Source organism: Ambystoma mexicanum, chromosome 3p (assembly GCF_040938575.1).
Source record: "Ambystoma mexicanum isolate Mex_15411 chromosome 3p, UKY_AmexF1_1, whole genome shotgun sequence".
Classification (NCBI taxonomy): domain Eukaryota; kingdom Metazoa; phylum Chordata; class Amphibia; order Caudata; family Ambystomatidae; genus Ambystoma; species Ambystoma mexicanum.
Genome location: NC_090925.1, coordinates 1,038,010,425 through 1,038,154,603, shown reverse-complemented (window position 1 = coordinate 1,038,154,603; position 144,179 = coordinate 1,038,010,425).

The window sequence follows — 144,179 nt, the reverse complement described above, 5'->3', positions numbered from 1 at the left end:
CTGGCCTAAAGTGTCTCTTTCCTGACTGAGAGCCTGCATCTGTGCTGCCAGGTCGTCCCTCTGCCTTTGAAGGGCACCAGCTTTCCGGCGCTCTTCATCAAACTCTGCCTGGGTATCCAGGTCTTTCAGAATCAGTTTATTGCTTTCTGCCTTTTCCCTATCTAGGTGGCCTTGCAGGGTGACTACCTGCTCAGCACATACCCTGTTGAAGTCCAGTTGTTGCTCCAGCTTTTTCTGGCTTTGCAGTAGGGAGTCCAAACCTTCTTGGTGTTCCTTCTGCAAGGCCCGAAATCTGGTATCCTGTTCTGACTTTTCCTTTTGCAGCACATCCATATCCTCCTTTATTTTAGTGATGTAATGTCTGGTCTCATTTTCTGACTCCTGGCTTCTGTGCAGCCTTTGCTCAGAAGAGTCCAGATCAGATTGGGCCTTCTCTAACGCCATCTGTTGCCTTTTTGCCAGATCATGGCCTTCAGCACATTTATTCTGTATGGCTCCCATATATAAATATAAATATGCCGCTATCCTAACGATCTTGTCGTGTTCATCTTTGGCCTTAGGAGCCATATATAGTTCACTCAGGGCCACATGTAATGGACCCTGATCTCTCCATAAGTCTGACCCTGTTTCAGTGACCTGTCGCGTGATGGCCTGCAACCAGGCATCCTGGCCCTGCTCAGCCCATTCACCTCTCACAAATAGCTTATGCAAGAGGTGCTCTCTGGCTATTTTCATATCTACCAAGGTCGTCATTCTAGAGATTGGTCTCTGTCCTGACTTACAGAAGTTAGTATTTTATTTTTGCAGAACAGAACTTTTCTTGGAGTGTCCCTTTTGAGGAATGCTTTACAGCGTAACACAGCGTGGTGATCAGACCGGATATGTGTATCTGGTCAGCTGGCACACTGTATTAATCTGCACAAGTGGTATTCTAACCCAGAATCCCGGATACGAGCCCCCACTTTGTAAGAGGATTCAATTCAACACTACAGCTAAGTCAACGCCTAGTCTATAATACTGAATGAAAACCCTTATTGATATATCTTTATGTCCAGTTCATGCGTTCTGGATGACTACCCCTATATAACACCCCTCTCTTGGAATCCCCCTGACCCCACTGAGCCGAGAAGTAGTTCTGTTTTGCAAGTTAAAAGGTTTATTTGATAATTTAAACAATAGATATATAGATCATACTTTATAATAAATTAATAATTGAATATCACACTTAATCTAATATGATAAATATTAACAACAGAGAATCTGGCACTAACACGCTTCTCTATAATCAATAAGGAGTTGACATGAAATGGATAAGGTAGCACACAGGTGAATAGGAACAAAAGAAGAAGGTGGTACAGAATGCTTTATGTAAGCTCAGGTGGATGCAATATTCAATGAATGCAGTACAGAAAATACTCAATATGATTTCACCCAAACAATGTAATCACTTTTCTCTGGCTATTCACTCCCCCCCTCTTTATGCAATGCAAGGAAATGGGAGGAAAACACACAGTTCTCAGAAATGCAATCAAATGTGATTCAGTTCACCGCAGCAAGCTTAGACAACAGAAGTTTAAAACACAGGCAAAATGCTTTGATATGTGCTGGCAATTCAGTGAAAAGTATGCTAAAATGCTTTTAATTCCCTTTCAGAGGTTCAGGGTGAGTGATATCTAGTTAATATTAGCTCAGGCTTACTCTTGCAATGATTCAGGGATAGTTTTTATGAGGCAAACGATTTTCCGGCAAATGGAAGGCAAGCAGCAGCTGATTTTACATGTGGAGAAATTTGCAAATCGCGGTAAAATTCGCGGATGCGTGTTCCGCGATTGCGGTAAAACTATCGGGGGTAGGAATGCGGGTCTAGGTTCGTAGGAAAGCAAGTCTCTAGCACAAACGGTTGCGGAGATATGAGTGATTAAATAACGGTCGTTTTTCAGATTTGAAATTTTAAAGTTCAAAAAGACACGTGCAGCTTGCAACTAGAAAATGACAAGTGACAGCTTTGCAAATGGCAGGTGACAGTTAGGAGACAGTTCTACTTAGACAGTTCTACTTAGATTAAAATAGGATTGAATTATATTATTTTAACTAAGAGATTGGTTCTGCACAGTTTTGCTATGTACTCACACTATATTCTTGAGTGAAATGGGCCTCGCCATGGATCTGGTCAGGTTTTAGACGGGACTCTGGTCTCTGCACTTCACAGTGATCTGGGTCTGCTCTCTCTCTGGATCTCTGGTCTGGGTCTCTAGTTCTGGATAGATTGAAGTCTCTAGTTTGGCTCTCTGGAGGTTTGATGGAGGTAAAGTATGGATTTTTCCGGCAGAGCTTCCAGCGGCAGATGGATTTGAAAGTCTCTACCTAAGTTTCAGTGGTCCATTTATATGTTCTGCAAGTGGGTGTGTGTGTTGGTCATAACTAAACTTGCCCCTCTCCCTTGTCATTGGTCAAATTTCCATTCCTCACTTGATTGGGGAAGGAACTATGAGTCAGAGTGATGTCATCCATTTATGATCTCTTGAAAAACCTCCCCTGTCATCTGTGCACCCAAATCTATATATGATCAAAATACATATTTCAGAGTTACACAGTTGTTTGAAATTACATATACATGGTGTGGTTGAATTTAGACATGTCTCTGTCCAAATCTGCTGTTTCTAAGAGCTTGCATTCAGAAATGGCAGATAATTGACTTTTTAACTGATTTTTCAATTTCTGACATTGACCCAACTTTACATACATGTGCGCAGGGAGTATGGACATTAACTGATGAAGTTTCAGATTTTTAACATGCATACATTTAGAGTAATATCCACTTTTCCGCTGACACCCCCCTGAACATACCACCGGTCCTAAAAACCTCTTAAACTGTGGGCAGAAAAATCACAAGCATTATGGTATCATTTATAAAATTTTCACATGTCCGCACCATGAGTTATTCATCTTTTTCTAAACAATATTCTGGCTACAAAGGGGTGTGGTTTCCCAGGTCACATGGTGGAAATACTGGTTTATCCAGTTCTGCCAAGCCAGCTTGCTCTCACAGGCAGTGCCCCTCCCAGCTTCTGCCAAGAGGAAGCTACATTTTACGACCGCTGTAATAAAACCTTTGCCTGAGTCAAGACAGGCTTTGTTCAGAGCTCCTGTAGAGCACAGGTAATTCAATCAGGGAAGTGTCATATCCCTTTTGGTGTGAGCAGCAAAAGGGCAGCTAGGCCTGGGAACACAGCTGTGACTCAAGTTTCACTCCTGATGGGGGTAGTTGCCAGGCAGAATTCAGTTCCTTAAGCCAAGTTTCAGATAAAATGTCACTTTTTGTTCCCCAGTTTCTGCATTCAAATAAAACTAAACATTTTCACATATGCAGCTAGAAGGCTGATTCTAAGTGCAAAACTATGGCATTTCAACAGTTACAAAGGCATGTGACACCAAACATAGGTCACTCATTTAATCTAAACATTTCGATTTTAGTGTCTTTAAATCCAATGCAACTTAAACTGCTGACTCCATAGCAGTTTTGTTATAAGCATTGTTTTGGGCTCTTCATTTCCCAGATTTTGTAAGCACACAAAACTCCATTCTGCCAAATGTCTGCTGGTGTTCAGTGAATATTTTGCACATGTTGCAATGTTTGAAAATAGGCATTTTGAGCCTGCCTTCAGAGAAACACAGGGTGGTTTTAAAAAGCCGGCTTTTGGATAGTGGTGAGTACTGGTACTGCACCCCTTTTTGGGATTTAAGAAAATGAATTCCCAACAGTTATGGGTTTGCTTTTGGCAATCAGCATTGCCATTCCCAATGGTTTCAGACTACTGTGTGGGTAGTCCAATGGTGGTTTTAGGCAGTGTCCTTCTGTGCCCATAACATCGGCAAAAATGGGTGGCAGCCTATTCTTCATGCATTTCCCTGTGCATTTTCTGGGAAGCTCTGGCCATCATGATGTTTTCCATGTCAGTACTGCACAGTTTTGAGGTACGGCTCGGATGCATGGGTAAATACATCCCACAATTAGATCTTTTACTAAGATCTCTTTCAGTACATACTCCTTAGAGGTTTTATCCGGGGCATACACTTTATGTCCTATTGTACCTATCGCCTGAGCGCAACATCCCCCTAGCATTGAACATATACTTGGTAGACATTGGATACAACAACAAAGAAATAGCAGAATTCCCAAAATAATCAGCAAGACTGAAAGCACTTTCCAACCCCAAGACCGCAAGAAGTCCCAGAACCAAGCGCTAAGATCCCAATTTCCCTCGGGAACATGCACTTCTGAACTAAGAATGTGCAGATTCTGTATTGCCTTAAAAATAGTTGGGGAGGAATCCGGTACGAAAACACAGCAAGAGGACCCCACTAGTTTACATACTCCACCATGTTCAGCCACAATGACATCTAATGCCATCCGGTTCTGAAGCGCTACCAATCTGATCGCTTTCTGCTCTAAAGTCATATTATAGAGTATATCTGTGGTCCGGTTGATTGTTCTCTCTAGTACTCTCGCTAGTTTCCTGATATCCTCGGAATTCGCTATCTGCCCAAAGAATGGAAGGAATGACTTCGCTACATCTCCTAAAACCTGTGCTGGAGTGTCGCCATTCTTGTCCCGCCGTGGACGAGCCTTCGAAACCTCTACAGTACTTGCTATAAACATCCCAGGTAACAGGATTCCTAGATAACAAGTTCCCTGCCAATCCCTGGGCAACCATGGAAATGCTACATTACCGCAAACAAAATAGATAGGTTCGCCTACATACAAAGGTCTGTCTTCCCCAGTCAAATTTGCAACGTTGGCACAACCTTTAAAATTTCCCATTGACCGGGTGCCATTCCTCTGGATGCAGAAAGAAACTGAATCGGGGCTATGGTTAACAGTATAAGAAGGAGGCACGGCATCCGTATTGCCTATCAGAGCCATTTTAAAGGAAATCAAAGATTGGAAAGGACGAGACAGTCTATCAGAAGGCCTAATAGAAGCAATATTGAGCTTACTCCTATTTGCGAAAAGCGAGCATCCCAGGGGAGTCAGAACACGTTTCTCTAAACTATTCAAATTAGTGCCATCAAAGTTCCCCGAGATGCTATCGTTCCATCGGCCAAAGAACAGTGCTCTAAGTGAAGCATAACAAGCAGTTGTCAAAGGTAAAGGGTGAATATACCAACCTAGCCCCTTATCCCCATGTTGCGGTAAATGCGAGCAGATCCAACAATTGGTTCTGTTAAAGATTGCATGGGTAGCATTCATAATTAGAAGTAGAGTGTTATTTTGATAATTCCGTCTATGCAAAAGATCTCTAGGTGACAAGGTATGTAGTTGCACAGAAGGAGTGAGAACAACAGTTATATTTTCAACAGGTAGGAAATCATTCAAAGGGTACATTCTCTCCAAATACCAAAACCCACAACCAACAGTTACTAAAAGTCCCGTGATTATCACCAGTAGACAACAAAACGTTTTCGGGGCCCGCATACATATCTGCTCATTGTCTCTCCTAGTCACATTTTTGTCCAAAAGTTCAGTACGAACGGTAGCGGATGCGGGCATTGTCGTCTTCAATCGATAAACACCAATTGTTCATTTGCTGGCGACTCCGGTCGCGCGTCTTCTTAATGTCTTTTCCCACAACCCTTAGCCAGCAGAACCCTTTATGTAATTGGCCAAAAAAAGCCCTCAAATTCTTTCAATTGTACAGCAAGAGCCGTATTGCAAACCTATCTCTTTGGGTGGAGATTATACTTCACAGTTTCCGGTGCAAAAGAATCAGCAGACAGGATGTCGTCACTTCCCACAGGAGGTGGCGAGTGAACGGAAGTTGGATCAGAAGATGGATGATCCACAAACGATGCAGTGGGAGAGCAGGGAGGCAAGATGGCCGTTTTGTCGGGCCTTACAACTTCTGGAACGGCCTCCGATATTCTCTCTCCACCGTCTGCCGTTTCGGGTACGTTGGTTTCAATGTCGGAAAGGGGTTCTGCGTCTTCTGTATCGTATGGCATTGGGTGTGGGATCCGTTTGGTGTGGCTGCCGTGGATCCAGGGGCGACGTCCTCCTACCCGCACTGCAGTCTCAGTGACCAGGAGCACCTGGTAGGGGCCCCTCCAACGTGGTGCGAGGCAAGATGTTCTATCGAAGGATTTAACGAGGATACAATCCCCTGGTCGTAGACTGTGCCCGGGGCCCTCGTACCTCACCGGCAATGCCTCTCGCACCTGGTGATAAATTGAAAACAGGTTTTTAGTCAATTGGTTACAATAGTCGGAGAGAAGTACATTTTCTACATCGCGCAATGCGCAGCTTTTAGGCAAACCCCAAATATTAGCAGGTCTCCCCATTACCACCTCAAAGGGAGAGAGCCCAGTCTTAGTTTGAGGGGTTGTCCGCATTGAAAGTAATACGATCGGTAAGGCGTCCGGCCATTTTAGTTTGTTGCCGGCACACGTCTTAGCGAGCTTGTTTTTTTATGATACCATTGTGTCTTTCCACTAATCAGGCGCTCTGAGCATGTCTGGCCGAATGGAATCGTTTGTCAATTTGCAATGCCGTACATATCTGTAGAATTACAGCAGCGATAAAATGCGGACCATTATCCGACCAGATAACTCTCGGCAAACCGAACCGTGGGAAGAATTCCTTTAACATGGTCTTTGCAGTGGTCATGGCTGTAGCCTCTTTAACAGGGAAAGCCTCGACCCACTTACTAAAGGTGCAAATGACCACAAGGACATATTTTAGATTGTTACATCGCTCCATTTCAATAAAATCAAAATGAATCACTTCAAACGGGACAGAAGGAGGCCCAAAGCTACCTCTTGGAGTTGCTGTCCCCTTTCCCACATTGTGTTGTAGGCAAATCATGCAATTTTGGACATAATGCTGGGCAATTTTTGAAATCTTATCATTTACCCAGACTTTCTCTAACATTCTCGTGATCTGTTGAGCGCACACATGTGTGGGACCGTGTGCCATGGTAACCATCATTACTATATAGGCTTTAGGAAGCAACCATTTCCCTTCAACCATGTCCACCCAACACCCATCATCATCAAGTTTCCCCAAGCCCTCAGCCCACCTCTTGGATTCTTCTAATGTGGCATCGGCTTGGATATCCCGTACAGACCCAACACCCTCATCCATTGCATAGGCATCTACAGTCTCCCTTGAAACATACATCTCCGTGAAGAGATCAGAGGCAGTTTTTCTAGCTATTTGATCAGCGAAAGCATTCCCTTTCCCTACATCATCTATAATCTTGTGATGTGCTGCACACTTAATGATTGCTAACTGACTAGGGAGCGCAAGCGCTGAAAGCAATTGTACTATGAGGGAGCCATGTTGGATCTTGGTGCCATGCGAAGTTAAAAACACTCTCTCTAACCAAAGTCTCCCAAAGTTGTGAGCCACCCCAAAGGCATACTGGCTATCAGTATATATGTTTACTGTTAGCCCTTCGGAAAGCTCACAAGCTCGAGTCAATGCTATAATCTCTGCGGCCTGCGCAGAGTTATGCGTAATTCTCTTGGTCTCCACAACCGTACTCAATGTAGTGACTGCATAAGCAGCTGTGGATGTACCATCCAGTAGTTTGAAGCAGGAGCCATCACAAAACAGTTCCCCTTGTGGGTTATCCAAAGGAGTGTCCCTCAAATCAACTCTGCCTTTTGTATCTTGTTCAGTAGTATACAGGCAGTCATGTGACTCTTCGTCACCGCAAACAGTATTTTGCGGGAAAGGTAGGAGTTCAGCCGGATTAAGAACGCTGCACCTCCTAATTTGAATGTCGGGAGCAAACAAGATTAATTCATATCTTGTCAGTCGTGCGGAAGTGAGGTGTTGCGTTTGGGTTTGGTTCAATAGAATATCTACAGAGTGAGGCACCATCAGGGTTAAATCATGGCCTAGGACCATTCCCTCACTCTGTTCTACAGACGCAGCAGCAGCGACAGCGCGCAAACATCTTGGCAAAGCGCATGCAACAGGATCAAGGGCGGAAGAGTAGTAACCGCATGGCCTATTCTTCCCTCCATGTTCCTGTACAGCCAAAGCACATCCATCACATTCATGCACAAACAACACAAAGGCCTTCTCATAGTTCGGTGTGCCCAAAACTGGCGCCGAACATAATGCAGTCTTGACCAACTCGAATGAATGTTGATGCTCTGTATTCCATGGCAATGGCGAAGAAATACCCTTCTTCGTCAAGGCCAACATCGGTTTTATCACTAGTGAGAAGTTTGGGATCCATAACCTACAGTAAGAAGCCATACCTATCAAGGCTCTAACTTCCTTTTGTGTATTTGGGACAGACATGCCAGAAATGTGTTTTATTCTTTCAGATGTCAATCTTCTTCCCTCCTTTGACAGGAGATAGCCTAAATAGGTGACCTCCTGGCAACAATATTGAAACTTTTTAAGCGAAGCTTTGTGACCATGCTTAGCAGGATGGATGAGCAACAACACAGTGCCCTCTTTACAAGAGCTCTCAGAGTCAGCGGCTAAAAGCAAATCATCAACATATTGAAGCAACGTACAAGTAGGGGGCAATCCAAGGGTATCAAGCTGCTCTTTCAAAGCCCTACTATAAATACTAGGACTCTCAGTATAACCTTGAGGTGCACGAGTAAATGTGAATGAGCGTCCCCCTAAGGTGAACGCGAACAAGTATCTACTATCCTCATGTATAGGAATACTGAAAAAAGCATTCTTTAGGTCCACAACACTGAAGTGAGTAGCCGTAGCTGGAATCATGGTTAATATTGTCGTCACATCAGGCACAATTGGAAATTGCGGAGCGACGACTTTATTAATGGCACGTAAATCAATTATAAAACGAAATGGAATTGCATTATCACCTTTTTTGTACACGGGTAAAATCAGACTATTGCACAAACTTCCTGCAATCTCCTCAATCACCCCACGGTGCACAAAATCGGAAACAATGCTCTTCAAAGCTCGCTCACCTTCAACTGAGATCTTATACTTTGGAATACGGGGCAGCTTAATTCCATGTTTCAAAACTATTTTAACAGGCTCAATCTGCAAAACACCGACATCATTGTCATCAACTGCCCACAAACACTCTGGTACATTACTGAATTCTGGCGGCAAAGGTCTAGTCAAGAATTGCGAAACAGAACATTGCTGTGGTGAAATCGTCAAACGCACTCCATCAGAAGAACAATGAATTACCGCATTTAATTCCTTCAACAGATTCAACCCCAGCAAACTCTCTCCACAATTCGAAGTCAAGAGAAATGGACAGTGGTCCGTAAAGGGACCCAAAGAAATAGGTACCGGTGAAGAAACCGGACAAAGTCTGGTGTGCCAGAAAACCCTACAGAAACATTGGTTTGCCCTGACAGTGGAATGTTTGGAACCCGAGAATGATCAATGGAGCACTTCTGTGCTCCGGTGTCTATCAAAAATTGATGTTTCCTATTTCCCACTACCATTTCAACGTAGGGACCTTTCTGATTAACGGGAATAGGTGTAGGTTCCAATCCCTGCTTCGGGCAATCCTGACGAAACAAAATATCATCAAAAGGAAGCTCTTCAGATAAATATGCAGCAGAAGGATGATCAAATATGTTTCTAGTATCCACACTCGAAGTCTGATTATCCTGTGAAAAAGGTTGTTGGGGATCCTGAGAAAACTGGCCTCTACCTGGTCCCCCTACCCCCAGGCGACCTCTGGATCGTCTACCCATATTTCCAAATGTGTTATTCGACCTCTGTCGAAGGACGGGGCATTGTGCACGCCAATGACCCTCCTGGCGACAATAGGCACACTGGTTAATATTCACAGGACCCAAGGGCACATTCCCTTGTGGAACATACTGACCTCTAATCTGCGAACTACCCCCTCTGGGGCCTCTAACAATTTGCTGTAACAATACTTTAGTCTTCAAATCACCTTTTCTCTTCTCGACTCTATCTTTTTCATTATTGACACGGTTCTCGTAGTACTGAGCCATGTGCAGTACTTCTGATTGGGATTTCGCATGCCAAGAGCTCTCAGAAGACATAATTTGTGACTGGATGTCAGGCAGCAATCCACGTACAAATTTGTCCACAAATAATCTTTTCCCAGACTCTGTGCCTAAGTCTTGTCCACTGAAATCCGACAATACCTGTTCGAACCTATTAAAGAACTCGGTAGCACCCTCAGATTTTCCTTGGACACAGGCCGTAAGCTTGTCCCAAATAATTCTCTTTTCGGGGATTATAGTTTTCATTTTTGCAATGATTCTGTCAGGCAAAGTTAGTATCACCTGAGGTGGTCTCTCACCAGCTGGCCTTTCCCCATCAAGCCTAACTATGTTAGCCCATGTATCTCCCAACCCTGGTACATCATCTATAGTTCTAACTTGTTTCCACAAATCTACAGGCAGGAGTACAGGAAATAGCAAATCAATGTCGCCTAGGGTAAACACTGAGGACTGCAAAACGGACTATATCTCTTTATAGAACCCTGTCAGATTTTTCCTAATGTCAGGAATAGTTTGTCTAATAGTATTCACTTCCTGTCGTGAAAACGGAACGTGAACAAACTGCGATACATAATGTGCAGGATTGTCCACAGCAGGTGTACCTGCTGCAGCATTAGCAGGAATCTCAACTTTTGGGACAAATGTCGGAGGAACCTCTCTCATAGGCAACTGAGATGTAGGCAACTCCGAATGCTTACTAAGCAACAGAGCTAAATCGAGCGCTAAAGCAGTCGAAGAAGTGTCAAGTGAAAAAGGTCTCTTATAAATGCTCAATAACTCTGTGGGACAACTAACCTTTCTCTTTAAACATTCATCCTGCAGGTACTCTACCATTACCTGTATCACTTTCCTCTGCATTTCTAGCGTATATTGACTGTATGTGTCATATACCTCAAATGGAGTTATCGATATGTCTGAAATCCATCTAATCGCATCTTTTGTACAAATTCGCGCCTCCTCAGATGTCGATTTACGACACGGAAGAAATTGTTTCTGTACATACATACTTTCCTCTTCGTCATCCTCATTCCGTAACCTTTCCAACTCCTTTCTATACTCAAATATCCTCTCAACATGCTCATGTACCTTCTCCACAGTGTCTCTTGAAAACGCTAAAGTATTCAGGTCCCTCAACCCTTGTGGGAGGTCTGCATTATTTAATTTACCCCACATTACACATAAATGAATCCCTAAACCTTCAATGAAAACATTTTTCTCAGGAAAATTATCCATATTAGAAAGTGTGGCAAGAACATTAGCTCGATCATCTCTCTCCATACAATGCTTAGCCCATGCAAACAAATCCTGTTTCTTTTCTCTAGGAACAGTATTACGAGGAACAATCCTCAACCCCGCACCCTGATCAACTACAAGCGGTACAGAACTACTTGGGAGTGAGGGTGCAGGCAAATTCAATGGAGGTACTATTACTGGTGCAATGGGAAGAGGCAGAGGAGCAGGTGGAGGAACAACAACCGGAGGAATAGGAACAACAGGTTGAGCAGGAAGAGCAGGAATAACAGCAGGAAGAGGTACAGCAGGAGGAAGAGGAACATACGGAGGTGGTTCAGAGGCACCAGGCCTTCGTTCATTTAACAATTTGTCGATAAACTCATCAGAAACATGAAGATCTTTAGAAGGATAGATTTTCTGAATACCGAGTGAGAAAGCCCTGTCCATATTCCTAACCGACTCAGACTGTTTGTCCTGATCATATAACAACGCCTTTTCAGCATTTGTTTTATGACGGCGCACATGTTTTTCCCTACTTTTAAGCTGCTGCAACGCTTCTCTTTTCCAATTTTGCAAAACATCAAATGCTGCAGGTCTGGCCTTCTTTTTCACGACTGACTCTAAATATTCAATACGAGGGATCCCAAAACTACCATTGACTGGCCACTGAAGTTCGTAGGCATGTCTGGTTTGTCTGTGCCAAATGTTATTAAATACTACACTTCCAATGCCATGCTTACAGTACATAGTACATGCCGGTGACCCCTCCTGTGGTGCCGGATCGCTAAATTCCAAAGATTGTCTATCGCTGCGGAATAATGCCCTAAAGCAGCTAGACAATTTCCCAGGCATTTCTCAAATACTCGGTGTTACCTGGTCAATAATTGTGTCTGCAGATACAATGCGCCAAATTCAAATTGTCAGGGTTGAATTAAGAGTCGGGTAACGACTCACCTGACCAAACCTAAGGAGGACCGATCGGTTTACCAAGGACTTACCTAACGAATTTTACCTTGTGTATGGTGATTTCGGCAAATCTGCCCGCCTTAAAAAATTGACCCTCGTCAAGATGCCGTCTCAGACGGCACGGCTATCGTCCAGGGAACGGATCGTGCAGCGCTGTTGAGGTGTCGCGTCTCGTTCAGTCGGGCCCGTTATGTCACACCGTCCGATCCCGGTCCGATAGCGTGCGTCAACCTTCAATAATCCGGCATCAATCTTGAGGGTCCCTATTCCGGGCGCCAACTGTGAAAACAAGGAAATAATATGAGGCTGGGTAACCAAAAAGGAAACACACCAAGCACAGGTTACAAAGGAACATACAAAGCACTTTATTTTATACTGAATCCAGTTACAAAAGAACAGAACAAAATTCAGATAGCTATCGACCCTCAGTACAACACAGCGAACTCCGGCGTGGTTCGGTGTGCTCAGTGAGTGCATATATTCATTGAAACAGTCAGGCTTTTATACATTTCTCCAGCCTGTTGTCCAGCCTTTCTGCAGGTTAACCATTCCATAAATAAGTTACTGCTCTAGGGTCCCTTGCCAGGTCAAATCTAGTTCATCTTAGGTTTATACATTAACAAGAAGAAATGGTAATAATGTATGCTCTAGGCCTAACATTACAATGCGGGACTTAATTTATACAATATAGTTAAGCAGGTGTTCTCATTCAATTGTAGATCAGTTTCGGTGATACAGGTAATCCATTGCACACAGGTCAGCAGAAGGACAAGGTCTCAGCTCATGACCCTAACAAGTGGCCTGCAGGCAAGTTACACATTAGCTGTACAGAGGTCATGACAATCGAGTTCTGTTCTGAATAACATAGGCTACAATTTTAGCTCACATGGTGACTTTATAGAGCAAGAAAACCTAAACGGCGGCTTGACCCAAAATGACAGGTTACATAGTTTCTAAGGTCAGGACCTTGCAATGCGAGTTTATTCACATATAGTTTATAAGCAGCTTGGTAGCAGCTTGGCGTAGGCCAATATACATATATTCATAGCAATAGGAGGCACGATATAATTTCTGGTTTGACAGTGTTAGTTGTGCTTTGTCTTGGGCGACTTGTACGCCTTTCGGTGAATAACCTCTGGCTTTAAATCTATTGGTTAGGAGATTGCAGTCTTTCTTGAACTGTGCTCGGTCCTCACAATTCCTTCTCGCTTTTATGAATTCCCCTTTCCGGATGTTTCTGATCACCGATTCATGGTGGCAACTGGTGGCAAACAGTGTTGAGTTAACTTCTGTCTCTTTTTGATACGTTCTGGTTATGAGTCGGTTGTTTTGTGTTAAAATTGTTAGGTCCAAAAAGTTAATCTCCGATTGGCTGCTTGTGCCTGTGAATTTAATACCCCAACTGTTGTTGTTGGTCTGGAGTCTGAAGTCTTCCAAGTCTTGTAAGGTACCATTCTAAATGAAAAAGACATCATCAATATAACGTGTCCATTTGATGACATTAGTTTTGTATGTGTCCGTTGTATCGATCAAGAGGTCCTCGAACATTCCCATTACCAGGTTGGCCAATGCTGGGGCGTATTTTAACGCCCATTGCAACACCTCTTTTCTGTTTATAGAATTGATTTTCAAATATGAAGATGTTATTTCCTAATGTCGCCATAAGCATTTCTTTTATCATGCACACATAGGGGAAATTAAATGCTGATTCCTTCATAAATGTGTAGGTTATTGTGTCCAATACCAAATTGTGACCAATAGATGTATATAGGGCTTTGACATCCCAGGTGGCAAGGTGGTACGTTGGGAGCCATTCAATTTCTTCTACCATTTGGATTGCTGATTTAGTATCCTTCAAATATGCTTGAATTGCTTGTGCTCTAGGTCGCAGTATATGGTCAAGATATTCTGCTAAAGGCTCGGTTGCCCAGCCTATTCCGCTGAGAATGGGTCTCCTCTCCGTAATGTTGGTGAATAGCTTGTGTACCTTCGGGAGAAAGTATATTGTTGGAATGGTCGGTTTGGGAACGAGTAGGAAACTTTTTTCTTCATCTGAAATGAGCCCTTGACGGTGCCACCCTTGAATTAAGTTGCTCGGGTCTGTAATGATACCATTCCTTGGATTGGAGGGCAGTACCTCGTAACAGTTCGGTGTCTCTAAATGTTGCTGTGCCATTTTGATATAATCTTGTCTGTTCATCACAATGATGTTCCCGCACTTATCGGCTTCCTTGATGACTAATTCCTTGTTGGTTCTTAAAAGTAGAAGTGCTTCTTTTTCTTGTATTTTTAAATGTTCTCGTTTCCCTTTCTTGTTAGTTCTTCCCTGTGTGCCATGAGACTTGTGTAGATCTTGTGTCACTGCTTTGTAGAAAGCGTCTATCATGTTGTCAGGCACCAGTTGTGGGAAGAATTTGGACAGTGGTCTAAGCTCTTTTTGTATTACACCGATTGGGTGAATGTCTGTTACGCTCACCTGACTCCCACGGAGGCGCTGGCCTGGTTCGCGCTGCTGTGATCTCTTCTAAGGTGATGCGCAGGGTTCGGAAGACGGACTGGACCGGGTCCCCAAATCTGGCTTGTCTGGCTCGCAGAAGTATCCTTCTGTAGGCGAAAATAGGGGATTAACTGTCTGCGGGGTAATGCAATCGGCCTCCCACTTTCCCCTCTCACCCTCCTTGAAACCCTTCTGTGATTTCTCGTAGCGTCTCACCTTAGGGTCTGGAAGGACGAGCTCTCCATCCTGCTTCTGATGCAGGGGCGCGTTGGTATCCAGTTACTTCACTGGATTTTCGGATTGGTGAGAACCAAACTTGCTTGGCTTCCAGGTAAGTTTTTTGATAAGAGGTTCCCCTTGTGTCCATGCATTAATGTACTAATGCTAGTGTCTTTTTCCCCATAGGGGCCGGGGTACGGAATGCCGGGGACAGGCACCGACCCGAGATGAGAGGTGAAATCCTTGTAGAAATCAGGTAAGTCTTTAATGAGCGTTTTTTGGTAATGTCTTTTCATTCGCTCATTAACGCTGATGTCTCTTTTTCCCCTTAGGGGCCGGGGTCCGGAAATGCCAGGATGCGGCGCGGACCCGAAATGAAGAGGGAATGAATCAACAGGTAAGTCTTAACATGGAGATTTAGCTTTCCTTATTCCCTTCTCTCTCTCACCTTTTGTTCTGGTCTTTTTCTCCCTAGGCGCTGGGGCGTGACTGCGAATCCAGATGATCGCTGCTGAACATGGAGGCGCCCTGTAAAGGTGAGCGGAATGCGGCGCTGCAGCGATCGACATGATGAGCTTTTAAATTAAAGTCTTCCTTTTCAGGATTGTCGGCGAGATGTCTCCGGGATGCGGATTTAGCAGGTAAGGACTTTTCCTTCTTCTGTTTTCTTCTTCTCTTCCTTTGCAGGTGATCCAGGATGCTGGCAGGCGTGGCAGAAGTCAGGATGCAGGAGCAGACACGGTGAGCGTCCAGCTGCTAGATGCAGAACAACGCGAAGCACGTGTGGCTGTTCGGGTGGGGTTTAAATAGCCTTGGAAGAAGTTCCAGGTATGTATCCTTCCTCCAATCAGGTATGTATCCTTCCCCGACCACGCCCGGATGGTAAATTAGTCCCACAGGTAAAGTAGTTCCTTTCAGGCCTCAAAGAGGCCGGGATCCTGCAGAATGGTCTGCATCAGGTAAGTGCACCCAAGCATTCCCATTATGAGCCTGGCGCCTATGGCGCCAGGACTGATGTCTTTTATGAGCCTGGCGCCATAGGCTCTGTCCAAAGGGCCCCTATATGGGGTTGCTGGGTCCTTCCTTGGGGACTGGATGTCCGCTTTCGGGGACGCCGGGCTTGAACCGGCTCCCCGGGAGCAGGCTTCATGACAATGTCCAATTCTCGCAAAGTTTGATGTATTGGAAAAGTGTCTGGTTCTTGGAGTGATCTCAGTAGGTGTATGTTTTCCTTCGATGGTGACTTCACTGATGGTAACTTTTTCTTTTTGCTAGTACTGTTTGCCAGCTTGTGTTGCAAACTTTTTTTGAGTTTCATTTTTCTCACAAACTTGAACAGGTCAATGTGTACTTGTACAGGTTCAAGATACGATGTCGGTGCAAATGATAGGCCCCTATTGAGCAATCTTATTTGATCTTCCGTAAGTTCCACGCTTGATACATTCATCACCAAATTATTTATTTGGTCTTTTTCGCTGCTTCCCTGGCCGCCGCTCTCTTTAATCTGCGATAATCGTCTAATGTGTCGGGGATGCCGGAGTCTGCCTGCCCCGCTCCTTCCTCTCCTCCTAGTAAAGGCTGCGTCTTGTCTGGTCGGTTTGGTATCTGAAAACAGACTTGCTTTTGAATTTGTGTCCTGTTGCCTTTCTTATATCTCCTAATCTGGTCGAGGAAACCATGTCCTGTTTTGGGTATATTATCTGCAGTAAATCCCTCGCCTTCTGAGGACTCCTCTGTCTCTGAGCTGACAGGCGAGGTATTGGGCATACTTTCCCTAGAAGTTGGTTTATTTCATTTGTTATATTTCTCCTGGAAAGTATAAACTCTGTCCTCGTTGTAGTCTCTTTCTTCTCTCAAGAATTTTCGGAGTTTCCGTAACTTGATGACATCTTGGTACTCCTTTAGTATCTCGGACATCTTGAGATAATTCTTTTCTTTGGTTGCATCTAATGCTTTTGCATCTGAGATTTCCTTTTTAATATTTTCAATTTGTTCTGATGCTCTTTTCTGTTCTCGGGTTGCGTGTTCTGTCAGCATTAGGTCTGAACTGAAACTGAACATAATGAGCAGACTTGGTATAACTAATGATAAAAACCGCCACTGTTTTTCCTCCCTCCCCCATCCTTCTACCTCGCAGTTGGGATTGATCCCAGTTATTACATCTTCAGTGATGGTTACAAGAAACAATGCTGGGTAAGAAAGGACCCTTTACCTTACTGCACATTTAGCACAAAATGGATTCATCACAACCACTCACTAATTTTTCATTTTTTGTATATCTCTGATTTTCTCTACCACTATTCATCCTCCCCTACCCCCCACCCTTTCTCTCTGTCATTTTTGAACTCTAATGTAAATGCATATGGGTAATATGTCAATTGCTGAACTTTTCTTTTCTCCGTTATGGCTATCTGCACTTTTCTCTTGACTTTCCCATTTTTGATCTTTGCAGTGTGACATGCAATATGGTGTCTTTTGAAAGCATACGTACTATTTTCACGTATGATTTATTGCATCTAGATATGCCCTGATTTGAGAAAGGCACCTTGCCAAAACATGTGTAATCTATAGGGCAATTTAATTAAACTTTCCTATCACATAACCCTACCTGGATTCAGCCTTATTTTCTTCTGGCACAGTAATATGGTGCAGTCACAGCAGCCTGTTTTTTGAGTTTAACAAACGGAGTTGAGGAACTCAAAGTATCCGTTCTATGACACACCAATGCAACAGCTCAAATGTTTGCAATTAACCAGGTCACAGAGGCATAAAGTGATATTGATGCAAAAGTTCCTTCACATTTGCCAAATTAGAGCAAGGCTGAGTCAGCCTTTCCATTTCTTTACGTTGATATACGCATGTGCGTGCACTTAGGTTTTTGTAATGGTAACACTGGCCACGCTACAAAACTCATGAGGAATTGACCTCCTGTTCTATGCTTGCTAAAACCACTTGTAGCAGATAAAGCATGAATATCAGCTGGAATTATGCAAAGGAATCCCTCTGATTTTTACCTTTTCCAGAAAGGTAGAGGGAAGCATTGTAAATCCTCAGGCATCCACAAATACATTTGGACAGGACGGCTCCGAAAGGAGTACACACTTGGACATCACAGATTTCCTCAATGCAATGTACAGAAGGGCAAACGCTCACCCTTCTGAGTAGAATTTCATTTGGTGAAATAATGGCATGATCTGCTACCCAATCCATTTCTACTCTCCTTCTAGGGATGGAAGAGGGTTTTAAGCACAACATTATGCAGAATTTCCGGATGATCTCATTCGGCATGTAAGAAAAATAACCAAATGTTTATTAATAATTTACCACCCTTGTGGCAATAAACCCATTGTGTTAACAAAGATAGGGGGTCTCAAATATGTGACATATTGCCCAGAGGAGCCCCCAACACAACTACTGAAAGCCTTAGAGAGAGAGAGAGAGAGAGAGAGAGAGAGAGAGAGAGAGACAGAGAGAGAGACAGAGAAAGCGAGAGAGAGCAAGAGAGAGTGAGAGAGAGAGAGAGAGAGAGAGAAAGGGGGGCAGAGAGAGAGAGAGGGAGAGAGAGCAAGAGAGAGAGAGCAAGAAAGAGAGAGAGCGAGACAGAGCGAGCAAGAGTGAGAGAGGAAGAGAGAGAGACAGAGAGAGTGAAAGAGAGAGAGCAAGAGAGAGAGAGAGAGAGAGAGAGAAAGAGAGTGAGAGAAAGTAAGAGAGAGGGGGAGAGAGCGAGACAGAGGAAGAGAGAGAGAGAAGAGACAGTAAGAGCAAGAGAGAGAGAGAGAGAGAGATAGAGCCAGAGAGAGCGAGAGAGAGAGCAGGAGAGAGAGAAAGAGACAGAGAGAGTGAATGAGAGAGAGAAAGAGAGAGAGACAGAGGCATAGCGAGACAGCGAGAGCAAGAGAGAGAGAGAGAAGAGACTGAGAGACAGTGAGAGCGAGAGAGAGCAAGAGAGAGAGAGAGAGAAAGAGACAGAGAGAGTGAAAGAGAGAGATAGAGAGCAAGAGAGAAAGAGAGACAGAGAGAGCCAAAGATAGCAAGAGAGAGAGGGGGGAGACAGAGACAGACAGAGAGAGAGAGAGAGAGAGAGAGAGAGAGGGCAAGGGAGAGAGAGACAGAGAGACAGAGAGAGACAGAGAGCAACAGATCAGGAGAGAGAGAGAGAGAGGGAGGGAGAGACAGACAGAGAGAGAGACAGACAGAGAGAGAGAGAAAGAGAGAGGGAGTGGGAGAGGAAGAGGGAAAAGGAGAGAGAGAGAGAGGGAGAGGGAGAGAGAGAGATGAAAATATTATGTAGGCCAGAAACATCGAGAGGAGTGTTGCGTTGTCATTTCCGGATCAGTAGTGTTTTGAGTTGGGATAAACATATGTTGTCGTGGTAAAATGATATCTAATAGTGGTGGCATACGAGCAGAAGTTTGGATTTTCATTATGTTTCAAAAGGACAAAAGTAGTAGCAGTATTCCAAGATATAGGAATAAAACCTTTCCCATGGGCATCTGGGAATACTTGCTTCGAAATCAAGGACATTTCACTGCAGAAATTGTCTATAGAATCAACCGGTAACACATCGTCTCTGGTGGCAAGATTATTTGTGTCTTCGAAGAGGGACAGTTTGACTTCTTTGTGTGAAAACGATTGGCGGCCTCTTCTTGTTTCCAAGAACAGATAGTGTCACCACAGGCGGAGGCCCCTTTCTCCATGCATCAGATCCTTGTGCATGTGGATGGAAAGTTTGACAAACGTCTTTGCCTCTTCTGCCGACTGAACGGACCAATATGTTTAGGCAATAGCGGCTCAGATTTTGAAGAATAGTCTCATGCCTGGAAGTTTCTTCATGTCATTGATGTTCCATGACATTAACATAAGGTTGGTCACAACCCAGAAAATGAAGTTACCCCGTGACAGCCCTTGCGGAGCCCAACTCCCCATATCCCAGTGCTCATCTCCTTTCACCCACTTTGCCAGAATGTCTGTGGGGCAGCAGAGTGGCATCACTGCATCTACAGTATTGAGTTCCCCAACCTACCGGTCGCCACTTTGTCCATAGAACCTTGCATACGGTCTGATCATTTTTTTGTTAGTTTTCACCTTCAACTTTCTTCTGTACTTATACAGAGGAAAACTGCTATTAAAAAAGTCACTAGTAGGAACCTAAATAACATCAAGACAACAGACTTAGAGTGCTGCCTGAAGATGCTTATGGATCTATTACTGATGAAGACACTCCTGACTCATTAGCATTGGAATATGAATAGAGCATAACTAAGTTACCGGACAAGATAGCCCCGCCTAAAACTGAAAGCTGTTAGAGAAAAATCCAACAGACAAAAATGGTATAATATGAATTTGGCTACATGTAAGCAGATGAAAAGGACAGCAGAAAGAATTTGGGTAAAGTTGCAGACACAAGAGAGTAAAAATAAATGGAAAGAACTAGATAAAATATACTGGAAATAAGTTTTTAAAGCTAAACAGGAATATTTTATTACGCAAATAGTGAATGCCAAGAATGAGACTAAGAAATTGTTTGAAGTCCTGAAGAATCCTTCAGAAGATGGATCCTACACAAGAGGACTGTGAAAAAGTGCAAAGAGCTTTTGCCGAGAAATTTAGGGCAGCCCAAGCTAGTATTGTACAAAATCAAGCTATATCTTAATCCAAATCCAGGCCCGTAGTTGGAGAAACACTAATGCAGATAAACCCTGCTACTTTTTCTTTTAAAACCATTACGAGAAATGAGTTAGAGAAGGTTCTTAGAACAATGCATCCTGCCACTTGCTTGGAGGATATTATCCCTGCAAGAATTGTCCTAGAACATCTAGATATCTTCACTCCTTTTTTTATTGCATTTTTCTAACGCCACATTGGTTAATAATTATGTGCCAACTCTGTTGAAGAAGGTGACTGTTACCCTCCTCCCAAAGAAGCATGGGCAGGATTATAAAAACTGCAATGACTTAAGACCCTTAACTAAAGCACCTTTTTTAAATTGAAAATGGTAGATAAACTAGCAACAACTCAGCTTCAAGAACATGTAGAAACCATCATATTGATCATCGGAAAGCAGGATTCGTCAAGGGTGTCGGTTTTGTGCTCAATACTCTCCTGTTGAACCTTTTGAAAATGGAATCAATAAGAACAAACACAGCGATTTACATAGCATCCATCGATTTTTCTTATTTGTTCAACAGTGTTGATCGCCAAATTCTATGGGAGAAGCTTAAAGTATGGAATTGTACAACTGATCTTTTGGATGCAATAAAGGAGTTGCACACCAATACAACCATACAAATCAGACTGGACCGAAGAGGCACCCTATCCCGCCTAATTCAAACCTTTAAGGGTGTAAAACAGGGATGCCCCTTAGCCGCTATTGTTTTCAACCTTTTTATCTCTGACATCGGATCATCCTTAAACAGGGTAGCAGCCTTTCCCCCGAAAATCCATGGGTCACAACTGGGCTGGCTCTTATATGCCGACGACTTAATACTCTTGGACGTTACACCTGCCGGCTTGCAATGAAAACTTGATGCCTTGGAAAGATACATAAATAAAAACGAGCTTCTTATCAATAAGAAAAAATGCGAAATCTTGATATTACGCAACCTGGCATCTCATAAAAGAGGACCCTCACAATATGTTTGCCACTTGGAAAAAACACCTCTCCGCATCTCCCCCCAGATAAAGTACCTGGTATCTTTGATAAGTGCCAACATAAACGACAATCCCTGGGTTGATTCAACCAAGAGAAAGTGTCTGCAACTAGCTTGCCAAGCAGCTATTCTAAACAAAAGATTTGGAAAATTTTCCATAAAACCCATGACTGACTTTTATAGACAAAAGGCTATACCAGCCCTCATCTACGGTGCTGAAAACATGTTTGGCTGTCCATCCGAGTTGTGGAGTACACTCAAAAATATTTTTGGACCAGGGCATTACATCTTCCTAAAGGTTGCCCTACATGTAATTTAAGATTTGAAATGGGTTTGACCTCCATCCAAGCGAGGGTGTGCTGGAATGTGCTATTGCTATATAGAAAGACCCAGATCTTAAATCCGGTCCCCCAATTCAAAATCTTACACAAGCCGGACAATGATCCGGAATATACAACTCTCTCGAAATGGGACCAAACATATACAGAAATCCTTGAGGCAAACAACATAAAGATTGCAACTTTAATTGAAAATCCACATAAGGCAAAATCAAAATTATGGATCTCGGACTACATCAAACCTGCGTCGGTAGAACATATTCTCGACTTATAAAAGATGCACCACCTGAAGCAAGAGAGCTGGACAAATTACAACCATATTTGATTCAATCTCCAGACCAGACCTCGAGACTATTATATTTGCACTTTCGTTTAAATCTCTTTTTGACTAAAGATCAAACAAGCACTTGGGCATCCAAAGAAACCTCTGATCTTATTTGTCCTTTCTGTGAACATTCTACAGAGAATTTAAAACACTTGATCTTGTTTTGCCCAAAGTTCTGCTCACTACGAACAAAACTGTTCGGACCTCTCTTCGCGGCCCGTCGAACTTATTCAGCCAATGATTGGTGGAAAGCTATGTTTGACGGTTCCGATCGTAAAGTCTTGTTTGGTCTAGTTCAGTAAGGAACTGTTGAGATGCGTACCAACGATAAGTGGTGTGGGTTCGTATGGAATAATGTAACGGCAATTGTTTAATTCTTTTTTCTTGTTCTTTCTTCTTTTAAAGGTTTTCTTTTGTAAACAGAATAAAAATAATAATAATTTTAAAAAAAGAAAGTCAGGAAATTCTCCACCCCAAAAAATCGGGCTTCGGATCATTCCATGGCACAGAGACATGCCTCCTGGATCTTCAGTCGGAAATGCTTCATATCATCGATAGGAGCAAGGCGAGGCTGCTAATGTTGTTAGACTTATCAGCAGCCTTTGACCTTGTAGATCTGGAAACACTATTAGTCAAACTGGCAGACTATGGAGGCTGCTCTAGTGGAGCCATTGACTGGATTAGGTATTTTCTTTCTTTTAGGAAGTCAAGGATAGTGTGGGGCTGGGTATGCTCTCAGTCGGAGCTTATTAGGTGCGGTGTTCCGCAGGGAACTTGTCTCTCCCCTATTCGATTCAACATATGCTATCGCACCCTACGTAACATCTTGGATGCACTAGGTGTGCGTTTTTCTAACTATGCTGATGACACCCAGCTCATCATTGAATTGAGCCGTGTCTATGAAAAAGATGTGGAGAATATAGAAAAAGTGTACAAAGCCATACAAGATTGGATGATAATGAATGGTCTCTGCCGAAATGCGAACAAGACAGAATTCTTGATTTTTGGTTCAACACTGACACGTGTCAAACTCTCAAATGTCTATGCAGGATTTACCATAGAAGGCTGCTGTATTAAATTGGTCTCTAAAGTGAAGACTCTGGGAACCATATTTGATTCAATCTCCAGACCAGACCTCGAGACTATTATATTTGCACTTTCGTTTAAATCTCTTTTTGACTAAAGATCAAACAAGCACTTGGGCATCCAAAGAAACCTCTGATCTTATTTGTCGTTTCTGTGAACATTCTACAGAGAATTTAAAACACTTGATCTTGTTTTGCCCAAAGTTCTGCTCACTACGAACAAAACTGTTCGGACCTCTCTTCGCGGCCCGTCGAACTTATTCAGCCAATGATTGGTGGAAAGCTATGTTTGACGGTTCCGATCGTAAAGTCTTGTTTGGTCTAGTTCTGTTTTTGAAGGACCTAAAACTCAACTTGGCTGAACCGAATACCACACCAGTAAGGCACTGTTGAGATGCGTACCAACGATAAGTGGTGTGGGTTCGTATGGAATAATGTAACGGCAATTGTTTAATTCTTTTTTCTTGTTCTTTCTTCTTTTAAAGGTTTTCTTTTGTAAACAGAATAAAAATAATAATAATTTTAAAAAAGAAAGTCAGGAAATTCTCCACCCCAAAAAATCGGGCTTCGGATCATTCCATGGCACAGAGACAAGCCTCCTGGATCTTCAGTCGGAAATGCTTCATATCATCGATAGGAGCAAGGCGAGGCTGCTAATGTTGTTAGACTTATCAGCAGCCTTTGACCTTGTAGATCTGGAAACACTATTAGTCAAACTGGCAGACTATGGAGGCTGCTCTAGTGGAGCCATTGACTGGATTAGGTATTTTCTTTCTTTTAGGAAGTCAAGGATAGTGTGGGGCTGGGTATGCTCTCAGTCGGAGCTTATTAGGTGCGGTGTTCCGCAGGGAACTTGTCTCTCCCCTATTCGATTCAACATATGCTGTCGCACCCTACGTAACATCTTGGATGCACTAGGTGTGCGTTTTTCTAACTATGCTGATGACACCCAGCTCATCATTGAATTGAGCCGTGTCTATGAAAAAGATGTGGAGAATATAGAAAAAGTGTACAAAGCCATACAAGATTGGATGATAATGAATGGTCTCTGCCGAAATGCGAACAAGACAGAATTCTTGATTTTTGGTTCAACACTGACACGTGTCAAACTCTCAAATGTGTATGCAGGCTTTACCATTGAAGGCTGCTGTATTAAATTGGTCTCTAAAGTGAAGACTCTGGGAATGATTCTTGAGTCCTCCTTGGGTTCCGAGGCCCACGTTAGTAGAGTAGTTCAGAAAGCCCAATACCATCTTAGGCTGCTTCGTTTAGTGAAGCCCTACGTATCAACAGCTAACTGTATGATGCTGGTGAGAGCTCCAAGGTTGAACTATTGTAGTGATCTCCTTGTTGGAGCTAGTAAGGGATGTGTACAGAGGCTCCAAATACTCCAGAATGAAGCAGTGCGGATCATTAAGGGTACCAGGAGACAAGACCCAGCGGGTAATTCATAGAATTCGGCGCATAAGTGGTGCACGCGGCTGGCGCACAGAGTGCGCGTGCGGCAGTCTGCGCCAGCCGCGTGCGCCAAAATCATTTAGGCACACAGCATATTCATGAATTAACACATCCATAAGCAGCCGTGGCGCAGAGTGGCGCAGCGACCCTGCAGCAGAGCCAGTTACGCCCCCAACCCCGCCCCGTGCACCAAAAATATTGCACAAATCCAGTACATGGCGTAAAGGCCAGTGGACCAGCATACAGCCCCCCAACCGCGAAAAGGCATGTAAAACTCCCCACGCACCCCCAGAATACACATACCCCACTCGCGGCAGGCCCATCACGTGTGAAAATTCCCACGCACCCCCGAAATACACACAGGCAGCCCATCCACCATCCCCATGCCCCACAGGCAGCCCATTCCCCCTCCCCACGCCCCGCAGGCAGCCCATCCACCCTAGCCCTAGGCCCTGTGCGAGCGGAGTACGTGTATTTGGGGGGTACGCAGGGAGTTTCACATGTGATAGGCCCTGTGCGAGCGGGGTACGTGTATTTGGGGGGTACGCAGGGAGTTTCACACGCGATAGGCCTTGGGCGAGCGTGGTATGTGTATTTTGGGGGTGCGTGGGCAGTTTCACACGCGATACTCCAGGCGAGAGCGAGGTACGTGTATTTGGAGGGTACGCGGGGAGTTTCACATGCAATTTGGCATTGTGGGCCCTCCCGGGTGTGCGGTTTCCCCCTCCCCATGCCCTGCAGGCAGCCCACACCACAGGGGACCACCCTATAACCCTCACCATGCCCTGCAGGCAGCCCACATAGGACCATGCACTTGTGAGCACACTTGTGAGCCCCGACTCATGTCCCCCACCCACCCACCATTGATGGGCAGCTGCCAGCAGGCCCCAACACATGTCCCCCCACCGCACCCCCAGTGACAGGCACCTGCCAGCACGCCCCGACTCATGTCCCCCACCCACCCACCCACCATTGACACGCACCGGCCAGCAGGCCCCGTTTCATGTCCCCCACCCACCCCCAGTGACGGGCACCTGCCAGCAGGCCCCGACTCATGTCCCCCCACCCCACCCCGAGTGACGGGCACCTGCCAGCAGGCCCCGACTCATGTCCCCCCACCCAACACGTCATCACGATCCACACTCATGGCCCTTATGGCCGCACAAATCCCACCCCATGCCACCCCAGTCCAAACACCCAACAAGCATTCCATCCTCTCCATATTGAAATCCCCATGACATGATAGATCCCAAACGACAAGTATGCACATCAATACATGTCCATCAGACACACACAATGGGGGCACGTGAATGAGAAAACCCACATCGTGACATGCACAAAACCAATGAGAGAATACCACACAAATGAAGTATGAAACAAAAATGTATTATATACAAAATTGAAGGAATGAAAGAAAATCACACAAGAAAAGAAATAATAAACAAAAGCCTGGATGTCCAAAATGAATGAAAAAATGTGAATGCTGAATCCAATTAAATTCAAATAAAAATGGCTCCAAAGCGTTCGTCCATTAAACCAAATCCAAATTTTAAAAAATAAAGAAAACCATTGCTCCATGGTAAAAATAAAATCAAAGAAGTGAAATCCAGTCCAGAACTATAAACAATGTAAAAATCCAGGTCCATGAGCCCAACAATCCAAAGGAAACCTACCAAAAAGCCTACCTAATAAATAACTATATACAAAAAGGCGGGGCATAGTCCATGCACCCCAAAGTAAAAAAAAATAGAAAGGAAACTTACACCTACAGAACTATTTCCAAAGGCGAAAGGCAAGTCCAACAGCTCACTTGTTGATGTCCCGGGCCAGGGCATCATCAAACTCCTCTTCAACGTCCTGGAGGCGGGCCTGTTCCCTGGCCCTGAGGTCTCGCAGGGATAAAGCCACGTCCACCTCCAACTCCCTGTGAATTTCCTCGAGGCACTCAGCCCGCCTCAACGCCCTGCGCATGGAGTTTTCGGCCCTGACCATAGTGAGCCGTGCCTCTTCCGCCCGCCGCCACTCCGCGTCTATTTGCTGGCCCAACTGCTGCCACATGGAAGACACTCCCAATCCAGGGTCCTCCTGCCCTCTGACCGATGCCTGCCCCTCTGATGTTGATGGCCCCGAGCCATCATCGCTCCCACCTTGAGCCTGCTGCTGCCGTCCATGTGCCCTGTCTGTTGATGCCTGCACGTCCTCCTCCTGCTGGCGTCCAGTTGTTGGGGTGGCCAGCCCTGCTGGACCTCCAACTCCCGACTGTGGCAGGGATGTGTCCTCCACCAGCCTGGCCGCCGGGTCAGAGGCAGCTCCACAGGGTTCCCAGGTGATACTTGGGCAGGAAGATGGCACGGAAGATGACTGGCGCATAGGGGGTTCAGTTGAGGAGGGGGTCGGTAGAAGGTCCAGCACACGGAGGAACCCAGCACTGGTGACCTGTCCTAGTAGGTCGACGTTGTCAACAAGGCACCTGAAATAACGTGCATCATCCACACGAGAACCCTGCACGTCATACCGGATGCCAAGTTGATGCAAAACCACCCCAGCCAGGACAGGCTCAACACGGTCCCGGATTGCCACATCCGCAGGGAGAGGAAGGCCAGTTGTTGTTAGCATATCCCCTCACTGAAAACGGGTCTGGACGAAGGCATCCCTGCTGGTGCGGGATGATGCAGTCACAGGATCGGGGACAGAATTACACAGAGGCACCTCTGTGGCCACCTGTACTGCCCCTGCTCCTGTCCCTGCCCCTGGACTGCACCACTAGCACCAGTGGAATCCCCCCTCCAGACCCTGTGTGTGGCCCTTCCACAGCCTCCTCCTCAACCAAACCCTCCACCAACCTGGATGACTCCGTGCCATCTTCCTCCATAGGCCACTGTGGGGTCTCAGCTGCCCCTTCTGCTGCCGAGGAGTCCACCTCTGACCTCTGCCTCTTGGACCTACCCTCAGCAGCTGGGGCCGCGGACGTGGCACCAGACTCCTCACTCCCCGACGAGATGACAACATGGGAGGGGAGCTGGGCCTTGCATCTCCGGCTGGCGGTGGGATCCCTGCCACTGTGCTCTACAGCACCGTCTCTGCCCTCTTCATCAGTTGACGCTGCAGACAGGGAGAGACAGAACACAGGCATCAGGGCACTGTACAATGGTCTGATACACACATGACAGTTGGCAGTCAAACTTCACACATGGCATCACACTCCCCAACACACATATCATTTGAACCCACACACATGTGAAAATTAACAGGAATGTTGCAGCAGGCAGCACCATCCATACACATACAACAGCATGAGCATCCAAAGGTTAGCCTGACGTCACATGCAACACGGGGAGTGCCGAACACATGCACATATGCCACCAGACAAACATGCATCTGTACATCTCCACCACCTGTTGCAGTGAAATCATCGCCATCCATGTCACATCTGCCAATCAGCCTCCTACATGTCGGTGTCACATGCATCCATGGTGTATCACAGTGGCACACATGTCGAATACACACACACACACACATGTACATTGTGCACATACATGAAGGTGGAACCAGCATCCATGTGTCACACAACAACCATGCCACAGTACATACACAGAAATCTAAACATGTGTGCACCCACACATGCATTTGAACACATACACCATTGATGTGCCTCACACATGACTGGACTCACATGTGGCAGGCTCATGTCCCTGTACATACAAATCCATACATGGGCCTACCAAGACATATGTCCAACCTGCACCCTGCTGCCACACCTCAACAAGCACAGCATCCAATCAGTACGCATGTACACTTACTGCTCGACTCCGGACGGGTCTGCCTCTGAAGGATCTGGAGGTGGAGCGCTGGGTGTATGCGTTCCAGGACCCTCATCTCTATGTTGGTAAGGCGGACCCGGCACCCCTCTGCATGCTCTGCCTTCAAGAGGTGCTGCGCCTTGCTGAGGGTCCTGGACCTGAAGTCCTCCTAGCGCTTCCGGGTGTGTTGCATGTCACGGGCTGCCACCCCCTCCACGTTGATGGCAGCCATGATGTCCTTCCAGATCCTCTTCCGTCCTTCATTGTTGGCGCGTGAACTTCCAAAGAGGGCATCATAATGCCCCAGGACTTGCTCCACCAGGATGCCAACTTCATTGGCAGTGAAGCTGGCAGCAGTCTGCCTCTCTGCTGGGGGGTTGCCACTGGGGCCAGATGGTGTTGTGTCAGACATGGCAACCCCAGAGGCAGGTGTGGGTGGGCAACTGGGTCCTGGGGCTGGGCTGTGGAGTGATGGAATACCAGTCGGGAGTCTTCTGTTCCAACAGGGGTGGTCACAGCAACTGGACCCCTGCAGATGGCTGACGTGCAGGCACCAAATAGCAGGGCTCGTGGTCAGCAGGCAGACAGGCAGAAGCAAATGGCAGGTGGGAGCGTGCTCAGGGCTCTGGGGGGCAGGAAAATGGCCTTCTGGGCAGGAGCGTGGTCTTCCGTGTGTTGTCGTGTGGCCAGCTTGATACGGAGTGATTTGGCACATGAAAAAACAGCACTTCAGCATGTAATTCAAGGAAAGGCCCTTAGCGTGTAAGCACGTCTGTGGCATAACGTGCGCGGGCGTTTCCCTCCACACCGGTGCATGTTGATTGTACACGTGCAAAAATTGCACTGCGTGTAATTCGAGGAAAGGCCCTTAGCGTGTAAGTGAAGTGACACGCGCTGGCGTTTCCCTCAGCATGGGTTAAAGGTGAGCTGGGCCAGCAGTTCACTGTATGTGCCTTTCGTGGAGACCGACGTGTGTGTTGCAACTTCGTGTTGTTTCGCGCGCATCACAACTTCACAGCGGATCAAGGACGTATCTCTTCTTTTGGCAGGGGTATTGGCTACACATGTTTTTCATTATCACGCTAGTCTGACGGTGATTCGCACACGCTATTTTTCCCGCTGCGGGTGCCCCTGTGTATTGCGTACCCGTTTTCGAGGTCATAGTAGCCTGCGTGTCCCACGTTTACGTGTTTTTCGTGTCGCTGGGTGCCACCGTGTACTGCGAGAGGTTAATTCCACACACGTGGGCTACCGGGGGGTTGCCTGCACGGTTTTACTCCAGTTTTGGGGTAACTGAGCGTTGTGTGACCCGTCATTTTATCACCGGGGTGTAGGGGTGCTGTTAACATCTTGTATCCCACCACCTTCACCCCATTGCCTAGGACAATTGTCGTGTACACCTCCCATTGGCAGTACTACATCTGTGCCGGCACTACTACATCTGTGCCATGGCTGGGAGGCCACGAAAGGTTAGGGGCACCTCAGCTGGGCGTACGCCACGCGGCAGGCGTGGTCAGGGATGTGGCCAGGGTGACCAGGGAGTAGGGGGACTCGTAGGGGTGTCCAGAGTGGCTGCAGAGGGGGAAGAGGCAGGGGTGCGCCAGTTCGGCAACGTGTTGGTGCAGTCATGCCACCACCCCCTGCGGCTCCGGGAGATGCAGTTCTTGCACCTGGCACTGGCGCCCATGTGACCCGACAGTCCGTTTCATCGACTGCCACAGGCCCAAGGGTATTGGTAGCTGCAGGTGCGGCTGTGGACACCACCACCCAGGCTCAGGGTCTGCCAGCGCAGGCTGCGTTGGCACCTGAACAGTCCCAGGAAGATTTCCAGGAGGTCAGTAGGCACACCTGTAAGTGCACGCAGTGCTGCCCCCACCGAGGCACGTGTCCATGGGGCAGTAATGTCATCTGCTGCCCCGACCAGCCGGGTGTTGGCAAGTGCATGGGCAGATGCAGCCGACACCACCCTGGTTGTGAGTCTACCATCCAGGACAGTCCCGGTCAATGACCCTGGCCCAGCAGATGTTGCTGCGCAGGGTCCATTCCAGGGCACCCAGCAGCCACTGACGCAAGTCAGAGCTTCCGTCCTTGTTCCACCTGCCACTCCCTCGGTTCAATCCACCAGCGCCACTGCCCATACTGATCAGGGCAGCATTTGCCAGCCACGGTCCGGACCACTATCCAAGAGGAGGAAGGTTGCACCTGCAGTGGAGGCTGGGACCCCAGACACAGCTCTGGCCTCCGGCACGTCGAGGAAGAAGCCTTTCTGCATGCAGGAACTGGACTTCCTTGTGGACTACGTGCGGGACCACAACCGTGATATGCTAGTGGGGCCGAATTGTCAAACTACGGCTGCCCATCGTATGTCCCACTGGAAGCAAGTTGCGGATTGTGTGAGTGCATTCGGCCATGAGGTGCGCACAGCTCAAAGTGCAAAAAGCGTTGGGATGACCTAAAATGCAGTACTAAGCCGAAGCGTGCCTCTAATTACAACATGACTCTGGTGACTGACAGTGGGCCACCACCTGAGGAGGAAGACCTCACTTTGCACGGGTCAGTCGTTGCGGGGTTCATACCGGCAGGAATGGTCAAAGGAGTGGGAGAGATGCTGGACTTTGATGCCCCGTCCAGTGAGTCTTGTTGCGTGTTTGTCGAGGCCATGTGTGGTTTGCTTGTGTGATGTGTTGTGCCTGACTGCCACTACATGTCATGTGTACATGGTTCTCATGTGCAAGTCATGCAATGCTTCACTGATGCGTGCCTGCTGTGCAGGATGCTGGACATATAGAGCAGACGAGGACTGTCCTCATCACCACACTTGCACCCTACTCACATGCTACTCACCCGGCTGCCCCTCCAGTCCATGTTCCAGCTCACTGGCCCTTCTGCATGTAGCCTGGGGTGTCTTTCCTCTAAGCACTGGGACTATGTCATTGCATGACTGACGTGTATGTGTGTTCTGCCTGCAAGCGGCTATTCCACATGATGGATTTGAAATTGGTATTGGGCAAAAATGAAGGCCCAACAGGCTTGGCGACTGTTTCTACATTTTAGGGATTGCAGGACTTGAAGATTCCGATGGTCCGTGCGGACTTGTACCGGGTGTTTGGCTCCCAAAAGAAGATGACGCCAATCAGTGAAGGCTTGACGATGGCTAGCAATTCCTTCTCCAGGACGGAATAATGAGTTTCACTGGGGGTCAAGGTGCGAGAAAGATAGGTGATAGGGTGTTCTAACTTGTCGCCAAGTTCCTGTTTCAGGACTGCCCCAATGGCGTAATTGGAGGCATCAGTTTCGACAAGAAAAGGTCGATCAATGTCAGGTTGAGCTAAGATTTTTTTTTACAGAGGTTGGAACAGGCCAGGATAGAATGGAATCAACCTTTGAGGGGTCCATTTCAATTCCCTTTGGGCTAAGAACAAATCTGAGATAGTGAACAGTCGATACATGGAAGAGACACTTCTTGGGTTTAGCCAGGAGCTTGTGTTCACGAAGACGTTGTAAGACTGTCTTTACGTGCTCTTCATGTTTCAGGTGGTCCTTGGAGTATATCAGTATGTCGTCCAGATATACAATAACAAAGAGGAACAGCATATCATAAAACACCCGATCCATAAAACGTTGGAAGATTGCTGGGGCATTAGCAAGTCAAAAGGGCATAGCCAAGTATTCAAAGTGGCCAAAGGGTGTTCTAAAGGCTGTCTTCCATTCGTCACCTTCCTTTATACAAATAAGATGGTAGGCACCCCTGAGATCTAATTTCGTGAAGACGACTGCACCTCTGACTGCTTCCAGGATGTCTGAGATGAGAGGCAATGGGTAACGATCCTTGAGAGTACACTGGTTAAGGCCACGGTAATCTAGGCATGGTCTAAGCTCCTTGGAATCCTTCTTGGGGACAAAAAATAGAGAAGCGCCCACCGGGGACTTGGATGGTCATATAGTTCCATTTTCCAAGTTGGTATCCAAGTATTCCCAGAGGGCCCTTTTTCCGGGTTCTGACAAAATAAACATTCTCCCGAAAGGGATTACTGCTGAAGGTTCAGTATCAATGGCACAATCCTCGCTACCAAAAGTGTGTGGTACAGACTTATACCAAAGGTAGGTTTTTGCTTACACCTGTAGTCCTAATTGTGTGTGGTGTTCTCAGAGGGTACTGCCTGCAATTCTGCCTAACACTGGTGTACAGCGGTGAGGATAAAGTATAGTTGTTACATTGAGTGTGCTACTCTTACCTTTGTTCAAAATAACCTTCACAAGGCTAAGCTACACTAGAGAATCAATTGTTTTATTATGCCTAATATGGATAACTACAAACAGGAGGCCCTAGTCATTCTTACAGTAGATCAACTGAAGGATATGTGCAAAGTTAGGAACCTGGCTGTTAAAGGAAAGAAAAATGAATTGAAAGATTATTGGAACACCAAAGATTGAGGAATTGGGCTGTAACCCCCAATGTCTCACCACATGTGGGTAATGTTGATGAGGAAAATGATGATGTAGAGTCTAACACTAATATTATTGAAGAGGCAGATGAGTCAGAGGAGTGTGCGGATGTGAGCCTCCCTAACCCTCTACCTGCTCTTGGCCTCAACCTTTTGCCACAGGGACCCTGCCATGTCCAGTACTGAATCCAGAATTTGTCTCTCTTGAAAAGATGAGACTTGAGTTAGAATTCAAAAGGCTCCACATGCAAACTGAAAACAAACATCAAGAAATCAGGCTCAGAGAAATGGAATTGAATCGTGCACTTGAAATGAAGAAATTGTCTCTTGGAAATGGATCTCTCCCAGAGTCTTCTAGGTCTTCCAGTCCTAAGAGGCCTTGCATGCCTAAAGAAGCTGTGAGTATGTATGAGGTGAGACTTGATATTTTGGATTGTTGGCTGCTTTTCAGTATAACTATGGGATTCAGGGTTTCACAAGGAATCAGTTGATTCCTTGGCGTTTGTCTAGGCTCCCCCAGGATGCAACTGATGTTGTAATGGAGGTGGGAGAACTTGAAAGATTGGAGTATGAAAATGTTAAGCTAGCTTTAATAGCTAGATTTGTGAAAACTCCTTCCCAGTACATTAAGAGGTTCAGGACCCTCACAAAAGCATGATGGTACCCCTTGGGCTACCTGGGTATGTGAATGATTGAAAAACTTAGATGGTTGGGTAAAGGGTTACAGGGCTAACACCTTTGAAGGAATGAGAAATCTTTTTTGTTGGAATCTATTTTTGATGCCTACTCTCCTGAGCGGAGCCAGCATTTGGCTGACTCTAAGGAACTTGATCCAAAGACGTTAGCAACCGCTGCTGACTTGTGGGTTGCCAACAAGGCTACTCACAAGGATTCTGGGGCAACTCAGAAGAAGGATAAAGGGAAGCAGCACAAGAAAGATTCAAAAGAGAATTCTAATACCTCCAATCCAAAGAGGGCCCCAAACATAAGAAGGGTAAGCCACAAGGGAAACCGAATCAGGCTAGTAAAACATCTGGTGCCAAACCAGAGGGAGGTCAGCAGAAGCCCTCATTTGTCAAAACATTTGGAAAATGTTATGCTTGTGGGTCTACTGACCATGTGAAAGGGGATCCCAGATGAAAGAGTAAACCTTCAGGGATCCACACTGTATTCTTAGCCTTCTCCCTAGTGGAAGAAGTACAAATGGCAACTGGAAACTTTCACCTACTGGCTAAGGAACCCATGAAAGTCCCAGCCAGTGTTTCTTTAGTGTCCCTGGGTCTGTTGGAACAACAGAATTTAGATGTCTATAATTCCATCCCAGACAATACTAAAGAGTATTGTAAAGACAGTATTCTTGTGAATGGACAGGAGACCCCTGCCATTCGAAACACTGGGGCAGGCATTACTGTAGTGGATGAATATTTTCTCAAGGTAGAGGATGTTGCTAGGGCGCCCAAATACCTCACTAAGCTTGCTCGAGGCCCTGTTCAAATGCTTCCACAATTACCAGCTCTCATCCAGTGCAATGACATGACTGTGAAGATACCTGTTAGTGTGCAGAGCGAGGTGCCTGGGAGAGTCCTGTTAGGGAATGACTTAAAAACTCTAGGAGTTGTATCAAGCACCCCCAGGCCTCCCAGCAAAAGGAAACAGGAGCAGACAATGAGGGCCAGGGAGAGTACATTAGATGTCTCTCCAGAGGTTGATGTAGAAGAAACTATAACACCCATCCCACAGGAGTTACTGACTGCCATTTCTAAAAAGAAAGAGCCAACAGGGAACCAAAGGTTTCAAAGAGGAAACCGGAAAGCACTCCTGTGCTACCAACACGGCCATCCCCGATACTGTCCAAAATCACAACTGTGACTTCTCCACCAGCTGAGGCTGAGTGTGAGAACCAACCAAGAAAGGTTGAATCAGCTGCCGAGGAATCAGAGCTGGAAGAAGACCTTGCCCCTGTTGGAGATCTGGATCCTAAAGACCGCCCTGAGCTGTAGTCTTTACTGGCAGAAGTTGGCCCCTGTAGGGCAGTCTTCAGCAGAGGTCAAAGAGAGTGTCCTACACTTGAAAGTCTTGGCCAACAGGCAGCTTCCCAGCTGGATGGGCAAGAGCCAGGGATGCATAGGTTATACTGGGAAGATGGCCTCTTCTACAGTGAACCAACTGAGTCTATCCCAGGGGACTACAGAAGACTTTTAGTGCCTCTAGAGAGTAGACTACAGTTCCTACAGTTAGCCCATGAGATCCCTTCGGCTGGTCACTTGAGCTTCAAGAAGATCAAAGAAAGGCTGTCTCTATTTTGCTACTGGCCTAAGTTGGGGTCTGATGTAGATAAGTTCTGTAGGAACTGTCACACTTGTCAGACATCTGTCAAGAGTGGAGCCAAAAATGTGGCACCTTTGGTGTCTCTCCCAGTGGTGGGATTTCCTTTTGAGAGGGTAGGAATCAACATTGTTGGTCCCTTAGACCCTCCAACCTCTTCAGGCAACCGATTTATATTGGTTGTAGTAGACCATGCTACTAGGTATCCTGAAGCCATACCTATGAGGACTGTTACAGCTCAGGCCCCCAGTTCTTCCACACCAACCGCCTAAAGGCTTATGTCACCAGACCAGAAGTGGGAACTTTGCTTCTAGCTTCAGCTCAAGAGGAGGAAGAGAGTGAACCTCTACCTGATCTCCTCAGGGGACAACCTTTAGATGAGAAAATAGAAGCAGTCAATCTCTCTTCTAATCTGACACTGGAACAACAGGAGGAGTGCAAGTTTCTGTTAAATCAGTTTGCCTCCCTGTTTTCACTATCAGGAGGCTTGACCCCTTGGGGCCAGCATGATATTCTCACTGGTAACTGTTTACCTGTTATAGGATGTCAGATAATGTTAGAACCCACATAAAGGTAGAAGTCAACAAGATGCTTGATCTCGGGGTAATAGAGCCCTCTACAAGTCCATGGTCTAGTCCAGTTGTACTAGTACCAAAGGCAGGATGCAAGAGTTGAGATTCTGTGTGGACTATAGAGCTCTTAATGCAGTCACAAAGACTGATGCCCATCCTTTACCTAGGACAGATGATCTGGTGGATAAGCTTGGTTCAGCCAAGTACCTCAGTACATTTGACCTGACGTCAGGCTATTGGCAAATAGCCCTGACAGACCATGCCAAGGAAAAAAATGAATTTTCAACCTCAGCTGGCCTCCACCAGTTTAGGGTAATGCCTTTTGGACTAAAGAATGCAAATGCAACATTCCAAAGGATGGTTAATCAGGTTCTGAATGGGATGGAGGACTTCTGCATGGCATACTTGGATGACATTACAGTGTTCAAACCTACTTGGAAGAAACATGTTGACCACTTAGGATATGGTTTGCAGGCTCTTGAGCAGGCCCATCTGACCATAAAGGCAAGTACATGTCAAATAAGTCAGAGCAAAGCGGGCTACCTTGGACATGAGGTAGGAGGAGGTAAAATAAGGCCGCTGCCTAGCAAATTACAAGCTGTACAAGACTGGGCCACCCCTACTACTCAAACCCAAGTGATAGCCTTCTTAGGTCTTACTGGTTATTATAGGAACTTCACTGAGAACAATGGGTCCATAGCTTCTCCCTTAAATGTAGTCTCTTCATCCAAATATCCTAAACAGGTCAGATGGAATGAGGAGTGCAATAAGGCATCTGAAGGACTTAAGAAAGCCCTTTGTCAAGCTCCTGTCCTAAGGGCTCCTGACTATAGCCAAACCTTCATTGTGCAGACAGATGCCTCCAATACAGGTATAGGTACCATTCTGAGTCAGCTGGATGAGAAAGGTGGGGAGCACCCCATCTGCTTCATCAGCAGGAAGCTGAAGGAACCTGAAACAAGGTGGGCACCCATTGAAAGAGAATGTTTTGCTATTGTGTTGTCACTGAAGAAGTTTAGACCATACTTGTATGGATTTACTTTTGTGATTCAGAAAGACCACCAACCCTTGAGATGGATAATACAGATGAAAGGGGAGAACCCAAAATTATTGAGATGGTCAATCAGACTTGAAGGGTTCGAATTTACCATTGAACACAGGTCAGGGTGGAATCACCAAAATGCTGATGGTCTCTCCAGAATGTTTGACCGACTGGAGTAAGGAGATTCCTCCAGGGGTGGATTAAATCCTCCTGTCCCTTAGTCTGGGGGGATCAGTGTTAGGGAGAATTCTCAGAAATGTGCGTATTCCCTTCACCTTAGAGACACCCAGCAACTTTGCTGGATTTTGAGGACTTGTTTTTTCCCCTGGAGAGAGTGTGATCCTTTTTTCACACTCCCTCAGGTATTTTGATATGTTTTACTCTTCTGTTCTTTGATTATGGAGTTTTAGATAACCCCATAGGCATCATCTTTTTATAGTTGTGTCACACAGCACCTTTAGTGCAGTGACACAGGGGTGTCCTTTGGACTCCCCAAGGTATAAATACCTTCTCTGGGATGGACTACTGTTCGCTAGAGAATGTAAAGTTAAATAGACTTTACTAGTCTTTTTAAATTCATAGACCCAGCACAAACTATCTCCCTATAGAGTGCTGGAGGGGTTACTTAGTATCCCCTATGTCTAAACACTCTTGTAGCTGTCAAAAGCAACCCTTTCCTACTAAAATAGCTGGTGGCAGTGGCTTTATAACAAACTACTATGATTTTTCCCGATCGCGAACACTGGTAGCTAAAAATCATGGCCGCCATGTTTTTCAATATGGCACCCAAGACCCCTCTGTAAAAACAAACTCCAGTCATCTTTTTTTGCCATTTCTTTGTGGAAAGGTCCTTCTGGTGTTTAACTCTGCGAGCCAAACCAGGTTTAGTCCCTTTGTTCATGAGCTTTTGGCGGGCTTCAGGACTGAAGTCAGCCATGGTGTCTGAGTGTTTGGGGTAGGCAGGCAGTGAGGGAGGTGCCCAAAACTCCCTGTGCTTGGTCTTCGAGGAGACCCGAATGCACTTTGGCTGGCTGACTGTCCGGCAAGGACAGCCACCCTGCTGGGTGAGTGACATCTAGGCTGGAATGAATGGGAGAAAATTGCTTAAAAGACGAGTCTCCAGAACTGGAAGGCAGAGTCGACCACTGGAACGAAAGAACCGAAGACGGGCTGGAAGAGGACGGCTGCTGCAACCACTGGACCGTTGGTTTGCCCGGTGAAGCCCTGCTGCAACCCCGAATTGCCAGATCTCCAATAAACAGAGAAGCTCCTTCAAGAACGGCTTCTTCCTTTGAGTTGGTGGGACCAATCAACTCAGCAAATGCCTGGATACCATTCTCAGAGCTTGTTAAGGTTAACTAGGGAGAACACCAGTTTGTGTTTGGAAACCACAGATACTTGAGCTGAAGTCACACCATTTTGTTTGCTCCGACGACGAACCCATGCAGTTCAGGAGTCCCCCAACGTCCTCCCTCTTGTCCCGAAAGACTGAGGCTCAGGAACAGAGAGATCTGCAGGAACTGCCAGGAACCAACGTCTTCAGCTACATTTTTTTGCTCACTTTAAGGTACTGTGCCATCCGGTTGAGAGATCCTAACTCTCACAGTGAAAGTTTGTGAAACCTTCCCAACTCTCATACCTAATCCGCTTGTGACCAAGCATATCTTTCTTTATCACCTGAACTACTTCTAAAAACGTTTACAAAGACTTCTCCATTTGTACCAGAACTGTGCTGTCCTATCCAAGAACACTAGACTATTGACGTTGGCCTGGCCTATTGAATTGAACTGACCCTCCTGGTACATTGAACCTTTGCATTATCTAAAATAAGTGTTTTCTAACCCTTTGTACAAACCTATGCTTTTTATTCCTATTTAAAAGTACTGAAGTGCCATTTGGCTCCTTTTTCAGGGGAGCTCAAACTGTCTTTATGATATATACTGTAGTATATTGCTGTTTATTATTGAGTTGATTTCTACTAGTGAAGGTTTTATAAATGACTGTTTAAATAAATGTTTAAGTATTTTTTATCAAGAAACCTTGAGTGTAAGTGTCTACTTAAACCACTGTGATTGTGATACCTCTGTGTAACTTCTTCTACTGCTCACATTCCCTCTTGAGATAAGCATGGCTGCTCAGCTCGCTACCAAAACTGTGTGGTATAATGGTATAAACTTATACCAAAGGTTGGTTTTTGCTTACACCTGTAGTCCTAATTGTGTGTGGTTTTGCCAGAGGGTACTGACTGCAATTCTGCCTAACACATGTGTGTGTGTGTGTGTGTAAGTTAGTGGGGGCACAATGAAAATATCAATGTGTTTTACAGTAGCAGGGTAGCTGATATTGGGCACAGCCAGCTTAAAAGTACCTTCTTACAGTGCTAATTATTGCCTTTATTGGGCACAGTCTGCATAACAATTTTGTACACAGGCAAAATTGGCATATGTTTTAGGCACTTAATCAGCAAAATGGTCTACTGTGGCAACAGTGGTATATATTTCGGCACAACCAACATACATTTGGGTACATCCAACATGAGCAAGTGTTTTACAGGGCCATGCTGATATCGTTTGTGGATAAAGCTATTATGAAATTTACTTTGAAATTGCACTGCAGTCATATACAGTGGGCACACCATTAAGAACGTGTTTTACTGTGACAAAAATGGCATATAGTCTGACACAGCTAGTTTTACTGGGACATACTGTGATCTATTCTGGACATAGGGCTGATGAATCTATGCTTTACATTGGCAGTGCTGATATATATTGTGGGCACAGCATCAAGAACTTGTTATACTGTGACAATCTTGACATACATTTGGGCACAGCCAGCACAAAGAAGTGTTTTACTGAATGATGCTGGCATATGTTGTGGACAGAGGCATCATGAACATATGCTTTACAGGGGCAGTACTGGCATATATTGTGAACATTATCATGAATGTGTTTTACAGTGGCAAATCTGCCATTTACGGTGTGTACACTGATCGTGAACATGTTTTGAAAATTTCTCCTGTGTGCTGTTGGTGACCTAGCAGCTCTTGGGTTGTTCATTTGTTATCCAACATAATCTATTTAAAATTGTATGGCTTTTTTCCACAAATGTTCTCATGAAATATGCTGAAAATGCACCAATTTAACACATGATTTTTTAAAAACGTATTGGGGTGAACCTCTTCCAACCTTCCCGTATTTACAGTAGCTGTGCTCAGTTGCTCACAGTAATTCAGTTAAAATATCAATATAGCCGAGATAGAAAAAACACAAGCTGTCACTGACTTTGAATTATTTAGAATAGAGGTTCCACCCCTTCATCCCCCACCACAAGCAGCTTCTTTTCCATTGATGTTTCCTTCACGCAGGCTCTTAAAGTGCTCCATTTCCAGGCATAGGGCTCTCAGCATTGTATTGTGTGATGCAATTTATTGTTGTGATGATCTAAAGCCCTGTACCCGTGAAAGTGCTTTATCAGCTCAGGAGAGGATCATTGAATCACATTAGGCAACTTGCATGCATATCTAAATGCCGGTAACCTGTCAAAAAGGAAACAATCTTTATAACTCTGCAATAGAAATGGAACTGTAGGAAAAAGAGCAACATTAAATTAGAATTCAAGGGTTTTCCCCAGAGATAAACGGATTCTTGGAAACCCACCACTCCTGCACACCAAGGCCAGAGTATCCCAACGATGAGTGTTACATATTGGGAGTTCTAGTTTTTTCTAAATGTATACCTGTAGTCATTTGTGTTTTTAGGTAATATAGGGAGGATGTCTTCTGCTTCTCGGAGCTAGCTGTAATAACGAGGCATTGGTCAGAGATGACACTGAGACTGGTGTAGGATCAGGAAATAACTTTACTCAGTTTCCAGTCTCAGGTACAAGGCATAGGTATACATTTAGGGAACATCAGGTAAGTTACATGGGGATAACATTCACTGGCACCCTCTCTCAGTCAACCCATCTTCCAACTGAAACTCACAGAACCATTCAGAACATAACATTCTCGAACACACAGCATTGCATGCCAGTCACTCCTAGCATTTCATGCTCACAGGGCAGGGTGCAGGGAAAGGCAAGACACAACACTAGCCCATCACCCCAGGGTGAAATCAGCTAGTGGTTGTTCTTGCACTTCTAAAAGACACCAGTTTTTAACATGTATTTGTGCTGCATTTATACAGAAATACGGCCCTCCTTACAGTGTTGTCAGTATTCTGTGCAGGAACAACAAGGCAGGTAAATAAAATAGCACGACCTCCGGTGCTGATCTGAGGAATCAGACCTGATTACAGGTGTAAGGCCATTGTGGCCGTAACAGTAATGAAAATACTGATGCCACCAGGAGCAAATCCCAAAAGACCACAAGTGCCAGAAGAAGTTGCTGGAAAGTACCATTCACTCAGTGAACTTATTGAAAATACTGTTTCATCCGAAATGAGGACAGTATTTGCCATTTTGGCTATTTTGAAAGTCTAAATCTAGGTGAACACCTGTTTTCTGCCTGCTACAGAGAGTACAGGTTGACAGGAGGGTGAACCATGCCATCGCTTGTCCTGCATCCCAAGCGAGAGAAAGAGGCTGTCGCCCAGGACCTTACTGGTATGGAGGGTATTGGAGCCAGCAGACCTCTCTTTCCCCTCAATGAAGGATCCAGCTTGCCTGAGGGTGGGGATCACCCACAACTGATGATCATGTGGACATCCCTGACGAATACCCTCTATCCACACGGTATCACCCTCACCTGGGAACCGGGCAATGTGAGGGAGCCATGATCCTGATTTTGATCACGTCCATGTCAATGTGATGGACTGGCATCATGTCCCGCAAGAACACCTGGCATCACGGCACGCTGAGGCCATAATCTCCATGCCGCAAACCCCGGGACATGTGAGCCCAAAGCCAGGCCTCTTGGCCTCCTATGCCGGTGTTTGCTGACTGCACAGCAGACCTTACACGCATGCTCAGAGCACACAGGAGGACACAGAGTACACATAACATACCTTTCGACTGCTGCCTGGGTTCCTAGAGAGGATGGAGTGACAGGGGGCATTGGCACAGGCCAGGGGGTTGGGGCCATCCTCTGCTGCTACATTAAACACCACCCCAGAGCATTATGCGAGTGGAAGACCAAGGCTACAAGGGCCATGAGAGTGCCCTTGCTTCTGCTAAAGGCTATGGCAATGGGGCATAGGATTTGAAGGTGTCAGAGGCTTCACTAGGGGAAAAGTTGGTGTTGGACTAAGTAAGATCCTTCAGGGCATTGGAGTATGTAAGAGTTGGGCTAGGGAGGAGTATGTTGCGTCAGCAGGGAATGGGAGTGTATAAGAGGAATCTGGACTATAGGGTGGGTAGGATGATCCAGTATGGCATGGGAGTGTGTAATTGGGAGGTGTGCAAGAGAAGGGGTACAATGAGTCAGTAGCGCATGCGCGTGTTAGTGGGAATGGGGTAGGAAGGGTGTGGAATGATTCAGCAGGGCATGGGAATGTTTTAGTGGGAGTTGGGTCGTGGGGGGGTTACTGACAGTGTTTTTCCATATACAAGTGAATACATAGGACATACATACAATGACTCTGGCCTGTTTTCGTTCTTGTGTCATTGTTTTATTACTGTGTGCTTTTACTTGCTTGTGCAAGATATGGCTATAGCATATGGAGTGTGCCATGTTTATAATATTATTGTTCTTGGTGCTAGAGGAAATTGCCCCATAAATCCTAGCATGTAAAGCATTTGTCATGGTCATCATGCAAGCCTGGTCCTTGCTGCCTTCAGCCTTGCCATTGGCACAGTTAGGCAGTATGCGCTATTGTACTGGCATTGTCTCATGATGGCCTATGCGTATGTTGCATAGCATGCAGGAAACTATAACTATTTGCCCCACTTTCTCAGAGTTGCACAAAGTGCCCCCAGACGGTGAAGACAACTGAGCCAGACCTTCAGGAAGCCAAAGGCCCCCTCATTGGTTCCTCATTGTAGTGATGTTCCTGCTGCCTCTGGTGGTTCTGGACTGGTGTCATTAGTCAGGGGAGCGGTGGATATTCTGGATCACCTGTATGGAATACAGGAGATGCTTGTTCAGGGGGTAGCTACACCTGTGTAGGTCAACTAATCATCATTTCATGTGGTGCTTAGGGTGTGGGTCGTGGCTCCTAGTGGCACTCAAGCGCACAACTTGCCTCGATGCCCACTTGGGGAGTGAAAAGAACGGCTGACACAGTGAGAGTTTTGATCAACTCTTAAGTTTTATTAATGCAAGCCCGCCGGCACAGTCTCCCTCTCTGCTTCAGTCCACAAACTGTCACTGCCGTCACGCGAACATCGCTCCCTGAATAATAACAAAGGGAAGATGCTCGCCCGACTACAATCTCTACATATCTTCCCCCTTAGGAGAATTAACACAACATCAAAGAACTCTCAAAAATTTACTTAATAAATAAAAACAAAATAAGAAATAAAATATTAATAGATCTGAAAGAAGTTGCCGATAACACAATAGAAAGAACTACCCACATAAAAAGCAATATATCATGGAACCCTCACATATGAGAATTTCACACAAGAGGATTTGAAATATTAAGACACATAGTCCCTCATCCAAACAGGTTCAGACCTCGTCCTTTGAAGACCCTTGAACTTTTGATCTCTATCACCTCCATACTTACTCTCACCGCCACTTCTGTTTTTAGTTACGCCTCCTTCCTTCTACGCTCCTTCTCTTACTCCATACACCTTAGCAATTCTCCCCTTTGACCATACTTCTCCTCCTTCCAAAATCACCACACTCTTCCTTACTGCACTTATCCTTTTTGGCCCCCTATACTTACTTTCCAAACACTTGTTCACAAATCTGGGATTCTTTATGTACACCATTTCTCCAACTTTCCATTCACGTTCCTTTACTTTCTCGCGAGCATCAAAACATTCTTTACTTTTCTCCTGGCTCACACTAATGAGTTTCATAATCTGCCCTCTATCTACATGAACCACCTTGGCCATCCCTAACCATCCCGGACACAACCTGGTCCCTGGCTCCCTTCCCTTCAGGGACGTGAACAGCGACACTCTAGTCACCGAATGCGGGGTAGTTACATAATTCCAGGTCAACATGTTTAATATCTCTCTCCATGGCTGCTTCACCGTAATGGCCATTTGCAAACCCTCTTTTAACCATCGGTTGACCCTCTCTACCAAGCCATTGGCCTTAGGGTGGTACAACTCTGTTTTGACATGTCTAATACCACAACTGCCAAGAAATGTCTTCATTGCTTCTGACACAAATTGAACTCCATTATCCGAGACTAGCTCAGTGGGCACACCCTCTCTAAGGAATATTTTCTCCAAAAATGCAATCAGTTCTCTAGCCGTGGCTTCCTTGACTGCTTCCCATTCAATCCATTTCGAATGAAAATCAACCAGCACAAACAAAAATCTCAACCCACCTCCCAAACCTATGATGGGACCCATGCTGTCCACTGCAAGTTTAGACCATGGTTGATCTGGAACCACATTGGGAACTAAAGGGGTCTCCCGCACCACTTTCGTTTTGTCACTGCTTTGACAAACCATGCAGTCTTTCACCCATCTTTCAGCCATTTTATCAATACATGGCCACCAATAGCTCTGACAGAGTTTCCTCTTCATTGCCCCCTCCCCTGGGTGTCCCTCATGGGCTAGTTCAATTAAATATGGTCTCATTGACTCTGGAGGAATCACACACCGTCCTCTCCTCAGTCTGTCCTTGCACATGTTTAACTCCTCCTTGACCTCCCACCATATATCAAACCTTCTATCCAAATTCTTCTTAGAGGGCCTCCCTTCACTGTCCACTCCTTAACCAACTTAAGTTCTTCATCAGAACCTTCTTCTTTCACCCACTTCTCCTGACTCACAGCATCTCCTACTTCCGCCACTAGTGATTCAACCACTTCCATATCCTTAGCGTTCTCAGTTCCACTGATAGACATCCTAGAAAGGCAATCCGCCACTACATTTTTTTTCCAGGCAGAAAACTCAAATCAAAATTATATCCTTGTAGGCCTAAACCCCAATGACTTATCCTGGGTGACCCCAAAGCCCATCTCCCACTCTCAAACAATTGTACTAGTGGTTTATGATCTGAGTGAACAACAAAACGCCTACCCCACAAAAATATTTAAAGTGTATTGTGGCCCAGAACATGGCTAACCTTTCCCTCTCAATGACTGAGTACTTGTGCTCCGCCCCTCTCAAAGCCCTCGATGCAAATGCAATAACTCTTTCCTTGTTCTCCTTGTCATATTGCACTAAGGCTGCTCCTAATCCCAACATGCTAGCATCCACCACTAAAACTGTTTTATCCATTGGATCAAACCTTCCAATAGAGGGTGCCTTACTGATTGCTTCTTTAATATTTTCAAAAGCCACACCACGCTCTGGAGTCCAATCAAATTTAGAGCCTTTTTTGAGAATTATTCTTATAGGAGTGGACACCATGGCAAAGTCTTTTACAAATCTATGGTAATATTCAGCAAGACCCAAGAAAGACCTTACTTGGTCTTTATCTGTTGGTATTGGAGCATTTTTTATTGCCTCCACTAAACACCTCTTTGGTCTCACAACAAACTCATCGATCTCATGTCCCAGATATTCCACTCGTCCAACTGCTATCTTGCATTTATCTCTTCTCACTGTCAACCCAGCCTCAGACAATCTGCTCAACACTTGGCTCAAAATCACATCATGTTCAGCTATAGACCCTGCATAGATAAGCATGTCATCTTGGAATGCGACTATATTCTTCACTCCTTCCATAACAGTGTCCATCACCATTTGGAAGACCGCCGCTACCGAGGCAAGGCCGAACGGGATTCTGCAATACTTAAAAGTACAAAAAGACGTAATAAACGCTGTGAGATGCTGACAATCCTCCTTCAGATGAATCTGGTGATAGGCTTGAGAAAGGTCAATCACGGAGAACACCTTGGCACCTTTGAGAGTGGACAACTTGTCCCCAATTATTGGCAAAGGATGTCTGTCCACAAGGATGTTCCTATTGTTGTCTCTCATATCCACACAAAGTCTTATGTTCCCATTTGGTTTTGCCGCCACCACCACTGGCAACAACCATTCAGAGCTTTCACTTTCTTCTATGATCCCTTTTTGCAACAATGTCCCAATTTCTGTTTTTAACTTTCCTCTCAAGTCATAAGGTATTGGTCTCAATTTATGCACCTTTGGAATTGCTCCTGCTTTTAACCGAATTTCATGTTCAAAACCCTTAAGCATCCCTAGGTCTCCTTGAAACACCATCGGAAATTCTTTCTCCCATGTGTCTTTAATCTCCGCAACTGAGACTGGTTCTTACACACTTGCTTGTATTCTAATTCCCAGCTTGCGTTGTTTGCCCCACCCTAACAGAGATGAGCCTTCCTGTGACATATACTTCTGAGTCACAACTCCTTCCTTTGTACTTGATAGCTGTTTGAGATTTCCCTAATATCTTGATCTTTACATTGCCATAAGCATACGGTTCTATTGTGTGCTCCTTCAATTCGCCGAGTTTGCCTTCCAAACAGCTTTCATACTTTCTTCTAGACATCAATGTCCAGGGCAAGCAACTATCTACCTTCAATGTCACGACTCTGCCATTCATCAAAAATACATTGGTTGGTGCACTTCCCTTGTTGGAGATCTCTGATATTTCTAGCACATGTTTGGTCTGAGGCCATATGCAATTATTGAGCTCTCTACCTGTTCTGGGACTCTTGCTCCTGTCTCAATACTTTGTACTTGTCCTGATTCTTTACAGACTCTTGCAAAATGTCCCTTCTTACATTTCAAGCAAAATATGGTTCTTGCAGGACAAAAGACACTTGTGGAAATATGGTGATTGCTACCACATTTATAGCATTTAACCTCTGTGTTCACATTCATTTTTCTGAATCCCCTCACTGCTGCCACTTCCCCCCTCTTCTTTATCACTCTTCATGGTAGACATGTACTAGTGAGTTTGCTCCATACCTCTAGCAGTCTCCACTGCTACCTCCAGAGACAAATCCTTAGTCAGCAATCTTTCTTGTATTTTCATGTTGTTGGTACAACGTACTAACTGGTCACGTATAAGTGAATCAGTTAATGGGCCGAACTCACATGCATGACTCAGAGATCTTAATGCTGCAATAACGTTCTCCACTGTCTCGTGAGAATCTTGCACCCTCTGAAAAAACGTATGTCTTTCAAATGTTATGTTTTTCTTTGCTTCAAAATGAATTTCTAATTTCCTTTCTGCCAGAGTATATTGCTCTATCTCTCCTTGACCCTCTTGAGGAGGTTGAGGCAATCCGTCATAGACACTACGACCCTCAGTGCCTAGATTGTGCAGGAGTATGGCTTCTTTTCTTGGTGCAGCAAACTTGTCCCCACCAATTGCCACTAGGTAGGTATCACATATATTTTTCCATCTGTCCCACCTTATAGGTGGAGCTCCTGGCTCAGAAAGGAAAGGTGGAGGTGGGGCCATGCTAGCTGCAGCCATATTTAAGTTCTTGAATTACTACTGCCAATGTTTTGACTAAACAGTCTAGTGAGCACCACTCTCTATAATGCCAGAGTTTCCCTTTTAGCTCCTGCACTAATTTTTGTCTATGTGTGCCCTTTCTTTTTCACTTGCTAGTGACTGGAGATAAGTCTTTTGTGACACTCCCTTAGTGCTGTGTATCAGGTTAGTTTACTTCCTGGGCCGGTTGGCGGTGGGGCTTGTTTGTTCTGTTTTGTGGGCTGTATTAATGAAATGACGTATCAGCCCAACCAGGAGTCAGTTTCTCCTCTCTCGACATACTTGAGTGGACCACCCCCTGGAATGAGTGCACTCCTCCGCTTTCCCTCCGCCCCTCCTCACCTTTAGCGTATGCTTTGACGAAGAGCGGGTGAGTGGCTGCCTCCGATGCTAAATTCAGCAGGGACGGGCGGTCTGCTGATGTCTCAGGCGGCGCTGCTCACTGCGCCTCCATGAGCGCCGAGGCCGGAAGAATGGGAGACTCCGGAGCTCTCCGGTGGCCGATCCTACGGAGTGCAGACACGCGTCTGTCTTGCTGAGAAGCTCCTCTCCATTGCGGGCCCGCTTGGAGGCTACTTCGTCACGATTGAAAAGAACGGCTGACACAGTGAGAGTTTTGATCAACTCTTAAGTTTTATTAATGCGAGCCCGCCAGCACAGTCTCCCTCTCTGCTTCAGTCCACAAACTGTCACTGCCGTCACGCGAACATCGCTCCCTGAATAATAAAAAAGGGAAGATGCTCGCCCGACGACGCGCTCTCGAGCAACTACAATCTCTACAGGGAGTCATAGGGATGAGGGTTGTTTCCACCAGATGACGCCATTTGGCAACACCGGTGCTGGTGTGACGTCTAGTGAAGTTGATGCGGTGAGGGTGATTGAGTGAAGACAGAGATTTGTGTTCTTCTGGAAGGGGATGGGGTCTAGGGGTTCAGAGCACATATTGGGATGATGAGTGACGTACCTAGGAGTTACATCCATCAGGCCGTGTGCATCTCCAGGAACCTTGAGATTGTCTGTTGTTGCTCAAGACCATGGCATTATGGGCTGGCACAGGGAACCTGGCACACCAGTGTGTGAGGGTCCGGTTGACATCACATGTACGTTGAAGATGTGCTGCTGCTTCCGGTTCCTGTAGACCTGCTCCCTTGCAAGGGGGGAGGGGCAATTGCCATGTGTGCTCAGTACAGGATAACAAGTAATTGATTGGGGAAGCCTGCAGTTAGATATAATCGAGCATTCATGGCACTGGTGGCCTCCAGGGTAGGCGGAGGGAAATGTGCTCCTGTAATTGCTCCAGAGGTTCATGGAGTACCTGGGCCAGGACCAAGGAAAAGGCAGGTTGGGGCATCCGATGAGCAATATCAAAAGTGTGTTGAAATGTGCCAGTCTCGCATAAGTAGAGGACTGACACCAACTTCAAGAGGGCTGGGAGGGATCTGTGCAGGGTGGTGGCACTTTGTATGTCAGATCCTATCACCATCATAGGTATGTGATGGTGTCTCTGTGAAGGTAGTCGAGTGAGGTCAGCTTCTGGTCTACAAGACTTCAGGGGGTGGTCTGAGCCTGGGGATGTGGTCCTGCCGCCTGCTCATTGTGGTCTGTCTCCTCTCCTGCTGTATCTACAGCTGCCTGTCTCCCACCCTCCGGCAGCATGATGGGCGTCTGTGTAGGCACTCATTGTCCTGATGTTCCAGTTGATTTACTGGAGATATTTCTGGAATATTGGCGAAAGATTTTACGGAGGAATTGGCCAGTGTTTTTTCTTGTGCGGTATCAGAGCTGTAATGGGGCGGGCCTTATTGACAGGCAGCATTGACGAATGTCACCCTTTTTACTGTTACCACCGAGACTGAAGTGAGGCCCTGGATGTGGTGTGCACATGAAGCTTTGCTTATCAAGCCCACTATTTTTGTCGAAAAGATACGTTTCAACTGCTGAAAAAATTGATATTCTGTTGAGGGCTCCCTGTTTTCAAGTACAGACAAGGGCAGACACAAGGACAGTAGCAGTAACAGTTCTGCTGGGCCTACACAGGTAATGACTCCCACACAGGCTGCAGTGTGCTCTCCACTACACGCTGCAATGTGGAAAGTAGCAGCTCAAAAGACTACCCTTTCCTGGTGAATCACCCACTATAACAGAGGTAAGAAAATGAAGCGCGTCCCGCAGTGGGGCGTGCCCGCCACATGGGGACAGGTCAGATACGTTACTTGGCAAGTGTACACTCATCAGATTCTGTCATTGGGTTTATGGGGTACTTTTTACTGTACATTTGGAGGCTGGTCATGTCAGTTACTGTACCTTTGGGGCCATGTATGCCTGGTACTGGCCAATGATAGTATTGTTTGTACGCTTTCCTGGGCACATAAGGACTAGCCTTACTCTTTCATTGATCTGTGCAACTCGCCATGCATGTTACTAGGGATTTGCATATTGAAACTATCAGATAATGCCCATGTGGAGATTTCTATTTCATTTGCTGACAATTAGGAGACTGGCATTAACTTCTATTAATGCTCATGAAGGGAGCACAATTATCCTCTATTGTTTCACATTGGAGACTTCAATTATCTCATATTACCTGCCACTGGAGACTGGACATTCTGCTAACAGCCAATGGGGATTCAATTTAGATTGTTTAAACCTTGCAGTGTCTCTGAGCAAACATAAAACAAAGGGGGATGCATTCCAACAGTGGCTTCATCTTTTAACCAAAGAAAAGGTGTTTATGAAGCAATATAGATTTAAATATATCCTGTGCAATTAGGAGCCTTGATTATATTAGAAAGACAAATTAGAGAGGGGAACATTATAGAACTCATCTTCCATTGGATGGTCAAAACAGGGTGTAGAAAAGCAAGCACGATGAGGATTCAGTTCCTGACTGAAGGTGCCCACCCCCTACTCCCCCCCAATCCCTCCCATGTCCTGCTAGCTGAGGGTCTATGGTCAAATCTACCGAGAACGAGCGAGTGAGTGAAGGACGAGCAGAAAGTGGGAAAAGCAAAGAAGGTGAGATGCAGGCATACATTCAGAGAAAGGAGGAAGGTATAGAGACCGTGAACGAAAGAGAAAGAAGAAAGATGGAACGCGATAGTGACAGGCTAAGAAAGAGAAATCAGGAAAAAAAATGGAGAGTGGAAAAAAGAAAGACAAGGAAAGGAAGACTGGAGGGACTTAGCAAATAACCCTTTTAGGCCCCCAGAAAAGGTTTTTGCGTCGCCCTAGACTAGATGGGGGATTTAGGTGCCCCAGAAACCCTCCCTCAAGCCCCAATGTGTGCACCAACATGCCTAACCTGTGACCAGCTTTGGTGCCTTTATACTGATATTCAGCAACGTCAGCCCCAGGTACTGCCACAAAACTGGCTGAAAAAACAGATCATTGTGGACCATTTTAATGATGAGTAATTTATAAAGCGCTTAACACAGGCAATACAATATCACCCAACAGAGGTTGGTATTTATTTATCGACCTTGCAAGGATGAAGGGCAGAGTGGACCTGGCCGGGATTCGAACCTGTGACATGCAGATTAACCACAGCAGTGAACGCTCAACCTGCTGATCTATCTTATCGGCTAAACAGACATTCAAGGATTCAAGCCTCTTCTAGAAGTCACAGACCAATCAGTGATCATTTTGGGCTAAAGACGTCAAATTCTATGTCAACACAGACTTCTAGGTGGCATTAGGGCAGCAATAATGAAGAGGAGCCCTGACCCCCAGCAGCTCCAAAGTAAAATATACATTTATAACCTGCCTCACCAATAACCTTCCCTATCTAAAGTATGGTATAGAACATGACGTAATAAAAAAGAGGACTATGGGCGCAGAGCCAGTCCTAGCCATGCCATGTCCAGGTGTTGGGCCTCTCCCCTGGTGCAGACAGCAGCCCTCCCCGGTGCTGTGAAGTGTCAGCACCAGCTGTCTGCCGGCGAAGCTGCCGCTGAGGAGGGCACGAGCGCGCCTCCACCCCGAGACAGAACAAGGGACGTCCACGCGCTACTCCCCCGTGGTGAGAACAAAACCGCGAACGGGAAATGTGGCGGCCATGTCATTACTCATCCACAGGAGGAGGGACAGCTCCTAAATTACAGCGCGCGCCGGGTCTCTGGATGCTGCACGTGGACGATTATTGCTCACAGCAGCGTAGGAGCGACAGCCCACACCTGGCCCTTGCGGCATGAAGATTTTCCGTCACCTCACACCTTTTGCTTTCCTCGTGCGTACACCACTCCCCCCTTGCCCGAGAGGTCCTTCTCCCATGCCGCCAATAACTGATTACAGATTGGGGGGAAGAAGGCCCAGCTGCCTTATAATGGGAAGAACGCCAAACTGCTTTATAATGGCTGAAGTTAAGTTACCCCATGCGAGGGTCAGATGCAATTCCTAGCATGTGCCATGGACGCAGGCGTGCAGCGAGCGAGGGGGTGGTGGTGCCACCTTCCCCCCAGTGGCTCGCTTGGCTCTCCCAGGGGCCTGACACGTTGCTCTTTGTCAACAGAGCATTACACTGAGAGCCTTTCGGCACTGATGGGAATGAGGAGAGACTATTAGCCTGGCCTTCTGCCCCTTAAGAAATGTGAAGGGGGGTGATCCGAAGTGAGAAGGGTGCACAATGCTGCATGCTTTATGAAATAATGACTATGGCTTTAAAACCCAAGGTGGGATTTGGTAGGCTCACGTTAATCTGCTTATTGTAAGTGAGCATGCAGTTATGGGACAATACATCTAAAGGCATACTCTTACTGCTCAACCTATTTACATGATGATATATATAGTGTGAAGCTAGTTTATTATGAAACACTAGTTTATGGTGTAATGTGGCTTGCTTCCAAGACATTGCTATAAATCAAGTATTGTGCAAGCACATGAAATGCAAGCAAAACCTTAATAAAGTGTAGAGAAGCAGGCGTGTATGTCATTGATGGAACCGCCCTCTTACCCCCAGCATATTGGATGAAGAACAAGAAGACACTGTGCAAGACACCATGTATAATTCCAATACCGCCTCGGGTAGCTGAGAGACATTATGCACTCAGACAACCGTACCGAATGTACCCACGAACTGAAGCGGTAGCAGGAGATTTGCAGACATTCCTGAATATCAAAAAAGCTTTAAAGGAAATCTGACAGGTGCACAGTGATGTTATATGATGACACGCTGAAACGATATAAGAACGATATAAGAATACTTAAAGAATGTAGATGTAATTGAAGAAGTAAAGTAAACATGTATACGAGTGAGAAGAAATCATATATGCACAGAAGATAAGTAACCAGATGAATAGTAAATGTATATATGCAGAAACGCAAGGTAGATGAGTCCCATAGAAGCTTGCTGCAGTAGAAAATATTAACATGGGTCAAGTGGCCATGGGCTTGATGGGTTCACAAAATAACTCAGTCCAAATAACCAAACCAACTCAGGAAGATGGCAAAGTACTGTTTTATTACCAATTATCTAAAACAGGGAGTTACAACGAACATCAACGGACGTATGTTCGATTTCTCTCAACAATCCTTTCATAAAAACAAGATTATACACTCAAAATACGCCTGAGGTGATGTCATACTATGTGGCAAATAAGGAAAAACCTACTGAGGATCGGGATAGGCTTAAGGGGAACATCTAAGTACGCATTATATAGGAACTAGGATTGTAATTGGCTGCCCACTGTCAGATGGACAATATATGCCTACCTCTAAAACATGTCATCTTCAAAAACATTAAATACATGGTTTCTCATTGGTCTTCAAACTATAAGATCCTACGTTATATGTACCACTACAATTGGCTGGCATGCTTGTGCCATGTCTGGAGCATTCAGTTAATTTAGCAGCACATAAACCAAGACCCAGGTGCAAGGAAATGGGGCCTGACTCTACCTCCCTACCCAATTAGCCCAGCATCTCTCATCACCCTGCCATGAAGATTGTCTTTGAACTTGGCCTTGTGAAGTATCCTTGTCTCTGGGAATAAATGGGAGTGCAAGCACTCACTATCGTTGTTCTAGGACTCCTCAGTTCTACTCTAGTTTCATCCTTGGCTCACATGAAAGGAGACCACGATTTGGTCCATTTTGCGGGGTTTAAATGTCTTAAATGAATAAAACTTTCTGTTCTTTCTTTGCACCTTAACAAGAGATGATTCATCCTTCACATGCTCACTCCTTTCCAGAATAGATAGCCGACCATAGCTTCAGGCCAGACACCTTCGCCGTGCAGCTTCACTATTCAGCTTATTCTTGCTGTGACACAATTTTCGCTTTCTTCTTCATGGATCCTAGCTTACTAAATTTGTGATACCGATGTCCACCTTCTATGCAGTGGCGGCTTCAGCTGAATTCTATTAACTACATATAGCCAGCTTCTATGATGACTTAGTCTACCTTGCATTTCAGCGTCTGTACAATTATTGAACAGTTAATTCTCTGTAGAACTTTGTTGCACATGTAATCTTCATTTTCATATTTAAAAGTTCACTTGACCCTTTACTTCGTCATTAGTTTCTGTAAAATCCATACATTCGCTTCCGCCAGTATCCTGAGATGTTGTTCATATTCTCTTATGATGTCACATGCGTTTTTCTTTGCTCTTTTCTCATATTCCTTCACAGAGTTCCTCCCTCAAATTGTCATCCTTTTGGGGAAACATTTGATAGGGTTGTCTCAATGGGTATCTTCTTTTGAATATACACTGCTGTATTGGCACAACTGCTGGTGTCAAACAAGGCACAATCTCAGGTTTCCAACATATGGGAGGTAAGGGGGTGGGGTTTCTTGCAGAGGCATGCAGCTGCCCCTCTACAGCCATGTTGAAAAGATGGACACCGGCTCCGAATAAAAGTAAGCGAGAGGCTCGAAGGAGAGAGACCATGCTGCAGAGCTGACAGATGCTGGAAATACATATTTGTGCATGAACAAAGAATAGCTGTTAATCAGTGATCAAGGATGCCACAAGAAGCAATTTTAGAGTACAAAGGGAGTCAACAAGGATAAGTAAATGTGCGCAGGAAATATTGCTCCTCGATTAAGTGAATGAGCGAACATTTGTGAATGCCAAGCATTGAACAATTAAAGATGCAGAAAGCATATATGAGATGGAGCAACCAAGTCTCCAGTGGCCGAAGAAGGTAATGACACCCAGGATAATTGAATCAAATAGCATTAAATAGAAAGGTGAGATGGACAAAATCATGGTCTCCTCACACTTAGTTCAAGACCAGAACACAAGGCCTATTAATAAAACTCCAGACGAAGATAAGGATATACCTTAACGCCCCTTAAAGTTTTAGAGAAGAAAACATCCAGCAGCGTCAAGTACAAAGATGAGGCCTTGGCTGAAGGTATGGCATATCAGACATGGTAGACTAATTGGGCAAGTGGGCAGTAGTCTGAGGTTGTTCTCTGCACCTGGGTTTTGTTTTGCTTAAGTGCTACTAATGAGCCGATTGTCCAAGTTTGGGAGAGAATGCCAACCAATCGCAAGGGCCTATGCAGTGGTGAGCATACATTGTTGCAGGGGCCGATCGGCTGCAGTTATGCTGCTATAATCTGTATTACACGTAGTTAGGAGGACGTTCAAAATATGCCTGCCAGATGAGGGGCCGCCAATAATGTTACTAACACTTTAAGTTATAAGTAGATATATTCCCCTAACCAATCCCTCTGTCTGATAGGTTTTATTATTTGCCAGGTAGGATGATGTCATAGCTGATGCACATCAAGGTATAAAACCTTTGTGTAGCCACAAATATAATTGAGAGTGTGTGGACTACGATTTGTTGTTGGCCATGGTTTCCCTACTTTATTGAACTGATAATAAAGTAGTATTTTGACATATTCTTTGAGTCTGTCTGATTATTTGGGCCTGAGAGCATTTATTATGGTAATCCCATTCTGCGCATAAGAACATACAAACGTGCTCCTGCACAAAATATGTATATCAACTAGACCTGGGAAGATGTGTTCAGTTGTTTAAATTTCCCACATCCTGGTTTCACCATTTAACCAACGTGTGTGATCCTGCGCAAATCATTTAATGGCACTGTGTCTTATCTGCAGCTCTGTAAGTGATTCACTTCATAGCATATGTTAATATATCATGCTATTATAAAAAAACTCCTAAGAACTATAGAGTTGCTCCATATATAATAATAGTGCAATTTAGCTATTTTGCACCACAAAGTTATTTGCCACTTGGCTTGCTTATGACAACTTATTCTAAAGTCACTTCCATTGTGCTTCCAAGTATCAAAGACTGATAATGCTCCTTGTAATGCCCTTTTCTGTGAAGTCACTTCTGTTGGTGCAATCCATATGAAAATTAGGAGGTGTGCATGTATTTTGCCCGACACAGCCTGGACAGGCTCTAATAGTAGAGTTTCCTGCATCTGTATTGGTCCTACAGTTTTATTTTTGTTGTTGTTATGTGTATATGTTATGTGCCATCTGCCATAACTTTACCAAATAAATTGATTGGGGGGTGCAAATGATATTGTACCAGGGCGCTTCTGGTGCACTACCACATACAAAATGTCCTGCTGAACCATTTTATAAAGCTGGCCACCCTAACAATGTGGGTGCTACCATTCGAGCAAGAGCACACAGCAAACTGCTCTCCATGTCCAACCGCGCTCTGGGCCACTGCAGCAGCTGCAGCCTGGTGCGGTGCGGGACACGGACACCAGACAGTGTTGTGTGCTCTGCCTTCAGCTCCAGGCCTACGGACATTCACTAGTCTGACTTCAGAAAGAAGTCATGTCATTTATTTCTGGAGTCAGAGTGCATCCGATACCAGAAAGACATGTTCTGACTTCTTTCTGAAGTCGGGGCAGTGAATGCGCTCAGGGACTTAAGAAAGCAACGTTCTAGTTGTAGCACACGCACTGCCTTGCATCATATGGGGAAGCAGGAACGATTGTATTGCATTTTAGCATTACTTTTCCAAGGTTCATTTTGAGGGGAAAGCAGCAGGACATTTTTCGTAGCTGAACCCCCCGCCCCTGCCCCCCGTTCTTGCAATGGGGGATACTCCCCTGCATGGGCATAATTATGTGGCGGTAGAAGGGTGTTTGCGTCCCTCAACTTTTGTGGCATACCATTTTGGTCCTCTGATTTGGCAGGGGCTCCTTTCATTTAGATGTCATGCCCCGCCCCCCCGCCCCTCATCCCCCAACATTTACAGCAAAGTTACTCGATTGCGTGTGGCTCACCAAACTATATCTCAGTAGCTGTCTCTATACATAATTGACTTTCTACTTATATTTTTGCCTTTCAACTTTTCATTGCACTTCATGTTTCACGGTACTTTTCATTTAATTCACTTTTCGTGTTCCCATTCTCATTTTCTTTCTCGATACATTTATTTTAGACTTTGACGCTCCCATGATGTTCTAGGGGTTGGAAAGAGTTACTTACCCCCCACCCCCCTCTGCCCTCCCCATAGCCTTGTAGCCCTGAGCGCTGCAGTACCCCTGTGGACTGACTGCACTTTCTTACTGGATGCACCATGTAACTCCGCCATTACCCTCTGGTGGCTACGGCTAGGCCAAGGGCTCTTGGGAAGCGAGCGTAATGGGCAGGGGTAGGAATATGTCACTACTTTAAGTCGGGTGGGGGTGGAGGTAAAGCACTGCGATGATTAAGTTGGCTTGAGTGAATAAGATGCGGAAATACACCCCCACGATGTCATGCAGTGTTTTGGGGGTTGAAATGTGTCAATAGGTCCGAAATATGGTGCTATGTTGACACACACACACACACACACACACACACACACACACACAGCATTTTAAATGAACTTAGACACATTATTAATGGCCCCCTTGCTTTAGGATCTGCAAGCAGTGGGGTGGGGCTTAACAAAAGGTAGTCACATCATTTTTAAGGGGGCCAACCAACATGTGTATCTGTGTGTGCATATAAGTGTGTGTGTTCACTTAACCACTTCACAGCCCCCTACTATATTTCCAAGGATCTCACCCGCTCCTAAGGATCACAGTACCGCTGCTTATGTCTGGCACATAGGCCCATACCCTGTCCCCGTCAGGCCCGAGTAATCCCATATACATTACATTTGGCTAAATTTGTTTGGTAAGAATGCCCCTTTCACAGGTCATTTTGGAATTTAGGAGCAATCATTAGTGACATACGAGAAAAGGAGAAAAACTAGGACGAAGCTCCACAGTTCTAAATATTCTTTGCACGGTCCACAACTCTAGTAGTACGTTAATTTGATCATGCCAACCAGCTGCAGTGTCCCAGCACACGCTGCCCTAAATATCTTACCTCCAGGACAGAGGCACATTCCAAACACAATCGTGAGAATTTGAAATTAACATGTGGATTGAATCAAACGGCTAACTATCCGCACTGCGACCTTATCTACCCTTTCCCGGCTCACTAAGGAAACTGCAACAAGTCCCTGAACAATTGAACTATCCTGCAAACCCCTCTGTGATGAATCAATTTCCGGGGTACGAGTGGTCCAGAGATGAATATCGGTTTCTAAACCATCAATCAGCCCAACACCTCACCAGAAGGGATCCGAACAGATTGGAACACAAGTCAGTTATAAACCGCCTTGTCCAATTTTGGTAACATGGACGGAACGGCAGGCTTATCTTTGCAAGGTCGTGGATCATTGGTTAGTTGCAACACAGCAAAAATACAATTATTACCCAATTATAAAAGGGACTGTCCAGTCAAGGTTGTATAAAAATATCTACTTTATTATTACTACAACAGACATTTCTCGCACACTAAAAAATACAACCCACCCTGTAAAGGGACACAGAGGACAGTTTCACGAAGAAAAGGGAAACACTCTGGGTACTGACAGGAGGGTAGTTGGTAAGTAATCAGTCATACTGTTCAAGGTTATTTGGTTTCAGCACCAAGGGGCAAATGGTTTTAACTGTCTCTAGGGGCCAGAACCACAATGTACCTGGTGCTTAAGAAGTTCTTGATGCTCGACAGCGTGGAGGCATTTACAAGGTGCTTAGCAGCTCCTAAGACAGAGTTCGAGATGGAAGACTGCTGCGGGTATCAGGCGGCAGGCAGTTCGGCAAGTGAGGCTGTACGGACATCTGCAGGCTGGCCAACATGGCGGCTTTGGGTCAAGAATTGTTGTCTCTGTCCTGGTTGGTAGATCTGGAAAACTGGCTGAGGGATCTCGGACGGCTCTGTCGACTGCAGCATGATAGCAGCCAGCAGTACAGCCAGTTGCGGTTCAAGGACTTGACTGTCTCAAAAATGTCCTTAAAAGATGGACGCTGGTTGATGCTTGTGTGGCGCTCCTCCTAGCTTTTTCACAGGGCTTGTGTCGGCATTTTAAGATACTCTCCAGCACTTCCCACCTAGGAAGCTTGCTGGCACAACCTAGCACGGCACACTGTGTGCTGGCTGGGTACCGTTCTGGAGCTGGTGGATGAGTCGTCTGAGTTTGGTATCTCCCTCTGTTCGCTGCCCTGGGAGATGTTTAGGGGAGGGAGCTTGCTTCCCTCTTGGAACTCCTGGCCTTCCTTCAATGGTAGAAGATGTAAGGTAGACTGTACTTTCAGCCCGGATCCAAATGAGTCTTTCTTCTTACTCCTTTCAAAGCCATTGGATGATCAGCTAAGTGAGGGGTTCAGCCCTCTTGTAAAGCCAAATGGGCCCCAGTGATTGGTGCAGGCTAAGCCTACCTTAGTTAAGCAATCTTGAGTCCCCACCAACAATCTTCTGTTATGCATGAGGTCAGGACCAGAGTGCTCTGCAACAGGAAAGGTAAGGGGTGACAACATATAGCTAAGTCCCACCCACCTTCCTGTCTGTTGTAATTCAAAACGCCTCTCTGGTTACTTGAGCCCTCTGTGACTCTTGATTAAAACGCAGGTCTCCCTTGAAGTATGCGACAAGAGCAAACTTCCTGTCTCCCTCAAATGACATTCTTCTGCCCTCTGAAAAGGGATCCGATCTGCAGGGATACCTACGGTAACTGATGGATCCAGACAAGCCATTCAGTGCCCTTTATACAGAGGGGTGGGAAATAGCTTCAAGTTGACACATCTCATACTAAAGGGGTGTTAGCCCAGGTTTCCTGGTGTCTTGTTCGACAACCAAGCCCATTCCAGGTTTGTCTCAATTATCTCTCACTAGTATGTGCTACCACCGGCCAAACTAAGCAATGGGAAAGCAGATCCATGGAGCGTTTGATATTCTAATTAGGCTGCCCATGGCTAGAGGAAAGTGTGCCTTCCCCCTTCTGGAGATGCGTTGATGTACCCATGGCTGTCACATTCCATCTGAGCATGACAGGGGAGGACAGCGACTGTAGGCTGTGTCCTCCAGTTGTACACATGACTATGGGCCTCATCACGAGTTGGGCGGTAACGCCGGCGGTATTACCGCCGGTGGTATTAGCCCTACCGCCAACCCTCCCGACGCTATTAGTGCCGGATCACGGGTTTGGCGGAGCAGTTAGTGCCCATTCCCCATTGGGTCCATTCCAGAATTCCTCATTCCCCATTGGGCCCAATGGGGAAGTTTCGCGCTATTACCGCCAGCGGATTTCTTGCCGGCGGTAATAGCGCCGAAAATCGGCAAATTTGCCGCGGATTTCCCCCCAGCTCAGAGCTGGGGGGAAATCCGCCAAGGCCATGATTTGATGGACCTTTAAATGATGCGGTAATAGCGCTACCACCGCATTTAAGGGTTACCGCCAGACTCGTGATGATGCCCTATGTGTTTTGTGAAGTGAGCAGAGAAAATGTATGCAGAATGGCCTCACACATTTTCGGAGGTTGATCTCCCATCATTCTTTTTCATTATCAATAAATCACAAAAAGCCCAGGCGAGCGCACACTCCCGTGCAGATGGTCGAACTCCTCACACCCTGTGTGCTCGCACTGGACCTTTTTCATTCCAGGCTGCAAGTAGGGACAGCAGACTCACCTGCTGCTCAATCGGACACAGTATGGCTCCTAGGTCCAACCACTAAGGGTTGCTCATCCACTTGATAGTTTTTCACCAAATCTTTTTTTACATACATAAATATATATATTTACTGTTCATTGCTGAATTTTGAATGGCCAACTTCATTCAAATCCAACATGTTTTGCTTTTAGATCAATAAACCATAAATCATATGTACATTCCAGTTGTACACCACGTCACTGCCACTACATTTACATGTTTTGGTCTGCGACACTGCACTTCAGATGGTGTGTCGGATCTCAAACACTCCTGCTCCAATCTCTGTATACCGTCACAGGTTTCACCCGTCACCTACATTTTAAAAACACAAACCCCGTGACGTGCTAATTGTTTTATAAAAAAATGTCTCTAACCGTTGTAATGCTTAAGCTGAATTGTGTTTAAACACGATTTTGTATGGTTAGTACACTCGAAATACCAAAAATTCCCATGTTTTCTCAATGAAAACAATTCTCCCTGTAACCAAGAGTCTTTTCCTCCCGTTCCCTGACTGGAATTCGAACTCCCAACCTGCAAGTTGCAAGTCCTGCGCACTAGCTCTCTATCTCACCGATCCCCGATAGAGCACTCTTGATCATCGTCTGTATGCGATCCTTAACTTGCAGGGCACCCAAACCTTTTACCCCTCCAGACTGGGGCACCTAACTCCCTTGCCTTGTAATACATTGGAGAAATAGCTCAAGCATGGCACTGTTATGGTCCTTCCCGAAGTACACTCATAGACCCTCTGCATCCAGCCGCTCATCTAACTCACCTGACTCTACTTCTTCCCATCATGCACGCTGTCCAATACCTTAACATGCACAGGCACCCCACCCTGTACCTCCATCACACTATCTCCCCTTCGAACCAGAGCGCCTAACTCTGTTGTGTAGACACGTATCAGAGAGAAAGGGGCCTGGCCGGGCATCGTCTAGACTAGCCGCAGGCCCATGGGTATGAGGAGCCCATTGAAAGTGCCCCTTGAGTGACCCCACTCATTCAGGACCATTAACGCTGCCCTCACTCTCCCCCATGACTAACTTAAGTGCGCCCTTATTTAAAAATGTAGTGTGATAACCATGGACTGCCCGTAGCGGTTAGCATGGGTGACCATTTATGCACCCATTACTGAGCATGACATTATAACAAACCACATATGCTCCCATGCCAGTTTATAGCCCTCTCCCTTGAAAAGAATGTAATTGACTGAAAAATCTTGACTTGGCACATGGCTAAAAAAAAGAGGAAACAAATTGATCACTAGTGAGCTGGCAACAAATATATATACCATGTAATTACTTTGGCAATATTTGTCTAACTTATGCCAAAAAGCATCTTGTAATGTATTATTGGCTACACTCGAAATAAGCAGCTAATTGTATGTAAATTATGTTTGCACTTTGCACATAATTTACTCAGTGAGTAAATCCTCCTCATACTGTATGGAAATCACCCAGGCCCAACCCTGGGGCCAGATTCGAATTCCAGGGGTCCTCTTCCCTACTGGTTGCCTATATTTGTTCCGCACCCTGCCAAGATCAAGGGAGCCGTCTATGGGGCCCACCACTTGAAATGCACCCCAGTGGACCTTCCAACTCCCCCAATATCGCCTGTGATCACGGGAGCGGGACACAGTACCCAGGTAAGTTACTGGTTGCTTATCATGAAATTGAAGAACATTCCGAGATCATGAAGATGAGCACAATTTTCCTGATTGACAAGTATGTCTAAAAGGCTGACTAAAGCCTTCGGCCTTCTGAGCATGCAATATACTGAGGCCAAACCATGCGTCATATCTTCTTATGGATACTGTCTCGGCTGCCGCCCACCCCCACGCACAAGTGCTCAACAAAATGCGATACCTTCTGAACTGTACGGTACCTAAACGTCTCACTATGCATCTCAAGTTTGTTCCTTATACATGCAGATGTGTCCCTAAGCCAGGCGGGAGCGATGCCAACTGTGCAAATGACCGAATCCAAATGACCTACACCGCCAAATTACCGAAAATAGATACTACTAAATGTCCTACTGACTAAATGTTCATAGGACCTTTCGTAGTATCTATTTGGTGGTGTAGGTCATTTTTTTATTTATATTTTGGTCAGAACAGCTGCAGGGTATCGCCCCCAACACCCTCTCACTATAGTGAGCGACGGTTGCGGGGGACACCCTGCAGCTGACCCGACCAAAAAAAAACAAAAAACACCCTGCTCACTATACTGTACAGTATATTGAATGGGGGTTGCGGGGGGACAACCCTGCATCTGACCCGACCAAAAAAAAAAAAAAAGAAGAAAAGGATCCTCCGGCACCCGTTCCCGATTATGGAAGTGAAAGGGAACTGCCGTCGCAGGGACCAGCGAGACAGAAAGAAAGGTAAATAGGGGGGTGTGTGGGTGGGCGAGGGTGCAGGGTGTTGGGAGAGGGTTAGCGTTTCTATAGATTTGGGGTTGTTTTACCTTGGATGACCGAATGGGAAACGTAAGAAGAATTTTGTATTACGTACATTTCTCATGTGGTCATTTCCGTCGCAAACTTTTCAGTCGCGGTAAAACAACTCCAAATCGGTTAAACCTCCATGTTATGGCTCTTGTCACCAAATGACTCTCTGCACTCATGGAAAGGGTTGTGTTGTTTTTTATTTACAATATAACTTGCACCATCAGCATTACTCTTGATTAATTATTTAATTGTCTCTCGTTCTTTTTATCAAGGAGTCACGAGCCGGGCATCTGCTCCCTCCGTGCTCTTCCCAATCTCTTCCCTCCTCTCCTCTGCGCCATCCGTGTTCTTGCAAGATTCTCCTCTTCCACGAGATCTCACAGGACGGCGTGCCCCACATTTCACTGTTTCTTGAAAAGAGTGGAAAGGTTCACCCCATCACAAAGTCATCCTGTCCAGCCTTTTTCTTCTTTACTCTGCAGGGATCTGAGTAACGACATGCTTCTGATCTCGTTGTCGGTTCCCTCTCTTATTTTTCATAATTTCCTTTGTTCTCCATGGTTCAGCTTGTCCCTGTCAGTGGCGTTGCTAGGGGAATGGGGGGTTACTCACTCTGCACTATCTGCAGTGATGTGTTCGCCCGCACACACAGGGCCGCAATCAAAAATTATTGTTATTTTATTTTAATTATTTTGCATTTTTAAGGCGCTCACACAGCCTAGGGGCCTCGAGGCGCTGTTAAAGGAATGTGTCTCTTAGCTGTGTATTTATAGCGCGCTTAATACCCAGAGGTTTCTAAGGGGGACCCAGGGATCGAACCTGTGTTGCTTCGTGTCATCTTGTTTCCAAGGCAAGCCCATTGCACTATCCTCCCAGGACATCTGTTAAGTTCCCTCTGCCAAGACCAGCCCCTCCTATCAGAATATAGCGCACAAACATGTAAATGATGGGTCATTAGTGAATTAATGGTTTTGTGTCTACATTCTGATGGGAGGGGAGGTGCAGTGGGGTTTGGTAGTTAGTGTGCACAAAAGCTTCTCTGCAGGAGTGGTTGACGTCACACATTCCCTTTCATAGGCGCCCCCCCTACTTTTGTCTGTGGCCCGCCTACTTTTGTCTTTGGCCCTCCTTATGCCCCACCTAAATTTGGTTCATGGTCACGCCACTGGTCCCTGTGGCAAGTACATGTCAGCGTTTTCACCCATGTCTTCTTCAGCTCGATTTGTGAAATGTTCTCGATCTTCAGAACCAGAGTGTAGTTCTTTCTCCGCACTTCGTCCATGGCCCCTTTCTCCCACCACTTCACCAACGTGACTATTCGCCATTTCCTGCCATCTTGTGTGCATATGTCGTTTGTTCCTTTCCGATTGTCTTTCATTGGCTGACTGAACCTGGATCCTGTGACTCTGTGCTTATGTGGCATGTATATCTTCATTGTGCAATATGCTTTTATTTTATATTTATTTTTACGTATTCTCCATACAATATTTTCATTGTCTATTGTTTCATCTTCTCTTATTCTAGAGAGCCTTGGAGTTAGCAGCATAGACGCTGCCTTTGTTCCTCTCAGCATGTGGAAGAGAGGTACTCTGGTAGTTGCATTGGGAGTTAGTCTGTGTGTTGCTACCTCTTCCATGGCAGTACTGTAAGGATTCATACCAGAGGCTGTGGTTAGTTGAATCATTCCTTTTATTAACTCGTTGGCTCTCCCAACTATTCAATTTGCTTGTGGGTGGTATGAAGCTGCTTTTATCTGTCTGATGTTATGGATATCCATGAACTTCATCATTTCTACAGATGTGGGTTGTACTCAATTGTCGGATACCACCTCTCTGGGCAAACCCTCCTTTTGGAAGAGCATTCTGAGAGCTTCAATCACCATTCTGGTTGTAATGTCAGGTATAAATACAGCTTCGTCCATTTGGATAAGTAGTTTACTCTTACAGTCACAAAGCAGTGTTTTGATTGCATAGTTTCAATGGACCAATAGAATCCAGTCCAATATTTTACCATAGAATGGTGAGGCTTTCTGTTGGTATTAATGGGGCTTGCCTCACTCATAAGTGTTTATTACTGTTTAATCATTTGTGGCATCTTTCGAGTAAAGCCTCCCCTTCAGTATCCATGCAGGACCGCCAATATGACTCTCAAATTCTACTTCTGGTGACAATGGTGCCTAAATGACCTGAATGAAACTGTTATATTGTGCTGCTTCTCAGTTTTTATGGGGGTATGGCTGTATACTTTCCAAACAGCAGTCCATTTTCCAAGTACAGTTCATTCGCTACTTTCTAGAGGGGTCATAAGATCTCTGGTACTGCTCTCTCATCTGACCCTCCATCCCTTTCCATCCTATCCATTTGGGCATGGCAGTGTCCTGAGCTGGTTCTTTGATCCAAAGTGTGTCGCTGATTTCAAGCGCTAATCTCAACATGCAGTCTGCTTGGGAATATTTACATCCTGGAAGGTGTGTTCTAGAAATGTTGCTGAAATATACACGCCAATCTTGGTGTAGAAGTTTTTGTCCCTCAGAGGCTAAGCATTTGTGTCAGCGGCTTGTGATCCGTTACTAAACAGAACTTGATTCCCCACATATATGTTTAAAAATATTCTGCACCCCCCACATAGGCTAGAATCAGCTTGCATCTCTTTCTCTAAAGCGGGGCAGTTCTTCTCTGCCTCTGAGATTGGATGGAAATGCCACAACATGTTCTGCAACCTCTTTCTTCTGTGTTAATGTAGCCTTCATCCATATGCGCTGGCGTCAGGGGCGATGTACATTTTCCATTTTGGGTGGAAAGATTTCAAACGTGGTGCATCAATAAACATCTTCTTTACCTCTTCAAATTCAAACTCGTTGCACATCAGTACAGGTGTAGTCAGCATCTTTCCAGAGTAAATGCCTCATCTTTGCAGTCCTTTCTGAAAACTATGGTACAAACTTGGTGTAGTATTCAACTAGTCCTAAAAATGACTGCTGTTTATCCTTGTTGTCTGACACCTGGGCATGTACTTTCATCTGTAGAAGATTCTTCTTTGGTTTGATGCCACTGGGTGAAATCATGCACCCCACGTGCAGCTCTCGCATTTTGAATTTGCACTTGCCACGCATGAGTTTCACCCCTACACTCTGTAGTTTTTCTAGTACTTCTCTAAACAACCTGTCATGGGTTGCTTCCCCTTCAGCATATACTAAGATGTCTTGAAAGTAAGTATGTAAGTGACGGATCTATCCCAGCGACCACACAGGTGTGCAGGCAACCGACCAGGGAATAGACGGTTACAATTGAAATAACGGGATGTGCATGCTTGGTCGCCACCATATACGCTAATTGATGCAATATCTGAGTAGAGCCTTGAGAAAGACCGCGTGGTCGAAACACGTGTCGGCTGTCCGTCAAATTAAAGGATTCTGATTAACTGCACAAGAATAGTGATTGATTTACAATAGGCGCTTAACAAATCTACATTGATTGAAGTTCAGTAGGCTGAGCGCAACTTGCGGCACTCTGTATTGTTTGAAACCCTTTGATTTGGGGGGTCGAGGCTACACAACTCTGTGACCGCAACACAGCTGGCCCCGTGATCAGAGTTTGGGGTGGAGTGCACTAACCCTTAAGTCCTTAAACCCTCGATTTCTATTTGTCTTGAAATGAAGACACATTTCTGATTTTGGTCAGCAGGGAATCCATCTTTTCTTGACACCCTTAGGCGGCATATGAAAATCCAAATAGCATGCGCATTAATTGATGTGTTCCGAAAGGGTTCATGAATGATGTACGAGACCTCGATTGTCTATGCAATTTAATCTGATTGTAGGCATCCCCCATGTCTAATTTTGAAAAAGACCCGGCCTCTTTCAACACTAGGATGAGTTCATTAATGCTTGGAAGAGGGCAACTGTCCATTACCACTTCTTGATTTAAACTGCGTAAGTCTATATATATCCTCAAACTTTTAGTTTGCATTTTTTATAAGAAGCACAGGGCTCAGCCAGTCCAATTATTCATTGTCGGCTTCCATTGTCATTTTCTGTAACCCTCCCTCTAACGCTACTCAGGCAATAGTGGGCAATGGACTAACTTTCACTGTAATCGCTCCAGGCTTCATTTGTTTTCTATGAAGTAATTCTTTATGCATCTTAATGACTCCAACAACAGTTCAGGGAATTCTCCTTTAAAAAAAACGTGACATCCTCACATGCTAACACTCACACTTGATCTGAAGTATTGGGGCTTGCTTTATATCTAACTTTGCTTGAACGTCCCATCATGCACCACTGTCCCTTTTGTTGAAAAGTGCCCTTTGTCTTTTGCTTTTTGTCCTTCAAATTCGACCCAGCATTTTACATAACCCAGTCATTTTATATTGGCGCCTCCAAATACCTTTGGTGGTTCTTTGGTTCTAAGTACCGTGACTTCCGGTTTTCCAACCATTTCTTTGTAGGTGTGTAAGGGTAATATAGTCAAGTCCGATCCAGATTCAGCCAATACTCCGGTTTCTTTGCCATCCATCTTTATTACACAATGTGGCTTTTTGTTTCTGCCTCTTGACGTGTTTACCATTCGAACAGTGTGTGGGTCTCCTCAGAGAATTCTTCATCTGTCCTATCTGCTCGTATCTCCACTAACACTATTTTATTGTGTCTCTTTCTACATGCTGTGGCCAAATGTCAATTTCCTATTTCCCTCAGGATGGGCATTGCCTATCCTTGGACAAATGCATTCTGAGGCCGCTTCTCTGGCATTTCAAAGGTTCTAGCCATCGTTCCGGCGTCACTTGTCATTCTTGTTCCTTCTCTGTTTCTTCAAATCTGAAGTGCATATAGTTCACTGCTCAGTGTACTGTCCGCCATGTCTTCATGTCTTCTAGTCATTTCCTCCGCTGCTATAGTTCACTGCTCAGTGTACTGTCCGCCATGTCTTAATGTCTTCTAGTCATTTCCTCTGCCGCTATAGTTCACTGCTCAGTGTACTGTCCGCCATGTCTTCATGTCTTCTAGTCATTTCCTCCGCTGTCCGCCATGTCTTCATGTCTTCTAGTCATTTCCTCTGCCGCTATAGTTCACTGCTCAGTGTACTGTCCGCCATGTCTTCATGTCTTCTAGTCATTTCCTCCGCTGTCCGCCATGTCTTCATGTCTTCTAGTAATTTCCTCTGCCACTATAGTTCACTGCTCAGTGTGCTGTCCGCCATGTCTTCATGTCTTCTAGTCATTTCCTCCGCTGTCCGCCATGTCTTCATGTCTTCTAGTCATTTCCTCCGCTGCTATAGTTCACTGCTCAGTGTACTGTCCGCCATGTCTTCATGTCTTCTAGTCATTTCCTCTGCCGCTATAGTTCACTGCTCAGTGTACTGTCCGCCATGTCTTCATGTCTTCTAGTAATTTCCTCTGCCGCTATAGTTCACTGCTCAGTGTACTGTTCGCCATGTCTTCATGTCTTCTAGTCATTTCCTCCGCTGTCCGCCATGTCTTCATGTCTTCTAGTCATTTCCTCCGCTGCTATAGTTCACTGCTCAGTGTACTGTCCGCCATGTCTTCATGTCTTCTAGTCATTTCCTCCGCTGCTATAGTTCACTGCTCAGTGTACTGTCCGCCATGTCTTCATGTCTTCTAGTCATTTCCTCTGCCGCTATAGTTCACTGCTCAGTGTACTGTCCGCCATGTCTTCATGTCTTCTAGTCATTTCCTCTGCCGCTATAGTTCACTGCTCAGTGTACTGTCCGCCATGTCTTCATGTCTTCTAGTAATTTCCTCCGCCGCTATAGTTCACTGCTCAGTGTACTGTCCGCCATGTCTTCATGTCTTCTAGTCATTTCCTCCGCTGCTATAGTTCACTGCTCAGTGTACTGTCCGCCATGTCTTCATGTCTTCTAGTAATTTCCTCTGCCGCTATAGTTCACTGCTCAGTGTACTGTCCGCCATGTCTTCATGTCTTCTAGTAATTTCCTCTGCCACTATAGTTCACTGCTCAGTGTACTGTCCGCCATGTCTTCATGTCTTCTAGTCATTTCCTCCGCTGTCCGCCATGTCTTCATGTCTTCTAGTAATTTCCTCTGCCACTCTAGTTCACTGCTCAGTGTACTGTCCGCCATGTCTTCATGTCTTCTAGTCATTTCCTCCGCTGTCCGCCATGTCTTCATGTCTTCTAGTAATTTCCTCCGCCGCTATAGTTCACTGCTCAGTGTACTGTCCGCCATGTCTTCATGTCTTCTAGTCATTTCCTCCGCTGTCCGCCATGTCTTCATGTCTTCTAGTAATTTCCTCCGCCGCTATAGTTCACTGCTCAGTGTACTGTCCGCCATGTCTTCATGTCTTCTAGTCATTTCCTCCGCCGCTATAGTTCACTGCTCAGTGTACTGTCCGCCATGTCTTCATGTCTTCTAGTCATTTCCTCCGCTGTCCGCCATGTCTTCATGTCTTCTAGTAATTTCCTCCGCTGCTATAGTTCGCTGCTCAGTGTACTGTCCGCCATGTCTTCATGTCTTCTAGTCATTTCCTCCGCTGTCCGCCATGTCTTCATGTCTTCTAGTAATTTCCTCTGCCACTATAGTTCACTGCTCAGTGTACTGTCCGCCATGTCTTCATGTCTTCTAGTCATTTCCTCCGCTGTCCGCCATGTCTTCATGTCTTCTAGTAATTTCCTCCGCCGCTATAGTTCACTGCTCAGTGTACTGTCCGCCATGTCTTCATGTCTTCTAGTAATTTCCTCCGCTGTCCGCCATGTCTTCATGTCTTCTAGTAATTTCCTCTACTGCTATAGTTCACTGCTCAGTGTACTGTCCGCCATGTCTTCATGTCTTCTAGTCATTTCCTCCGCTGTCCGCCATGTCTTCATGTCTTCTAGTAATTTCCTCCGCCGCTATAGTTCACTGCTCAGTGTACTGTCCGCCATGTCTTCATGTCTTCTAGTCATTTCCTCCGCTGTCCGCCATGTCTTCATGTCTTCTAGTAATTTCCTCTGCTGCTATAGTTCACTGCTCAGTGTACTGTCCGCCATGTCTTCATGTCTTCTAGTCATTTCCTCCGCTGTCCGCCATGTCTTCATGTCTTCTAGTAATTTCCTCCGCTGCTATAGTTCACTGCTCAGTGTACTGTCCGCCATGTCTTCATGTCTTCTAGTCATTTCCTCCGCTGTCCGCCATGTCTTCATGTCTTCTAGTAATTTCCTCTGCCACTATAGTTCACTGCTCAGTGTACTGTCCGCCATGTCTTCATGTCTTCTAGTCATTTCCTCCGCTGTCCGCCATGTCTTCATGTCTTCTAGTAATTTCCTCCGCCGCTATATTCACTGCTCAGTGTACTGTCCGCCATGTCTTCATGTCTTCTAGTCATTTCCTCCGCTGTCCGCCATGTCTTCATGTCTTCTAGTAATTTCCTCCGCCGCTATATTCACTGCTCAGTGTACTGTCCGCCATGTCTTCATGTCTTCTAGTCATTTCCTCCGCTGTCCGCCATGTCTTCATGTCTTCTAGTAATTTCCTCCGCTGCTATAGTTCACTGCTCAGTGTACTGTCCGCCATGTCTTCATGTCTTCTAGTAATTTCCTCCGCCGCTATAGTTCACTGCTCAGTGTACTGTCCGCCATGTCTTCATGTCTTCTAGTCATTTCCTCCGCTGCTATAGTTCACTGCTCAGTGTACTGTCCGCCATGTCTTCATGTCTTCTAGTAATTTCCTCTGCCGCTATAGTTCACTGCTCAGTGTACTGTCCGCCATGTCTTCATGTCTTCTAGTAATTTCCTCTGCCACTATAGTTCACTGCTCAGTGTACTGTCCGCCATGTCTTCATGTCTTCTAGTCATTTCCTCCGCTGTCCGCCATGTCTTCATGTCTTCTAGTAATTTCCTCTGCCACTCTAGTTCACTGCTCAGTGTACTGTCCGCCATGTCTTCATGTCTTATAGTCATTTCCTCCGCTGTCCGCCATGTCTTCATGTCTTCTAGTAATTTCCTCCGCCGCTATAGTTCACTGCTCAGTGTACTGTCCGCCATGTCTTCATGTCTTCTAGTCATTTCCTCTGCTGTCCGCCATGTCTTCATGTCTTCTAGTAATTTCCTCCGCTGCTATAGTTCACTGCTCAGTGTACTGTCCGCCATGTCTTCATGTCTTCTAGTCATTTCCTCCGCTGTCCGCCATGTCTTCATGTCTTCTAGTAATTTCATCCGCCGCTATAGTTCACTGCTCAGTGTACTGTCCGCCATGTCTTCATGTCTTCTAGTCATTTCCTCCGCCGCTATAGTTCACTGCTCAGTGTACTGTCCACCATGTCTTCATGTCTTCTAGTCATTTCCTCCGCTGTCCGCCATGTCTTCATGTCTTCTAGTAATTTCCTCCGCTGCTATAGTTCACTGCTCAGTGTACTATCCGCCATGTCTTCATGTCTTCTAGTCATTTCCTCCGCTGTCCGCCATGTCTTCATGTCTTCTAGTAATTTCCTCTGCCACTATAGTTCACTGCTCAGTGTACTGTCCGCCATGTCTTCATGTCTTCTAGTCATTTCCTCCGCTGTCCGCCATGTCTTCATGTCTTCTAGTAATTTCCTCCGCCGCTATAGTTCACTGCTCAGTGTACTGTCCGCCATGTCTTCATGTCTTCTAGTAATTTCCTCCGCTGTCCGCCATGTCTTCATGTCTTCTAGTAATTTCCTCTGCTGCTATAGTTCACTGCTCAGTGTACGTCCGCCATGTCTTCATGTCTTCTAGTCATTTCCTCCGCTGTCCGCCATGTCTTCATGTCTTCTAGTAATTTCCTCCGCCGCTATAGTTCACTGCTCAGTGTACTGTCCGCCATGTCTTCATGTCTTCTAGTAATTTCCTCCGCTGCTATAGTTCACTGCTCAGTGTACTGTCCGCCATGCCTTCATGTCTTCTAGTCATTTCCTCCGCTGTCCGCCATGTCTTCATGTCTTCTAGTAATTTCCTCCACTGCTATAGTTCACTGCTCAGTGTACTGTCCGCCATGTCTTCATGTCTTCTAGTCATTTCCTCCGCTGTCCGCCATGTCTTCATGTCTTCTAGTAATTTCCTCTGCCACTATAGTTCACTGCTCAGTGTACTGTCCGCCATGTCTTCATGTCTTCTAGTCATTTCCTCCGCTGTCCGCCATGTCTTTATGTCTTCTAGTAATTTCCTCCGCCGCTATATTCACTGCTCAGTGTACTGTCCGCCATGTCTTCATGTCTTCTAGTCATTTCCTCCGCTGTCCGCCATGTCTTCATGTCTTCTAGTAATTTCCTCCGCTGCTATAGTTCACTGCTCAGTGTACTGTCCGCCATGTCTTCTAGTCATTTCCTCTGCCGCTTGGGCTATCTGAATTGCTTTGTCTACTGTGAGTTCATTATCATGTATGTATTTGTCTTGTACTTTCTTGCTGTTGATGTGCAGGTGAGCATGTCACGAATCATGTAAACAGTGTAATCATTTCTGTGAGTGCAGAGTGTCATTAAGTGACAGGAGCCACAACATAATTGGCGACGAGGTTGGACCCTTCAAGCATAAAGATCCAGAGCCCGCCGAGAGTGCAGATGAGGATGATGTGCATAGCGAAGCGATTAGAACAGTAACAAAAAGGTTCTCCAAGTAAACAGTGTTGCATATAACAAGATTTCATACGAGGAAGCAAGAAAAAACATACCCTGTAGATGACTTTATCACCAGACTTATCACCAGACTGCGGGCTGGCAAATACCTAGATAGTGCCGGTACCTAGATAGTGCAAAACACAAAGTCTCGGGAGGATAGCTCAGCGGCAACGTGCTCGCCTTGGAAGCAAGACCACACAGAGCAACACAGGTTCAAACCCCGGTCTGCGCTTAGAAACCTCCGGATATTAAGCACGTTATAAATAGCCTATCATATCATCAAGTATACTAACCCAGCGACAGTACACAACCGGCAATGGATTCTCACCTAGAGACTGGACAAAAAGCATATTTAAAGACCTTTGCAAACAATAACATTAAATCTAATTCAAAGAAACAAATTCAATTCAAGGAGCGAAACGCAGGAAAGTGTGCCACAGGTAGCGCTGTTCTCTTTCAGTACCATCCGCCAGACACCACAGTTCACAGAAAGGAATATTGGCTACTACTCTTGATGCCCATTTTGTAATTATGTGGTGAGACTGGCCTACATTGATGGGCCAGTCTGGATATATTTCTTACTGTGCCAATAGGAAATTAGCATCAAGAGTAAAGCAAACAGGAGTCATGTTTGATTTATTCCGGCTGGCCATAAAAACATGCAATGTTATGTACTGTCGTACTCTCCTCACCCTCAGCGCGGGGTTGAGGGAGGGGGCTGCCAGGACATGACATTGTAGCCCCTCTCCCCCTGACCTCTTCCCTGTGCACAGAGGTGGACCCGCTTCCCACACACACAAATGCATTCATACACATTGGGCCTCATTACGAGTTGGGCGCAAAGGGATACCAGGCACCCGTAATGACACCGGTGCCGGTAATCCCTTTGCGCCCTACTACGAGTTCCCTTTGCGGGTCCTTCCTTAATGCCTGCTTTTAGCAGGCGTTAAGGACAGGACCCGCAAAGGGAAACCGGGGTCAATAACGGTACCGTAATTTACGGTACCGTCATTGCCGCCTTCCCCCTTCCCATTGAGCCCTATGGGGGCTCAAATGGGAATGGGGAATGGTTCCCGGAATGGGGACTTAACGGTCCCGCAAAGGTCGGAACGACATGGTAAGTCCCCATTCCAGGAACACGGACCCGGAATGCGGTAAGGGGGTAGCCATGGCGCTAATAGCACCATGGCTACCTCCTACCTTGGAATGAGGCCCATTGAGTCATACATTTGTCACATTCAAACAAGCATTCACACATCCATTCATTCCTCCATTCACTCACGCACACATACAACAGGCACTCTCATTCACGTATACACACTTACAGATAAAAACAGTCACATGAATGTATAGATACATTACAAAAAAAGTTCCCCGTACATGCTGCCCCGGTCCCAGGGACGTCTTCCACGGAGGCCCTTCAGCTCCCACAGAGCATTAAAAGGGACATGGAAGCACAGAGTGATTCCTGGCCCCTGAGGGCATGCATGGGGGAGTCAGAGCGCCTCCTAAACCACACTGTGAAAGCTCCAAATGTGTGGCGAGGCACAGGAGCGTCCCCAGGCACATTTAGGCCTGCAGTTCCCCAGCCTGCGTTCCCAGTGGGCCATTCAAGGCTTAAAAACCATTGGGCATGTGCGCTGGGGAACGTAAACTGTCAAATGGAAAGCAGGTGTCCATTTGACAGATAAAGACATCCCAGGAGTGCTTAGGAGGAGTTTTTTTCTTGGGCTAGCTTTGGCTTTTTGAGGCTGGCTGTGGATTGTCAGCACCTTATCTCCCATTATGTTAAGCTGATTTGTACCATGGACTGCTGTCATTTTCATGGTCTCCAGGCGCTCCAGTGGCTCTACAAGGAAAGGTGGGTAGGGTTGGTTAGTGAGGGAGAGCCCTCTCGCATTAGGATCATTGTTGTGCTCAACTGTTGATGCCTGCAGAACCAGGAACAACTGGCATCTGTGCCTGTGAGCTTTCTGGATGTGCATTATTTCGGGCACTGGGCTTGTTGTGTCTGGAAGGGTGGCATCCAGTGTTTGATTTCTTTGTTTTCTGAGGTGGTTGGGTTTGTAGCTTGGTTAGAGTGATGTGCGGTTTGCGTGTTTCGGTATGTTCATTCACTAGCCTTCTGGGAATGTATTGTAGGTGAGGAGTGTGGGTTGTGTGGGAGAGAAGTGGTTAGTGGGTTTGAGTGATCTCTGGTTATTTGTAGTGATCTTGTTGTTTTCCATTTGAAATATATCTCTTGTTTCCTTCATTCCGGGTTATGGTTGGCAGATGCAGGGGTTGTGTGGGTTGGGCGGTCCATTCATGGAGGGGTTGTTAAATGGTTGATTGGTGTTTATCTCAGTGAGTTGAAAAGCCAGGTTTTTAGACTTTTCCTGAAAGTAAGGTGGTCTTCTGTCATTCTTATTTCTTTAGGGATCAAGTTCCATAGATTGGCGAAAAGGTAGTTCTTCTGAACGCTGTTTTCTCATAGTGTCTTGTTTCTATTTGGAGTTCAGTGCTAGATCTTAAGTAGCTCCGCGACTGGTATAGGGGGATTTTTGTTTGGATGAATTTGACTTCTTGTCCATGTAGTGATTTATGGGAAATGCAGAGTGCTTTGAAGTTGATGCATTTCTTTATTGGTAGTCAATGTAGATTTAATAGGGCCTGTGTGATGTGGTCTCTTCTATTTAATCTCATGAGTAGTCTTGCTGAAGTATTTTTGATATATTTCATTGTTTTGGTGAGGCGTTCAGACATTGCCAGGTAAAGACTATTTGCATTGTCTATCCTGTATAATACCAAGGAGATGATTGTGAGGGTTCTGTATGTGAAGTTGAGGTAAGGGAGGATACCTCTTATTTTTCAGAGGCGGGAGAAACATTTTTTAGCTACTGCGTTGACTTGTGGTTCCAAGGTGAGGCTGTTGTCCATGAGGATTCCCAGATTTATATTCACTGTCGACATCTCCGGTTGGGTTCCCACAGTCAGGGGCTATGTGAGGGATGTCTGTGTTGGACTGTTTTTTTGTGGGGTGATTAATATTTCTGTTTTGGTTTGGTTTAGTTTGAGGTTGTTGTTTGCAATTCAGGTGTTTATGTCTTTATGGTGTTGTTCGGGTCATTGCAATTAGTTAGGTAGAGGAGCATGTGTATACATCTGTAGGAGATCCTGCCCCCTACTTCCTGTATTGGAGACATGAGACCATACCTTGCTTGACACCAGATATCATACCAATACCACAGCAAGTATTTGGAAGGAGATACCCATTGGGACAACCTTTTCGAATGTACCCCCAAAGTGACGACAACCTGCAGGAAGAACTCCTTGAAGAAATATGAGAAAGAGCTAAGTAAATGAACTAATGATGTCAAAAGAAAGTGTGCACGATGTCCTGAGATACTGACTGACGACAATGTATCGATCCTAAAGGACAAATGACGAAGTAAGGGATCGAGTGAACTCTCACATGTAAAAGAAGATTAAACATTAACAATGTGCTGCAGAAAACAAATGTTCAACAAATGTACAGATGCTGAAATGCAAGGTAGATCAAGTCATCCTATAAGGCTAGCTATGAGTAGTGAATAGAATGCAGGTGAAGCCGCCATTGCACTGAAACTGGACATTGGTATCATGTATCAAGTAAGCAGGAAACCATGAAGCAGGAATGGAAAAACTGTGTCGCAGCAGACTGATAGGCTCATGGAGCTGCCTTGCAAGGCTGTCTGACCTGAAGTCAAGATCCTAGAAATCAAGGTCAGATATCTACTTTGAAGAAGAACGAGTGTGTGGAGGATGAATCTTCTCACATTAAGGTGCAAGAAATGACACAATGAATGCCAAGTTTCAATTCATTTAGAGCATTTAAAAGCTGCAAAATGGACCAGATTGTGGTCTCCTGTCACCTGAGCCAAGAATGGAAATAGAGTTTGAACTTGGAGTTCCAGCCATGGTAGCGAGTGCCCTCACTCCCGTGCAGTCCCAAAGATAAGAATACGCTGCAAGGCCAAGAACAAACACAATTTCATGGCAGAAGGCATCGGTGATGAGATGCTGGGCTAATTGGGTGGTGAGGTAGCTTCATGTCCTATCTCCCTGCACCTGGGTGTGGGCTTACCTGCTGCTATATTAACCAAATGTTCCAGACATGGCACAAGCGTGCCAACCAATTGTATTAGTCCATAGAACGAAGGACCTTATAGCTTGTAAGATCAATGAGAAACTGTGTATATAATGTTTCTGAAATGACATGTTTTCAGAGGTAGGCATAAGTTGTCCACCTGATATTGGACAGACAATAACAATCCTAGCTCTTATATAGATGTATATGTAGATGTTTCGCTTAGCCAATCCCAACCCTTGATAGATTTTTCACTATTGCTACGTAGTATGACATCACTTGAGTATAAGAATTGTATTTTTTGTGGAGTTTCATTGAGAGACTGAGCGCCTGTCCGTTGATGTTCGTTGTAACCTCCCTGTTTTAGCCAATTGTTAATAAAAGAATATTTACCCACTTCATGAGTTTGTCCAGTTATTTGGACTCAGAATTATTCTGGTGTAATTCCATCCATTACCATATGCACGTTCCAGAAGGGCCATAAACTCACGTGATAGCAGTTCAGATGGTTTCAGATCCAAACGAGTTTGGCTCCAGAGTTCATGGATGATCAGGCATCCTCTGTCATTAGCTTGAAGATCGTGGAGTTTCCTGTGGAGAACGGCCGATAGAAATAAACTTTTAAGAAGAATCGAGGTGGCAGGCAGGCCCCTCTTTGAAGAAATCCCTGCTCGGTTTCAATGGGCGCTCTGTGGGCGGAAGGCAACGTGGTTTGATTGGAGGAGGAGTCGATACCGAAGGCCTCGAGTTGATTAACGGATGTAAGTTCACTAAGGGAAATGGCAATATAAAGGGGCAGGGTTGTGATATTTTTGAGTAACAGGACATTTTGGGGAGATAAAGGAACGCCTAAGTAATCATATTTCAAGGGAGATAGAAGATGTTTCAAATTCCAATTGGAATATTAAGAGAGGGAATATGCACAGTCAGGATGTGAAAGGTGACGTCTTAAACCCTGTATACTATAATATAATTGAGGGCGTGTGCAGTATACCTCTTATTAGAAACAGCTATAAACGTAGGGAAGGTGATCACGGGGGTTATTAATGTGTATTGTATCATTATTTTGAATGTTATTTGTTGTGTGAAATTTTGAGAGATAATAAATTGTGAAGGTTGGAAGTGACGTTGTTTGCAGTTAACGTGTAATAAACGATTGGTGCCAATTATTGAAACATAGATTGATTATTGAAACTAAAGAAGATTGAGCAGCGATTGACGGTGCTTGTTCATATTTGTTGTTTTGAGATTAAAAGTGGTGGCCGCCAAGCCTTAAGATAGAGAGTTTATTAACGATCTGGTAAGTATCGACAGTGAACTGCAACTTGTCATTTTGGAGGATACCCCTTTTATGCACCTTTGCAAAACACTACCGCGACATGCACCCAAGCTCAAACAGTACACTGCAGAATGGGTAAAGGGTACAGCTGATAAAATGGTCATGTCATAGCCACAAGAGGGATCATTGTCAAAGGCAGTAGTACAATACATGACCACATATGTGCACGCTGTGCACACAGGGAAGAAATTAGAGAAAAGACTGACAGTTTTAGAACTTTGGAAAATGTACCAAGAGGAGAAAGAGGATCCGCCACTGGAGGTGTGGATGCTTAATCAGCATTAAGGGGAGGGCATTGAGCCCTCAGCTCCTCTTACTTTGGGCCTCATCACGAGTCTGGCGGTAACCCTTAAATGTGGCGGTAGCACTATTACCGCCGCATTTAAGGGTCCGCCAGATCATGGCTTTGGCGGATTTCCCCCCAGCTCTGAGCTGGGGGGAAATCCGTGGCAAAATTGATGATTTTTGGCGCGATTACTGCCGGCAGGAAATCCGCCGGCACTAATAGCGCAAATTTTCCCCATTGGGCCCATCCGCAATGGGCAATAACCCTTCTGCCAAACCCGTGATCTGGCGCTAATAGCGCCGGGGGGTTTGCCGGTAGGGCTATTAGCACCGGCGCTAGTAGCGCCGTCGTTACCGCCCAACTCGTGATGAGGCCCTTTGTCTGAGATTAAGAGCGTAGATACAGAAGAGATAGGAGTTTACTCCTTAAAGGAATTAAAAGCAGCAGCGGTGATAGTATCCCAACATATGAGCCACCGCTTATAGTAGTGATGACAGTCCAGAAGAGTGCAAAAGGAAGGAAGATACCTGTAAGTCCATATGAGATAAGGAAGAAAGAGGTGAGAGATCGAATATATCGATGGACATTGACTGAGAAATCAAAAGATGGAAAGGAGAAAAAGATTGGGGTGATGAAGTAACGTTCATATAGAATTAATGGATGGGAGGACAGATATTACTCAGATGGGAAAAGCATTGAGGAAGTTAGGCAGAGAGAAGACAAAGAGCAAGAAAAGAGGGACAGGGAACAAGAAAAGAGTCTAAGGGGATGAGCAAGGAAGAAAAAGCAGGGAAAGACGCGAACCGATATATACAGAAGAACACGAAAAAGACAAAAAGTGGACATAGGAACAAAGGAAGTACGACATTAGAAACAAAGAGATGGAAGAGAAAGGAAGAAGAGGCACACAAAGAGAAGGACACAAGATTACAAAGAAGGAGAGAAGAAGAACAAAGACAGGAAGTGGAAAGGGAAGAACAAAGGCTAGCAGGAAAGAGGGCAAGAAGGGATGCGAGAAAGCGAAGGGAAGTGGACAAAGAGATAAAACAGAATAGAAGGCAGTGAGGTCTAGATGCCAGTCTCATTCTTAAAGAACAAGTGAGGCCGAGCAAGGAAATACGATGGGATAGAACAAGAGAGATTCTCTCGATAAAAGAAGTAATGCTAAAAACACTTAAAGTAGCAGTAGAAGAGGAAAGGTATGATGCAGAAAATATTGGAGAAAGGATCGATAAAATATATCAACAAATAAGGCAGAACAGTGAGTATGGAACTCGAGGGAGGGGCAATCAATCCCCTGCACCTAAACCACAGGATGAGGAGGAAAACATGTTTAGTGATGAACACCGAGCACTGTCTTTGAACAGACTAAATTTAGATAGGGAAGCAGAGGATGATAGTCACACTAGTTGGGGTCTAGCAATGTCAGACAAGGAAAGAGAGTCAGGTCATGAGACAGAGGGAGAGGGTGCGTTAGTCCCCCTGGGAAGTCAACAGATGGATAAAGAGGTAAGATGGTCAGATCTGGAAAACCCTAAGGAAATAACACCAGATCCTGTACCTGATCCTGAGCTTCCCTGAAGACGATTGTGTAGTATAAGAGAAGAATCTCCACCTTATGTGAATAGGTTAAGGTCGTTAGCCGCAAAAAGGCAAATAGGGACAATTACCCCTGCCATAGGTAAACGAATAGTGGGGTCCGACTATGCAATGGGTTCTCACAGTTGCCCCTGTTAGAGAAGAGGGGAGCAAGGCCACAATATATTCCATGGCCTCAGATGGGTAAGGATAACTTAAAATGCATGATCCCTAGTTTGAATTCAGGGGTTGGGAAATGGATATGTGAATTAGAAAAGATGACAGGATGAAATACACTGGCCACAGGAGACACAAAGGGTCTATTGGCAGCAATTTGTGGGGAGGGAGCTGACAACATTTGTAGATGAGCTGTATATGCAGGTGTGACAGCGCAAAACACGGCACATGATTGAGCATCATTTAATAATTTCAGGGCAGATGTTTGGAGGGCTCTCAGGTGACAGTATCCTGACACATCAAATATGGGTGCAATCATGACACGTAAAATGAAGGAAGATGAAGACCCTATCACTCATGGTGGCCCTGAATCATGCTGTTCCCATCTTCATCTTGTATCCTGGCTTGCAACATTATGTGTGACTACTGACTTCTGCAATTGTATTCACACTCCCTGCTTGCTGCTCCACTCTTTTTGACTGCTTACTCTCTCCCTTCTCTCCTCCTCTCCCTTTCTCACTTTTCCTATCTCCTCCCCTCCTCCCCTTACTTTCTTCTATGCACTTACTCTATCAGAATTTTCCCTGGACCTAGTATGATAGCAACCTTGTCTGTCTCCTCCCCCTCCCCTTACTTGCACCCCCCCCCCCTCCAGCACTATCTGAAATGTCGTCAGGCCAAGTACGATAGTCACTTGTTTTCTTCCTTCCCTCCCTTTCTCTACCCCTCTCCCTCACCTTTTGTTTTTCTCCGGCTCTACCAGAAATGTCGTCAGGCCTAGTACGGTAGTCGCCTGTCTGTTTCCATTTCCGTCCCACTCTCCCCCTCCCTTCCTTACTTATGTCTTAGCTCTTGCACTATCTCAAATGTAGTCAGGACAAGTACGATAGTTAATTTCACATCCTTACTGTTCATGTCTTGTAAGAATGTCATTTTATTTTCCCTTGTTCCCTCCCTTGCATTGAAGCGCTTTGAAACACATTGTGTATAGGCGCTATATAAATAAGCTATCATATTGCTCTCATATTCAGGATATTTAAGAGAAATGGCAGCATGAAACGCATGAACCGTGGGAAAGAACAGTGGCACTATTTTATCATATTTTGTGCCAGGAATTTCCAGTACCGGTAAAAAGACAAATGAAAACACAAGAAGGGATGGAAGCGAAGCTATGGGCAGGGATACAATTAACTATGTGCATCATTGTCGGTGATTACGAGAGAAGAATAAAAAGAAAGATGAGAACAGAAAGATTGAGGAAGTCAAGTTAGTTCAGAAGAAACTCTCAAAAGTTTGCTATAAAAGGGCCAGTATTGACAAGTGGAGAGGGAGTGGGATCACACAACATCATGGGTACATCACAGGTGAATAATGCACACAGCAAGGGATCAAAGTGGGTATGGGTTTTGGCCACAAGGTAGAGGTGTAGGTTTTAGACGAAGAGGAGGCACATTACAGAACCCCCAAAGTGGATTTCAAAATACTCCGAATGGAAGTCAGAATACTCAAGGAGGATATAGTGGAGGGTTTGCCAGAGGGCCATCGCCAGTATGTTGGAATTGTGGGATAACAGGGCATATTGCGTGCGTATGTAGAAGCCGGGGTAATGCACAACAAAATGGACGGCCTTCAAGAGCGAGTCAGCTCATCCACCACCATAGAGTACACAAACATGAGAGGGCTTTGCCCAGGATCACACATCCTATCAGGCACAGGCACCGCAAGTACAGAAGGTACAACAACAGGGGTCGGTACAAAGGAACCCACTGCAAGGGCAGTCACAAGCACCTTTGAAAACACAACAGAATGCGAGCACAGGGCAAATACTGACACCTAGGATAGGGAGTGTCACTGTGGTAGGAGGAAAACCTTTTATGGGTACAGAGATGAATTTGTACCCTCAATAGGACCGCTCACAGGGTGACTTGATGTGTTCAGTACTATCAGTAACATCAGACCACCAAGAGCAACCAAGGGTCGATGTGACAATATGAGGAAAATCCTTTTCTTTTCTTGTAGACACTGCCCAAGGGTTCTCTGGAGCTAACATTTAGTTCCTTTCACTGATAAACTGTCTGTTTCTGGAGAGAAATGTGAAATGTATGTCCCCTTGCTATACTCACGACAGACACCTGTTAATATCTGGGGAAGAGATTTAATGACGAAACATAACATGACAATTTCATTCACTGATCAGGGAATAGTGTGCTCCACTCCAGGAATACACTATTTAAAAATAGGAGAGTTTATACTAGCATTTACATGAGGAGTTCCTGTCGATCTGGAAGTCTTCATGTATGGGGTGAGCATTTTATTGACATGGCTACCTGGATTAGTAGGGAAGAGTGTGAGGATACCTGATGAGTTCCTTTTCAGACCACAAGTACCTATGGATGAGGAAGAAGGACAGACTATTCCTATAGAACTGGGAGTAGCTATAGTACGAGGAGAAATAGCAATGCTTAAAGGAGTAGATGATGGAGGCAGAGCATGGAGGACAGTGATAGCTCATGTAGTGGGATACAGATTGACTGACATAACCGATTAAGATATGTTCAGAGATGAATGTATCGATGACAAGGTTGTGTTTTTTATAAGCATTACATACTGGATAAAGATCGAGAAAAGAGAAGTGCTACATCGAATTGTGATAATGTGGCAACGACTAGCATTCTTTTAAGAAAACCTATAAAAGGTGCCAAGTGTCCTTTGGACTATGGGGTCATATGATGTAGGCCTATTGAAGATGACAGGAGAAGATAAAATAAAACTCAAGCCAGGAGCAATTTTACCATGAGCTTCCTGAGAAACTGATGAAGGCATATTCAAGACTATTTCAGCATTGATGAATCAGCAAATCCTAGTGCCATCGCAAACCCCCTGCAATACTGTGGTGTATCCGATTAAACAATCTAAAGGGGTTTGTGGAGATTTATCCAGGTCTTGCACCCTCTTAAACAGATTGTAGAAGCAGAGTTTCCATTGGTTCCTAATCCTGCAATAATATTATGTAGTATCCCAGGTAAAGCTAAGTATTTCACGTTGATCGATTTGAAAAATGCATTTTTCTCGATCCCGTTGCCAAGGACTCAAAAGACTGCACTTCCTTTCTGTTCAGAAAAAAAAGAACGAAAGCATACTCATTTCTCCTCAAGGGTATTGTAAGTCTCCATCGATCCTAAACAGGATCCTACAGATGGAGCTAGGTAACATTGAACTTAAGAGTGCAGTAATTCAGTATGTAGATGACATACTAGTCTGCAGTGGAACAGAGGATGAGTGTAGACAAGACTCTGTACAGGTAATGACTATATTGGCAGACAAAGGATACAAGATAGACAAGAAATTACAGTATTGCCAGGAAGAGGTGTTGTACATAAGTCAGTTAATTTCACATGAAGGAAAGAAGGTGGCACCTGAAAGAGCTGAGGCTTTCATGAACACACCAAAGCCAAACTCAGTGAGGCAAATGCAGCAGTTTCTGGGTTTATGCTATTATTGCAGGGCCTGGGTGTTCGACTACAGCATATATACCAAGCCACTTTTGCAAGCACTAAAGAAAGCACAAGTCTGTAAGGAAAAGATAAAATGGACTGAAGAAATAGAGGAAGGATTTGAGGGATTAAAAATAGCGATCTGTACAGCACCAGTTTGAGGGATTCCCAAATATAGCGAGGAATTGTATTTGTTTTCACACCCAAATGGTTCAGTAATGACAGCAGTGCTCACACAAAGATCAATGTTGGGGTATAAGCCTTCATACAACAGTGGGATTTTAGATCCAGTTATGAGAGGACATTTTCCTTGCGAACAATCTTTGACTGCTGCTGCATTTGCAATCGAGAAGTCCACAAGAATTACCATGGGCTGTTCCATGACTCTCTACGTGAAGCATGCCTTATTTGCCATTTTAGAGAAACCCAAGGGTACATTGACGTCACAAAAAGCTTCAGCTTTTGTAGTAATGATTTCTAATTGAGCGATTAAGGTAGTGAGGTGTAAAATAGTGAGAAAAAAAGCAAATGGTACCCGAGTTCCTCAAGACACACAAGGGCACAACAAAATAACAACTGGACAGTTGTAAATCTGTTAATTAAGCATTTAAAAGGTATGTCCACTTAAAAACTTTAGTTACCTAGCATCATATAGAGATTGAACTAAGACTTACTGAGGTTAATGTGTATTTACAGCACCAATGTATGCACCTCCCTTTTCTTAAAAAAATCGGAGGAGTGTTAGATTTACTCTGATCCTTCAATGTTACTCATGGACAAGACAGAGCATCCCTAGAGTGTGTGAGTTATCATATAATTAACTATGACAGCTAAGATTCTCTTTTGTTGCACACCCTGGTCTGTTAGTGGGACATAGCACTTTTTTCTAGCGACTTGTACCGCCGGAGACCAGCAATCCTTTATGTGAGGAACAGATTAGTTATTTGATTGATTTAGTAATTTCAGGCATGTGCCTTTTTTATTGCAGAACTCTTATTCCTTGTGAAGCAACTTGTCAGAGGGATTCTATCTTTATATGAGTACCTTCACAGGTCAGTGCAATGACCCTTACTAAACATTGGATAACAGTCTAGAGAAACATTAACACAAGCAGTTCTCTTTATTAAATAGAAATCATTTTTATTACATTTACAGGAAAATAAATGCAGATATCCTTACCTGAAGAAGGGCTTAATGCCCAAAATGTGTAGTAAAAGACAGGAGGACGATTTTTGTACTTACACAAAATAGACATGTTTTGTCAGGATATTGGAAATCATGATTACTTTCCTAGAGATTTATGAGTTGACTTTTTTGCAAATTATGTTAATTGAACATTTGATTGTATAACTTCATTCATGGAGATGGAATACTGGTATATGTGATTTGATTTGAATTGTGATGTAAATTTAAGAAAAGATATTACAGTATACTTTACTTTATTAATACTACACTTCATAAAAAGCATTTGAGTTTATCTTTGCTTGGAACGCTTAATTAACAGATTTACAACTGTCCAGTTCTTACTGTGTTGTGCCCTTGTATGTATCTCGAGGAACTCGGGGTAGCATTTCATTTTTTTTTTGTCTTTTGATCTGGTAGCACAGATATCACAAGGAGCACCCTAAAAGTCACAAAAATCACATTTAAACAGCTAAGAAACCTAATTGACTTCCAATATGGAAATAAGCTGTGCATCTCTACAATCTAACTGGTGTAAAATAGTGAACACAGCCACGTTTGTAGCCAAACCATTAGAATAAGGTGATCATGTGCATGACTGGTCAAATTATGTCAAATTTTATGATGATATACCCCGTGTGGAAGAAAATGCTCTAGCGAGAGGGGAGATTTTTCTTTATGGGTGGTTTTTCGAAAATTGACCAGACTAGTGGGGAGAAGCATTCAGGCTGTGCAGTTGTGAGACACAGATTAAATGGTGAATTTGAGGTAGTAGCAAGTGCAAAACTACTGTCTCATTTTTCAGCGCAGGTGGCAGAATTGGTAGCACTTATTGTTGCGTTCTGGAAAACAGAAGGGCAGGAAGTGATGGTGTACAGTGACTCTGCCTATGTGACATCAGCCATACAAGCAGGGCTGTCACACTGGAAAAGGAGAGGTTATCTCCGTGCAGATGGAACTCCAATGCAACATACCTCTTTATTGGACAGGCTTATTAAAGCACTACAAATCCCAGTAGCCATGGCGGTCGTAAAAAAATGCGCAGCACACACTAAACTAACAGATTTTATCCATCACGGAAATGAAGCCACAGATGTAGAAGCCAAAAGAGTTGCATATTCTTCAGAAACTTTGAGATTTCATACTGAAAATATTAAAGACATTTTGAATAGGAGCATGCGAGTACAAGAAGGGTTTAATATGCAGTAAATTCCGCAACTAATAGAGATTCAGGGTAGAGCCGCACAAGAAGAGCAAGAGCTATGGAAATGTAGGGGGTGTTCTTTATCCCCCCACGGAAGCATTATGGAGACAGGAAAGCACTGGAAAGCCAGTGATACCAGCAGCATTGTTGAAAGTCGCACTTGAGCAGCTGCATTACCCCGTGCATATAACCAGAGAAAGTCTTGCTTTCACAATTGCAGAAGACTGGTTTATTCCCAATTTGTTGGAACACATTGCACAGTTCATGGTGAATGGCATTGTGTGTCAAATGTTTACTGCTGGGCACAATCAAAGGAGTAATACCTCGACCGAATGGTCCGTTTCAACATCTACATATCGATTACATTCTTATGCTGCAGAAATGTAATGGATACAGGTATCTATCAGTGGTGCTGTGTCCCTCCTCTAGGCGGATCAAAGCCGGTCCGCGTACACACCCTGATGCCACTTGCGCAGCAAAGTTTCTAGTGCATGAAGTATTTGCAAGATGGGATGTGTGTGAAGTACTAAGGTCTGATAATGGGCCACATTTTGTTAAGGAGCTATTTGAACAAATAGGACTTCTATTGAGCATAAAGCAAACATTTTCTTCTGCTTACCATCCACAAGCAAAGGGAATACGTGAAAGACTCAAAGCTCTCTTGAAGGAGAGAATAGCCAAGATCAAATTAACTCTGAAGAAGGGATGACTATATTGCCTACCCCTAGCCATATATACCCTTTGAAAATCACCAGGTTCTGACCACCACCTTATTCCTCATGAGTTAGAGACAGGGCGATGCATGAGTATGCCTCTTTTGAATGGATTGTGTCCTCCCACATATTCCTTATGTTTAATATTTCCCAATATCCAGCTTGCTGCCTCGGAAAAAAATGTGAGTAGAAGGCGCTGTGCACCGATGCCTGGTCGAGTCGGTGTCCCTCTTAGGTCTCTGTCTTGACATCAATGTCATCACAGGCATAAGTAGCTCGTGCAGCGCCCGTTGACCAGTTGCATTTTTCAGTGCTTCACAGCTTCGGTAACCTAACGCTTGGTTCCATGTGGTTCTTCGAATTTCTTTGAGTTTTCGACAAGATGGCCTCCTCATCGGCTCCGTCAACTCTTCGGTCCGGATTTAAAAAGTGCTGTGACTGCGGTGCTAAAATGTCCATGACGGACCCGCACAGGATCTACCTGTGGTGTCTAGGATCAGAACATCCATGTTCGGAGTATGATTAATGCATGTTGATGACGGTCAAGGCCTTGAGGGAGCACAGAGGGAAGTTGGAGAGCGGTAGGCCTCAGAAATCTATTACCCCATCCAAACGTAAATCATCTGATGAATCGAGGCCTTCGTCTCCTCGTCATAAAAAACCTAAATGCTCCCATTCCCGTTCGTAAAGTGGGTCACTTCATTCCTCGTCTTCGAGGCATGGCAAAAAGAGGCGCCATAGATGGTGAGAATGGGACCTTGACAAAGGCCATATCTATGTAGAAAGATCTACATGTTAAAATGGTGGATGAGACAGAGGCTATCGCAGATGACAGTTGGTTTGCACTCCTGTTTTCATGGATTCCTTGTTGGATGGCAAACTTATTGAAGTTCCTTGGAGCAATATTGGTGATAATCATATTTGGATTCTGTATGATCAGAATAATATTTGTACAATGTAAGAAAACAGCAAAGAAAGTAGTGGGAATGAAAATCATGATTGATACAAACGACGGACTGGAAGACAAGGTGCTGACCAATGATGCCATCAGAGACTACATAAATCCTAGTATTGTGGCACCTGAAGCAATGAAATTATGGTATCCATAGGATCATAAGAATTATGTGGGACGATGGGTCTACTGTATCCCGAATGGACAATACAGCTACATGACCTGCAGTGTAGATGAACACGTTTAAACAGCAGGCACCGTGAGGGTGTGACGAAGATGTGGGCACCCAAGAAACACTTCTTCAAGAGAAAATACAAAGGTGCAGAAAAACATGAGGAGGTGGTTTAGGACTCGACCAGAGGAGGTAATATAGAGGAGCAGTTGTATACATCTGCAGGAGATCCCACCCACTACCTCCCCTTTATTGATGACATGAAACTCGGCCTTGCTTGAAACCAGCTATCTTACCAATACCGCAGCGAGTATTTGGAAGGAGATACCCATTGATACAACCTTATCGAATGTACCCCTGAAGTGATCATAACCTACAGGAAGAATGCCCTGAAGGAATATGAGAAGGAGCTAAGTAAATGAACTGATGATATCATAAGAAAGTGGGCACGACGTCCTGAGATACTGACTGACGACAATGTATGGATCCTAAAGGACAAGTGACAAAGTAAGGGATCGAGTGAACTCTCACATATAAAAGAAGATTACACATTAACAAAGTGCTGCAGAAAACATAAATTCAACAAATGTACTGATGCTGAAACGCAAGGTAGATCAAATCCTTGTATAAGGCTATCTGTAAGTAGTGAATAGAATGCAGGCGAAGACTCCATTGTACAGAAACTGGGCATTGGTATCATGTAAGCCAGAAACCATGAAGCAGGAACGGAAAAACTGTGTTGCAGCAGAATTATAGGCTCATGGAGCTGTGTTGCAAGGGTGTCTGGCCTGAAGTCAAGATCCTAGAAATCAAGGTCAGCCATCAACGAATGTGTGGAGGATGAATCTTGTCATGTTAAGGTGCACGAAAGAAGACCATAGATGCCAAGTTTGAATTCATTTAGAGCATTTAAAAGATGCAAAATAGATCAGATCGTGGTCTCCTGTCACGTGAGCCAAGGATGGAAATAGAGTTTGAACTTGGAGTTCCAGATACAATCGCGAGTGCACTCACTCTCGTGCATTCGCAAAGATGAGAATGCTCTGCAAGGCCAAGTACAAAAACTATTTCATGGCAGAAGGCATGGGTGATGAGATGCTAGGGTAATTCAGTGATGAGGTAGCATCATGTCCTATCTCCCTGCACTGGGTCTGGGCTTACGTGCTGCTAAATGAACCAAATGTTCAAGACATGGGACAAGCATGCCAACCAATTGTACAAGTCTGTATAACAAAGGACCTTATAGCTTGTTAGACCAATGAGAAACTGTGTATCTAATGTTTCTGAAATGACACGTTTTGAGAGGTAGTTGGGGCGGCAGGGTCACTAGACCGATATTTGTCGATCACATGACAATGCATCGCAATTGAGTTTTTTTGAGTGAGGCTCCCTCATTATAAATATGCAGGCTTTAACTCATAAATGTGGTTTTGTAAGTATTCGACTGCAACATTAGGGGCAAAAAATAGTTGATACGGTTCAGTTCTCATTTGAACAGCTGTGAGCTTCACGAGTGTAAGAATCACGTGATCGTGAGTCGATCGCGTAACTTTCGACGTGAAATTAGAACATTTAATTTTATTCGATCGTTTAACCAGCTCAGGATTAATTTGTGTCCCAATAATGGGTGGATCAATATAGCGAGCCTTTGGATCTTCAAAATTACGATTAGAAGATTGATAGATCAGGTGATTGGCGTTACAATCATGTGATAATACCAGAAAGTAAATATAACCATAGTCCGGGACGGTAGGCTGCTTGTGCAGTCGTATTCCCGTTCCCCAGACCTCAGTTTCCTGAAAATAGGTGAGGTGAGTTAACATTTAGGAATTCTGCTGAGGAAATAGCATTGGTTAGATTAGGTGTTTGTCTTTTGTATACAACCTTTCCTTGTGGGTGGGTCTTGTAATTTGTTGACAGATCCACTGCGCAAGAAAAACAGCTTGCTTCAATCCAATAGACACAGAGGCTATTGAGTGGACAGTTTGATTATTCACGAACAAGTAGGTGGCTACAGTTTTCCTCAAACTTTGGGGGGTGGCTTTTGATACTTTGAAGCATAACTAAAATAATTCATACACAATATGGATCATATTTTTTTCAGAACCTAGTGACATTTATACATAGGGAGTGGTCAATTACGATCCTGAAGGATTTGAGTTGGTTTTGTGCAGTAAGGTTAGTGAAGGGATTCACTTGATATGTGCACAGGTGTTTGGCATGAGAAAAATGACATGGAGATATTGATTCATACATTTTTTCTTTAACAGAAATGAAAATAAACAGTAACATCCACAACTGAAGAAGGGGACATAGGACCCTGAAACACATAGGGCCTCATTACACGGTAGGAGGTAAACCATGGCGCTATTATACCAGCACCGCCTTGGTGGAAAGGGAAATTACCGCCCTATTCCAAGGTTGGCGGGGCGGTAATTCCCCCTTCCACCATTGCCCTTCCCCATTCCCATTTTTGCCCCATAGGAATGGGGAAGGCGCTAATTACAGTACCGCAAATTGCGGTACCGTAATTAGCTCCACTGGTCCCTTTGCGGGTTGGTTTTTAACGCCTGCAAAAAGCAGGCGTTAAATTCCCCAACCCACAAAGGGACCTTGTAGTAAGGTGGTAAGGATTTACCGGTACCGGTAAAATACCGGTACCGGTAAACCCTTACCGCCTACCGTGTAATGAGGCCCTTTATGTATTGACCAATTGTATTCAGAGCAATATTATGGAAATATTGTCAGATCAATACAGGATTGTAATTGGGTCATGTTTAAGCTTATTGATGTTTCTTTGCAAATTGAATGTTTTTTCATATGCATCTTTATGGAAATGAATGGTGTAATCTTTTGAATTTGGCATTTATTGCCTAAAATGTATAAAGCTGAGGACAAATTCAAATAATATGAATAAGTATTTTTCTTAAACAAAACAATTCTATTGCATTTCTATTTCATTCAGAGAGTCATAAAGTAATCTAGTGAATTTACATTTAATCAGCATTTATTTTTGTTGCGAAGAGGTGGAATTCCTCGCGCAGAGTGACCAGGTTGTCACCTCAGTGGTTTCAGGGGTGAAAATAGTGTTATGTTTTGAGAGGTAGGCATAAATTGTCCACTTGATATCGGACAGCCAATAACAATCCTAGCTCTTATATAAATGTATATGGAGATGTTTCCATAGGCTTTTCACTATTGTCACTCTGATGCATATTTGAGTATAAGAATTGTATTTTTTGTGTAGATCATTGAGAGACTGAGCGTACGTCTGCTGATGTTCGTTGTAACCTCCCTGTTTTAGACAATTGGTAATAAAACATTAATTCCCATCTTCTTGGGTTTGTCCGGTTATTTGGACTCAGAATTATTCTGGTGGAATTCCATCCATTACCATATGCACGTTCCAGAGGGCCATAAGCTCAGTTATCTTAAAAATGAGTTGGGTATCATCTGCAAAGTTGTAGGCTATCAGTCCCTGGGCTTGAATGAGTTTCAGTAGGAGGGTCATATAGATGTTGAAGAGTACTCGGGAAAGGCTTGATCCTTGTGGTACACTGCATTTAATATTTTTTGTGTTCGATGTGAATGGGCGAATGTGGTTTCTTTCTATTTGATCGATGAGGAAAGATTTCAGCCACTGTAATGTGAGCTTTCTAGGCAGGATTCCTACAGTCTCTTAATAGGATTATGTGCCTGATAATATCAAAGGCAGCTGATAGGTCCAGTAGTACAAGGGCTGATTGGGTGTTGTTAGCCACGTTAAATTTTAGGTGGTCCCATATGGGCAGGAGTGCTGATTCTGTTACTCTCCTGCGTCTGAAACTGACCTGGGATTGGTCAAGTATTTCATTGCTTTCTACATGATTGAGTAGTTTTTTGTACTGATAGTTCTCCAGGAACCATGTGTCTGTGTGTTGTAGGAGAGGTTTGATGTATGCCGATTTGAACGACTTTGGTACTGTTAAAGTGTTTAGTGGCAGGTTCATTAGTAGTTGGATTTAGAGGGCTGGAGGTGTCGCCCCTGCCTGCTTACAAAATACTTCCATCTTACAAAAACAGAAATACCAGACAGAGACAATGCAAGCTTCTCAATTACAAAAGCAGAAAGTCCAACCCACATCCAGAGGCGGCACAATCGTATCTGCTACACAAATAGAACATGTTATTTACAGTCATTGATACAATGAAAATGTCCACTTATAAAGGTAGAGCATTGATGCTCAAGAGCCAGAATATATAACCTTTGCACAGTACATTTAATTTGCCTGCTATACTTCCCTTTGGCTTTTTCTGATGTTATATTTGCCTATTTATTTGATCCTGCCAGGGCTTCTTTTACATGTGTATTGCATACACTCACAAACCTGAAAGTCTTGTGTTTTCCTTCCATTCCCTCTTTGTAAGAAATGCTCTTTTGCTCTCTCTCTCTCTCTCCCTCTCTCTCTCTCTCTCTCTCTCTCTCTCTCTCTCTCTCTCTCTTTGTCTCTCTCTCTCTCTCTCTCTCTCCCTCTCCATTGTGCTTCATTAATGTTTACTCCGTTTTGGCATGGATGCCAATACGCCCTGGCGTCCCTGCTTCCCCTCCATAGACTCACCTTCTTTGGCTGGCATATTCTCCTTCTGCCGCGGTAAGCTGGAAGTGGTTGTTCGGCATCTCCTCTTCAGGTGGCGTATCTGCTTATTGGCTCCTTTACATCCCGGAGTCACTGCTGGGCTCTTCTGCTTCGTGTGTTCAGGCTCCAGTAACGGAAAGGCTGCCTCCAAACACCTGCGAATGCCAGCAAGCCCTCTGTTGGCTTGTGGCATTCCCACAGCATGTTTCTTCTTGTGGCCAGCTCCCTGTTTTTGGTTCTTGAGCCTGTTACCTCCACGGCGCTCTCTCCAGCCTCATGGTTTCGCAGCTCGGTCCGAGAGAAGTAGCTTTCTCTCTCCAGCGGTTCCCCCCAGTCAGCTACTACATTGGTTTAAATCTTTTGGGCACAGGTATGTGCTCGCAATGACTAGAGCTCTGTCTGTGTTCCTGGACTTCCTTGATCTGCATTCCTCCGTTCATCTTCTTCGTTGCTTGTTATGGGAATGGAAGTCCATTCTCGAATTTCTATGTATAAAGTCCTGAAAGTCTGGGTAATTGTTCTTTAAAGGTAAGTCAGCTGTAGATGACTTGTAGGTAGAAACGGACACAGTGTTTTCATACATTTTAGATGGTAAGTCAGAATGTGATGACTTACATACAGCTCTGATTAGAAAGTTTGTAGCATCTTTCCAAGGAGGGGAGGTGTTACAGTATGCCATTACAGCAATAGGCAGGGTTGGGATATCCTCAAAAGAATAAGGGGTATACCATGTTTCATGCAATGGCCCCATGATATTCTCCCGGAAGGTGTCTCCCCCATGTGATCCTCCTTCCTATAGCTGCCCCCAGGGTCAGGCCCAGGTAGCGTCTGCAGTTCCCTGGCCACATGGGAAGAGGTCACCACGGGGAAAAAGTAACAACACCATCGGATTCATCATAGCATGCTCTTACATGGTACTACACACATGTGTAGGTACAGCCAGCATGGAAAATGTATGGCCAGAGCACGCTTGATTATGCAAAATGTTAACCCATTATTTATAAAATGTTCTCGGGGGTAGAACCCCTGGAACTCCCTTAGGTTAGTTTGGTTCGGCCGCTCAGACATTAACGCATATTTGTGGCAAATATTTACATCCCTACAATTAAAACATTCACCATCCTCCACTGCATGTACCCTGACTTTAATCTGAAGGTGCGGTGCAGGAGACTCATAAATGATTACATTGAATTGAATTGAATTGAATTGAATTGAATTGAATTGATATTTTTGTTCTATAACGCACATACACAAGTGTTTCAGAGCACGACAAGGCAAGGGAGGGGAAGAGGGGAGAACAAAACAACGATCTTACTAGGCCCAGTGACATTGAGAACGTGCAAGTGCATGGGGGAGGAGGAGGGGAAAAGTGCAAGGAAGGGAGGAGAAGTGGAAAGTGCAGAGCAAAATGAGAACAGAATAAAAAATAATAGATAAATAAATAAAAAAGCAACAAAAGTGGTAGTGCAGCCAGCAAGTGGCAAGTGATGAATATAAGGCAGCAGACAGGGTAGGTCAGATAAGTGCAGGAAGAAAAAATGGGGGGGGGTGTATGGGTACAGATACAGACACCAGTGCAACGGGTGGCCCGGACACATTGTGGGAGGGTGGCAGGATGAGCAGGAACCTGGACCCGGAGCACAGAGGGTGGCCAGGTGCATGGTGACAGGAGAGAAACAGATCAGCAGGGTTGAGGGGGGGGCCAAGGCAGAAGGAAAGAGGAAGGTCTTGAGGTGCTTCTGGAACCGGAGATGGTTCTCCTCAAGTTTTACAATTGCAGGGAGGCTGTTCCAGAGGGAGGCACCAGCCGAAGACAGAGATCTACCTCAGCTCTTTTCTTTGAGAAACAACTGACCCTGAGGGAGTTAGTGGTAGAGCAGCTAAGAGCACGAGAGGGGAGGTATTTGCGGAGGGATAGCTGAAGGTATTTTGGACCCAGGCCCCAGAAAGCCTTGTGGACAATGCAGAGGGTTTTGAATTTAATCCTTTCATCCACTGGGAGCCAATGGAGAGATTTCAGAGCTGAAGAGATATGATCCCAGGGCTTGAGGCCAAGGACAAAATTCATCAAATGCTATACTACAGCATTAGAGGGTGATCCTATGGAATAAATATCCTGCCAAAGTGGAGAGTCATCCATTTCTTTAGACTTTGCAAAGCAAAAAAGATGTCATCGGAAGTCAGTGGACAACAATGTTCCCTTCCTGAAACTTCGTTTGAATCAGTGAATTATAGAGAACATTTGCACTCCTTAACAAAAGGTATTAGTAGCACCTTGCATATGCAGTATTAGTGCTGTCGACGATAGAAGGCAACACCATTGGAGACAAGATGGGAGAAGTGGTTGGGGGGATTCTGGTTGTCCCAAAAGCATGTAATGCCTACTTGCAGATTGTTGATCTAGGGGATGGGCAAAGTTTGTTTTGTGCGTACCACATATTCATGGAAATCTAACCACAAAGTAACCCTAGGCGCAAAGAAAATAGAGTAGCATCCGGAACACCCATGACACGCCCCCACACAAACCAAAACCAGTGACATATACCAACCTTTGTGTCTACCTTAAACCCACCATCAAGCACCCCGGCAATAATGCAAGCCGTCCACACGCACCCAAGGCAGCTCCCCAGCCACACTGCGTATGAACCCCATATGCAAAAACTGCACCGTGATAATATGCGTACCATTTCACGTAACTCAAGGCAGTGCTCGGTTAAGCTGCATATGAAACCCCGTAATTCAAGGCAGTACCCCGAAAATCTGCATACAATGCCCCCTAACCCCGAGTGGTACTCCTAAATTGCTACGTTAATGTTACCTTTGCACGTTGGATCCTATGCGCATAGTGCTTTGCGCCTCCTATCATGTTCACGAGGTTTGCATGTTACTTTTCCAGACATGAAGTTCCGCATTAAAATCCATGAATTTGGTTGGGTTTGCAGTTGACTGGGTGTGCGATTTTTCTGTGTGGCCCGTCCCTAAACATGCTCAAGCTATTCCTTGTTCTTCCTCATTTTTCATGGAAAATGGGCAATATGCATATTCCACCTATTTATTCATTTTCATACGCCCATCCCACACTTTGAGTGTAGTGTCACGCAAAGGGCTTGACTGCACGCAAAGACGCGACGGTCTCGCGCAGAGTCCTGTAAATACATGCAAAGTCTGATCCATGAATCGGGAAAAGGAGTTTTGCAAGCTGAAAAGTGTGCAAAGTAACTTTTCAGCACACAAGAAATTCCATGAATCAGACCCAAAGTGAGAGTTAACAAGAATGTAATTATTACAATATCCGAAAGACAGATTTCTACTGGTCCTAGCCACTCAAAGAGACACCCTGGACAGAGTTAGAACTGAGCCCATGAGGGAAATAACATTTCTTGACCACCCATGACACGGTGCATACCAGGAGGACATTAGTATGGTTGGCAAGGCAAGAAAGAAATATGATAATAATCCAAGTGATAGAAGGTGAACGAGGCATGCAAATGGAGGCTACTTCTATAAACAACATAACACAATTACAGAGAACGACACAAATCCAGACTAGACACAAGGTGGGGCGATGCAGGTAAACAATTTTTAGATAAGGTGACATTGGGGTGCTTGCAGCAGGCGAGCGAGACATTACACGGATTACCGTAGAAGAAATTAAGGGGGTAATTCATAGAATTAAGCGCACAAGTGGCGCACGCGGCTGGCGCACAGTGTGCGCGTGCGAATCTCTGCGCCAGCCGCATGCGCTAAAATCCATTTCCGCGCTCAGCGTATTCATGGATTTTAGCTGTCAAAACCAGCCGTGGTGCACAGTGGCGCAGCGACCCTGCAGCAGCGCCAGTTATGCCCCCAAGAACGCCCCTCGCGCAGGGAAAAGCCATCAAAATCCCCAATCCAGCGCAAAGGGCTGCGCTAACCCTGTACCAGCACGGCAAGCGGGGAACGTGTTTTACTGCGGTTCGCGGGAAGTTTCACACGCGATAGGCCCTGTGCGAGTGGGGTACGTGTATTACTGGGGTTCGTGGGAAGTTTCACACAGGATTGGCCCTGTGCGAGTGGGGTATGTGTATTACTGGGGTTTGCGGGAAGTTTCACATGCGATAGGCCCTGTGCGAGTGGGGTACGTGTATTACTGGGGTTCGCGGAAAGTTTCACATGCGAAAGGGCCTGTGCGAGTGGGGTACGTGTATTACTGGGGTTCGCGGGAAGTTTCACACACGATTGGCCCTGTGCGAGTGGGGTACGTGTATTATTGGGGTTTGCGGGAAGTTTCACACGCGAGAGGCCCTGTGCGAGTGGGGTACGTGTATTACTGGGGTTCGCATGAAGTCTCACACGCGATTGGATCCGGGTACGTGTATTTTGGGGGTGCGCGGGGAGTCCTACACGTGAATTGGCAGTGTGGGTTCTCCCAGGTGTTCCCTCTACACCCTCCACGGCCCCTGCAGGCAGCCCACACCACAGGGGACTACCCTGCACCCCTGGTCATGTCCAGCAGGCAGCCCCTCCATCATGGGCATGTCCCCCAGCCAAGCCACATGTCAGCTTGCACTACTGATCACCAACTCGTGTCCCCCAGCACCCCCTCCAGCAGTGCTGGGCACCTGCCAGCAGGCCCCCACTCATGTCCCACTCATGTCCCCCTGCACCCCCACCCCCCAGCAGTGCGGGGCACCTGCCAGCAGGCCCCCACTCATGTCCCACTCATGTCCCCCTGCACCACCACTACCCAGCGGTGCGGGGCACGTGCAAGCAGGCCCCCACTCATGTTCCCCTGTACCCCCACCCACCAGCAGTACGGGGCACCTGCCAGCAGGCCCCCACTCATGTCCCACTCATGTCCCTCTGCCCCCACATTATGACGATTCTCAATCATGGCCCTTATGGCCAGCCTCCCCAGCCCAAAGACCCAACCAAGTATTGCATCCACCCACATAGAAAAGCCAATTACATGATACAACCCCAAAGGCAAGTATGTAAATGAACACATGTCCGTCACACACACACAATGGGTGCAAGTGAATGTGAAAACCCATATCATGACATGCATGAAACCAATGAGATAATACCACACATCGAAGTATGAAGAAAATAATGTATTAAACACAACATGAATGTAATTAAAAGAAAACACACAACAATGGGAATAATTAAAGAAATGCTGCATGTCCATAAAAGAATAAAAAACAAGAAATCATAATCCAAAGATATCCAAAAGAAATGGTGTCCAAAGTCACAGTCCAACAAAGCAAATCCAAGGGAAAAAATAAAGTGAAATCCATTGCTCCATGGTGAAAATAAAAAAAATGAGAATAATCCAATGGTGAACTATGTACAAATGAACAATCCAGGGTCCATGAGCCCAACTGATGAAATGAAATCTACCAAAAATACTACCTAATAAAAAACTATATACAAAAACGTGGTGCATTATCCAAGCGCAACCAAAATAAAAAAGAAAAGGAGAGGAAACCTAACACTATCTAACCATATACAATGGCGGCGGGCAAGTCCTGCGGCTCACTCTGTGGTGTCCCCGGCCAGGGCATCATCGAACTCCATGTCGATGTCCTGGAGGCGGGCCTCTGCCCTGGCCCCGAGGTCTTGCAGGGAGGCACTCATGGCCTGTTCCAACTCCCTGCGAGTCGCCTCGAGGCACTTTGCCCGCCTCAACGCCCGACGCATGGAGAACTCCCCCCTGACCATGGTGAGCCGCGCCTCTTCTGCCCGCCGCCGCTCCGCATCTATGCGCTGGCCCAACCGGAGCCACACGGAAGACACATCCATTCCAGGGTCCTCCTGGGTCCTCCTGCCCTCTAGCCGATGCCTGGACCCCTGATGTCGATGGCCCCGAGCCATCATTGCTCCCACCTAGAGCCTGCTCCTGCTGCTGCTGCTGTCCATGTGCCCTGTCCGATGATGCCTGCACATCCTCCATCAGCTTGTCTCCAGTTTTGGTGTCCACCCCTGCTGGACCGCCGACTCCCGACTGTGGCAGGGATGGGATCTCCACCAAGCTGGATGTGTTGGTCAGGCCAGATCCACAGGGGGCCCTGGTGGAATCTGGGCTGGAAGACGGCAGGGAGAACAACTGGCGCATAGTCTCCACAGAGGAGGAGAGGTCCGCCAGAGTGCGCGTCACATGTAGGAACCCACCAACCAGGGCAGCTCCCAACAGTGCCACGTCGCGACGCTGCTCTTCGTGATGGCGTGCGTTCTCTGCCCAGGAAGAATGCACGTCATCACAAATGTCACGCGTGTGCGCAATGCGACACCAATCAGGACGGAGCCCATACATTCATGGGACCCCTCGTCGGCAGGTAGTGGAGAGGCAGATGACATGGCACTCTCCCCTACCTGCGGACGGGCCTGGGACAGGGCCATCCTGCTGGTGCATGGTGGTGCAGTCACAGGGTCAAGGACAGGGACATGCACAGGCCCCTCCCCAGTGACCTCTGCTGCCTCCTGACCCTGGCCCTGGACTGCACCACTTGCACTAGTGGTACTACCCCCACCAGGCCCCATGTGCGGCTCAGTACGGGCTCCTCCTCCTCTGTGGAGACCACCAACCTGGATGTCTCCGTACCGTCTTCCGCCATTGCAAGCCCCTGTGGGGGCTCATCCGGCCCTTCCGCCAAAGCCGTAGTGGCAGACTCGGCACCAGCCCCCTCGCTCCCGGATGATGGCAAGTCCAGGGAGGGAGTCTGGGACTTGCGTCGCCGCCCAGTGGAGGCATCCCCGCCGCTTGGCTCCACAACGCCGTCTCTGCCCTCTTCTTCACTTGACACTGCGTAGAGGGAGACATAGAACACAAGCATCAGGGTACAGTACAATATTCCCCTAGACAGGAAGCAATAACACATGAGTGGCAGTGTCTAACGTCACTTCCATCCTGTCGCTCCACAAAACATGGGTGAATGCACGCAACACACATGCATAAACAGGCATGGCGCCTGCAATCAACATCAGCATCCATGTACAAGGGCCTCTATTAATCAAAAATGTTGCCTTCAAACTCACATGCATCCTGGCTCACACTGATCCCATGCACACACATCACCGGAGGGTCATGCATCATGCCTTGTACACCACAGACACAGTGGATAGACACGGTGCATACAACGGTGACCGCATTGCATGAGTGATTCTACACATCCTCACGGACATGTGTCATGAATCCATGGCGTATCGGAGTCACAGACACACTTCTCAGACACACACACATGTGCACCATACATGTACATGACAGCAGCACCCATCCCTCACACCCCCACCATGTGCAAGAACAGACACTGGCATGCTTTCATGTGTGCATTTGCCATACAGCTCCCCATGTAGCATTGGAACTCATGCACCAACCATGTGGTTCACACATTACTGGTCTCACATCCCTGCACACACACATCCATACATGGCCCATGTCACACATACAGTCAAGTATCAGACTACCAGCACACTGCAACATGCCCTGTCTCACACACCAATGCTTGGCCACTTACCGCTCAACTCCAGATGGGTCTTCCTCTGAAGGATCTGGGCGTGGAGCGCTGGGCATACGTGTTCCAGGACCCTCATCTGGATGTCACTCATGCTGACCCGGCCCCCCTCCGCGAGCCGCCGGGCCTTGTGGAGGGTCCTGGACCTGAAGTCCTGCCAGCGCTTCTTGACGTGCTTGATGTTGCGGGTTGCCACCCCCTCCGCGTTGATGGCAACCACTACGTCGTCCCAGATCCTCTCCCATCCTTCCTTGTTGGCGCGTGATATTCCGAAGAGGGCATCATAATGCCCCAGGACATGCTCCACCAGGACACCAACTTCCTTCACACTGAAGCTTGTGGCCCTCTGCCTCTCTGGCTGGGGGTCGCCAGTGGTCTCAGATGGTGTTTGCCCCGACATGGCGACCCCCGAGGCAGGCGTGGGTGGGCAACTGGGTCCTGGGGCTGGGCTGTGGAGCGATGGTATCCCAGTCAGGAGGCTTCTGTTCCAGCAGGGGTGGACACAGCAACTGGAACCCTGGCTGACGTGCAGGCACCAAATAGCAATGCACATGGGCAGCAGGCAGTCAGGCAGCAGCAGATGGCAGGTGGGAGCGTGCTCGGGGCTCTGGGGGGCAGGAAAATGGCCTTCAGGCAGGAACGTGGTCTTCCGTGTGCTTACGCGTGGCCAGCTTGATACGGAGTGAATTGGCATGTGAAAAAAGTGCACATCAGTGTGAAATCCGAGGAAAGGCCCTTAGCGCGTAAGCGCGTCAGCACACGTACACGATTTCATTGGACCAAAGGCCCTTAGCGCGTAAGCACGTCTGTGACGTATCACGCACGGGCATTGCCCTGGCACGGGTTGAAGATCCCACGTGGGTTTCCATTGCTCTGTACGTGCTTTTCGTGGGGTGCGGGCGTGTGTTTTCCAGCCGTTGGGGTTCAAACGCTATTACTTCACAGCGGGTGGGTGTTGGCTACGCGTTCTTCTACACACAAGGCAGAAGGTGAGTGGTATACCGCTCGCACAGGGCCAATTGCGTGTGAAACTTCCTGCAAACCCCAGGAATACATGTACCCTACTCGCACAGGGCCAATTGCGTGTGAAACTTCCCGCGAACCCCAGGAATACACGTACCCCACTTGCACAGGGCCAATTGCGTGTAAAACTTCCCGTGAACCCCAGGAATACACATACCCCACTCGCACAGGGCCAATCGCATGTAAAACTTCCCGCGAACCCCAGGAATACACGTACCCCACTCGCACAAGGCTCTTTCGCGTGTAAAACTTCCCACGAACCCCAGTAATACACGTACCCCACTCGCACAGGGCCAATCGCGTGTAAAACTTCCCCTGAACCCCAGGAATACACGTACCCCACTCGCACAGGGCCATTTCGCGTGTGAAACTTCCCACTAACCTCAGGAATACACGTACCCCACTTGCACAGGGCCAATCGCGTGTAAAGCGTCCCGCGAACCCCAGTAATACACGTACCCCACTCGCACAAGGCCAATCGCGTGTGAAACGACCCGGGAACCCCAGTAATACACGTACCCCACTCGCACAGGGCCCTTTTGCGTGTAAAACTTCCCGCGCACCCCCGAAATACACACACATGCTATTTTTCACACAGCGGGTGTCGTGTTTTTCGCGTACCCCTTTTTTTTACAGCCATACTGGCCTGCCTGTTGATCGCGTACATTTTTTTTGGGCTCCTGGCTGCTACACCGTACTACGTGTGTCATTTTTGCATGCACGTGGGCTACTGGGGGGCGCTTGTCTCTTTTTCTTCTTTTTACGGGGGCCTGTGTGTTGCGTGCACGTCATTTATCCTAGGGGGCCACAGTATGGGACAATAATCATAGCTGTATATACGTGCTTTTTATATGCGCACACTTTTGTAATGCGCAGGGACGCTACCGCCTGCCTTCGTGTGGTGGACGTGTTTAGGCCTGTGCGTGTCTTTGCCCGTGCGCGGTTTTGCCCTATTCGATTCCATGAATATGTGTGGTTCGCGTGCATGTGGGCGTTCCGTGTACTTCCCAGCAGTATCTCCCCAGTTATGTCTTCTTTTTCACGCGTTGTTCCCCATTCCGCGTGTTACGCCCCGTGTCCCGCCCCCTTTTTGGTGTGTGTGCGGACATTGTGCACTTTCTATGTGCGCGTCGCTAACGCCGTTTGAGCTGTTGCAATGACGTGGGCGCCCGTGTGCGCCACGCTCGGGTTTGGCGCACATCCCAAGGAAAACACACGTAGGGACTTCCATGAATCGCGCGCGTGCGCCTGTTTTTGCATGCTTGCGCCTGCTTGCGCCAAGATTTTCGGCGCACGTTTGTTCCATGAATCGGCCCCCGAATCTACTATATTGGCTTGATGCCCATGGTTGATGACCCCATAGTGAGTACTAGAAAGAATGCGCACGTGAAATCAACCCACATCTTCCAAAGATGTACAAAAAGTGCCCTGGAGGAGGGACTCCTGTCTGAAATCACGTGTACAGCCCTGCCTACACTTCTCCTTAGGCCAAATAAGCCAGCAACTACATGCTCTTCTTAGCCCCCATTCATGAATCAAAACTGGTAACAGGATTTTGGTCAAAATAATCACTCAACGTCTGGTACCTCAAAGGCCAGCACTAATAATACGGGATCAGAGGTGATTTGCGACTGGTCGCAAAACGCAAAGCAATTTAAGAAGTTTATTTGCAGTCATGCATTATAGTGACCAGTATACTCCTCCGGTGGACACGAAAAGGACATTTGATTCTATTGCCTGGCCTTTTTTATAAGAAGGGTTCTGGCTCAAACTGCGGTATACAGGCCCTATTGCTATATTTCTCACTACTAACAGGCTGTAAAATGAGTTCACATGATCCAGAGGAACAAGACGGGGAGGCCTGTTCTCCCTGTTATTACTTTCTCTAACTAATGAGCTTCTAGACGGTTTCCTTAGAGCAGGGGTTTGCATCCTTTGGATAACCAGATGTTTTGGACTACAGCCCCCATCAAATGTCTTTGATTTCACTGAATTCTCTGCACATAAAGGAGAAAACTTCTGGCCCCCCACTTTCCCTACCTTACCCTATCCCATTAGCCCACCCCATCTATGTTTTAAAATGTACCTACTTACCTAACCAATTCGAAGAAAAAGAAACTGAAGATTTCTGAGTAGGTGAAATTGGAATCATGAAATCTATGGTATCGATCCCCATCAGCCTTCACAAGAGTTGTAGTCCAAAACATCCGAGAACCGCAGGTTGCAGATCCTTAGAGATACCATGCACAAAAGGGGAACAAAAAACATTCCACCACAAACTTGACATCACTTATCAAGGATGATATCTTACAATACGCCACAGACCGTAACTGTAATTTCAAAATAATTGTTCAAGATATTAAACAGTTCAGATGCCTATCAGTCATATGTAAAAACTGGGATGCATCGAATATGCTCCCACTGACATAAAGCACAAAGAAAGTAGGATATGAGCTTGGAGTCAATGGCGGTCAGATATGTTTCGATACCTAGTCATTAACATATCTACAAAACATACAATCCTATAGAAAACAATCTATATTGCAGCATTAGACAATCTATCCCCCAAAGTGGTGAAGGGGACCCTGTTACCTTCTTTCAATGATTGCTAGAATATCAGTGATCAAAATGGAAGTAGTCCCAAAATGTCTGTTTATGTTCCAAAATGTTCCAATATATAATACACAAGAATATTGGAAATTAGCAAAATAATTAATGATATCACTGATTTGGTCCAATGAGCAACCAATAGGGTGGCAATAAGCACAAGGTAATGACCCAGGAGCCCGTAACAAAGGCCCCGGAGGCATTACCGTGGGCGGTATTGGCCCGCCAGTGAGTGGCTTATTGCCATTAGTATTCCGGGGTCTGCAGGCTCGGGAAACTAGTTTTCCCGAGTTTGCAGCCCCGGAACACTAATGGCTGACGAAATCTTTTTAAACAGCATTTCTTTTGCCATTTGAAAAGGTTTTGTTGCAGTACGCGTTATTTCTAGGAACACTAGATCATGCGTACTGCTTCATTAGTATGCAGCAACAGGGTGCCATTTTGGGCCAAGTTGCTCCGTACTAATGAATGGGAGTAATAGGGCTACCTTGGAAAAGGGAGAAGGGACCACGTGTGGTCCCTTCTCCCTGTCCATGTTCGCCAGGAAAAAAAAGAGAGTGTACCTGGCACACGATGCACGTAAGTGCGTCCACAGGATTACACTGTGGCATGGCTCGGAAACGAGCCAATCCATGTTAAGTGTATCCTGTGGAATGTCGCCACTCGGTACTAATGGCCAATACTATCTTGACCCTTCAATACGAAAAGGAGGCCTGGCAGTGCCTGATATAGACCTTCATTAACTGATGACTCCACGTGCGCCATACAGTGGTTGCAGAGCATGCATGATCTTGAGCATGTAGACATAGACAGAACTGTGTCACATCCGACTTTCTTAACTTTGATACTATTGGGGGACTTGGGAACTGCAAAAAGAGGAATAGAGACTGCATATGCAACATGGACAGCTTCGCTCAAACTAGCAGCCTGGACGGGGGAAATTACACAGCCATGCTAGTGGCTGTGTAGTTATGGTTAAATTGCTGTTTCCATAGGAAGAGCACTTTTTGGGTGGCTTATAACTCCGCTCCCTGTGGACGAATCCTCACCAAACTTTGCAATAAAAGTATATGGTCCACTTTGCATTTTTCTGCAAAGTTTGGTGAGGTTTGGTCCAGGGGGGGGGACTTATAGCAGGGGGTCCCAAAACGTCTTTTTTTTCCATAGACTGAATGGGGGGAAATGTTTGCGCATGCCTACAGCCCAAACCGCTGGACAGATTTTCACCAAATTTGTGGCAGGAGCTTGGTCCCGAAAGCGTGCTTTTGTAAATTTTGTGAGAATCCGTCCTGTAGTTTTCTTTAAAATGGCCAAAAAATATGTCTCAAAAAATGAGTGATATCTATGTCCGCTCCACGGTCACACTTCTCTGTTCGCTCTGCGGACAAGATACCGATTGGCTGATCCGTAGCGTCATGTCCGCGGACATGTGACGCGTTCACTGATTGGATGTTGAAGAGCGTGAAGTGCGTCAGATTGTTTCCATGCGCCCGCCATCTTTCATTCGTGTTTTGGTGTACGCGACCATCGCCGCTAAAACATAAAAAACAACACAACATTGTACTTGTTAAATTTATGAAATACTGTCTCGGAAGGTGAGTGTTAATGAGGCTGGGATGGGATGTGGCAGCAGGAAGTCAAAAAGTGGTGTTTTCTTGTCACCAAAGTCATAGAGTAAATTGGAAGTTGTTGCTCAATATAATGTCCGTGAAGTACAGGCAAAGAATTACTGTGTCTGTGTTACAATGTATTTAAATTAATATTGCAGTCAAATCTGAGGCAGCCACCTGCAGTGTTTGATGGAAACAGCGGGTCTGCAAGTGTATGGGAGTACCAGTTCTCATGAATGCATTGAGACATGCTGTTGCAAAGTCAGAATGTATTTGGATTCTGAGTGAAGGTCACTTGCTTTGCTTTTTTGGTTGCGAGCTCAGTAGGCCCACGCATCTGACTGAACCCATAAGGGTCAATTGTTTTTTGACCTTGAACAAAAGGGAAAATTCAGTAAGAATGCAGGGAGTGAAAGTTTGCAAAAAAGACCATTTGATAAGGTTATGCATTCAAAACGTTAGTAAGGCACATGTAATATCAGTTCATGAAGAATCTTTGGTGCAAGCGCATTGCTGTCTGAGTTTCACGAAGACAATGGAGACGGTCAATATTGTGTAAGTTTGCTTTTGACGACTGTACAGCGGAACAAGATTAAATTTTTTATTACCTGAACATTAATTTTGGCAATGTAACTGAAGTATTATCTTTCTCTGTAGTTGTCATTTTTTTTAGTTATGAGAGTGCAGATTCTCGGCGTTTGTAGGCTATCACTAGATTCACCCATGGTCAACGCTAATATTTCTTTAAAATGTCATGTATGACCACATCGATTTGTGTATCAGTTTCCACGTTCTTTTTGTCTTTTTTTAAAATTGTTTGCTAAAGGTTGGGTATTGAAACGTATTTTCTGTTATGTTTTCCAAATAGCTACATCCTGCCTTACTGCGATTGCCATGGATTCCAGATGCCAAGTGATGGATATTTTGCACGCCAGATGCACATACTCGTGACCGGCTGCCTAACCGTGACTGTTTTGTGGGACGATCGCGCAGGACCCATTTGTCTGTACGCTCCAGTGGCAATTAGGAGTAACATAACATCTTTTATGTTGGTCTAGGCCCAAGTTCATGCCGACGTCCTGGAATTTACTGTGCGACCGAAGCGGTTGCTTTATCGAAAACGAATACTTTGTGTATGGGAAAAGAACAACATGTGCCTCACGATTAACATTTTCGATGATGACCGAAGAAACAACGATACAATTTGATTGAACACGGGAATAGTCCGATGGTCTCAGACAGTTTATTGTGAAATAAAAGTATTTTACAAATTATAAAGTGTTCATGTTTTCTTTTAAAAACCAGTTTATTATTTCAAAATGTGACATGCTACGTTGTAAGTCGCTGTGTGTTCATTTTCAGGTTCCGCGTCACGGCACGTAGAGGAACATCATCCAAAAAAGGTGTAGAATATCATTAGGGTTGGTTATGTGACGTGATTTAGTGACGTCAGGGTAATTTTGTTAGGCAGATGCAGCAATGGACAAGACTAGTGATTGCGAATGATTTTACAAAGTTTGTAGGAATTTTGTGCACACCTAATATGACAAATTATTTGTGTATTCTTTTGACAGTTTTGAAAAAAAAAACGTCGGTGGATTTACAGTAAATTTGCATAAGACTGATTGGCAACGAACGAAAGCATAGTGTTGGAGATGTGGGAGTGTTTTCGTATTTGACAAGTGTCATAATGTAGTTAAAAAAAATAGCGGTATACCTTTACTGACTGAGGATGTCATCAGTGATGTCATCAATGACATGTGTGATGTCATCTTTGATGTCCTGGGTGTTAGTCTTAGGGCACAGTGGTGGCGCGAGTTATGGTTGCTTAGCTTTCCATAACTGGCGAATTTCAAGGGTTTTTCGGTTTTACTTGGAACCATAACGTCCCGTTAACAAAGGTTTTTTAGTGAATATATATATACACTATTAGGTAACCCAAGTGTAGATACCACTTCCAGTAAACAATTTCAAATATACTTTAGTAGACGTGGGATACACTTGATGGGTGATTTGTGCTTTGGTGTCTTAATAACTTTACAGCAGTTGAGAAAATGAAAAGAAGTAACTTTTTTTATAGTTGCGGTTATTACATGTGTTTTAGAAAAATATGCACCAGATGCAGAGTCCACAGTCACCACTAGCACAAGACGATACAACCCTGCCTAAAGCAACGCATTTACTATCCAAAATTAACAAGCCGGCACTTTCGCTGAAAAAGATAGAGGGAGAGGGAGGCTCCATTAATGGATAAAGGCTAGGAGATGGCATGCAAATGACAAAAGTGATGTCCTGTTTCTACTGCTAGAGGCTGACGCACCATAAATGTAAGCAACAGTGTTACCATAAACCTAAGAAACTACATGCAGCGGTGGACTGGGACCCAAAAGAGGCCCTGGAAACATTTTTGAAAGAGCTCCCGCATGACCGAGCCCAACACTTTCCAATAAGAAAATGTGGAAATAAAATAGGTAACCTGTAGTGTGGCTTTCTTCACATTGTGGATAGCCACTTGAAGCCCTGCATCTCGGAAGGTTCCGAGAAGGAACACAGGGATGAGGAGGTAGTTGGAGAGAGGCAGGAGAACTGGGGATGGAGCAGGCAGGGCTCTCTATATAGATTACAATTTAATAGCCTCATTACGACCCTGGCGGTCGGGGAACTACGGTACCGGTAAGCATGCCGGTACCACAGTTCCCGGACCGCCATACTACATGTTGTGGTCACGGGTGCCTGTCAGCCAGCCAGGTTTTTCCTGGCGGGCTCACTGGCACCCGCGAGCACAGCACATCAGATGCACTGGCACAACTCTGAATGTGCCGGTGCATCCGACGTCCTCATCCCCATTCAGCCCTATGGGGCAGAATGGGGATGAGGAGGCCCTTGATTCCGGCACCCGTAAATGGGCAAGTACCGGATCCACCTAACTCGGCATGACCCAGTTCTTGCCCATTCACGGGTGCTGGAAAAAATGCAACTCTGGCAGCAGCCATGCCGATTTTACCGGCACAGCTACCGCCAGAGTTGTAATGAGGCGCATAGTTTTAGTCAACTACAGAATTGACGAGTGCCTGAACTGCACGTCTGTTGGGAGAGCCAGGTGAACTGCTCCGGCATCCCAGTGTGCCACAGTATGTAAGAAAGCTTCTTTGTGGTGGATAGAAGAGCTGTGTTGCTTAAATATAAGAATTGGGGGGGGGGAGGCGCTGTTGCGCACGGAGAAAATGGCCGCTTAAGCCCAAAGCTCCCGCATCACCTTTACATCCTGTGCTTGTAGATCCTATCACAGGTTGGCTGGTGGGCTGTAATCCGTTGTGCCGGTTGCAGTTGGGCTCCTACACAGACGGTGAAAATCTGAGCCCTCCACAGTGCTGCATTACCGAGGTCTGCCCTCACAAAGTTACGCCGACACGGGCGGTGCTGCCGGGCCGACGCGGGGCTCCAGGGGAACTTAGCCAACAGTCGTGGTTGCTGCCTGCTGCAGGACGCGGCGGGGCAGAGCTATCACTTTCGCGCCCGATTCTGTTATCCTTCGGAGAGGGACCGTCGCTGCGCTGGATGGTCTGGCTGTGCCTCGGTACCCGGCCTCGACTCATCGCTACTTGGCTGTCCTCTTTCCCTCGCCCTGGAGGTACGCGGCTCCCGCCGGTACAGGATCCTGACAACACCGGACCCGGCGGACCAAGTAAGCCGCTGCCGGAGTTGGGAGGAGGAGACACAGTGCCCCGGCAGACGTGGTCCCCCTGCCACTTACTCCCCTGAGAGCCCCTCCGCTTGGCTTGGCGGCTCTGGCCGGCTATATAACGCACATGGACCGAGGTGCTCACGCTCCTAACTGCTGACTTGGTGTGCTGCGGTCTGTACACGGCTTCTGTGTTGATGATTTCTGGTAACCCTACAGACATCCATTATCAACTGGGTTGAGCGACTGGGAGTGTTTCTGAATTTGTTCGCTCGTTTGGAGGGGCGGAATCTGGTACTGGGCTCCAGGATATCACTCGTGACCTCCTGATCTGGGGCTGCAGACCTCCTGATCTCTACCTGTCTCCCTGGACCCACAGTCGCTTTGTCGGATGAACTAAAATGCACCCTATGTTTTGCCAGGTGTAGATCCGTGTTGGCCAGGACGGTTACTCACCCTCATACTGCCATTGCTACGCGGCCATTCTGGTTTCGCCCTGACGGATGTTGCGGACCCCTGGGTGCCATTATACTGGTCGTGTGGCTGGGTGCACTGGACATCATATACGTGGGAGGATACAATCCATCCTGATCTCACAGGCCTGCGGTGGCGACTTGCCACACTTAGTTGAGGTCCCCTCGTGCCCGCTCCCGGGAGTTGGGGCCTCGACCCTACGGTGATCCTGTGACAGATCCAATATACGCAAAAGATCCGATATAAACATGGGGGAGCCAAGCAAATCAAACAGAGCCTCCAAGACCCCTGGTGGCAAGAAGAAAGGCCCTATGGACACATTCACTAATACGGCTAGCCACGCTGTGACGGGCACGCGGTCGGACGAGGGAGAACAAGGCGAACAGGATGTGTTGGACAGGGAGGATAAACTGGCCACGCTAGTTCAGAACGGATTCCTGGCGGTGAATACCAAGCTGGATGAGATAGTTGCCACCATCGGCTCCTTGAAGGCCAGAATCGATAAGGAAAGTGCACGTGTCACGGAGGCTGATAAGTGTGAACGAAGATAATATTGGACAACACAGCCGAGATATATCCTACATCAAAGACACGATGAGCAAACTGCAAAGTAAGTGTGAGGACCTCGAATCCAGGTCCAGAAGAAACAACGTCCACGTGGTTGGTGTGGCCGAATCCTTCAGCAAGGGCCAAATGGAGAAACATGTGGAAGAACTTTTCAAATCCTTATTTGGACCCGAGGCACTATCCGAACACTTCCTTGTGGAGAGAGCGCACCGCACCCTAGCACCGGCGCCCAGACCAGGAGCACCGCCTCAAACAATAATTGCTTGTCTCCTGAATTACAGAGACAGAGACACAATCCTTTGTGTAGCCAGGGAGACCGGCACATTGCACTATGAAGGCAACCGTATACATATATATCCTGACTTCTCCGCCTTTGTCCAGGCGAGCAGACGCTCTTATGAACCGGTCAAGAAGCTCCTCAGAGAACAGCAGATCACATACGCCTTGATGTTCCCGGCCAAAATGAGAATTCAGCATGCTGGAAGGTCGCACTTTTTTGAGAATCCATTTGAAGCTCTTTCATATATTGAGTCCTCTATACCCCTCCCTCCAAGAGGGGAACGACCTGCCCCGAACAATAGACCTCGGCCGGCGGACTAGGGTGAACATACTTTAGTAATTTGGTATCCAGCGGTGGCCGGTTCTACTTTAGGGGCCCTGATGCACTGATATTGCAGTCGGCCATTTTCTTTGAGTGGTGGTGCTGGAGGCCGTCATGTGAGGCAACATGGCTACCCCGGGAGTATTCCACAAGTTTAGGGTCGGACACAGTCGAGTTGCGGGAGACGGTGAGGGTGGCGGGCGGGATAGGGGGTTGGAAATGGGGGATTGTTTCTTTAATACCCCATTGTTTGAAGTGGGAAGGTTCCCCCACTGCATGGTTCTCTGTTCTGAGAAAGTTCTTGTGGGAAGTGGTTATAAGTTACTGTTTAAACAAGTGGTCTGGGAGGCACTGACACGGTCCATAATGTCTGATACTGCATCCAAGAGGTTGGCGATACTATCCGAACATTTTTGTGTAAAGCTCTGCTCACGCACTGAGGGTTAAACTTGTGTCATGGAATGTAAGGGGACTGAATTATCGTTTGAAGGTCAAGAAGGTGGGAAATTACATTGTCAGGCACGGTGCCCAAATTGTTATGCTACAGGAAACACATACTGTTGGTACCGATAATGAGTGCATAATGCCTGGTTGGGGCAAGTCCAGGTTCTGTACCAACTACTCATCCCAGTCCAGGGGTGTTGCTACGCTCATACACCCGAATCTTGGACTCCGGCTTGATGGCCATAAACTAGACCCCCATGGTAGGTATGTTCTTGTGTGGGGCTCGATTGCAGGACAGCGGATATTGCTGGTCAACACATATGGGCCGAACATTGATGACCCTGCCTTTTATACAGATGTATACCAATTGATCGCTGCTATTGATATCCCTACTATAGTTTGGGGAGGAGACTTCAATGTTGCTATGGACCCTGTATTGATAGATCCAGCACGATTATTAGAGCACCAAGTAGGGCTGTTCTCACTGTGCGAAGTGTCCTTTCTCAGCTCTTCCTCGAGGATGCCTGGCGAGTGCTTCACCCGAATGTGAGGGGTTACACGTACTATTCGTCGGTACATGATTCCGAGTCCAGAATCGATTACTGGTTTGTCTCCCCCGCTGTGATTGCTGTAACGAAGTCATGTGAAATACTGTCCCGCACACTGTCTGACCACGCCCCGATAACACTTGAGGTCACATTTCACAATTGCACTAGACCCCCTAGGAGGTGGAGGATGCCCAAGGGTTTGCTGAGGGACCCCGGGGTGGTGGAGGGGTTGCACACTGAAATATCGGAGTTTCTTGAGATTAACATCGACTCAGTCGATAGATGTTCCACGGTATGGGAATCCTTCAAGGTCTGGGTCAGAGGCACGTTATTGTCTAAATCTGTGGGTCTTCTAAAAGGAATCAGGCCCAAACTGAAGGGGAGCTGAAATTACTGGAGGATGCTTATTCGCACATCCATGATAAGGCCATATTAGCGGACATACAGCAACATCTCCAGGAATTTGGCAATCTAGCCTCTAGGGAGGTACAGTACATGGCGGCCCCGATCCGAGCCCGTAGGTATGGCGAGGGCAACAAGGCAGGCAGGACACTATCCAATCTACTTAAACAGGACAGACACCCTAATCGAATTACTAGCATACAGACGCCCAGCAGCGCAGTTTTACTGAATGAGAACGAGATAAATGCTGAGTTTGCTGGGTTTTACGAACGATTGTATAGTAATAGAGACACTAAATCAGCTACGGAGATCAGGACATACCTGGAGGGACTGACGATGCCAAAACTCCATGAGGAAACCCGCCTTGCACTGGACCAACCTCTCACTACAGATGAGATTGCTGAGGCGATTAAAGACTTAACATCCAATAAAGCTCCAGGGTTAGACGGCCCGAGTGCAGAGTTCTACAAGGAGTTCAGTGCAGAGCATGTTCCATTGTTATTACGGGTCTGGGAGGAATCCCTCCAGTGTAACATATTGCCCCCGTCCATGAGAGAGAGTACTGGCCAACAGGTTTTTACCGGCAGTCCCCACACTTGTTCACCCTGACCAGAATGGGTTTATCCCAGCTAGTTCTACGGCACTTAACCTGCGTAGGCTTTTTGGCATATTGGCCCAGATTGACCCGGGCAGAAACGCGGTGGCCGTATCATTAGATGCGGAGAAGGCCTTCGACTCTGTGACTTGGGCCTACTTGCTAGCAGTACTGGAGTCATTTGGGGTAGGCCCGAACTTCATTAGGTACGTGAAATTTCTTTATACTGAACCCGGGGCCTGGGTACTGACCAATCAGTCAATCTCGGATATGTTTCTATTGGCGAGGGGCACTAGGCAGGGCTGCCCGTTTTCGCCCATACTGTTTGCCTTGACAATAGAACCAATGGCAATAGCCGTCAGGCTTCGACATTCCAACAGAGGCATTAACCTGAAGGGGGCCACCCAGCTAATATCCCTACACGTGGATAACACGCTCTTATATATCCGTGAACCGGAAAACAACCTAGCACCTATAATGGCGGAGATTCAAGATTTTACCGCACACTCTGGCTACTCCATAAACAAAGGTAAGTCGGAGGTTTTGCCCCTTACACTGGCAACTGGCTGCCCCAGCTCTCTGGGCGGGCTGAAGTGTCCAATGAGTCCATCAGATATTTGGGGATACTTGTTTCGCAGGGGAAAAACAGGTTATACACTGACAATCATGATGCCGCGCTACAGGCCTTGAAAACTAAATTGCTATTATGGGACCGCCTTCCGATATAACTACATGGTAGGATAGCAGTTCTTAAAATGATAGTTCTACCCAAATTATTGTACCTATTTGTGAACATACCGATTTGGCCGGGAAGACTCTTCTTTAATAAACTTAGGTCAATGGCTACGACCTTTCTATGGCATGGGCAGGCTCCAAGAATAGGGTGGGGAAAGATAACTGAGCCATCCTCCTCGGGTGGCCTAGCGGCACCTGACTTTGAACTGTATTATTATGTTTCCCAAGCCCAATTCTCTAAATATTGGTATTCCAAAGGCAGGGGCTCCCCTCATGTGGATGTAGAGGAGCTCACCACCTCCCCCACGAACATACAGTCTGTAATTTTTGACGCACACTATAGGGATACATGCGACTTCAATCCGATAAGCTGTACGATTGGTGCCTGGAGGGCAATATTTAAAAAACTGGGAGTGTCGGCCCCGTACAATCCAGAGGTTTCCCTCTGGAACTACCCTGGTATCCCTCCGACTCACGATGTCAGCCTACGTTCAGCCTGGGACCCCAATGATGAGATGCGACTGGGAGATATGTTTATCGAAGGGAAGTTCGCGACCCTACAGCCGATAACTGGGGCGTTTGGCAGGGGCCCACTTAGTGTGCTGCAATACTATTGTATGAGATCGGCCTTCCAGAAATGCTGGGAGTCTTTCCCCGATGAACCCCCTACACACCCTTGCGTGCAGATGATGACGGCCGGAGACCGTTTGAGGGTATCCAGCCTGTATGCTATAATACAAGCACACTCACCCACGGCTAATTTGAACAAAGACAAATGGGAAAAGGATCTCCAGATCCCTATAGATGATAAGACTTGGGACAGGTACTGCTCTCTCACCAAGAAGGTTTCCCTGAACGCTGGATTACGCTTAATCCATTTTAAAATTCTTTACAGATTACACTATACCCCGGCCAAAATAGCCAAGTTTGTTTCAGATAGTCCGGGTGAATGCCCCAAATGTAAAACGGATTACGCTGGCTCGTTCCACATGTACTGGAGCTGCCCGGCGGTGGCTGGGTTCTGGAGGGAGGTGGCGGATATACTTGAAGAAATCACACAAATCCCCCGATATTAACCTCGCAGAAATATTTATTCGGAGATATAGGAAAGTGCTCTGAAAAGATCAGAAGGCTGTTCAATGTCACGTGTGCAGTGGCCAAAAAATGCATTCTACAACAATGGAAAAATCCGGCGCCACCCACTGTGAAGCAGTTCCTCCGGGAACTGGTTTATGTAAATGAGGCTGAAGAACAGTTTGTCCTCACCCGCCCATCGGTGAGCAGACCTAAGGACATTTGGGGACCCCTCAGAATGTTTCTGTGTGATATGATTTCTGATGACGATGGAGATGTGTAGACTCACCACCTCGGGAAGATGTATGGTATATGTACTGATTTTCTACCTTGTCATGTTGATTTCAATCTGCACGATGAAGCTGTAACTGTGTTTTGTGTTTTCTCGACCACTAATAAATAAAGTTTAAAAATATATATATATATATAAGAATTGGGGGCATTGCCGCAAAGAGTTTCCATATTTAGCATAAATATATATATATATATATAATATCAAAGAGCAAATCACCAGAGTTCATGTGCCTGCAAGTCCGTTGGAGCTGATTTGAGGAGAGAACGTTAGAACGTCTAGACGTTCACTGAGAAACAACTAGTCTGTTCATTCGAAGTAAACATGCTACGCTCCTCCTCATCACAGTGGGCCCTTGTAATTATTCCGCAATCATCTTCTTCGTCGCAGGACAGCTACGGGGAAATAAAATGAATTAAGGACAGGGAACACAAATAAAGAACACAAAAGAGAAAGAAACAGAGGTAGAAACCTTACTTGAGGAAGACTCTATATTGAGAGTTATGGGGGTATTCTGTGCATTACTCTGTTCAATCACATCTGTGCATAGGAGTGTATTAAACATGGCTTTGAACAGTATTCCTCTGCCGGCATTTTCTCTAACCAAAATTGGATAGGCAGATGTGCCCTGGAAGAGATGGATTAAGTCTTTTGAACGTTATGCCAATGCTGTGCGTGGCACCAATTATAGTATAGAGAAAAATAAATAATTACTGCTCCATTGTTTAGGGTCTGCGGGGCAGGAGAAATTCGAGGATCTCCCGCACCTTCCACCACGTGAATGTGGGAATGTGAATGAGTATGAGAAAGTGGTCAAGAAGATGGACAAACATTATGAAAAGAAACTGAGCACCACATTGAAACGCTACAAATTCGGAAATCAAGGGCAGGCAGAACGGGAAAGTGTGGAGCTGTATATCACAGCTCTTAGGAAGCTAGCCAAAACGTCTAATTTCAACAGACAATTGGATGAACGTCTTGGGGATCAATTCATGTTGGAATGCAGCATTGATAAGGTCAGAGAAAAATTATGGGCAGAAGATGACCCCCGCAATGGATACTGTTTTAAGAATTGCTAAAGAAGTAGAACACACAGAGAAATGTGTCAAGTTCTTGAAGATAGAGTGAGAGAGACAAATATTAAGGCAGGAGTTGTGCCGCAAGTTGTGCCAGAGAGGAGGAGGAAAGTGAGAGGATCCCAGAGGAAGGACAGCCTTTCGTCTGAGGAGAGGGAGTAGCCCAAGGCATAGTAGCCCGAGGTGATGTTTCAGATGTGAAAGTACATTGCACTGGGCTTACAACCCAGAGTGCCCTGCTTTGAGAATTATTTGTTGACTTTTCAGGGAAAGGGTCACTTTGCCAGGTGCTGCAGAAACAAGAAATCTGTTACACACTGGATTGGCAGTGATTTACAGTGAAGAGGAAGGCGATGAGTACATCTCCCTGGTCTCTGATGATGAGGAGGAGCTTGAAAGTCTGAAGGCTCCTGTTTCCGTCAACAGCATCAGGATAATTATGATGATTGGCTCTGGTACCAAATATACACTCATGCCACAACGTCAATAGGAAATATTAGGATGCAAGTATCTTAATGAAGTTGATATAAACCTAAAAGCCTATGGTGGAGGGAGAATAGAACTTTTAGGATGGCTGGAATTTAAGGACAGAGATCTATGGGGCAACATATATGTATCAAAGAGAGGCGCAACCTTCCTGTTGAGCTGGACACATCAGAAGAAGTTTCAAGTCAAGCTGGACCAAAATGCGGCAGATGCTTTTTTGTCTGTTGTGAGTGCACAACGCAAGAGTCATCTAGTGGATGGAGTGTTTCAGGATAAAATAGGATGTCTACATGGATTTGTGCATCACATAAAGATGAAATACAATTATGTACTGGTGGCTCAGAAATTACATAACATTCCATTGTCCATGGGAGAAGAGGTTATGGCGGAGATAAAGAAGTTACAAGAACAAGGCATTATAGAAAGCAATCATGCATCAGAGTTCATGTCTCCTCTGGTCGTATTGAAGGAGACCCCCGGCAAGCTTAGAACTTGTGTTGACTTGAGGAAATTGAATAAGTGTGTTATGCCTGAGAGACATCTGTTACCAAACATTCAGGAAATCATTTCAACAATGGGCCCGGAAAGGACATCACCTCTGCATACCATCAGGTGAGACTGCATGAGGACTCCAGATGCTTAACAGCTTTCATTACCCCAGAAGGGTTGTTCCAATACAAACATATGCCATATCAACTCATATCAGCTGCCTCCATTTTTCAAAAGATTATGCATTGTTTGTTTGATGGGCATGAAGGCATTTTGTGCTTTCAAGACGACATTCTGGTTTATGCTGACGATTTGGATGTTCACAACAAGAGGTTAGAGGGAGTATTCAAGAAGCTATGAACTGCAGGAATTAGTTTGAGCCGTGATAAATGCAAGATTAACAGGCAGGAAATTGAATATTTATGGTATTTAATCTCTGCTAAAGGCATACGTCCCAAGAAGCCCTGTTTGTCATGAACAGGTATGAACATTTCTTGGCATAGCCGAGTGCTATGCAAAATTAATTCATGAATTTGCAAAACACACAGTGGTAATGAGAGACCTGGTTGAAACAAAGGGGGCATTCATCTGGGAAAGGGCTTGTGAGGAGGAATTCAATTTTTATAAAGAGAGAGTTAGAGGAAGCACTCATGTTACACAATTTCAGGAGTGGGAGAAATACTTTTATCATGAGAGATGCCAGTAATGTTGGCCTGGGAGCAGGTGTGACCCAGGTGGAAGGGGGAAGGAGTTCCTCATTGCTATATCTTCTACGTTGTTGAAAGGCACTGCGAAGAACTATGCCACAATCAAGAAAGAGGTGCTTGCAATAATATTGGCTGCTGAGAAATCTAGAAGTTTGTCTGGAGAACGAACTTTGAATTTCATACCGACCATAAGACACTGGTGGAGATAATAACATCTAAAGAATTAGACAAGGTCCCATCTCCAGGAGTATTTATTGAGTATTTGTGGCACCTATACAACAAATGGTGTTTCCAGGTTCCACAAGGCAAAAGGGTGGCGTACCGGGGTTGGGGGGACAACAATAACGGTCCTACTAGGCCATGTGACAATAGTATTGTGCAAGTGAAGTAACAAGAAGTATGGGGGGGTCAGTCAGGGAGGAGGGGATGAAATAGGGAGTGGGGGAAGAGGGGAATTTACAGGAGCGATGGGGCCCCAAGGGCTAGGCAAGTACTAAGGGGAGGCCAGGATGGCAAGTGCAAGCGGAAGCCAAGGTTGAGGGTTGTAAACTAAGTGCGAGGACGGGGGTAGACCAGACTCAACAAGCTAGTCTGGGAAGGGCTCCCGAGGGAAAGTGCTTGTTATTTGGGGTGCTGGGGTAGACTGGTTTAGAACGGCCTGGCACCCTTTAAGACTCATAAGGGACCAGGCAACCAGTCGCAGAGGCAGGTGGACATTAGCAGGGGAGCAGGAGAGGGAAGGAAAAGGAGAAACAGAGGGTCTTGAGAAACTTCCAGAACTTAAGGAGATCCGACTCAAATTTGAAAGGGGCAGGGAGACCATTCTAGAGGGAGGCTCCTGCTGGAGAAAGAGATCTACCCCGCCTCTCTGCTTGGAAAAGCGTCTGCTTTTCAGAGAGTTGGAGCTAGAAGACAGAATGGCTCTAGAAAGTAGGGAGAGAAAGTTGGATGTAGCAGGGTCCCGGGCCCCAGAAAGCCTTATAGATGATGCAGAGGGTCTTTAATTTCGATCCTTGCAGCCACCGGGAGCCAGTGGAGCGATTTTAGGGCTGGGGAAATGCAGTTTGGGGAAATGCAGTCCCTGCGCTTGTGGACAAGGATACATCTTGCAGTCCTATTCTGGATTAGTTGAAGAGGCGGAGGGAGGAAAGAGGCAGATTTAGGAAGAGGCTGTTGCAATAGTCCAACCTGGAGAGAACGAGAACCCTGAAGACATTGAGTTTCTGGGCAAAAGTGAGGAATAGGAGAATGCCTCTGAGAAGGTGAAACTGAAAATGAGCAAAGTCAGCGATGTGAGGTGAGAAGGAGAGAGATGAGTCGGAGATAGCACCCAAGATTTTAGCCACACACAATGGTGAGGGGAGGGCAAGGAGGGTGGCTAGAGGGTAGGAGGGAAGGAGGGGACAGGAGTCCTAAAGAGGAGGATCTCAATCTTTCTGGCATTACGGCAGAGATCGTTAGCAACACACCATGCCTGGATAACAGTCAGACAATTGTGAATGAGAGAGGAAGGCGAGGAGGTACAGTGAGAGGATAAAGCACTGAGGGATGCCACAGGTAGAGTGTAAGGTGGAGGAGAGGAAAGGGCCCAGTTGAACCTGGAAGGGTCGATCAGATAGGAAGGAGGTCAACCAATCCAGTGCCCCGTCCGTGATGTCAGGGTGCCAATTTATGAGGGTGGCATGATTGGCCATGTCAGAGGCAGAGGACAGATCAAGGAGGATGAGAACAGAAGGAGAGTTGGGGTCGAGGTTTGAGAGCAAGTCATTACGGGCGTTCAGGGGAGCAGTTTCCATGCCTATAGTTACTCTGAAGCCAGACTAGTGGTCGTGGAGACAGCCAACAGATTCCGTTTGGCGGATTAATTGGGAGATGGCCAACTTCTCCAAGAGTTTTCCCAGGAAGGGGGTAGTTAGCCAGCAGGAAGGGCCGACCAGTAGCTTTTGTAGGAGAGGGTGCAGATCATTAGAGGCACACTAGGACTGGATAGCAGAAAGGCAGTCAGAAATGGTGGAGGAAGTAGTAAGAGGGTCAGATGGAAGTTTGAAGTGTTGGGTGTCATTTGCGTAACACGAAAGTGGGGGTAGAAAGTGTAAATAAGGTGAGCAAGTGGAGCGAGATAGACGTTAAAGATCCAAGGTGAGAAGTTGGAGCCCTGTGGGATGCCACAGGTAGAAACAGAGGTGGGAGAGGAGAAAGAGCCCAAGATACCCTGGGAAGGACAGTCAGTGAGGAAGGAGGTCAGCCAGTCCAGTGCCTGCTCTGAGATACCAAGGATATCATGGACCCATTTTGTGAGGATGGAGTGGGTGACCATATCAAATGCAGAGGAGAGATTGAGTAGAATGAAAACAGTGGGAGAGTTAGAGTCCATAGATGCAAACAGTTTTCACAGGTGTTCAGGAGAGCAGTTTCCATGCCTCTGCATACTCAGAATCCAGCTTAATGGTCATGTAGGCAGCCAACCAGCTCAGTATGCTGAGTCAGTCATGGGAGGGCCAATTTATCCAGGGGTTTCCCAAGGAAGGGGTGACAGAGATGGGGCGATAGTTAGCCGGACATGAGGGGTCGGCAGAAGCCATTTTTAGTAGTAGGCGCACCAAAGAGTGCTTCAGGGAAGAGGGGAAAGAACCAGTAGCAAGGGAGTGATTGCAGAAACCAGCAAGTACAGGGGCAAGGGAGCCAATGTTGTCCTTAATAGTTCAGAAATAACAGGGGGTACCTGTTTGGAGGAGACCTTCATAGAGTGGACAACCATAGAAACCTCATCCAATGTGATAGGAGAGAAGGAGGAGAGGAAGGCTGAGGGAGGATGAGAAGCCAAGGGTGGCAGGCGGATGGGAGGTTGAAGGGAGGAAGAGAGAGGAGAGAGTGCTCAGGATGTCCTGAGTTTTTTCAATGAAGCGGGTGGCCGGTGCCGTGCGGAGGCCCTCAGAGGGAAGAGGTATGGTGGAGGCTGCGCAGGGATTGGCTAGTTCCTTGATGATTTTAAAGAGTTCAGTCATGTTGTTGGATATACTACAGGTGTGAGCCTGGATGTGGGCCCTCTTCTTGGATCGAATGGAGGGACGATATTGCCTTTGGAGAAGGTGACAGGCCAGTTTGTCAGAGGATAAGCATGAGGTCTGCCAATTCCGTTTTGTAGCGCTGCACTTGTGCTTCAGGGCTTCTAGATCAGAATCATTCAAAGTGTTATGCTTGAAGGCATGTTTCAGCCGATTCCTCATGACTAGCGCAAGGCTATCAAGTGTGTTGGTGATGGCGAGGTGGAGGTTTCTAAGGGTGAAGGTAGATGCGAAGGCAGCAGCTGACACTCGTTTCATCAGGAGAATGTCCGAGAGCGAGGTTGGCAGAGCTAGGGGAGGTGAGGTCAGGGGGCCGAGAGGGCCCAGGTGAGAGGAGAGATGGGAGTGATCTGACCAGGAGAGGGGGTGGCAAGAGGGGGAGAGAGCAGAAGATCAGTGTGGATGAAGGCATCAAGAGTGTGTCCAGTCAAGTGAGTAGCCGTGATTGAGAAGTCAAGGTGAATGCTGAAGTCACCTAGTAGAAGGAGTTCAGATGGTATAAGACAGGAGAGAGGAGGAGAAATCTGCCCATTCTGAGAGGAACAGTGTGATGGAGCCAGGTGGTCGATAGATAGTGGCAATGGTCAAGGAGGAGGTAGGAGAGATGACCAGTGTTAAGATGTGGGTTTGGGGTTATAAATAACCACTCAGGAGCCTTGTTGGGTTTAGGTATCTTTAGTAAATCCACAGGAACACAGGTGAGTACATTAGGTATAATACAGGACAAGTTCATAGGATAGAAGCATCCACCGGTCCCCTTTCTCTTAGGCTTCAGTTCTTAACTGACTCGCTGTGGAATCAGAGCAGCTTCACACAATAACATTCCACAGCCAATACTCTATATTCCACACTACAAGCCCACACACACATAACAGGGAAAGACCAGAATAAGTAAAACCCAACACATCTCCCCCCTTACATAGCAATATAGAATAATGAAGAGACAGAGAATGATGGGCACTAAACAAATTTGAACAGAAGGATGATGGACACTAAACAGTTTTGAAACTAAACATTAAATGAAACACAATCTACAGACATCCTCCTAAAATATACCCATACAACAAACTGCTCCTAGCAAAAAGCTATCCCCTACCAAGTCCTTAGAAAGCTACAATTAGATAAACCAATCCCAACAATCACCAGAACCATAACAGGCATTTTATGGAACTCAACTTCAAGGGAACCAGCCCACACTCTCATGCACAACCATTTCCACCTACCTCACAACAATATTCCTACATCATCATTCACTAGCAACAAATTGTGTTAACACAATCTACAGGGATAACCCCACTATCTGCCTAAAGCATAACATTTCAACTCCACTATGGGTGTCCTGAAAACACCCTCTAGAGAAACAAATGCTCACAACTGAGCATATTCCAATTTCCACCACTCCACCACTCCAGGCACCATACCTGAGCTACTGAATGCTCACCATTTGAGCATCCCATGCTCACCATAGAACAACCAAAACACGCACTAATATTTCCACCACTCCACCACTCCAGGCACCATGCCTGAGCTAATAAATGCTCACAATCGAACATCCCATGCTCACCATAGAGCAACCAAGACTCACCTTACTCCACCACTCCAGGCACCATGCCTGAGCTAATAAATGTTCACCATTGAGCATCCCATTCTCACCATTGAGTAACCGATAACCTCCACACCACCACTCCAGGCACCAAGCCTGAGCTACCAAATGCTCACCATTGAACATCCCATGTTGACCCTAGAGCAACCAATGCTCACACTAGTGACCTCTACTCCACCACTCCAGGCACCATGCCTGAGCTACTAAATGCTCACCATTGAGCATCCTATGCTCACCATAGAGCAAACAAAACTAGCACTAGTAACCACCACTCCACCACTCCAGGCACCATGCCTGAGCTACTAAAAGCTCACCATTGTACATCCCATGCTCACATAGGACAACCCATAACCTCCACTCCACCACTCCAGGCACCATGCCTGAGCTACTACATGCTCTCATTGAACATCACATGCTCACCATAGAGCAACTGATAATGTATTTCGCAAAATATTTTGCTGCAAAACACCGGCAATTGCATCCCGCAACACTGCGCACTCATCGCCAATATCAATTAACATTTAGCATTGCACTTATACATTGCTTGCTACATAATAGTTGCAACCACTCAGACACATTCCATAAGCAAACAAATGAACCAATACTGCATTGAATTATTTGAAATGTAAAACATTTCCAAGTCACACCACAAAAGAGTCTCAAGGTTCATGCTCGAAAAGTCCAAATTGGAACATACCTGTGGACAAAATTGTTAGATTATTGTAAGACATGGCATGACTGAACATTACCTAGAAATGAAATAGGTCTAAATATCCAATAATATTGCACAATTTCTAGCACTTTCACTCTCAGCCTGTTGAGAATTGCCTGTGGAGAAATGGTAAGGTTAGTGTAAACATTACTGTAGATTTTGTATATATATATATTTTTTATCTCTGGTTGCATATGGTCCACACAATTTTCAATAAATCTTGCCAAAAACAACGTTGGCACCATAAAACACCAAAACCAATTTGTATCATGAACACCACTTTTTTTTTTCACCATGCCACCATATGGCTCCAGCACAAAAACTGCCACCAAATAGCCATCGCAAACCATGTGTAAAATCACTACAAAATTTGGGAACACTTCCCACAACAAGAGGTAAAATCATAAATTCCACTGCCCTAGTATTTTTCTCTCTCTCTATGACAACAGTGAAAACACCCAAGCATAGCATTTCCTTAATAATGTTAATTCGGAAAGCACAGTGTACATTACTAAATGAGACAGCTTGCACGAAGCATGTCAGTCTTCTTGAATATTTTGCATTAATTTGTAAAAGTCACCATTGTACATATAGTGTTACCAGCTAAAAATATTTTCCGGCAAATGGGATCACGTTGCAGTCCCTCTGTTTAAAGATGTTGATGATGTGGGAATCTTTATAAGCCTGTGTTGGTGTATTTTCCTTTTCTCGGTGTAACAGCCGTAATATTATATTTTTCTGATTCCACAGATGGTGCCCGAATAGGGACCCTCAAGATTGACTTTGTCTCGTTGAAGGTTGGCTCGGCTATCGGACCGGGATCGGACGGTGTCAACAGAACCGGCCACTCTAAGACAAGAAGCGAGTTCCTCGACGAAACTGCACGATCCGATCCCTGGATGGTGAGCTATAGCCCGAGACGACGTCTTGACGAGGGTCCATATATTTGAGGTGGGTAAATTTGCCGAAAATCACCAGACACGTGGGTCCTTTGCATTGTCCTTAGTAACCCGATCAGGCCTCCCAGTACTTTGGTCAGGTGAATCGTGTCCCGATTCTTAATTTAACCCCTTACAAATTTGAATTTGGAGCATTGTACTCGCGAGCACAATTATTTAACCAGGTAACACCAGAACTTTGATATGCCTGGGAAATTGTCTGCCTGCTTTAGGGCATTTTTCCGCAGCGACAAACTTTGGAAGATAGCCGTCCCGCACCACAGGAGGGGTCGCCGGCATGTTCTATGTACTGTAAGAAAGGCTTTGGTAGTATAGCATTTAATGACATTTGGCACAGACAAACCAGACATAATTCTAATCTTCGGTGGCCGACCAATGGTAGTTTTGAAATCCCTCGTATAGAATATTTAGAGTCTGTATTAGTAAAGAGGACGGCTAGGCCTGCAGCATTTGACGCGTTGCATAGTTGGAAAATAGAAGCTTTGCAGCAACAAAAGAGTAGAGAAAAACATATGCGTCGACATATGACGATTGTCGAAAAGGCACGGTTATATGACCAAAATAAGTCATTGGAGTCAGTTAGGAACACGGACAGGGCATTTCAATTAGGCATTCAGAAAATCTACCCTTCAAAAGATTGTCATACGTCAGACGAATTGATTAATAAAGTTTTGCATGAACGAAGGCCTGATGCCTCCGCGCCACCTCCATATGTCGCTCCTCCTGGCGCTTTGCCCCTTCCTGTTGTAGTTCCCCCTCCCATAGTTCCTTCGGTCCTCCCTGTTGTTCTTCCTGTTGTTCTTGCAGCCGTTGCCCCTTTGCCTGCCCCCTTGCCTTCACCTGTTGCTATTCAGAATGTGCCTACTCTTCCTCTTCCAAATGATCTTGCATCGCTTATACTAGGCCAGGGAGCAAGACCAAGGGTTGTGACTCGTAATACTGTGTCACCAGACAAGAGGAATGAATTGACTGCTTGGGCTAAACATTGTATGGAGAAGGGTGAACAAGCTGATGTTTTTTCCACACTCGAAAATTTAAAAGATATTCCTGAGAAAAATGTTTTTATGGAAGGATTAGGGACTCATTTAAGTATAATGTGGAACAGATTAAATGATGTAGATTTCCCACAAGGGTTACGGGATTTGAATGTCTTAGCATTGTCCAGAGATACTGCGGAGAAGGTATATGAGCACGTCGAGAGGATTTTTGAGTATAGGAAGGAGTTGGAAGAGTTATAGAACAAGGAAGTAGATGGTGATAGTTTAGGTATTATGTACTTACAGAAACGGTTTTCTCCTCGTTGAGAATTAAAAGGTGAGGAAGTACGAATTTGTACAAAGGATGCGATAAGATGGATTTCGGATATGTCGATAACTCCAGAAGAAGTATATGACACATACAGTCAGTATACGTTAGAAATGCAAAAGAAAGTGATACAGGTGATGGTAGAGCACCTGCAGAATGAGTGTGTAAGGAGAAAGATTTGTTGTCCCGCAGAATTGTTGAGTGTTTATAAGAGAGCTTTTTCGATTGATACTTCTTCGACTGCCTTAGCGCTTGACTTGGCTCTGTTGCTTAGTAAGTGTTCGGAGCTGCCTACTTCTCAGTTGCCTATGAGAGAGGTCCCTCCGACATTTGTCCCAAAAGTTGAGATTGCGGCTGATGCTGCACGAGGTATATTAGCCGGAGAAATTCCTGCACATTACGTTTCACAGTTTGTTCACATCCCATTTTCAAGACAGGAAGTGAACACCATAAAGCAATCTATTCCTGATATACGAAAAAATCCGACCGGATTCTATAAAGAAATAGAGTCGGTCTTACAGTCGTCGATATTCACCTTAAGTGATATTGACCTATTATTTCCCATACTCCTGCCAGTCGATTTGTGGAAGCAGATTAGGACTATAGATGACATACCTGGGTTGGGAGATACATGGGATAACATGACTAGGCTGGACAGAGAAAGACTAGCTGGCGAACGACCACCTCAAGTGATATTAACCTTGCCTGATAGAATTATTGTAAAATTGAAAACTACGGCTCCAGAAAAAAGAATCATATGGGACAATCTCACGGCCTGTGTCCAAGGAAAGTCTGAGGGTGCTACCGATTTTTTCAATCGGTTCTAGCAGGTATTCTCGGATTTCAGTGGACAAGATTTGGGCACACAGTCAGGGAAAAGGTTGTTTGTCGACAAATTTGTACGTGGATTGCTGCCAGACATCCAGTTACAGATTATGTCCTCTGAAAGCTCTTGGCAGGCGAAGTCCCAATCAGAAGTATTGCATATGGCTCAGTATTATGAAAATCGTGTAAACACTGAAAAAGAGGTGCTTGAGAAAAAAAAGGGTGACTTGAAAACTAAAGTTTTATTGCAGCAGATCGTTAGAAACCCTAGAGGGGGTAATCAATTTAGAGGTCAGTACATTCCACAGGGAAGTGCACCCTTGGCTCCGGTAACCATTAACCAGTGTGCCTACTGCCGGCAGGAAGGCCACTGGCACGCACAATGCCCGATCTTACAGCAAAGGTAATTTGGGAACATGGGTAGACGATCCAGAGGTCGCCCAGGTGCAGGGGGCCCTGGTAGAGGTCAGTTTGCACCAGAATCACAGCAATCTCCTTCACAAGATAAGCAAGTTTCGAATGTGGATAATAGAAACATTTTTGATCACCCTTCTGCCGCGTACCTCTCTGAAGAACTTCCTTTTGATAATATTTTGTTCCGCTAGGATTGCCCGAAGCAGGATTTGGAACCTACACCTATTCCCGTTCATCAGAAAGGCCCCTACGTTGAGATGGCGGTGGGAAATAGGAAGCATCTATTTTTAGTAGATACGGGAGCACAGAAATGTTCCATTGACCATTCACGGGTTCCAAATATTCCCCTGTCAGGGCAATCCAACGTTTCCATAGGGTTTTCAGGCACACCTGTAGTTTGTCCGGTTTCTTTGCTGGTACCGATAACACTGGGTCCCTTCACGGAACAGTGTCCATTTTTACTTACCACAAACTGTGGGGAGAACATGCTGGGGCTAAATTTGTTGAAAGCATTACATGCAGTAATTCATTGTTCTCCGGATTGGATTCGGCTAACAATTTCACCCCAGCAATCACTCGCCTCTCAGTTTTTGACTCGACCTTTACCGCCAGAATTTAGTAATGTTCCAGAATGCTTATGGGCAATCGATGATAATGATGTGGGCATTCTCCAAATTGAACCTGTTAAAATTATTTTGAAACATGGAATAAAATTGCCTCGCATCCCGCAATATAAGATCTCAGTTGAAGGCGAACAGGCTTTGAAATGTATAGTTTCTGATTTTGTACATCGTGGAGTAATTGAGGAGATTACGGGTAGCATATGTAACAGCCCCATTTTGCCAGTATACAAAAAAGGTGATAATGCGATTCCCTTTCGTTTTATAATTGATTTACGCGCTATTAACAAAATTGTGGCTCCTCAATTTCCTATTGTACCTGATGTTACAACGATATTAACCATGATTCCGGCTTCTGCCACTCACTTTAGCGTTGTTGATCTTAAAAATGCGTTTTTCAGTATTCCTATACACAAGGATAGTAGGTATTTGTTTGTGTTTACCCAAGGTGGACGCTCGTTTACATTCACTCGTGCACCACAAGGGTACACTGAGAGTCCAAGTATTTATAGTAGGGCATTGAAAGAGCAGCTTGATACCCTCGAGTTGCCTACTACTTGCACGTTAATACAGTATGTAGATGACCTCCTCTTGGCTGCTGATTCTGAGAGTGCCTGTAAAGAAGGCACTGTGTTGTTGCCTTGTCATCTAGCAAAACATGGCCACAAAGCTTCACTTAAGAAATTCCAATATTGTTGCCAGGAGGTCGCCTATTTAGGCTATCTCCTGTCAAAGGAGGGAAGACGGTTGACACCTGAATGAATAAAGAACATTTCTGGTATGTCTGTCTCAAATACGCAAAAGGAAGTTAGAGCCTTGATAGGTATGGCTTCTTATTGTAGATTGTGGATCCCAAATCTTTCGTTAACGATTAAACCAATGTTGGCTTTGACAAAGAAGGGCATTTCTTTGCCATTGCCATGGACCTTGGAACACCAGACAGCATTCGATTTGCTCAATTCCGCACTGTGTTCGGCGCCGGTTTTAGGAACTCCGAATTATGATAAGGCCTTTGTATTGTTTGTGCATGAACGTGATGGATGTGCTTTGGCTGTGTTAATGCAGGAACATGGAGGGAAAAATAGCCCGTGCGGCTACTATTCCTCCGCCCTTGATCCTGTAGCATGCGCTTTGCCAAGATGTTTGCGCGCTGTTGCTGCTGCTGCTGCGTCTGTAAAACAGAGTGAGGGAATGGTCCTGGGTCATGCGTTAACCCTAATGGTACCTCACTCTGTAGATATTCTATTGAACAGAACTGAAACGCAACACCTCACTTCTGCACGATTGACAAGATATGAACTGATCTTGTTTGCTCCCCACATTCAAATTCCGAGGTGTTGCGTATTAAATCCGGCTGAACTTTTACCTGTCTCACAAAATATTGTTGATGATGACGATACGTCACACGATTGCCTTTATATGACAGAACAAGAGACTAAAGGCAGAATTGATTTGAAAGACACGCCTTTGAATAGCCCTCAAGGAGAGCTATTTTGTGATGGCTCTTGTTTTAAACTTCCAGACGGTACATCCACGGCTGCTTATGCTGTCATTACTTTAATCACGGTTGTGGAAACCAAAAGAATTATGCATAACTCTGCACATGCCGCAGAAATTATAGCGTTAACTCGAGCTTGTGAGCTTTCTGAAGGGCGTACAGTGAATATATATACTGACAGTATGCCTTTGTGGTGGCCCACAATTTTGGTAGCCTTTGGAAAGAACAAGGTTTCTAGACCTCGCACGGAACAAAAATCCAGCACGGCACTTTAATAGTGCGGTTGCTTTCAGCACTTGCACTCCCTGTTCAGTTAGCTATCATAAAATGTTCAGCACATCAAAGAGTTACAGATGATGTAGGAAAAGGGAATGCCTTTGCCGATCAGATAGCTAAACAGACTGCCACTGATTTCAGTTCAGAAATTTACGCTGTAAAAGAAGTTGTAAATGTTTGCACTTTGGGAGAAAGTATTGATGTTGTAAAAGATATTCAAGCAGATGCTACTATAGAGGAAACTAAGAGATGGACCGAGGGTGCAGAAAGATTGGATGATGATGGGTGTTGGGTAGACAACGTTGAAGGGAAATGGTTACTTCCTGACGCCTACATTACAATGATGGTTATTATGGCTCATGGTCCGACACATGTGTGTGCGAGGAAACTAACAAAAATGCTACATAGTGTATGGGCCAATGATAAGATTTTCAAAATTGCGGAGCGTTTTGTCCAGAACTGCATGGTTTTCTTCCTTGACTCCTAGAGGAAGTTTCGCTCCACCTTCTGTCCCGTTTGAGGTTATTAACTTTGATTTTATTGAAATGGAACGGTGTAACAATCTTAAATATGTATTGGTTGTTATTTGCGCATTTAGTAAGTGGGTTGCAGCCTACCCGGTTAAAGATGCAACGGCCATAACCACGGCAAAAACTCTGTTGAAAGAGTTTTTTCCTAGGTTCGGGCTGCCGAGAGTCATCTGGTCTGATAATGGGCCACACTTTATTGCCACTGTAGTCCTGCAAATTTGCAAAGGACTACAGATTGACAAACGGTTCCATTCAGCTGGATATGCCCAGAGTGCCGGATTAGTGGAAAGGCACAATGGCATTATAAAGAACAAACTCGCTAAGACATGTGCTGGCACCAAGCTAAACTGGCGACACGCCTTACCTATTGTGTTACTATCGATGAGAACAACCCCTCAAACTAAGACTGGGCTCTCTCCCTTTGAGGTGGTATTGGGGAGACCTGCTAATATTTGGGGTATGCCAAAAAGTCGCTCACTACAGGATATAGAAAATGTGCTTCTTTCAGACTACTGTAACCAGTTGACAAAAAATCTGTTTTCAATTTATCACCAGGTGCGAGAGGCATTACCTGTACACTACGATGGCCCGGGTCACAGTCTACGACCGGGGGACTGGATCCTCACGAAGGTTTTTGAGAGGTCATCTTGCTTTTCACCTCGGTGGAGGGGTCCCTACCAGGTCCTGCTAGTCACCCAGACTGCTGTGCGGGTAGCGGGTCGAAAACACTGGATCCATGCGACACACACCAAACGGATCCCACAGCCCGTGCCATACGATACAGAAGACACAGAGGGCCTCATTACGACCCAGGCGGTAAGAAGTTTACGGCAGCGTAAACAGCGCCGACCCTTACCGCCTGAGTACGAGGTCCCTTAGCGCCATGGCGGATTTAACACCTGCTTTTAGCAGGTGTTAAAATCCATGGCGCTAAGGGACCATGGAGTTAATTACGCCACCGTAATTTACGGTGGCGTAATTAACGCCTTCCCCACTCCCATTATGCCCTATGGGGCAAAAATGGGAATGGGGAAGGGTAAATGGGGATTGGGGACTTACCGCCCCGCCAAGGTCGGAATGGGGCGGTAAGTCCGCCAACCACCATGGCGTAAACGTAGTTTACGCCATGGTGGTAAAGTCACGGCCCAGGCGGTAACTTACCGCCTGGGTCGTAATGAGGCCCAGAATCTCTTCCCACTGATGTAACTCGTGTGCCTGAAACAGCAACAAACAACAAGGGAGAATTGGAGACCGCTTCAGAATCCGCAGGGCCGGACAAAACAGCCATCTTGTCTCCGCACTCCCCAACAGTGGAACTTCCGGATCAATCCTTTCTTGATCCCATTTCCGTTCGTTCACTTCCAGGAGGAAGTGACGACACTTTGTTCTCACCAGAAACGGCAAAATATAATTTGCACCCAAGGAAATAAATGTACAGCATGGTCTGACTGTGCGACTGGAAAAAAATCATTTGAAGGCTCGTCTTTTTGGCCCGATTGTACAGAAATATTCTGTCGGCTAAGGGTTGTGGGAAAGACATTAAGAAGACGCGCGACTGGAGTCGCCAGCAAACGAACAATTGGTGTTTTTTCGATTGAAGACTACGATGCCTGCACCCGCTACCGCTCGTACTGAACTTTTAGATAAAAATATGACTAGCAGAGACAATGATCAAGTATGTAAGGGGACCCCCAAAGTGTATTGTTGCCTTCTTGTACTAATTACTGGATTTGTAATGACTTTTGGGTTTGGGTTATGGTATCTGGAAGAAGCATATCCGTTAGAGGACTTTTTACCTGTTGAGAATGTATCTGTGATACCCACTCCTTCTGTGCAATTGCATACTTTGTCGCCTAGAGATTCTTTGCATAGACGGAATTATCAGAATAATACCCTCTTATTAATCATGAATGCCACTCATGCAATTTTTAATAACCAATTGCTGGATCTGTAAACATTTAACGCAACATAGCGATAAAGGGCTAGGTTGGTATATTTACCCGCTGCCACTGACAACTGCCTGTTACGCTTCCCTTAGAGCACTATTTTTTGGTCGATGGAATGACAGCATTTCAGGGAACTTTGATGGTACAAATTTAAATAATTTTGAAAAGAATGTTTTGATGCCCCTGGGATGCTCGCTTTTTGCAAATAGAAGCAAGCCAAACGTTGCTTCTGTTAGGCCCTCTGATAGATTGTCTCGTCCTTTTCAGTCTTTAATCTCTTTCAAAATGGCTCCTATAGGCAATAAGGATGCCACGCCTCCATCTTATTCTGTTAATCACAGTCCCGATTCAGTAACCTTCTGCATACAGAGGAATGGAACATGGTCAATGGGTAATTTTAGAAAGTGCGCCAATGTTGCGAATTTGACTAGTGAAAACAGACCTCTGTACGTAGGCGAACCTGTCTATTTTGTTTGCGGTAATGTGGCATTTCCGTGGTTGCCCAGGGATTGGCAAGGAACCTGTTATTTAGGGATTCTATTACCTGGGGTATTTATTGCCAGTACTACAGAAATTTCAAAGACTCGTCCACGACGAGGTGTAAAAAGGGGATACTCCAGCACAAACTTTAGGAGATATTATGAAATCTTTTGTACCATTTTTTGGGCAAATTACGAATTCAGAAGATATTAGGGGACTAGCGAGAGTATTGGAGAGAACCATCAATCGGACCACCGACATACTCTATAATATGACGCTAGAACAGAGAGCGATAAGATTAGTGGCTCTTCAGAACCGGATGGCATTAGATGTCATCCTGGCAGAGCGAGGAGGAGTATGTAAATTAGTGGGGTCCGCTTGCTGCATTTACGTTCCAGACTCCTCTCCAATGATCTTTAGGGCGATCCAAAATCTACATATCCTTAGTTCAGAAGTACTTGTTCCTGAGGGAAATTGGGAACTTGGTACATGGTTTTGGGACCTCCTACGGTCATGGGGATGGAAGTTGTTCTCGGACCTAGTGATTATCTTGGGAAGTTTTCTGTTTCTTTGTTGTTGTATACAGTGTCTCCCTGGTATATGCTCAGTATTAGGGGGATGTTGCGCGCAAGCAATAAGTGTGTTGGGGAATAAAATATACGCCCCAAAGGAGCTCTCCAAAGAGTATGTGTTGAAGGAAACTCTGGTATCAGACCTAATGGCAGTAGATATGTCCGACAATGATTCGGGGTGTCTGGACGATGACGCATGGAGTTACTTGCAATCAAATCAGAAATAGTATTAGCACTTGGCATGGGCCAAAAGGAGGGTTTGTCAAACCGGATATTAAATGATGCCTCTTATTACAAACGATTTGTATGTATATTGGCCTACGCCAAGTTGCTTGAAAATTGAACGCAAATAACTCTCTGCGGCAAGGTCTTGACCTTAGAAATTGATGTAAGCCGCCATCTCGAATCAAGCCATTTTAGGTTAGAAACCGCCATTTTGGGGTTTTATACAAAGTCACCCTGTAATTTAAAATGGCCATCTAATGTGTCCTTGTTCTTGCCTTAACCTCTCCAACCTCTGTAGGGAAGTTAATGTCCAACCTGCCTTCAGGCTACATGTTAGGGTCATGTAGACCTTGTCCTTTGTGGACCTCGAAGCAGGGGATTACTTGAAATGCCACTATTAAACTACAAGTATACAAGAACAGTAATGCTATCCAAATATAACATGTGAAACATTGTTTGGTCTGTATTAAAGCAATATATAAAGAGTGTAAATGTTAAATTGAAGAATAATGGAGTGTGTTAGTAAATGTATTGAAAAGTAAACCGCATGCGCAAGATATGTAAATTAGGAAAGTGAACCTGGCACGACCCTAGCCCAGTGCATGATTAACCTGTAAGGGGGCTGGACATCATTTTACAAATTGTATAAAAGCACCGATGTCCAGCTAGGAAATCCCCTCACTGCTCATATTAGACCTGCTGGTGGTCTTTGTGATGTATTGACGGCCAAATAGCTATTTGTGTACTTTGTGGAAAACTGTTCAGTTTTGTAATAAAGATTCTGGGAATCTTTATAAGCCTGTGTCGGTGTATTTTTCTTTGCTCGGTGTAACAGCCGTAATATTATATTTTTCTGATTCCACAAGGTGTGTACATTAGGTATAATACAGGACAAGTTCATAGGATAGAAGCATCCACCGGTCCCCTTTCTCTTAGGCTTCAGTTCTTAACTGACTCTCTGTGGAATCAGAGCAGCTTCACACAATAACATTCCACAGCCAACACTCTATATTCCACACTACAAGCCCACACACACATAACAGGGAAAGACCAGAATAAGTAAAACTCAAAAACCAGCTTGCACACCATGCTCTCGAAGGAGGAGTATGGCTGGGTGCGTATGAGGGAAGACGGGGCCCATTCATGAAAGATCAGGGAAACCCCATCACAATCTAGGTTGGGGAGCAGCATAGAGATTATCTTGTAGCCATGCGATGATATGATATAAGTCATTTATAACGTGACTGTACACAAGTGTTTCTATGTGCGACAAAACAAGGGAGGAAAGACAGAGGCAGGACAAGACAAACAGTCTTATTAGGCCTTGTGTCATTCAGATCATGAAAGTGTGAGGACGAGAGGTTCAGGGGAATGAGGGAGGGTGGGAGGGAGAAGTGCCAGGGAGAGGGACAGGGACAACAGGGCAGCAATACTGTGAGTAAGTGCAGCACAGGGCAGTGTGGCTCTGGATAAGTGCAATGGATGCAAGGGACTGTAGAGATTACAGTTACACCACATAAGCGCGTGGAAGTGCCGGAGGTAGTGCAGGGGTGACCGATCAAGAGAGAGCCTGGTACCCAGTGAGACTCTGAGGGTAGCCAAGCAACTGCACGATACGGCAGGCAGGTAGATCAGCAGGGGAGGGAGAGAGAGAAAGCAGAGTAGAATAGGAAAGTGTTTTGCTGCTTCCGGATCTTCAGGTGGTCTGGTTCAAATTTGAGAGTTGCAGGGAGGCCATTCCAGAGGGAGGTGCCCACAGAGGAGAGAGATCTACTCCCCACTTTCTGCTGCAAGTAGGCTCTAACCCTTAGAGAGTTGGAGTTAGCTGAGCACAGGGCTCAACAAGGAAAGTATTTAGGACGAGAGCGTTGGATGTAGTGCGGGCCCCAGCCCCAGAAAGCCTTGTGGACAATGCAAAGGATCTTGAACTTGATCCTGCAGCCACTGGGAGCCAGAGGACAGATTTTAGGGCTAGAGAGATATTGTCCCTGGGCTTGAGGCCAAGGATGAGTCTTGCAATCCTATTCTGGATTAGTTGCAGAGGGCAGAGAATAGCAGAAAGCAGATTGAGAAAGAGGCTGTTGCAGTAGTCCAGTCAAGAGAGAACCAGGGCTCTGGAGATAGTGAGCTTCTAGGGAAAGGCGAGAAAGGGATGAGTACCTTTGAAGAGGTGCAGCTGGTAGTGGGACTTCTTGGCGAGGTCTGAGATGTGAGGAGAGAAAGAGAGGCTTTAGCCAAAGATGACATTAACGTTTTTTGCCTCACAGGAAGGCCAAGGAAGAGGGCCCAAGGAGCGCGGCCAGAGTGAGAGAGGGAAATCGGGTGCAGTCGCCCCAATTAAAAGAATCTTTGTCTTACTGACATTAAGGCAGAAATCATTGGAGGTTCACCATTCCTGAATCACGGATAGACAGTCAAGAATGCATGAGAGAGGAAAGAAGGCTGAGATGAGCCTGAAGGAGAGCCGAGTATCATCTGCATAACACTGAAAGTTAGAGGAGAAGGTAGAGATCAGGTGGGCCAAAGAGGATCAGTGGAGGTTGAAAAACCAGGGTGAGATGATAGAGCCCTGGGGAACGCCACAGGTGGAGAGAAAGGTGGCAGAGAGGAAGGAACCAAGTTGAACCTGGGGGTGGCAATAAAAGAGGAAGCAGGTCAGCCATTCCAGGGCCTGATCTATGATGCCCAGGTTCTTACGGAGCTGATTGATCATGATGGCGTGGTTGACTGTGTCGAAGGCAGAGGAAAGATCAAGCAGGATAAGGGCAGAAGGAATGCAGGAATCAAGGTTAGAGAGCAGATCTTCACGGGTGTTCAGGAGAGCGGTTTCCGTGCCTCTGTCAGCCCTGAAGCCAGACTGATGGCCATGGAGACAACCAACAGATTCAGTGTGGAGAGTAAGCTCTGAGATGGGCAGCATTTCCAGGAGTTTGCCCAGTAAAGGGTTGATAGAGATCAAGCGATAGTTCGCCGGACAGGTAGGATCGGCAGACAGCTTCTTGAGGAAGGAGTGCACAAGGGAGTGCTTGAAGAGAGAGGGGCACATTCCAGTGGTGAAAATGTGATTACAGAAATTGGCTAAGGCTGGAGCGAGGGTGTTACTATGGTCCTTGATGGTTCTGGTGGAGGAAGGGAGCACATGTTTGGATGACACTTTCATAGATCAGACTTGTCTAGAAACCTTGTCAGGTGTTGTCAGAGAAAAAGAGGAGAAAGGGGGAGGAGAGGTAGAGTTGATCAAAGGGGGGCCGAGAGAGGATGAGGGAGAGGAAGAGGAGATAGAGGACAGGATATCATGAGTTTCAGTGGTGATGTGAGAGGCCATAGCCATACAGAGGGCCTGGGGGAGGAACAGGAGAGGTAGAGATGGCAGCAGTATTGGGCAGTTCCTTGCATATTTTAAAGAGTTTGGCTGTGTTGTTAGAGGCTGCAGAGGTGCAGGCTTCAAAGTGGGCTCTCTTCTTCGACAGGACAGAGAGTCTGTATTGCCTTTGGAGCATGGAGCAGGCCAGTTTGTCAGAAGATACGCCCGAGCCCCTTCACTTCCTCTCATCCACCCTGTACCTGTGTTTCAGGACGGCAAGGTTATTTATTTATGTATTTGTTTATTTATTTATTCGTATTTGTAAAGCGCGCAATAGCCCGAAGGCAAGGTTGGAGTCCTAAGAAGAGTTGCACTTAGAGGTAGGCTTCAGTCGAATTCTCATGACAGGGGCACAGATATCCAGAGTGTTGGAGATAGAAAAATGCAGATTAGAGAGGGCGGTCAGAGTGTGAGTCAGCCACAGGATTAGGAAGAGCAGACAAAGTAGAGGCAAAGGCATCCACTGGCACATGCTTCATGGGCCAAATGACCGCGAAGGTAGGTGACAGTGCTGTGGTGGGCTTTGCCTGAGGGATAGAGAGTTTCAGGTGAGAGAAAAGTAGAAAGCGGTCAGTCCAAGAGAGAGGAGTTGTGAGAGAGTTAGAGAGTGGGATGTCGGAGGAGATGAGAACATCTAGAGTATGTCCAGCAGAGTGTGTCGGACCACAGAATGGAGAGAGAGAGCATTTCGCAGATGTTGCGGAAAAGCCCAGATGAGGGATTAGAAGCATCCAGGTGGATGTTTAGGTCTCAGAATAGGAAAAGTTGAGAAGAAGAGGCAAGGGGAGAAGGGGAGAGGTCAGCCCACTCTGAGAGGAAGAGGGTAACCTGGCCAGGTGGCCTGTAGATAGTGTCCACAGTCATAGAGCGGCCAGAAGGGATAGAGACCCTGCAGACCACACATTCGAAGGAGGAGCAGGCCTGCGTTGGAATGACAGACGAAGGGAGCCACTCAGGAAATATCAGAGCTACTCCACCTCTGAGTCGGTTGGTTCTGGGCTCAGAGAGGATCTTTTAGCCACCAGGAAGGAGAGTGCCTAAACTAGTGACAGAGTTGGCCGTGAACCATGTCTATGTAAAAGCGAGGACATCCAAGTCAAGTTCTTTGAGGAGGTGACAAATGTCAGTTTAGTGTTTGACAGCAGCACCCAGCAGAAGTGGAAGAGGGGCCAGAGAGTAGACAGAGATGGGCGCGAGAGGTGGCAGAGGAGCCAGCGGGGTGCTAGTAGGAGTAGCGGGAGAAGGAACGAAGTTGAGAAGGCGCAGGAGACACCTTTCAAACAGGAGAAGATTTGGCTGAGGGCCCTGGACCAGGAATGTGCCATTCAGATAGACATTAATGATGACCTTGGAGGAGGTGAAGGAGGCCAAGAGGGCCTTCCACCGAGTGCCACCATTAATGGGAGAGGAAGAGATAGGAGAGAAAGCTGAGACTATATGAAGGGCCCATAGGTCTGGTGAAGGAACGACAAAGAGGATATCAGTGAGAGTAGGTCTGGCGGTGGCACTGATGTACGTATCAGTGAGGGGGAGGCCTGGGTTGGAGACCTTGAAGTCCCTCTTGAACTTCTTCCTTCCAGACCTAGTGAGTGGGATAGGATAGGAGATAGAATAGCAGTTATAGAAAATGTTAGAAACAGAGAGCACCATAGAGGGTGCGAAGGAGGGAGGTGGGAGGAGAAGGAGCGAGAGAACTGAGAGAGACGCACAGTCCAGCGCAACACATAATGCAGGATGCGCATGGGGGTGGGTGCCGGGGTCACAACCAAGGGAAAGACACAGGAAGAGAAACAAGTGACTCACAAAAGCACAACGGCACCCTTTGAGGGGTGTGGGACCTACAGAGTGGGAGAGAACCTAATGGGACATGGTTAACACTACCAGTTACCACAATGTAAAACACCCAGATTCAATTTTCCTAAACAAGAAAAAAGGCATAGTTTTGAAGCACAGCAGCAATGTAAAACTGCTAGATTTAACTTTCCTAAAAAAGGAAAAAAGGCCTAGTTTTGAAGCACAGCATTAATGTAAAACAACCAGATTCAACTTTCCTAAAAAAGGAAAAAGGCCTAGTTTTGAAGCACACCAGCAATGTAAAACACCCAGATTCAACTTCCCTGATTTGTCACAGCAGGTTAACGGCTGCAGGCTTCTTGCTTCCCCAGCAGACACCAACTTGAGCTGCATCTGTGGGAGCTGTATTTTGCCTCCTAGGGGGTCCTTTGTAGGAAAGGGGCTGAAACGGGGCTGAAACGGTCAGTGGCGCTGCCCTACAAGGAATAGTACAGTAGAGCCTAGCTTCCAATCAGGGAATGGGAGTCAAAAGCAGTGACTGAGCTGGCCTTGAACCATGTCTCAGTAAGAGCGAGGATGTCAAGGGGCCTCATTCTAAGTTTGCACGTCCGGAACAAGGGCGCAGGTGTACCAGCCATGGTAGGCAGACCCATCACGGAAGCACCATTAGCAACGATGCTGATGCTTCCATGTCCCCGCTCCCATAGAGTCCCTGAGGACTCTATGGGAATGGGGACTTACAATTTGTCAGGTGCTGGTAAAATATTACGGGTCCGGTGGTAACCCAGCAGTAGCACCGGCAGAGTTACTGCCAGACCTGTAACGAGGCCCAAGGTCTTCAAGGAGGAGGCATCAAGCAACGCGTCATACGCTAGTAAGTGGAAAAGATTCTGTATCTGGTGTTCGCAGCAGCCAGACTTGCAGCCATTGCATGTTTCGCCTCCACAACTCCTTCCTTCTGCTGTTGGCGAAGGAGGGTCTGGCAAAACGGATACACTGAACAGAACAAATGAAATGGATGAAGTGGATGAAAGGAATGAAGTGGATGAAAGGAATGAAACAGATACAATGGGTGAAACGGATACAGTGGATGAAACGGATGAAATAGATGTAGTGGATGAAATGGATGCAGTGGATGAAACGGATGCAGCGGATGAAACGGATGCAGTAGGTGTAACGGATGAAGCGGATGGAACGGATGAAGCGGATGGAACGGATGAAGTGGATGGAACGGATGGAACGGATGGAGTGGATGGAACGGATGGAGTGGATGGAACGGATGAAGTGGATGAAATGGACGGACAGTACAGATGTAGTTGATGAAACAAATGGGGTGGAGGGAACAGATGGAATGGATCGATCTGATGAAGTAGATGGAACAGGTAGAGTGGATGGAACAGCTAGCATGGGGGAACAGGTAGAGTGGATGGAACAGATGGAGTGGATGGAACAGACGGAGTGGATGGAATGGACGGAGTGGATGGAATGGAGGAATGGATGGAACAGGTGGATTGAGTGGATCGGGTGGAACGGATGAAATGGATAGAGTGGATGGAACGGATGGAGTACATGGAACAGACAGAACGGATGGAGAGGATGGAACGGATAGAGTGGATGGAACGGCCTTACTGAAAACCGCCATATCAGAATACCACGCTTACTCTCTCCTATACACCACCACTCAACTAGAACACAGCGATACTATGACACATTCGGTATAGCCCGCCAAATTCTCCTCATGATCCTAATTAAACACAGCTAGCTGAGCACACACCTATAGCCTCAGCGTCTCCTCAGGCCTAACACAGCCAAAAATCAGTCTGGGTGTCAACTCGCCAGAATGAACACATATTCCTGACCTCTCAACCACCACACCTACCGCTAAGAAGCAGCTATCATGCAAGTGCCACACCAGCTGCACACATATGTGGTGCACCCACGCACCTTATGACTCTCTCTCTCTCTACTGACTTGAACTACAGTTCCCGAGGGCGTTCAACCTACCAGCGCTTTGAGATCATACCAATGATACATAAGGCGCTATATAAATGCAAAGTAACATAACATAACATTGTAGATTGGGCATTTAGCATAGCCAGGTGAAGCAGGCCTCTGCCTTTAAAGGATTCCGGGTTGAGGTTCAGGGGCTTGGTACCCAAACAGAGGAGGAGGAGGGACAGATGGAGAGGAAGAAGGAGAAGCAGGTGCAGGAAGGAAGTTGATGAGAGTTGGCAACCGTCGGTCATAGAGGAGGAGGTTGGGTTGAGGATGCTGAGCCATGATAGTACCATTGTGAAACACATTAATTATACATCTGGATGATGAGAAGCCCGCCAAGAGTACTCCCATCTATTGACACCATTAATGGGTGAGGATAAGACAGGAGAGAGAGTAGAGAAAAGATCAGGAGTCCAGAGGTCTGGAGAGGCGACAAAAAAGAGGATATCAGTGAAAATCTGTGTGGAAGTTGTACTGACATAGGTGTCTGCGTTAGGAAGACCAGGGTTAGTGGTCAAGAAATCATTTTAAACATTTTTCATCCAGGCTTCGGAAGAGAGAAAGGGTAGGTGATAGAGCAGCAATTAGAAAAGATAGGGGAGATAGAGAGCATAATGGAGGAGGGGGGCAAAGGGAGATACCAAAGGGAAAGAGACTGCACAGTGCACAAAATAACTTACCAGGTGACCTAGCAGCAGAACAGGTGCAGACAAATCAGGTGCACGTCATCACACTGGTCGGTGAAATGGGGGTATGGTGGTTCTAAGGTTTTGCGCCCCAGGCGGGAGTCGAGACGGAGCATGCAGTTTGTGGATATGAGGTCTTCTCTAAGACTTGATGACCCAGTTGCAGGCTCCAGAACCAGCAGGAGAAGGGTAAAGTACTCTTTCATTGTGATCACTGCAGGACCATCCGTGACAGAGGATCACTGCCAGGCAGAAATGGGTACTACCCGAGGCACAGGATGAACCGAGCAAGAGTTGCAATACTGCTCCTTTATAATTCGTCACTGCAGCGCAATCATGTGAGGCAGGCAGCCAAACAATAGCACCAGAGAGATGAAGATTCAGGGTGCTCGGGCACCCCAAGCCAGAGAAACAAGAGTTGGGGAGACATCACAGAACGATCATGCAGCCAACTTTCTTGGAAAGAACAGGGACTCACAAGTAGTCCTTGGAGTTGCTCTGTTAAAAACCTCAGGGTTCTGGAGTGAAAGCAACGAGTAAAGGTGGCACCACTCAGGGGCAAGCTGCCATCACCCCCACTCAACGCTGCACTGACCACTCAGCTGACATTAAATTATTTCCAGCGCTCCAGTTCTCCTCACCCAGGTAATGGATCGTTCCGAAGCCTAACTCCATATCCCTGTGCTAAGGGGATGTGACCGTAGGACGTCTCTGTCCTATTCCTCGGTGTTGTTTGAGGCTCGTGGCCACTGAACCCAATTCTCTGCTCTGGTGCAAGCAATCATCTCTGCTTCATCCAATCCTCCTCAGAGTGGGGGGAGTGCAAAGTTTCCCTCCATTATTTGCTCTTTCGCTGCATCGCCCAGTGTGACTCTGGCCCCTTAGGCTACAGGGACCATCCCTCGTGCACCTATTTTGGGGTTTAGGTGCTCTGTTGGGGGTGCTGACCCATCACATGGATCCTCGGCTTGGGGCACCAGAGTTTCACTCAGTTCGGAATAATTCAGGTCCTCAGCAAGTTCTTCAAGAGGCTACCATCTTGTGTCACACTCAGTTATCAGTACATGAAGTGAATTCTCAGTCGCTCCATCTGCAAGATATGCGGGGAGTAGAAAAATAATATTCTGCTAGGTTTGCTCTTTCTTATGAAATCCACTTCTGTCCACGGAATGGAGCCAGATCAATATTTCCAACACAGGAGTTCTGCAGGGTTAAATGCTCAACTGCCATCCGCTGGACGTTTAAGGGGGTTTATGACCCTAATCTTTTGTCGATCTTGCTCCTCCGATCGTGGATGGATTACTGCTCGTGATCATGGCTGGAAAACATTCGGTGACCTTTGATGGTTCTCCGCAGTGATCTTGGGGGGAGGGGGTATCCTCAGAAGAAGTGCACGGGACCAGGAGTGAAGAATTATGCCGTAGACCGCTTGTTCAGGATGACATCTGTGAAGGAACAAGAAGACAATGAGGAGGACCAGGAGGTGTTTCTAGAGGTTTGTCCGACTTACCAATTCCCTGAGAGGAATGGGAGGAGGCCATGAGAAGTAAAGTCATGGATCATCTGGCGAAGTGGGAGGCCTCGTGTAGGAGAATATTTTAAGAAGCGTGTCTACCCTGCTTGTGGAACTTGAAAGATGACTTATATGTCCAGGGTGGGATGCTGAAGCAATGTGACAAAGAGACCGGTGCCGGTAAACTCTTACCGCCCAATTCTGAGGTCCTTTAGCGGGAACCGCAAAGAACGTGTGGTCTGTACAACACGTCCTTTACGGGTCCTGCTAAGGGACCAGAGTGCTAATTACGTGCCTGCTATACGCTGGCCTGTAATTAGCGCCTTCCCCAAATGGGAATGGGGAATGGTTGGTTGAATGGGGACTTCAACCAGACCTGACACGCACCCGGTATTGGAGGCAGCCATGGTGCACCATGGCTGCCTCCAGTCTCAGAATGAGGCCCAATATCGTTTGTGAAAGAGCGTTAAAACATGTGTGGGTTCCAGGTGACCCCATGCGGTCACGGATATCCTGGTGCCCCATGGGACGAATTGGGGGTGGATGTGCTTGGTCCCATTCAGGGTGATGGTGTGCAGTCTTTCTATCTGTTTGTGATAGATATACTCATCAGGTGGGAGGAAGTTCTGGTCAAACTCAATGTGACTGCAAATGGTGTGTTGGAAGAGTTATGTGTACAAGAGGGATATCCAAGTGTTATTGTAACTGACAATGGGTTACAATTAAAGTCAAGAGAGATGGAAGAGTATTGTCGCACACAAACCATAGTACACAAAAAAAAGAGTGCTATGTATCACCCCCAGACCAACGGGATGATGGAAAACTTTAATAGGGTCTTGAAGGATGCTATAGGGTGGGCATGGGCCAATGGCAGGCACTGGAAAGTTTCAGTGAGGGAATTTGTAATATCTCAAAGGTTCACCCCTCACTGCACCACTGGGGTCTCGTCTTTTGAATTTAGCCAGCGGAGGAAGGCAAATACTAAACTGTTGCCCCCTTAGATGGAGAGAGCTCCTGTGACAGAGAGTAAGATGGGGAGTGTTGTGGCGAACATTAGGAGTAGTCAATCCAGAAAAAAATGATTGCATGACACGGCTGGTGTGAGGGGAAGCAGCCCTCCTGAAGTGGGGGCGTGTTACGAATAAAACTTACCGTGGCTATTAGGAGTGGAGGTTGTAGTTGGTCAAAACACGTGAAAGGAAAGAAGTGTTCAGGCATGCTTTTAGATTGGAAGACGGCTGAGTGTGGAATATGGAGAGGGTGATGTTGGTGAGAAGGAGATGTGCCGGGGCTTTAAGGGATGACGGAGTGTGTGACTAGAACACTGGCAGTGATTTTCCCCACTCAATTTGAGGTTTAAAAGAAGGTATCGGAAGCCTGCGTATTTCAAGGAATATGTGTAGTACAAGACGCTGTGGCTTTGGTGAAGAGGATGGTGGAACTTTGTGTGAAGAGAAGGGGGTGTGTAGTGCGGCTATCTTCAAATTATGGAAAGCCACGTAAAGCCCTGCATCTCTGAAGTTTCTGAGAAGGAACGCCGGGATGCAGAGGCGGTTGGAGAGTGGCTGGAGAACTGGGGTTGGAGCAGGTGGGGCTCTCTATATAGATTACAATTTAATAAACATATTAGTACTTACCTCTCGCCTCTGCGCCTGTATACTACAGAAAGGAAGGACTGCCTTTCCTGTAAGGAGAAAGAGTATTCCAAGGCACGGTAGCCAGAGGAAATGTTTCAGATGTGACAGTGTTGCCATATACCTAAAAACTACATGCAGCGGTGGACTAGGAACCAAAAGAGGTCAGGGGAACATTTTTCAATGTGTATGGCCGAGCCCAATACTTTCCCATAAGAAAATGTAGAAATAACATAGGTAACCACACAAAAGAGGCTCATGATACAGAAGCCCAACAGGAAATCTCTAGAGTTTCATGTGGGCTCGTCCACCCCAGACTGCATGCTGTTAAGCTGAAGACTAGTAATACTTGCAGCAGATGTTAATTTTACAAGCAGATGCTACACACCTATGGTACAGTTCCAAGAATAAGTCATACTGGGTGCAAGGGATTAATACAATAAATGGTACAATTGTGGGGGTATTCCCCACTGGAACCACCAGTGTCAGTGCTATGAGTAGTAGCAAGAGGGAGGATTACCAAAACATGGTACTGAGGCCCAATGCCGACTTTGCCAAAGGGCCTTACCCTTTGGAATGAATCTGAGGAAACATGCATATAATCTTGCAACAATTTGTTGCCCCGAAGATATATCAGTGGAATTTAGAAGACAAATTAAATCATTTGACACCAACAACTCTTAAAGGAAAATGATTCGGCAACATGCCAATTATTTATAAGAGAAGTACTTGCAAATAATGATGAGTAAACTACATAGAGAGATCTGAGAATATATATGGAGCAAAGTACCCAGAACGTTTGTTTCTATTGTGACCAAAGTAATTATACAGTTCATAGATTTTGTTTGCATATTGGTTTTATTTATGTAAAGGCATATGAAGAAATTTGCCAGAGGCAGGGGCAGTGCAAGCTTCTATCCTAAAAAAAAAACAGAGCAAGCGATTCACAGTCATTGG